The 144,179-nt window shown below is 34.3% G+C and overlaps 3 protein-coding genes across 16 annotated transcripts; 1 reads left to right on the top strand and 2 right to left on the bottom strand.

Moving 5' to 3' along the window:
• Positions 1-30,749: 30,749 nt before the first annotated feature.
• On the bottom strand, positions 30,750-72,447 carry LOC101247853 (uncharacterized). 14 transcript variants are annotated; one of them, XR_011211808.1, is made up of 13 exons: positions 72,287-72,446; positions 71,863-72,183; positions 68,389-70,751; positions 67,350-68,295; positions 64,654-64,930; positions 63,320-63,446; positions 62,047-62,336; positions 61,857-61,958; positions 49,158-49,221; positions 47,711-48,563; positions 47,358-47,564; positions 42,702-42,765; positions 30,750-32,441 (listed from the first exon to the last, which is right to left on the bottom strand). XR_011211808.1 is itself a non-coding variant. In XM_069289291.1 (9 exons), exons 6-9 carry the CDS (start codon positions 64,659-64,661, stop codon positions 61,916-61,918), a joined length of 468 nt encoding a protein of 155 aa, XP_069145392.1. In that variant the 5' UTR covers positions 64,662-64,930; positions 67,350-68,006; positions 68,106-68,295; positions 68,389-70,751; positions 71,863-72,183; positions 72,287-72,446; the 3' UTR covers positions 58,588-61,915. The 14 variants fall into 14 exon arrangements, 1 of the variants encoding a protein (XP_069145392.1); XR_011211807.1 differs by lacking the exons at positions 47,358-47,564; positions 47,711-48,563; XR_002028581.3 differs by lacking the exons at positions 30,750-32,441; positions 42,702-42,765; positions 47,358-47,564; positions 47,711-48,563; positions 49,158-49,221 and adding an exon at positions 58,347-58,990 and having other exon boundaries at positions 68,389-68,629; positions 70,657-70,751.
• Positions 72,448-80,379: 7,932 nt separating this feature from the next.
• On the bottom strand, positions 80,380-81,433 carry LOC138338564 (uncharacterized). Its single transcript, XM_069289538.1, has 2 exons — positions 80,807-81,433; positions 80,380-80,574 (listed from the first exon to the last, which is right to left on the bottom strand). The coding sequence occupies exons 1-2, from the start codon at positions 81,431-81,433 to the stop codon at positions 80,380-80,382; spliced, it is 822 nt and encodes a 273-aa protein (XP_069145639.1).
• A 4,192-nt stretch (positions 81,434-85,625) lies between these two features.
• On the top strand, positions 85,626-86,529 carry LOC104649293 (uncharacterized). The gene is made up of 2 exons (XM_010328181.1): positions 85,626-85,896; positions 86,315-86,529. Exons 1-2 carry the CDS (start codon positions 85,626-85,628, stop codon positions 86,527-86,529), a joined length of 486 nt encoding a protein of 161 aa, XP_010326483.1.
• The last annotated feature ends 57,650 nt before the right edge of the window (positions 86,530-144,179 follow it).

A 144,179-nucleotide genomic window follows, 5' to 3' on the forward strand; every position in this document is an offset into this window, starting at 1 on the left:
CCAAACACATCAACAAAATCCAGCATTTATGATGGTAGATCAAAAATTCTTAAACCACGTATGTGGGGCTTTCTTAAGAATAGACGAGATTTCTAAAGACAACAAACCATATCAAGTTGTGCTTGGTTGTACCATGAGGGAGACTTTATGTATATAGCCTCATGTAGTTAACCATGAAAAGATGAATTTTTCACATTCATTTGATGAATTTTCCATTGTTTGATTGATGCTATAGTGAGCAATACACGAATTGTCGTCATCTTTGCAACAGGAGCAAAAGTCTCCTTATAGTCCAAACCATATTCTTGTTTCTACCCTTGAGCTACTATTCAATCGTTGTACCTCTACAATGTTCCATAAGACTTTATTTTCTCATAATAAATCCATTGTCTCCCACTAACAGAAGCTTCAGCCAATTTAGATATCAGATCCAATGTATGAGATTCTTATAAAGCCAAACGTTCCTCTTTTAATGCCTTTTTCTAGCAGCCATGACTTGATGCCTATCGGTAAGTAGTTTGGAAAAAAATCAAATTTAAAGTAGCAAGAAAGGCATAAGATAATCGACTGTATTTACCTAAAGGTTCTCCAAATAGATCCGGGGAAGATATTTTACGTTCATAGTGACGAAGAGAAGGAATGCAAGAATTTATTTGGTCACTTGGTATAGGTTAACAATAAGAATAATCAATGTTATGTATGAATTAGTGAAAGAGGTATCCAATGAAATATATGTAACAAAGTAATCTTTCCTTAATTATCTCTAAGAAATGCATCTAATTGACCAAAATCATCAGTAATGCCATTAGGGTCTTCATTGGGAGATATAGGATTTTTGTACCTGCTGATTCTCAAACTTGTACAGAAAGGATACAGAGTTTAATTTTGTTGAAGAGGCTAGGTAATAGTGTAAGCAAACAAATGCTCTACGAAAATTACATGTATGGAAACCAATAATTGTCGTCTGGAAGAATCATAACAAAGATAGCCTTTTTTAACATCATTATAACCCTAGAAAACACAACTTACTACTTTATCATATAATTTATGACATTCATGTCTAGGTAAATTGATAACACAGACAACTAAAAACTTTTAGATGAGAATAATCAGGGAGTTTACCAAAATGAATGGAATATGGACTATTATCTTTGTTAATGGTAATGGTGTATTTGTTTATTAAATAGAAAGAAGTTTTGATGGATTCAACCCAAAATATTTACTGAACATTTGATGTAATAATAAGAGCTAATGTGATTTCCAAAACATGCCTATTTTTTCTCTCTACAACCCCATTTTGTTCAGGTGTGTATGGACAAGAGTGTTGTGAAGTAATGCCACTCTTTTCATATGCTGCTCTATTTTATATACTTTCGAACAATAAGAAGTATGCTAACTTTGTAAGCCTATTTACAATACCCATCAAGTATCCGCTCTTATTTATGTCTACAGGTATACAATCATCTAAATATGGGGACCAAATTTCCTAAGGTGGGGAGAATGTAATATCCCATATTTTAAACAAGGACATATTAGTCATTAGCCAAATAAATATACATATAGTAAGAAAGGGGAAATGAGACCAAAGAATTTTATTAAAAGAAAAAGCGAGTGGTCCTTATCCCAACTGCACGTATAGAAAGGGGCTTCAGCTAAAAGCTGAACCTTTTATACTTCTCCTTTATGCAAAGCTAGTGCTTCATCAAATGACGGAGTAAACAAGTAAAATTGGTAAAGTTTAATTTTAATTGATGAGGGAAGCAGAAGCAGAAGGTAAGTTTCTAAACATAGTTTAAAGATTGGATTTGTATTTTTCGTGGCTATGAATTAAAACATTAAGAATTTGAGAAAAGTGTGTTTAGAAGAGATAGATGAACATGTTAAACTCTTATGATTTGAGTGAGTATGTTAAAGATTTGAACTACACTTTTGTAGTTAAACATAAATCTGAATAAGAATCGATGAATCCGATAGATAGAGATAGGTTCGTTAGACTTGGTGCAACTTGTAGTTACTGATTTTTAATAAAGCCCTGGTAAGTGGGAACATAGAACTAGTATATTGTTATTATTATCTCTTGAGTAGGATCTACAGATATGAACATTTTACACCTTTATGAGAAGTTTATTGTTATTGGTTACTTCTTAAAGAGAAGGCCACATTGATTACATGATTCATCCTTGGAAACCTCCCAGCTATAACTATCTGATATGGAAACGTCTTTCTGTGTTTACTATTATTTTTTTATATGAAAGTGTTTATCTAAGTTTACTACCATGATTTGATATGGAAGTCTTTTTCTACGTTTTCAACTAAGATTAATTATGAAAGTGTTTTTTCTGAGTTTACTACTAATTGTTTATATTGATTTTCCTTACATGAGGCAAATAAGATTGAATATTGTTACCATTTCTAAAAAAGGCATTGAATTTAGCAATTTCATTACCATACTAGCATGTTTTTTTGTCTTTTTCCTCATTAAATAGCTGTAGTTAAGTGTTATTACTCACTGATCTAGTGCCTCAGTCCTCGTTTAATTTTATAAAGAATGCAGGTTACACGGGTAATGGTTTCTTTACTACAGCTTACGAGTTGATACTTTCTGGTTAGACCTACACTTGTTCGCGTGGACAATAAGCTCATTAGTTGTTATAAACATTTCTTGGAATTCCTAGAGTCACTATAGTTATTCCGTTTATTAGAAGTTCTTTCGTATTCTTTCAGATTGTAAACATTGTCTAGTACGAGACTTCCGTTTTGGAGTTGGAATTTCTATTTTTACTCTTCAAATGGTCTATTAATTAATAAGGTGGTTAGTGATGAGATTGCATGGCTGCGTTATTGATTTCTGATATAGGTAGTTTGAGGATTGCCCCAAAAATGTCGGGAACTCTTTTCCATTTTGTATACATTTCTTGTTAAGGCTTGCTTTGGGACTCTTCTGGGCAGTGCCAGTCACGCTTCTAAATTTGTTCATGACAACACTCCATGAACAGATGTTTAAGTTTCAAAAACCTTGAAGGTCAAAGCTAGAAAGGCCTTGTTTGGTCTTACTGCAACAATTGAGGATGAGTTCTTACAACAACTTAAGAATTCCAAAAGACACCTAAAGAAGCTTGGGACATCTTAGTAACGATTCCTACAAATAAGAATGATGCGAGATTACAAGGTCCTGAAAATTAGCCTTTTTCGATCTCTAAACAGAATGTTATAAACAGGCAATACATCTCAAAGGTAAAATATTTATCTGATGAAATATAAAAATTAGACCACGAGAATGCTATCACGGAGATAATAATGAGAAGACTAATTTTTCATGGTCGAAGCCGGAGTACAAAGGCATAATTACAGCCTTACGGGGGTGGGCTACAGAACAAATTTATTTGAGTTAGAAAATCTGTTGGCAAATGAAGAAGATTTCGAGAATCCATTATCAAGTCACACTATAAAAGACAAAGATAAGGTGCTTTTCACCAAAATATAAACCTATCAAAAAAGAGATGCGGAGAAAAGCTCATGGAAAAGGGGATACAAAAAGAATCAACATCAAAGAAGTCAACGACAAAATAAGCAGGCAAAAGGATTTAAGAACAGGCAAATGGAGAAGTGCTACAATTTTGCAAATAAAGGACATAACACCTGATAATAAAGCTAAAGTTAATGTAGCTACTTCTACTCAAAACAAGAAATATGAAGAAGAAGTTTGGAATTTCGAGACCTCTTATGTATTTGAAGAAACTAATTAACAAGAGGAGCTTGTCAACGGTCACTCTAACAAAAAAAGGATCTCTTGCAACTGTAAGTGAGAAATTGGTCGATTATGAACATGATTGGATCGTTGATTCAAGATGTTCCAATCATATGACTAGTGATGAGAAAAATCTCATTAATCTGAGTGAACAGGAAGGTGGTCGAGTTTTGGTGACTGCAAATAATTCAAAAATACAAATGACTCATATTGGTGAGACAATTTTTGTGCCTCCTCACACCTAAAGACAAGTGGAACTTCAAAATGTCTACCATAACTTATTATATGTATCACAACTAACAAATTCTGGTAACTATGTCTTTTTTGGGCCAAATGACGTAAAAGTATATCGAAACTTAAAACTTACAATTACACCAATCATGGAAGAGAAAAAATTAGAATCAATCTATGTCATGTCAGCGAAGACAACTTGTGTTTTTAATATGCAAAGTAATGAAACAACTAATCTCTAGCATGCCTGTCTCGGGAACATGAGGTACATAAAACTAAAAATTATCATGCAACAATAAATATTAAAAGGTCTTCCCCAACTTGATATTAGAGGAGACATTATATGTATTGGATGTAAATATGGGAAAGCACACTAACTTCCCTATGGAGAGTCGAAGTATCAAAGAATAGAGCAATTAGAGCTAGTACAGTCAGACATGTTTGGACCAGTAAAAAAGTCCTCCATCATAAGTTGCTTTACATAGTAACATTCATTGATGACTTCTCAAGGTACGTATGGATTTATTTCTTAAAAAAGAAATATGAAGTATTTAAGAAGCTTAAAGAATTACAATATATTGTGGTGAATGATATTGGAAGAAAAATTCAATGTCTCCATATGGACAAAGGGGGAGAATACACGTCACAAGAGCTTAATGACTATCTTCTTAAAATGAAGATGATAAGAAGAAAATTAATTTGCCCACATAAAACACAACAAAATGAAGTGGTTGAATGAAAAAAAGTCATTTGACAGAGATATTCAGAAGTATGTTGAATAGTATTAATGTACAAGAAAAGTTTTGGGCAGAATGCACGAAAACTGTAGTCCACATCACCACAATATATAGATTCCTCTCACCATTTGAGAAACATAAAAATATTATTTGTACCGTATAAGCCACTTTTGTGTTTTTGATTATGTGTGCTATCTGTTCATGCCAATCATCTCTTCAACAAGTTTGATAAGAGAGTTGTTCATTGCATCTCAGTTGGATACGATGAACAAAGAAAAGGAAATTTTTGTTGCTAATTGCTTTATATCTTTTATTAATTTCAGTTTAGTAGTAACCAAAATCTTTAGATTTTTTTATAGAAAATTCAATGGACGAAATATTTGGATGCTGTGAGTTATGGTCATGAGACTAGTGTATGTAGGAAGATCCTTTCTAAGTCCTTTTTTGGGGATACTTGGATGATATTTTGGTACATTTAGTATAACTATGACTAGTCAAACAAATAACTTTTAGTACTTAATAGTACTATCTTTTTTCACACAAATATATTTTATCGTTCTGGGCATTTTAATTGATTTTTTTCTAAAGAACGGACATGAGAAGGCAGTTGTGAAAGGAGAGCGAGCAATAAAAATAGACTTGATTCTTCTTCTTCTTCACCATCGAGAGGGTTAATGGACTGAAGAAAATCACCGATACTATTGCAACATTGATGAGGGAAATTTGTTCTCTAATAGAGCGGATGTTTGCAGAATTAAATGTAGGCTGGACAAATTTGAACATAAATTTTAGAGTGAAATAATCACTTAATCTTGTAGATAAAGGGAAAACATGATCGAATTTGTTATGATTCCTTCATCTGACATCAATGAAAACTCATTGATGCTTTAGGTACAATTGGTTTTACTTCTCTAAAGTGGATTTCCCAAAATAAAATTGTTGTGATAATTTAATTCTTTCTATTATTTCTTATTTATATAAAGAGGACTTTGTGAAACGTCACGGAGAACCAATAACCACTACTAATAGTCGCAAACGCAACAAAAATGAGGGTGATGTTTTACTGATTGAAGATGATGTTGTTGATGTTCTGATTGTAGATCATGTTCCTCCAGAGAAAATAGTGATAGACATGATCGAAGATGGTGATGTTAATGTTCCAATAGTATATCTTGTTCCTATAAATAGGTTTTTACCCCTTTTCGACCTACGTGACACTATTTTCTGGATCAAGGCGTGTTGACAGTTTTTAAGGCTATCTGGTTTATAGTGTCACGTTGTCCGAAAAGGGGTAGAAAATTATTTATAGGAACAAGATCTTAAATCAGAACGTTAACATCACCATCTTCGACCATGTCTACCACTGATTCCTCTGTAGGACCAAGATCTTTAATCGGAACATCAACACCATCATCTTCAATTAGTGAAACATCACCTTTATTTTTGTTGTGTTTGTGACTATATGTAGCAGTTATGGATTCCTTGTGCCATTTCACTTGCTCTTCCTTAAATAAATTTGCAAAAAAAAAACAAAGATTTAAAATCATCACTATAATTTTATTTTGGGAAATAAACTCAAGAGAAGTAAAACCAATTCTACCTGAAGCATCAATGAGTTTTCATGGCCATTAGATGAAGGAATCATGGAAGCTTCGATCATTTTTCATATTTGTCTTGATCCCAAGAAGATTCAATGCTTTATCCACTGTAAAATTGTATGATCAAATTTGTCTAGCCTGGCATTCAATTCTCCAAACATCCTCTTATTAGGTCACACATTTGTCTCATCTCTGTTGCAACAGTATCAGCAATTTGCTTGATTCCATTAACCATCTTGACGGCGAAGATGTTGAAGAAACACAACAGTGAAAGATTTTCCGATCAAGTCTATTTTTAGTAGTCTCTCTCCCATTTCAACTGCCTTCTCATAGCTTTTCTTTAGAAAACATATCAAAGAAAACGCCCCTGCAAAATAAAATACATTTTATTAAAATATGGTAGTACTATTAAGTACTAAAAGTTATAGTTCGACTAGATTACTGGTTTAACAAAAATTAAAAAAGATTTTAAATTTTGTGATCTTCGTCAAAGTTATATTAAATGTACCAAAATATCTTCCAACTTTCCCAAAAAAAAAGACTTAGAAAGGATCTTCCTACAAACACTAGTCTCATGACCATAATCCATAGAATACAAATATTCTCTCAATTGTTTTTTCCATCAAACCAGTTGAAGATTTGACTTACTGCTAAACTGAAAGAACTCTTGGCCTTTGACAGACCAAATAAAGAAAATTAAGAAAACATATAATGCGATTAGCAACAAAGAAAACCACTTAAGTTAGACACTATACTAGACAAAGACTCCTATTCATTTACCATATTAACAATATTTTAAAGAGCACTAGTAATGAAAATCCTACATCAAACAATAATCCCGAAAAGGGATATGTGTAATTACCTTGCATGATTTTCATGTCACTCGCACAAAAGATATGTCTCATTCACTTTAAATGAATCTTCAAAAGAGAATCAATTTCCATATTTATTTAGTTTTTTATTTTTGTTTTTAATGCACCGAATTCTACAACCAAATAATTGTTCTAAGAAAAATTGTTTCGTAGAATATGCAAAAAGAAAAAGGACTAGAGAAGATCTCAAACAGATCATGTGTGACAATTTAACTTGAACATGCAGTGTAGGAACAACAACACCAACAAACACAGTGTATCTCACAAATGGGGTATAGGGAGAGAAGTATGTATGTAGACTTAACCCCAACCTTTGTGAAGGTAGAGGTTGTATCCAAAAGAAACTTAAACATGCAATGTATTTTTCCATATTTGACAATAGAAGAAGAATTGAATTGCACCTGCAAGACATGTATAAAATAGGAACTTACAAACCATTAGTTACACAATTGTATTTTATCTCATCACCTGCAACCTTCATTGTTGCTTAATTTTTGTTGATTTTGTGAAAGTGGACAGACAAGTATTTCAGTGTAGATTTCATTCAACAAATGTGTTGAATATTGTTGTTTGGGATACGATGGGCACAATCGGTTTTTCACAACTTGAATTTTATTATATCAAAGTAAGGACCTGCTTCAGTCTTACAATCTTGATCACACTTGTTTCTTGCTTCAACAACACTCTTTACTTGAGCACGCACTATTTTTGCACTCTTGGTTTCTTGCTTTCTTACATATAAAATGAACCACCTCTATTTATAGTAGGTGATGGAAGATTCTAGAGACATACATACTACTATATTCTAGAATATTCCTAGATCTTTTTGCAGAACTATTCTTTCTAGAACATTTCTACACTTTTCTCTCTAGAATACTCATTCTAGAGATCTTCCTTCAATTTTCTACCACTCCGAAATATTCTAGATTTTTCTTGATTTATCTTGAGAAATCATTAAGTTAGTGATGAATTCTTAACACTCCCACTAAACACCAACTTAATTTTTTCTTTGCACGTCGTGAGCGATTCCTTTTTTTTTTTGCAAGCATCATGACGTCCATACCCTTTGAGGATCTCCACCGTCGTTGAATTATTCCGATCCCTATTCTTTGAAGCTTTTTCAAAGATAGTAGACTCTTTGATGTTAGCAACCTATGTTAATGTTGCATCTATGCACATGATGTTTTGAGGCTTTAGTCCTGTAGACCTACTACGTTGGGATTGTGACTCTTCTTTGACTTGTTCTTGCAACTCATTTAGTGTTTCACAAGCTCCAATTTTCCATATGATTTTATTTTACTTTTGTGGACATACCTCCTGATTATATTTTACATTATTCCCTTGTTATAGTTTGTTGATCTTATCTTACAACTTTTACTCAAGATCTATTGACTCTTGCATGAAGACTTCTTCGAACCACCAAATTTATGATTTGTCAAATACTACATTTCTTGACACATATGTTCGATTTTTGGTAGGGTCACAACACTTCCACCATTCGTTGATCGTCATATCCAATAAATATGCAACAAACAATTCTTTTATCAAACTTTTTGCGGAGATGATCTGACACGATCACATAGCACACGCAACCAAAAAATCTAAAGTATATTATGACAGGATTCATCTTTTTATGTTTCTCAAATGGGGAGATGAGTCTGAATCTTTACTGCAATAACTTGTTGGTGATGTGGATTGTGATGTAGACAACAAGCTTCATGCATTCCGCCCAAAAACTTGTTGGTATATTCATACTATGAAACATACTTCTGCATATCTCTGCCAACTGCCTATTTTTTTCATTCATCCACTTCATTTTCTTTGTTTCGTATTTGGCCAAGTTAACTAACATCTTATCATCCTCTCTTTAAAATAGTTAGTAACTCTCGTGACGTGTACTCTCCCTCGTTGTCCGTACGGAGAAATTTAATTTTTCTTCCTATAACATTCTCCAGAATATATTGGAACTCTATAAACTTCTCAAATACTTCATATTTCTATTTTAAGAAGTAAATCCATACGTTCCTTTAGAAGTCATCGATGAATGTTACCATGAAACGGTAACTGTTGGTGGAATACTTGCTTCACAAGTACACACATGTCTGAGTGTACTATATCTAATGACTTATTCGCTTGATACTTTCATTATCCATAGGGAAGTTGATGTGGTTTCCCATATTTACATCCAACACATATAATGTCTCTTCTAATATCAAGTTGAGGAGAACTTTTAATTTTGATTGTTGCATCATAATGTTTAGTTTGTTGTAGCTCACGTGCCCGACACGTGCATGCCATAGATCAGATGTTTCATTACTCTTCCTTTTCTCAACATAAGTTGTCTCTTCTAATATGACATAGATTGATTCTAATCTTTTACATTCCATTATTGGTGTACTTGTAACTTTAAAGTTTTGATATATTATTACACAATTTGGTTCAAGCAATACATAGTTACCAAAGTTTTTTTAGTTTCGATACAAACAATAAGTAATGCGTCATAACTAGAACATGGTAGACATTTTGAAGTTCCCCTTGTCTGTGATGAAGCGCGAACATCGTCTTCCCAATATGAGTTATTGGGATTTGAATTATTTGTAGTCACCACAACTCGAACTCCTTTATATTATGTCATGCTAATGAACTTTTTCTCATCACCATTCATGTGATTGGAACATCCTAAATCATTAATCCAATCATGTTCATAATCGTCCAATTTCTCATTTACAGTTGCAAGTTGAAGATACTTTTAGAGTGATTGGTGATAAACTCCTCTTGTTGATTAGTTTCTTCAACTTCATAATAGATTTCAAAATCCCAAACTTTTTCTTCATCTTTCTTGTTTTGAGTAGAAGTAGCTACATTACCTTTAACTTTCTTGTACTAGTAGTCTCTAGCATAATGTCCTTTCTTTCAAAAATTGTAGCACTTCTAAATTTGTCGGTTGTTGAAGTTTTTTCTTGCTTGTTTTGTAGTAGAGTTCTTTAATGTTTATTCTTTTAGTATCCCCTTGATCGTGAGCTTTTCTCCAATTTTATTTTTTATAGGCTTTTCTTTTGGTAAAGAGTGCCTTATCTTCGTATTTTATAGTGAGACTTGATAATGGCTTCTCCAAATCTTTTTCATTTGCCAACATATTTTCTTACTCAAATAAATTGATTTTTTTTCCAGCCCCGTGTGGCTGTAATTATGGCTTTGTACTGTGGCCTTAGACAATGAACAATGATTCTTCTCATTCTTATATCCATGATAGCATTCTGAGGATGTAATTTTGATATTTCATCATACAAAGATTTTACCTTTGAGAGGCATATGTTGATTGCCATATTCCGTGACAAAAGCTCATTTTCAAGCCTTTGTAACCTCGCATCATTCTTCTTTGTAATAAATCTTTGCTAAAGTGTCCCAAGCTTCCTCGGGTATCTTAGCATACTTAATTAGTAGCAAGAAATCATCCAAAATCGTTATACTGTAAACGAACATGGTGTTTCCAACTTTGATCTTCCACATTTTTGCTTCTTCAACATATATAGGTGTTGTGGTATCCGATCTACCTATAATATCCTATAATTCTTGACCAAGAAAGTAATATTTCATTCTCGTCCTCCATGATCTCTAGTTGCTTGCATTGAGCTTCTCAACACTATTGAGAGTGCTTCTGAACCTCCATTGATAAGTTCCTCGCAACTTGTAGCCTCCAATAATAGCTTGTAAGATCTGCTTTGAGTTACTACCTCTCTCTTATCCACCAAACTCTGATACCACTTGTTGAATATTGTTGTTTGGATACCAACTTAAATTTCATTTTATCAAAGTACGGACCTGATTCAGTGTTACAATTTTGATCACAGTTGTTGCTTGCTTCAGCAACCAGGGGCGGACCCACATCGTACTTTTCGGGTTTTCAAGCACCCATTAAATTTTTATCAAACTAAACATATTTATATAGAAATTATAAATAGTTATATAAAAGATAAAGGTGGGTAACCATGAAATAAATTGTTTGTTTGTTCTGATGGATATAGGTTGGTGCTCAAGGTTGTTTCTCAGTTGTATTCTACGGATTGATTCCCCCCAGGGACATTATTTTGCTTTAAAAACCAAATCATCTCTTTCTACTTATTTATTTATTTTCCTCCCTACGCAGAGTGTTTGTTTTCCTTTCACAAACTCTCTTTTGCTGAATTTTTCTAAGCAAATATTTTATGGAAAAAAAAATCGTATGACATTTTCCTTTTTTAATACAAAATAGTTTTTGTTGTAGCTTTTTAATTATTTTTTTCGCTATCATATTTAAATATGATTTTATTTTTTTTATGAAAAGTGTTATCTTTGTGAATTTATATTTTGTTATTGATAGCTAAATGAACACCCACAATATTAAAATCCTAGATATGCCACTGTCAGCAACACTCTTTACTTGAGAACACACATTTTTGTTCTCTTTCTTTCTTGCTTACTTGCTTTGTTACTTCATTTGTTTCTTGATTGGTTACATATCAAATGAACTACTTCTATACATATTAGTGTATTCCTAGATATATTTTTTTAGAATTATTTTTTCTAAAACATTTCTAGACTATTCTCTCTAGAATACTCACTCTAGAAATCTTCCTCAACTTTCAACAGCTCTAAAATATTCTATATTTTTATTGATATACATTAAGTAAATAATTAAGTTGGTGATGAATTCTTAATAAAATAGGCACCAAACTTAGGAACTTATGCATATCTAGTCGGATCATCACATATCTTTCTTTTTCTATAATAGATGGTGTATCCTCTTGATTGTGTCTCACTCCAGGTGCTTCATAAAAAAATAAAAGTTTCACCTTAATTTAAAATGTAAAATGCTGGTTAAATAAAATGCCTATCAACATCATCGCAACACTTAATGGAATACATTTTTATCCAATACTCTTTAACCACATACTCCTCCATAACCCATATACTTACCGGAATGAGAAGGACGTTCATACTAAGTACAGCAAGGTTATTTTCCAACACTCAAAGCTTAAAACAAAAATCTTCTTTTCCAAAGCAAAGGGGCTCTGTCTTTCCCCATTTCTCATAATCCATATCCATAGAAAGGATACTCCAGGTCCCTCGACCTCTATGCTCCCCAAGACCACAAGAATTAGTCTAATGAAGCTTCCCAATTAAAATAGTAGCTGGAGTCTTGGAGCGCATCTTATCCCCTACATCATCCACATTTTCTCCAAGTATCACTTTTTAAACTATATATATTGACCTCAACTGTAGAATAACTACCATGTTGGTAATTTACAACAATACATACTTCCTTATAATCCTCACATAACTCATCATATCCAAAACTATATATGAAAGTGGTATTACCCGTCAATCTACGTATAGAATGAGAAAATTTCATATGCTTTTAAATTGTTAGATTTCATAAGAACAAGTTTTTTGTCCGTCGGCAAGACAAATCAATCGATTAATTCAATCCACAATCCAAAAAGATCTCTTACACTTTGAACAGAGTAAGAAACCAGAATGCTCGAGAATAAGATTTTAGAAAGAATGTCAAAATACAGCCAAGTTTTAATGATTGAATCCACCTACATATCCTTAGACCTTAGAAATCAAGTTGCTTATAGTTCCACATGATTAGTTGAAAAGGAATAAATTATGCAAAATAAACCCTTGTTCTGGAGGATTGACGAATGAAACGAGTATGAAAAAGAGGATTGCAACCTCTTAACCATGAATGTGGTGCACTTCACACCTATAATTGAGGACTTCCATAGACATAATTTCCAAAGATCTTGGTAAACTTTCACTTAGATTAAATAGTTTCCTCCGGTGAGAGTATAATTTATTTGTATGCGAAATAGAAACAGATGAACCAAAAGAAAAACCAACTTGCCTTATGACAGGGATGTGGTTCAATTGTGGTGGAAATTTCTCGTAAGCTCGCATCCTAGGAGTTTGATAGTCCTCTTTGGAGTATGTCACAATTTTTTGTTCAGAACAAATTCCACATTGTGCTGCATCAATTTTTGATGTCGTTCGCACCTTCAAACATGTTCGTAGAAACTATAATTTATGTATAGATTTTCTATGTTTTACCATATTCGGCACATTTTTTTTATTTTTTCAATGTTCAAACTTTAGCCTTTACTGGTTTTGGAGCAGTAGATAATGAATTGATATGAAGCAATACAATCACGACTTCCTCGGTAATGTAATATGGTTGATTATGAAAATTCATTGATAAAATGATGATGCTTGATTGTTAAGATGATGTTTCTACATTGATGATCTATTGCCAGGATAATGTTGATCCAATGGTAGGTTGATGTATTTGAAACTTGATTGGTAAGATGGTGTTGCTATATTGATGATCCATTGGAAGGATGATGTTGCTCTAATGGTAGGTTGATATTTTCGAAGCTTGATTTGTTAGATGAAAATGGTGAATCGGCAAGATGATGTTTGTCAATTCAGCAATGATATTATCACCTTTGATAATACAATACGAATGACCCTCTCAATGGTTTGAATTTGTAATGACCTTCTTGGCATTTGAAGATGCAATGTCCATCTTAGAATTTTTAATGCATAATGGTCCTCTTGGCGGTTTGAATATGTAACGACTCTTTTGTCGTTTAATATGTAATGCCTCTTGTCATTTTAAGATGATGACTCTCTTAGAGTTTTTAGATGATGGCCGTCTCGGCATTTGAAGATGCAATGACCTTCTCGACATTTTAAAATGATTGCCCTCTCAGCGTTTGAAGATGCAATGGACCTATTGGCATTTGAAGATGCAATCATGTCCCTCTCAGAGTTTTTGTATATGATGGTCCTCCTGGCATTTAAATATGATGGCTCTCTCAGCGTTCATAGATGATTCCCTTCTCGGTAATTGAATATGTAATGCCCTCTTGGCATTATGAATACATGATATCTATCTTGGAGTTTGTAGATATTGTCCCTCTCAATGTTCGTAGATGATAGTCCTCTCGACATTTTAAGATGCAATGCCCTTCTCAACATTTGAATATACAATGACCCTCTTAGTGGTTGCAAATATGATGGCCTTCTCGGAGTTTGAAGATACAATTCTCTTTTGGGTTTTCCATATATAATGGCCCATGGAATTTGAAGATTTAATGAACTTCTTCGCATTTGCATATAGGATGTCCCTCTCATTGTTTGAAATAATGGTCTTATCGCTGTCTGTAGATGATGGCCCTCTCTGTGTTTTCATATAATATGACCCTCTCGATGTTTTAATATGTAATGGAACTCCCGTTGGTTTGAAGATGTAATAACCCTTTTGACATTTACATATAAAATTACCCTCTCGACGATGAAATATTCAATGCCCTTTTGGAAGTTCCATATGGACTGTCCCTCTTGGCTTTTGAATATGATGACGTTCTTGGATATGTTATTAACTACTTTGATAATGACATGAATTACTCTATGCATGATAAAGACAATGTCGCTCTAGGTGGTTGACCTTACCATGTCTGATATGAACAGGATTTGTAAATATTCTTCATACGTCCGAGATGCTGAAAAATTTAATTTGATATCTTTGAAGATGCTTGTACATGTTGAGGTGATGATTTCACTTGTTCTTATTTTGAACATATTATGTTCAATTCGGCTCTTGGTTTGTTGGATATTTTGAATGAGGTGTTGTTGCTTGTATTCTGAATTGCTTCTTTCTCTTCTGAAGGACTTTAATCACTTTTCTACACCAACAAAAAAGTTTTAAATTTCAGGGCGCTTCTGTCTCTTTGATTTCTCCATATTTATTGAAGGCAAAGATATGATGACCTTGCGAAATTCTTTTAGATACTCAATTATGGTTATGTTGCCGGTCATTTCTATAATCGTGATTCCGCGAAGACATGATAGGATGTGTCTGTCTTTCTTTCTCATTCCTCTTTATGTGTGTGACTAATAGGGTCTACTAGATGAATCTCGCATTGTTTATCTTTCCATCGCATCTATTGAACTTAGTCACCCCATAACAAGAATAGCCCAAAGCTTTCACTATGTAAACATGTATCTTCCAATTAAGGGGAGCTTACTGAAGTAGTTGAAAGGACCAAGAAAGTTGTTATTATTGCCACTAGAGAGATTTGTGTGCACATATGTTGAATGAAAATATATTTCTATTCTGGAAAGAGCAATACTTGGTCACTTCAGTGACATGAGAATTTTCCTGTTAACACACAATGTTCCTGTAATGACTAAAAGATAGTGATGGACATAATGAATGGAGTCAACAAGCGAATAGGTCTCAAGACGTCTTCAAAAAGCTACTAAGATTCAGACTTTCAAAAAAAATTATGCAAAGAAGTTTCTAAAGATTAAACCTCCAAGGTTTGTAGTTTCTAATAACTCAAAGATCCTTAGAGATTTATGGTAAAGATTTTTTGGGTAAAATACTTAAAGATTTATGAGCTCTAGGACATTACAAGAAGAGTACTACAAATTTGACAACATTTAGATGGTGAACATGACAAAATACATGGTATGATATAGTACTGTTTGAAATACCGTATCTTATCGACTTGACACAATTTACTAAGTTATGTGTGGATGATTTCATTCTTGAAATATGAAAGTGTGTAACTTGTTAAGCATTTTAAGAAATTTGTTGCAAGTAATGTATTGAACTGATATGACTCTAGATTTTTCAATTGTTTAGATATAATCTCTACTTATTATGTAATGAAGTATTTATGGTTTAAAGGTTTGCTGGAAGGTTGGTTATTTCATGAACAAGACTACATATGAAGATGTTAACCTATTTTGAGATAATTAACTTTATTAAAAAAGATTTAAAACACATAACGTGACAAGAAGACAATCAAGCACTCATTAAGAAGACCAAAACCAGGAAATCCTTATATGGTAATTGTAGTAAAGAGTTGGAAATTGTGAATTCTCATGACATTAGGAAATACTTTTGTTGGTCTCAACTCCAGTGGGGCATTTTTTCTTTTGTTCGATATGTATACCATGCTGATCAAGATAGAATTCAGAGAAAGGATTATATAGCTAACCAGATCATATTTATATGGTTAAATTGATATCTCATTGTCGGTGAATGAGATAGTTTCCTCTTAGAATACTCTCAAATGTCATGAGAAGATAGTTAATGAATCTATTATTTTCAAAATAAGGAAAGAAATCTTGACTTACTAACGTGTAGTTTTCCATCTTACGAGACAACACATATCTTGTGAATTCGGACTTATTAAACGTGAAGAAATCTATGTGGGAGGAGGGGCATACTAGACCTGAGACCTCCATCTCATTTACATGCCCTTTCGGTGCTAAAAATTTATTCGCTTTAGTAGTCATCATACTATTCATACAAGAAAACATTCGTATATTCTAGACCCTTACGTGAAAAATTCATCATCATAGCTCATAGGTATTCATAAGTGAAAACTACCCCTGTCACTTTAGAAAATCACATACATGTGAGTAAACCTTTACTTAACACTTTATCATAATCATGAGAAGTTACTTTCAATAACACAATGGTCATATATTAACATACATGTATACTTCATATACAATTCAATAGTCTAGGGTTAAGGGTGACAAATAATTACTATCAACCTCACAACAACACATTAGACATAAAAGCATTACAATCTAAATAAATCATACTTCATTATCAAATTTAAGAGGAATCAAAATTCATACCTTATTCCCCTTTCATTGCCTTCATACTTCAATTACAAAGAATTACAAGACAATGCGTAAACAAGGTAAATTCAAGAAGTAATACATAGCAATTACTATTTTACACATTCATATAATCATCATCATTCACAATTACTATATAATTACAAGACATAATGAGTGTAGGGAAGAACAAAGGTTCAAAGGAGAAATATTGATTTATTAACAATAATTGACAATTAATACTTACATAAATAATGGTAAAAAACTATAATCCATCAAAATTTATTAACAGTTTCGTTTTGAAAAGAGAACCCATGTCTAGAATAAAACCCTAGTTTTGGGGAAGTTGAAAATCATCCTTGATAGGGCCTTTTGGGGAAAGGAATCCCAAGAGTTAAAAAAATCATACCTTGATAATGATATTGCTACAAAAATTTTGATTAAACCTTGGTGAATTCTTCCTTGATATGAAGTTTTAGTATTTTTCAATGGAGGATGATGTTTGGGGAAGAGAGAAGCTACAGAGATGTTAGAGAGATGTGGTTTTGGGGAAATAATGAGGTGTTAAGTTGGTTTAATGTGTTATAACCTTTTTATAGTCTTTAAATAACTTAATTAACCACTCCATAAACCCTAATTAACTAAGTAACCAATTTTACTAACCTTGACCAAAACTTGAAAGTAAACGAGGACCTCAATCGACGACTCCCCGTCGACGGGGCGTCCATCAAACAATAGACCGTCCTGGTCATCCGTGGTTTGGATCAGAGACTTTGTTTATGAGGAACTTTTGGAGTATTCTAAGTGTTTTCCAAAAAACACCATCGACAAAGCGTCGATTAATCGACGGATCTAATCAACGGCTCGTCGATTGACTATTGTCAATTTGACTATTTAGGGTCAAGGACCCTTTGGCTGGTCCTTGGGGAGTCGTACCCGGACGTTTCGACCCTAAACACATTTTTCTATATTTTAACACCTTTCCAAAAAATTTCATTAAATTATGACTCCTAAAATCCATTAAAATTTGTCGAGGCACACTAACACACATTTCAAAATTCACCGAACGTTAGGGACGTTCTTTAATGTTTTGACTCTTACACTTCCTAATTAGTTTAAATATATTATTTCAGGCTTATAAAAAGTGTTTTTATTATTATATCATCATGTGAAACTCTAGACCATGTCATCAACTTTGGAAGTGTTACAATAAGTTCAGAATTGGCGGAAATATTTTAAGATAGCTTTCAAAAAACTCGATAGAGGCATTAAAAAGTTTGTGATATTTTTTGGTCTGACAAAGTTTGAAGAAAAAGGAAATAATTCAAAGTTCTTGTGGATAAAATATATTGAGTAGAGCTTACGAAATCTCAAGACTTATAGACAACCATAATATTGTTAGTGCTATTTTAAATTCTGGAGTATTCTTTGTGCTTAGTGATGCTTTTAAGGTGAAATTAAGATATGTTCTCATATAAAATTTTCATCAAATTGCTTTTGTTTTTATTACAATAAATGAGAAAGAGCAAAACAATGACACTCATAAATTGAAGAGAGTCTCACTGATACATGTTGTAGAAATTTTATATGTGATATTTATCCAATAAAACAAACGAGATTCATCCAAACTACATGATCTTGGTATTTATGTTCAGCAAAAATATTTCATTCTTTAACTTACCCACCCAAGAAAACTACAAAATGATTTATAGAAAAATAGTTATTCGGTGTCATCCTGAAAATGACAATGTTAAGACAGATGTTTTGAGAAGCAAATCCATAAGCTAGTTCAAATATAGCACTTGTAAATAGAATTTTTTACCTAAGATGTGTACACACTCGAGGGTATGAATAACAAATTAGTATGAGAAACTTAGTGACATTGTTGTTTATGTCCTGGACAAGTCTTATTGGTAGATCATATCAATACCACCAAATACAATGATAACAATGGTGTGAATTTGGAAATAAGGTTATAGTGAGTAGGGAAATGAATATGAGTATTGGAAGTTACATCACTTTTTGACTAAATGGGTGATTACGATAATGATTATGATAATCAAACATAGATGATGTGAGAGAGGTTATTCTTCAAAAAGTTATAACTCTTCATACAGTTTAGATCCTGCATCTACTAAGACACCCAAAGTATGTGTAGTTGTGGAAACTTATAAAGAATGATATTTCTAACTTCATTTTTAGTGGATGACTTGTGAACAAGTTAAATACAAGTTTAAGCTACTACATGACTACTACTACTACCGTTTAAGATTCCATAATGGACACTGAAAGGAGTTATTATTGATTTTATGACCGTACGACCAAAATCCATAAAGGTTATGACACTGAATAGGTAATGTAAATAGGCTTACAAAGTCAACACACTTTTTGTTGTTCAAAACATGATAGAATAAAGAAGTATCTACGGAAATTTGCATGAAAAAAAATTGTTTAACTCTTTAACACTCAGTGTCAACCATATTTTGTTGTGTACCACTTTTTACTTAACACATTAGATAAGCTTTCTAAGAAACATTGAGTACATGAATAAATTTTAGTAGTACATTTCATCCACAATCAAACAAAAATTTTTAATGTACCATACAAGTCTTGGAGGATGTTGGGCGCTCACCTTCTTGACTTTGGGGATAGTTGAAAATTGGAGAGGCTAATGCTTTGGGACAGACTTGGTACAAGAAACTATGGACAAGGTCTACTTAATCATAAAGAAGTTGCACACAGTTCAAAAAGATTAATGTCTTTTACATATATAAGGAATTGTATTTAGAGTACACAATTGGAGTTCGAACCTTACTAAGAGTCCCTCTATGAAAGGCATGAAGCGATAAAGGTAAATTGAGCTCAAGATATGTATGGTCATATATGATTTCTGGACCAGGTGAGAGTACTTCCTTTGCGATGTATTTTACTCATCCAATATTCTATGTCAGCAAAATAAATGTATCTCAGACTCCTCTCGGTTACTTGAAGCACCAACTACACCAATTGATGAAAACTTAACATAAGAAGAGGAATCTGTGGCTATAGTTGACAAACAAGTAAGAAAGTTAAGGTTAAGAAAAATTATATATGTGATATTCCTATGGATAATTCATACCATTGAAGAAGCTACTTCGGTGTTGGAATTTCATGTGAGTCAAATATCCTCTCTTATTTAAGTCTATAGGTATACAATCACCTAATTTTGGGGACCTAAATTTAGAAGTACCTCCATCATAGGGCCTTTCCCTTTTACCTTTCCTAATCTTTCTCTTAACCCTACTCTCCTCAACTTGTTGAGCATGCACTATAAACGAGACATGTCCATGTTGTCATAAAGTATTACCTCACGATACTCTTCGAAAAGATTATCGAACATACCTATCACAAAATGGTTCATTTCATCTCTAGTATTAGACATCAAATAAGAGACATATTTAGACAACTTAGTAATTTCAGAGAGTATTCTTGGACACTCATTCCTCCTTAATGAAGGTTGACGAACTCTTCCACTCTTGCCTCTCTTTTCTCCATTGGGAAGAACCTATCAAGAAATGCCCTCCTAAATACTTACCAACTAATAGGACCCTCTCTCAAAGCCTTATTGTCCTTCAATTGAGTGTACCAAGATTCAGGCACATCCATGAGTTGATGAGCGGCTAGCTCAGCCTTCTCACTTGAAGTCACCCCCATAGAATATGTAAACCTTATCTAAAATTCTTGTGGATCTTTATTCACCTTAGACTCAAAGAAAATTGAAGGGTTCATCCTAATGAATTCCCTCAAGAGCAGCCATGGTACTAGTATTTTGGTTCATATGGGGTTCAACTTCCCAGTTTTCTTGAGCTGTCATAGATTTAGCTTTAGTAGTTACGAAATCTGCTTGAGTAGTCATGGATTGAGCTAAGCTTAGGAAAGCCGCCCTTATCTGTCCATCTATCAAGGCCAGAGCTTGGTCACCTACAAGAGCTTGTTCTTCAGGACGAGATTGGATATCTTGGGGAGGAATTCCCGCATTAGTAATCTCCTCTTCAGCCCTTCTTGCGGCTTCGATTCTAGTAGACATAGACAATAAACACAAGAAATGATTTGGATAAAAGGACCCATAGAGTTAAGAATATTGACGCACAACTTAAGAATACTAAAGAAGTTACCCTCTCGTTCTTTAGTGTGGCACGATTCACAATTATGAACAAGAATCTACGTAGATGTCGTCTTGTGAGACATCACTCCTATGATTATTAAACCTCATGCTATGATACCAAGTTTGTCACCACCGGAGAGTACACCAAGATGTAACCGGCGTCTTTGTCCTCCATGAGGTCTTAGAAAATCTCATTGCATACATCATTGCATATCATAGGTAAAATAAGAAAATGGAAAATTTTAAAACTTTTCTTTGAAGTTCAACTTTATTCACATATATCAAAATAATGTCTAATATCGTCTCACATAACCATTTAAGCATACGAATACAAGAGTTGGGACTTAGACCTTACATTATTAGAATCTGTCTTACAAGAGAATAGAATGAATTTCAAGAATTAAGAATGATAGAACAATTTCTTTAATAGCAGAGTGAAAAACATAGATTCATAGGTTTCGTCCTAGAATTTGAGGACTCACAAACTTTGGAACACCCAAGATTCATTGAGAATTTCCTTGAAGCACCTCAATGGCTCGAACCTACATATATGTAGAAATAGGAGAGATATGGGTTATTATAAACCACATGTACTAAGTATGGAAACATATGCAAGTAAATCATTTGAAAACGTGCACGAAGGGATATTTTGTTTAAAAGCTTTCATGCACATTCCGAAAACATATAAAAGTCTATTATCACAACATCATTAAGACATATCCATATTCATGTTCAAGAGTAACATTACAAAAAATCCATATCAACATTTCATGTTTAGAGTTCATTTCATCAAACCATACCAACACCCCACACATATTCAAAATCCAAGTTAACTAGTGCAATGTGTATGTGAATCCTTATAACCCTACATAAACCAAGTTAACTAGTAAAGAGACCATAAGCAATGTCTTTACCTGATATTACATCATAACAAGTATAGTCAACATCATACATAATAATTTAGAGAAACATTATGTATATCAAGTGAAACAAAGATCATATAAGATAAACATTATATTTAACCGAAATTATGCATTTCATTCAAAATAAAAGTACATAGAATCCCTCCTAGGACTCCCCTCAAGGCCCACTTGTACAATGTATAGGTGAAGTCCCATACTCTCACCTACACAAAGTTGCACCTCTTACGTAATCATAGGTAGTGTTCTTCTTCTTAATTTTATTCATTCTTTTTACTTTTAGGAACATTTTTCATAATCGACGATAGACCATGTGAGCTAAATATAAAATCCGGTATCATTCCCTCACACCAAAAAGAGGATATCCTACTTGCCAAGGTAGGACATATACTTTCTCATAGCATCTAGCTTGATCCACTAGCTAGGTTTCCTTGGGGCACATAATTAAGGAACTAGAATATTGTCACTAGAAACTCTCTTTATGTTAATTTACATTGAAGTTTCCACCTCATGAGACATTTGGTGAACCTAACTTCCCTTTTGGGAAGGGACACCTCTTATTGGCAAGTTCAATCGGTGCTAAGCTAAATTCCCTTTTTGAATTGTCTTTATGTCTTTCATAGCATTAAGTCATAGTATAGGTCTTAGGACTTTATCCCCTCATATAATCATTTCCGTAGCTGATTGGTTCTAGGATAAGAAAGCCCTTTAATCACCAACCAACTTCATGTGAGAACATTATATCATAACATAGTAATAAGATGCACATGAAAAATCACCTCCTGTCCCTAATAACAATACACATATGATCATGTCATATCCATTATGTTCATAGAATAATCATACCTCCATAACTTCATCATTCATACTTCAATTGAACAACATTATAAAAAATACACCAACATTATGTCTTACCAGTAGCCTCCAAGAAACTCCTTCAAGACTTCACCCCTAATTCCACAATATTTATCAAAAAATTCAATCGTAATAATCATATAATAGTAATTTATACAAGAGCACATTCAACGACATCATCCCTAATCATCAATCAACCTAATTTATATGCTAGGGTTAGGAGAAAGGGGATATTCATGGGTCTTTTAGGGAAATTAGGTCAAATCCTAAGGTAAAACATCAAACCACTCCTAAAATATCGTAATCTGAAACTATTAATCAATTCAATGCAAAATTAATTCCACTTGAAAAAACACCCACGAAATTGAATCAAAAATAGGCTTTTGAAGAACATTGAGATCATGTTTTGAAAAACCTCTTGGGGGAAAAATAGTCCTAAGAGTGAATAGCTTCCATACCTTGTAAATCCTTTGAGATTTGTAAAAGAGAGTCTAGGTATTGAAGCCCTAGAGAAATCATAGTCTTGTTGTTTAATGGGGGTCTTTGGAGTAGTGAGAGAAACTACAGAGAAGTGGGAGCTATTTGGATTTTGGGAAATAACTAATTATAACTGTCCCTAAGCATTAACCAATTAAGCAAGTATTACCCAACCACCACCACTTAATTCGTATAGAGGCAGTGGAGTTGGGGTTAATCGACGACACCTCATCGACTCCTCATCAACCAGACCACGGACCGTCCCTGTCAACGTGGTATGGGAAAGAGGCTCCATTTTTGGTACCAAGGGGGAGGAGTCTAAGTATGGACTCATGACCATCATCGATGGGGCGTGAGTCCATCGATAGTCCTTTGATTCCCCCTGATCAATCACAGCTGTTTCTTGATAGCTTTAAGGGTCAATGGTTGGATCCTCCTCAAGGACCCTTAGGGTGGTCCTTGGGGAGTCATACCCGGATGTTTTGACCCTAAACAAACACTAATGTATACCCTAAGAATTTTCACAAAGTTTGACCACTATACGACTATTCAAACCCTGTATAAAACCTAAAGGCACAGTAGTTCACTTTCACTAGTCTCCGGACGTCGTGGTCGTTTCGTAACGTTAAAGCTTTAATACTTCCTAATCAAGTTAATTACATTAATTTAGGTCTAGAATTTATCAGTTTCACTACATGAGTCTCTACTCTAGGTCATAGAACTTCTGGGGTGTTATACAATTCTCCAAACATCTTCTATGTTCGATAACATATTTCCCTCATCTCTTTTGCAACAGTATTAACAATTTGCTTCATTCCATTAACCATCTTGACGACAAAGAAGAAGAAAAAACACAACGGACAAGGATTTTTGATCAATTCTATTTATAGTAGTCACTCTCACATCTAAACTACCTTCTCATGGCCTTTCGTTAGAAAAAAAATCAAAGAAAACTGCCCTACACAATAAAATAGATTTAAGTGGGGAAAAAATAGTACTATTAAGCACTAAAAGTTAGGGTTTGACTAGATTCCTGGTTTAAGAACAATTTAAAAAGATTTTAATATTTTTTTGTTCCTGGTTAAAGTTATATTTGATGTACAAAATATCTTCCAATTTTCTTGAAAAAAGGACTTACAAAAGATCTTCCTACATACACTAGTATTATGACCATAAATTCATAGAATCAAATGATTCCTCAATTGTTTTTTCCATCAAACTAGTTGCAGATTTGAGCTACTCCTAAACTGAAAGAACTATTGGCCTTTTACATACAAAATAAATAAAATTAAGAAAACATATAATGCTATTTGCAATAAAGAAAACCACTGAAGTTATATACTATACTAGTCAAAGTTGCTTATTCTTTTACCATATAAACGGTATTTTAAAGACCAATAATAATGAAGATCCTATATTAAACAATAATCCCGGCATAGGCATAGTTTTATTGGAGCATTCACTTGGCATGATTTTCATGTCACTCGCACTAAAGATATGTCTCACTCCCTTAAAATGCATCTTGGAAATAGAATAGATTCCCAATTGTATTTAGTTTTTTTTTAATTTTTTGAACGCACCATTTCTACAACCGAATAAATGTTCTAAGAAAAAATGTTTCATAGAATATGTAAAAAGAAAAAGGAGTAGAGAATATATCAAGCAGATCATGTGTCAAAATGTACCTTGAACATGCAATGTAGGAACAACAACACCAACAAATACAGTGTATTCTCCCAAGTGGGGTATAGGGAGAGAAGTATGTTAGACTTTACCCCTACCTTTGTGAAGGTAGAGGCTGTATCCAAAAGAACCTTAAACATGCAATGTATTTTTCTATATTTGACAATAGAAGAATAATTAAATTGCACCTGCAAGATATGTATAAAATTGGAACTTCCAAAGAATTAGTTACACAATTGTAATTTATGTCAGCATCTGCAGCCTTCATTGTTGCTCAATTCTTGTTTATTTTGTGAAAGAGGATGGAAAAGGCTCTCAATGTAGATTTCATTCCAAAAATGTGTTGAATATATTTTTTAGGATAAAATGGGAACAATCGGTTTCTCATAACTTGAATTTTATTATATCAAAGTAAGGACCCGCTTTTATCTTACAATCTTGATCACAGTTTTTGCTTGCTTCAGCAACACTATTTACTTGAGCAATAACTTGTTAGATCTCTTTATTTGTTTCTTGCTAGGTCACATGTCAAATGAACCACCTATATTTATAGGAGGTGATGGAACAATCTAGAGAGATACATACTAGTATATTCTACAATATTCCTAGATATCATTTTCTATAACTATTCTTTCTACAATATATTTCTAGACTTTTCTCTCTAGAATACTCATTGTAGAGATTTTTCTCCAATTCTCTACAACTGTGGAATATTCTAGATTTTTCTTGATTTATCTTTAGAAAATAATTGAGTTGTGATTAATTCTAAAAACTCCCACTCAACACCAACTTAATTTTTTCTTTGCACGTTGTGAGCGATTCCTTAAACTTTATAAGCACCATGACGTCCATACCCTTTGAGGATCTCCACCTTCATCGGATCATTCTTATGCCTACTCTTTGAAGCTTTTTCAAAGATAGTACACTCTTTGATGTTAACAACCTATGTTAATGTTGCGTCTATGTACTTGTTGTTGGGATGCTTCAGTCGTGTATAATTTGTATGTTGGGATTGTAACTCTTCTTCCACTTCTTCTTGCAACTCATTTGGTGTTTCAAAAGCTCTAGTTTGCATAAGATTTTCTTTTCCTTTTGTAGAGATACTTCCTGGTTGGATTCTTCTTGTTCTCTTGTTCTACTTTGTTCAGCTTATCATATAACTTTGACTCAAGATCTATTACGTCTGGCAAGGAGATTTCCTCGGACCACTAAGATGACGCTTCGTCAAATACTACATTTCTTGACACATATCTTCAATTAGTACTAGGATACCAACACTTCCATCATTTTCGTTGTTTGTCCTATCAAACAAAGATGCAGCAAACAACTCTTTTATCAATTTTTTTGTAGAGATGATCTGAAATAAACACATAGCATAGACAAGCAAAAACTCAAAAGTGGATTGCGGTTGGAATCATCTTTTTAAGTTTATCAAATGGTGAGATAAGTCTCAATCTTGCATGTGATAGCCTGTTTGTTATGTGGACAACAACCTTAATGCATTCCGTCCAAAACCTTGCTGGTACATTCATTATATGAGACATACTTTGGCATATCTCTACCAAATGCCTATTTTTTATTTCATCCACTCAATTTTTTTGTGTCATATTTGGCCAAGTTAACTGGCATCTTATCATTTTGTCTTTGTGATTGTTATTGAAGTCTCGTGACGTGTATTCTCCCTCATTGTTTGTATGGAGACATTTGAATTTTATTCAAATATCATTATCCACAATATATTGTAACTCTTTAAACTTCTCAAATACTTCATATTTCTCATTTAAGAAGTAAATCCTTACGTTCCTTGAGAAGTCATCTTTAAATGTTACCATGTAATGGTAACTGCTGATGGATTACTTGCTTCACTAGTCCAAACATGTTTGACTGTCCTAGCGTTAATGGCTCGTTGGATTGATACTTTGATTCTCCTTAGGGAACTTGATATGCTTTCCCATATTGACATCAAACACATATAATGTCTCCTCTAACATCAATTTGGGGAAGACCTTTTATTTTTTATTGTGGAATCATTTAGTTTGTTGTATCTCACGTGCCCGACACGTGCATTCCATATATTAGATGTTTCACTACTCCACGTTTTCTCAACATAAGTTGGCTCTGCTAATATGACATAGATTGATTCTAATCTTCTCCATTCCATGATTGTATACTTGTAACTTTTAAGTTGTGATATATATTTACGTCATTCTTATTTGTCTCAAACAAGACATAGTTACCAAAATTTGTTAGTTGTGTTACAAATAATAAGTTCTGCGTCATACCTGGAACACGATAGACATTTTGGAGTTCCACTTATCTATGATGAGGCACAAACATCGTCTTTCCATTATTAGCTATTGGGATTTTTGCAATATTTTGTAGTCACCACAACTCGACCACCTTTATATTCACTCATGCTATCAGCTTTTTCTCATCACCATTCATGTGATTGTAATATTTTGAATCAACGATTCAATCATGTTCATAATCGACCAATTTCTCACTTACAGTTACAAGTTCAAGATCCTTTTTTTACAGTGACCGGTGACAAGCTCCTCTTGTTGATTAGTTTCATCAACTTCATAAGAGATCTCGAAATCACATACTTATTCTTCATATTTCTTGTTTTGAGTAGAAGTAGCTACATTGCCTTCATATTTCTTATACCAACAATCTCCGGCACACTGTCCTTTTTTTCCATAATGGAAGCACTGCTACATTTTTCGGTTGTTAAGGATCTTGTCTGCTTGTTTTGTCGTTGACTTGTTTGATTTTTATTTTTTTGTCTCCCCCAGGCCATGAGTTTTTGTCTGCTTCTCTTTTTATATAGGCTTTTCTTTTGGTGAAGAGCGACTTATCTTCGTCTTTTATAGTGAGACTTGATAATTGTTTCTCTAAATCTTCTTCATTTGGAAACATATTCTCTAACTCAAATAAATTGGTTTTTTGTCCCACCCCTTGTGGCTGTAATTATGCGTTTGTACTGCGGCCTTAGACCATGAACCATGATTCTTATCATTCTTCTCTCAGTGATAGCTTTTCGGGATCAAGTTTTTATATTTCATCATTCAAAGATTTTACCTTTGAGAGACATTGGTTGATTGTCATATTCCGTGACAAAAGCTCATTTTCAAGTCTTTTTAATCTCGCGTCATTCTTCCTTTTAAAAATCTTTGCAAAGATGTCCCAAGCCTGTTTGGGTGTCTTAGCATTTGTAATTTGTTGCAAGAACTATCCTCAATTGTTATAGTATGAACAAACATGGCCTTTCAAATTTGGAACTTCCACATTTTTGTTGATTCAACATCTATTCGTGGTGTGGTGTTCGATCCACTGATAATATCCCATAATTTTTTGCCAAGACAATAATATCGCATTCTCATGCTCCATGATCCGTAGTTTTTTCCGTTGAGCTCCTCAACGCTATTGAGAGTTCTTGTGAAATCCTCCATTATAAGTGTCTTGCAACTTGTAGCCTCTAACAATAGCTTGTAAGATCTTCTTTGAGTTACTACCTCACAATTCTCCACCAGACTCTGGTACAATTTGTTTAATATTTTTCTTTTGGGAGACGACGGGCACAATCGATTTCTCACAACTTCAATTTTGTTATATCAAAGTAAAGACCCACTTCATTTTTATAATTTTGATCACAGTTGTTGCTTGCTTCAGCAACTAGGAGCGGACCCACATGGTACTTTTCGGGTGCTCAAGCACCCATTAATTTTGTATTGAACTAAATATATTTATCTAGAAATTATGAAGAACTATGTAATATATAAAGGTGAGCACACATTCAAACAAATGGTTTTGTTGCTCTGAGACATTATTTTTTCTTTGAAATCCAAATCTTCTCTTTTAAATTATTTTATTTATTTTCCTCCCTATGTAGAGTGTTTGTTTTCCTTTCACAAACTGTCTTTTTCTCAATTTTCCTATAAACAATTTTTTTTTATAGAGAAGAATATCATCAAACTTTTTCCTTTTTTAATCCAAAGTACTTTTTATTAATTTTTTTCTCTATCATATGTTAACATGATTGTATTTTTTTATGACAAGTGTTAACTTTGTGCACTTATATGTTGTGATTGATAGATAAATTAGCACCCACAATATTAAAATCCTAGATCTTCCACTGTCAGCTACACTATTTACTTGAGCACACACTTGTATGTTCTCTTGCTTTGTTACTTACTTTCTTTGTTACTTGCTTTCTTTATTGCGTGGTTACATATAAAATGAATCACTTCTATACACACTAGTATATTCCAGAATATTCCTAGCTATCTTTTTCTAGAACTTTTCTTTCTCAAACATTTCTAGACAATTCTCTCTAGAATTTTCATTCAAGAGATCTTCCTTCAATTCTCTACAACTCCGAAATATTATAGATTTTTATTGATTTATATTATGTAAATAATTAAGTTGGTGATGATTCTTAACAAAACCGGCACTAAAGTTAGTAACCTATGAACATCTAAACAGATCATCACCTATCTTTTTTATAATAGATAGTGTATCCTAATGATTCTGTCTCACTCCAGGTGCTCCGTAAAAAAGAAAAGTATCACCTTTATATGATATGTAAAATGATGGGTAAAGAAAATTCGTGACAAGATCACTGAGACACTTGATGGTACATATTTTCGTCCAAGACACTTTAACCACATACTCCTCGATAACCCATATATTTACATGAATGGGGAGGACATTCATACTAAGTACAGTAAGGTTATTTTCCAACACTCCAATCTTAAAACAAAAATTTTCTTTTCCAAAGCAAGGGTCTTTATCTTTCCCCATTTCTCATTAATCATATTTATAGAAATGATACTCCAGGTCCCTCGGCCGCTATGCTCCCTAAGAACACAATAAGTAGTCCAATGAAGCTTCCCAATTGGAGCGCATCCGATCCCCTAATCATCCGTAGTTCTCCAAGTATCACGCTTTAAACAATATATTTTGACCTCAACTATAGAATAACTTCCATGTTGGTAAATTGGAAAAATACATACCACCTAATAATGATCACATAACTCATCATATCCAAAACCATATATGAAATTGGTATTACTCGCAATCTCCATATAGAATGAGACTATTTCTCGTGCTTTATAATTTTTGGATTCCATAAGAACAAGGATCTTGTATTGTCGGCAGGACAAATTCATCCATTGATTGAATCCACAATGCAAAAAGATCTCTTACACCTGGAACAGACTAAGAGACCAGAATCTCGAAAATAATATTTGAGAGAGAATGTCAGAATACAACCGAGTATTCAACATTAAGCCCGCCTATATATCCGTTGACCTTAGAAATCAAGTTGTTTGTAGGTAAACTCAATAAGTTGAAAAAAAAATCTAGTATACAAGATAAACCCTTGTTCTGAGGAGTGACAAATAAAGCGACTATGAAAAAAAGAATTGCAACCTCTTAGCCATGAATCGGTGCATTTTATGCTCATAAGTCAGAACTTACATCGATATCATTTCCAATGCTCTTGGTGCACTGTCACTCTGATTAAATATTTTTCTCTGGTGAGAGTCATAAGTTCTCCAAATGCAAAACTGAAACAGGTGATCCTAAACAAAAACCCGAATGCCTTTAGATAGGGTGTGGTTTGATTTTATGGAAGTTTCTCCTCAGCTCATGTCCTAAGAGTTGGATATTCTTCTTTAAACTATGACCTATTTTGCTACTAAGAAAAAATTCCATGTTGTGCTTCATCCTTTTTTATGTCATCTGCACCTGTTATTTGATAGAATTCATCCTCTTGGATGCTCTTGGCAAAGACTAAAACGAACTTGTTAGTAGAAACTATAATTTACGTAGAAAAATTATGTGTTTTACCATATTCAGTACATTATTCAATTTTAATTTTTTAAATGTTTAGACGTCAGCCTCCATCGATTTTGACGCAGTAGATGATGGACAACTCAATGACAACTTTCTTCATAATGTAATATTGTTGATGATGAAAATTCATTGATAGGATGACGATGCTTGATTGTTAAGATAATGTTGATACATTGATGATCCATTGCCATGAAAATGTTGTTCCAATGGTAGGTTGATGTTGTCAAGGCTTGATTTGCCAGATGATGTTGCTACATTGATTATCCATTGGCAGTATGATGCTGCTCCAATTGTAGGTTGATGTTGTCGAAGCTTGATTTGTCAGATGAAAATGGTGTATATACAAAATGATGTTGATCCATTCAACATTGATATTGTCACCTTTTATAATATAAGACGGATGGACCTCTCAATGGTTTGAATATTCAATGGCCCTATTGAAATTGGAAGATGTTATGTTCCTCTTAGTATATTGAATGCATGATGGTCCTCTTGGCTGTTTGAATATGTAATGACCCTTTTGGCGTTTCAATATGTAACGTACTTCTTGTCACATTAAGATGATTCCCCTATAAGAGTTTGTAGATAATGGACCTCTCAGGTGTTTGAAGATTCAATGGCCTTCTCAGTTCAGCAATGATTGCCCTCTCGGTGTTTAAAGATGAAATGACTCTCCAGGCATTTGAAGATGCAATGTGGACCTCTAGGAATTTGTGTATATGATGGCCCTCTTGGCATTTAAAGATGATAGACCTCTTAGCATTTGTAGATGATGGACTTCTCGGTAATGGAATATGTAATTTCCCTCATAGCATATTGAATATATGATGACCCTCTTGGCATTTGAAGATGATGGCCCTCTCAGTGTTTGTAAATGATGGCTCTCGCGACATTTGAAGAAACAATGACCCTCTCACCATTTGAAGATAAAATGCCCCTCTTTGTGGTTGCATATATGATGGACCTATCGGCGTTTGAAGATGCAATGCTCTTTTGACATTTTCATATATGATGGCCCTCTTGGCATTTGAAGATGTAATGGCTTTCATGGCATTTGCGTATAGGATTGTCCTCTCGGTGTTTGAAAATTATAGTCTTCTCAGTGTTTGTACATGATGGACCTCTCGGCGTTTGCATATATGATGGCCCTCTCAACGTTTGAATATGTAATGGCCCTCTCGCCGGTTTAAGGATGCAATAAACCTTTTGGAATTCACAAATAAGATGTCCCTCTCGATGATGAAAGATGCACTAACCCTTTTGGTAGTTTTAATATACAATGTCCCTCTCGACTTTTGAATATGATTACCTTTTTGGAGATGGTATTAATTCCTTTTATAATAATACTACATGAATGACTCTCTGCATGGTAAAGATGATGTCCCTCTAGGTGGTTCACATTCCATGTCTGATATCGACATGATTTGTAAATAGTCTTCAAACTTTCTAGATGCTGAAATTTTTATATCTTTATAGATTCTTGTATATGTTGAGAGTGATGCTTACACTTGTTCCTATTTTGAACATCTTATGTTCAATTCAACTCTTGCTTTGTTGGATATCTGAATGATGTGTCGTTTCTCGTATTCTTAACTGCTTCTTTTTCTTCTGAAAGACTTTAATGACATTTCTGCACGCACAAAAAAGTTGTTAATTTCAGGATGCTTCTCTCCCTTTAATTTCTCCATATTTATTGAAAGGAGAAATATATGATATTGCGACATTATTTTATATAATAAATTATGGCAATGTTGCTGGCTATTTCTCTAATCGTGATTTTGCGAAGACGTGATAGGATGTGCCTGTCTTTCTTTCTCATTCTTCTTTATGTGTGTGACTAATAGAGTATACTAAATGAATCTAGCATTTTTTATCTTTATATAGCATGTATTGAACATAGTCACCCCGTAAAATAGTAGCCTAAAGGTTTCACCGTGTAAACATATGTCTCTTCCATGAAAGGGGAGCTTACTGAAGTAGTTGAAACGTCCAAGAAAGAGGTCGTTTTTGCCACTTGAGAAATTTGTGTGCACAAATGTACAATGTAATATATTTATACTCTGGAAAGAGCACTACTTGGTCACTTTAGTGACATGAGAATGTTCCTGTTAATACACATGTGTTCCTATAATTCCTTAGAGATATTGATGGACATAATGAATTGAGCCAAGCAGCGAATAGGTCGCAAGACATCTTCACGAAGATACAAAATTAAGACTTTCAAAAATAAGAATGCTTAGATGTTTCCAAATTTTAAAGCTACAAGGTTCATAGATTCTAACAACTCAAAGATCTTTAGAGATATTTGATAATGATTCTTGGGTGAACTACTTAAATCTCTATGACGTCTAGCACATTCCAATAGAGTACTGTGGATTAGACAAACTTCACATAGTGAACATGACAAAATACATGGCATAATATGGTACTATTTGAAATTCCCATAGGGGAACATCATCGACTTGACACGATTTTGTAAGTTATTTATGGATGGTTTCTTTCTTGACAAATGAAAATGTGCAACTTTTTAACGATTTTAATAAATTTATTACAAATAAAGCATTCAACTAATATGACTCTACATTTTCAATTTGTCTAGATATAATCCCTACTTATTACCTAACTAAGTATTTCTGTTTTAAAGGTTTGTTGGAAGGTTGGTTAATTCCTAAAACAATAGTACATATGAAGACGTTAACCTACTTTGAGATAATTAACTTTATTAAAAATATTGGAAACATGTAACAGGACGACTGGACCATCAAGCATTCATTTAACAAGACTGAAACCAAGAAAACCTTTTATGGGAATTGTAGTGAAGAGTTTGAAATTGTGAATTCTCATGACATTGGGAAATACATTTATTGGTTTCTTCTCTTGTGGGGAAATTTTTCTTTCGTTCGACATGTATACAATGCTTATCAAGATAGAATTGAGAGAAAGGATTACATATCCAACCAGATCATATTTATATGGTTAAATTGATATCTCATTGTGGTTGAATACGTTATATTCCTCTCAGAACACTCTCAAGTGTCATGAGAAAAAAGTTTAACCGAGAATCAATGAATCTATTTCTTTCAAAAGAAGGAATGAAGAAGAGAATGGGAGTTACAAGAGTTGGAAATGTTTTATCTTTTATTCTTGTGACTTGGTGGCTAGTGAAGAAATATTCATGAGCTTCCCATCTACGGTAAATGAAATGGTATGTGGTAAGACATGGAACAGAACATACACCGAGATGGAAAAGTGTCATTAGTGAGAGAGTTAAACGATGTGTTTTCTATTTGTTTTGATTGCCTCCCATATAAGAAGTAGATCTTTGGTAATGATTTGTCACCATACACCTAGCCCATTTTAATACATCCATATCATATGATACCAATGTAGTAAAGTGAGCTAAGAAATAGTTGGTGGACCTACTCAAAAGTGATTCATAGGACTTAATTGTACACAAATACCTTGTGAGAGAAAAAAAACTAAGGTACTTGGAAATATCATTGATTACTAAAGCACTAAGTAGTGGTTGCCTCATATAAATGACCTATTTGATTTATTTCATGGAGCCATATGATTCTCAAATATTGATCTTTTGATTGGTTCTTATAAGTTCAAAATAGGGGGAAATATTTTAAGATAGCTTTCAAAAAACTCGACTTGGGCATTAAAAAGTTTTATGTGATATATTTTGGACTGACATATGCTCATGTTTCTATAAAGACATTACTTGAAAGATATGTGTCAAGGGTTAATAACCTTACATGGGTGTACGCTCATGGCCAAAATGAACATAAAAATTGTCTCAATAATTTGGTTTAAAATCTACAGTAACTCACCTTAATTGAGCTTGATCGTCTTCAACAAATGTATGTTGGGGAATGTCTTTAAAAGGATAGTACAACTGACAAAGTTCACACAAAAAGAAAATAATTCAAAGTTCTTGTGGATAAAATAATTTGAGTAGATCTTACGGAAGCTCAAGACCTATGGACAGACCACCATACCAGTGTTAGTGCTACTTTAAATTCTGGAGTATTCGTTGTGCTTAGTGATGCTTTGAAGTTGAAATTACGATATGTTCGCATATAAAGTGCTCATCTAATTGCTTATGTTTTTAGTAGAATAAATGAGAAAGTGAAAAACAATGACACTCATAAATTGAAGATAGTCTCCATGATACTTGTTGAAGAGAATTTATACGTGATATTATACAATACATCAAGAAGATTCATCCAAACTACAAGAGCTCGGTATTTATGTTAACAAGAAAGATTAAAGGGATAATGCACAAGTACCCCCTCAACCTATGTCCGAAATCCCAGAGACACACTTATACTATACTAAGGTCATATTACCCACCTGAACTTATTTTATAAGTAATTTTCTACCCCTTTTTAGCCTATGTGGCACTAGTTTTTTAAAAAAAAGTCAACAATCGTTGGGCCCACAAGATAGTGCCACGTAGGTCGAAAAGGGGTAAAAAATTATTAATAAAATAAGTTTGGGGGGGTAATAGAACCTTAGTATAGTATAAGTGTGTCTCTGAGATTTCGGTCATAGGCTGAGGGGGTACTTGGGCATTATCCCAAGATTAAATTCTTCAACTTACCCACCAGAAGAAACTACATGATGATTGAAATTTTTTTTCTATTCCGTGTCATCCCGAAAAGGGCAATGTTAAGACAATGCTTTGAGAAGCAAATCCATGAGCTAGCTGACATATAGCGCTTTGGAATAGAATTTTGACCTAAGATGTGTACACACTCGAGGGTACGGATATCAAATTAGTATAAGAAACTTAGGGACGTTGTTGGTTTATGTCAAGGCCAAGTGTTTATTGGTAGAGCATTTCGAGATCACCAAGTTCAAGGATTAGAATTGTGTGAATATGGAAATAAGGTTAGAGTGAGTGAAGACATGGATATGAGTATTGAAAGTTATGTCACTTTTGGACTAAATGGGTGATTTTGATAATGTTTATGATAACCGAACATAGATGATGTGAGAGTGGTTATTCTTCAAGAAGATACAACTCTTAATACATTGTAGATCCTGGATCTACTAAGACACCTCAAGTGTACTGGTGGGAACTTATAAAGAATGATATTTCTAACTTCATTTCTAGTGGCTGACTTGTGAACATGTTAAAGACGAGTATAAGCAACTAACATGACTTCTACTACCGTTTAAGATTCCAGAATGGGAACTGAAAGGAGTTACTATTATTTTATGACCGCGCTACCCTGAATCCTTATAGGTTATGATCCTTAATTGGTATCGTAAATAGGCTTACAAAATCAGCACACTTCTTATTGTTCAAAGCTTGATAAAATAGACGAGCATCTGCAGAAATTTGCATGAAAAAAATGTTTGACTCCATACGACTCAGTGTCCATCATATTTGGATGTGTAACACTGTTTACTTCACACTTTTGAGAAGCTTTATAAGAAACATTGAGTACATGAATATATCTTAATAGTTCATTTCATCCACAAACGAATAGACATTTTTAATATACTATACAAATCTTGGAGGATGTTGGATGCTCACTTTTTTGATAGTGGGGGTAGTTGTAAATTGGAGAGGCTAATGCGTTGGGACAAACTTTGTACAAGAAACTACGGACAAGGTCTAGTTAATCATACAAAAGTTGCACATAGTTCAAAAAGATTAATGTCTTTTACATATAAAAGGAAAGGCATTTAGAGACCACAGTTGGAGATCAAACCTTCCTAAAGGTCCTTCAATATAAGGCGTGAAGAGAAAAAGGTAAATTAAGCTCGAGATATGTGAGGTCATATATAATTTCTGGACCGAGTGAGATTATTTCCTTGAGATGTATTTTACTCGTCCAATATTCTATGTCAGCAAATTAAATGTATCTTAGACTCCTCTCGTGTACTTGAAGCACCAACTACACAAATTGATGAGAACTTAACATATGAAAAAAAACATGTGGCTATTGCTGACAAACAAAGTAAGAAATTTAAGGTCAAGAAAAATTATCTATGTGATATTCCTATAGAGAATTCATACCATTGAAGAAGCTACTTCGGAGTTGGAAAATTTTATTGGAGTCCAGTATCCTCTCTTATTTATACAATGATCTAATTTGGGGACCAAATTTCTTAATGTGGGGAGAATGTGATATCCCATATCTAAACAAGGACATATTAGTCATTAGCCAAATAAATAAATCAAGATTAAGAAAGGGGAAAGGAGACCAAATAGTTTTTATAAAAGAAAAAGGGAGTGTGCCTTAGCCTAACTGCACATACAGAAAAGGGCTTCAGCTAACATCTGAACCTTTGATACTTCTCCTTTACGCGAAGCTACTGCTTCATTGCAGCGACGGAGCGAAGAAGGAAAATTAGTAAAGCTTGGTTTTAAATTGATGAGGGAAGTGGAAGCAGAAGGTATGTTTCTAAACATTAGTTTAAAGATTGGATTTGCATTTTTTGTTGCTATATATTTAGGGATTGAGAATTTGAGAAACGTGGGTTTAAAAGAAATAGATGAACCTGTTAAAATCTTATGATTTGAGTGAGTGCATTAAATATTTGGACTAAAATTTAGTAGTTCAACATAAACCGAATAAGAATTGCTAGACGACAGTGAAGTTAGATATGGTTATTATAGGGTGAAGTAAGTAATCATTAATGAGACTATTTTGTGGGATTAGAAGCACCAATTTGGTATAAACTGAAAGATTGAGAGTCTAGCATGAAACCGGGAGGATTGGGTGTTCTGAATTTAGTTTCTATTTTCCTAAAGGAAGGAAGTAATATTATATTATTCTGATGTGATTAAAGATTAATTGAGGAAGAGTTACAGATTTCTTGAGGCGGCTAGTTTGGCATCTCAACACGAGTATTGTGAGTAGTAATCTTACCATAAGTTGTGTTTGATAACTTTCATGATATATAGATGGTTTATAAAATGAACGGTTTACTGAAATACTTTGAGCTTGCATATGAGACAAGTTTGTTATCCTATATGACACTAAAAAAGATTATTTGAGATGATATCATTCTTACAAGATATCATTACTGTTATTGAAAAGGTTTTACACTTTGAAAACTAGTATTTTAACATGTGACTGTTAAACTTTTAAATAATATGATTTGAATAAGATTTAAATGGTATGTTTGATCTCTAAATTCTTACATTGATAACAAGAAAAGTATAAATGGGAGTATACATTGATGAGTCCCGTAAATAATGGTGGGTTCGTTAGAGCTGGTGCACCTTGTAGTTACTTATTTGTGATGAGGCCCTTGCTAGTCGGAAGGTAGAATTAGTATATTGTTACTGATATCCCTCGAGCTGGATCTACTGATATGAATATTTTAACTCCTTTATGAAGAGTTTACTATTATTGGTATATGATTCATCCTTGGAAACCTCCCAACAATAACTATTTTATATTGAAACGACTTTCTGAGTTTACTACTACTAAGATTTAATATGAACGTGTTTTTCTAAGTTTACTACTAACATTGGATATGCAAGTGTTTTTTTGAGTTTACAACTAAGTTTTTATATGAAAGTTTTTTCTAAGTTTACTACTAAGTGTTTACATTAATTTGCTTACATGAGGCAAATAAATTGAATATTATTACCGCTCCTGAATAAAAGCATTGATTTTAGAAATTTGACTATCATACTAGCACGTTTTATGACTTGTCCCTCATTAAAACGGTTGTATTTAAGTTTTATTATTCACTGAGCTAATGCCTCACTCCTCGCTTTATTTTTCAATAATGCAAGTGACATGGGTAAGGGTTTCATTAACTAGAACTTACGAGTTGATAATTCTTGGTTAGACCCGCTCTTGTTCACGTGGACAATAAGCTCATTAGTTGTTATAAACATTTTTTGAATTCTTAGAGTTGTTGCATAGTAATCCTTTTATTAGAAGTTATGAGTATTCTTTCGTATTGTAAATTTGTTTCTAGCACGAGACTTATGTTTTGGAGTTAGAATTAGTATTTTTACTCCTGAAAGGCTTTATTGATGAATAAGGTGAATTACGAATGAGATCGGTTGGCTAAGTTATTCATTTTTTATACAGGTAGTTTCAGGATAGGCATAAAAAAGAAGGAACTATTTCCGATTTTCTATAGATTTCATGTTATGGATTGCTTTAGGACTCTTGTCCATACCAACAGTCACAGTTCAAAATTTGGTTTTGAAACCACACCATAAACAAATGTTGAAGTAGCAAAATGTGAAAGGTCAAAGCTCGAAAGGCTATGTTTGTTCTTACTATAAAAATTGAGGATGATTTCTTACAACAACTTAAGCATGCTAAGACACCAAAAAATCTTGGGACACCTTGGCAACGATTCTTACAAGAAGAATGATGTGAGATTACAAAGGCCTGAAAATTAGCTTTTGTCAATCTCTTAACGGAATATGAGAATCAACCAATACCTCTCAAATGTAAAATCTTTATAATAACCAATTTATCTAAGTTGGAAAATTTGTTGGCAAATAAAGAAGAATTGGAAAATCCATTACAAAGTCTTCCTATAAAAGAAGAAGAAGATAAGTTTATTTTCACCAAAAGAAAAGCCTGTCGAAATAGAGAATAGGAGAAAATCTCACAGCAAAGGGGGTACAAGAAGAATCAACACTAATGAATTCAAAGACAAAAATTAGCAGGTAAAAGGCTTTAACAATTGGCAAATGGAGAAGTGATACAATTGTGGAAAGAAAGGACGTTACGCTAGAGACTGCTGGTACAAGAAAGTTGAAGGTAATGTAGCTACTGATACTCAAAAAAAGAAATATGAAGAAGAATTTTGGGATTTTGAGACCTCTGAAGAAACTAATCAACAAGAGGAGTTTGACATTGGTCACTCTAACAAAAAAAGAGGATCTAGCACTTGCAATTCTATGTGTGAAATTGGTCGATAATGAACGTGATTTGATTGTTAATTCGGGATGTTGCAATCACATGATTGGTGATGCGAAATATCGCATTAACATGACTGAACATAAAGGTTGTCGAGTTCTGGTGAATGCAAATAATTTAAAAATACCAATAACTCATATTGGGAGAACAATTTTTGTGCCTTCTCACAGCTCAAGACATGTGGAACTTGAAAATGTCTACCATGTTCCACATATGAAAAAGAACTTATTATATGTATCGTAACTATCAAATTATGGTAACTATGTCTTGTTTGGGGCAAATGACGTAAAAGTATGTTGAAAATTAAAAGTTATAGGTACACCAATCATGGAAGGGATAATATTAGAATCAATCTATGTCATGTTAGCGAAGACAACTTGTTTTGAGAAAACACAAAGCAATGAAACCAGTGATCTCTGGCATGTACGTCTCAGGCACATGAGCAACCAAAAACTAAAATTATTATGCAACAGTCAAAATTAGAAGGTCTTCCCCAGCTTCAGATTAGATGAGACATTATATGTGTTGGTTGTCAATATGGAAAATCACATCAACTTCCCTATGGAGAGTCGAAGTATCAAAAAAAAGGAGATATTCAAGCTAGTACACTCAGACGTGTTTGGACCAGTGAAGCAGTCCTCCATCATCAGTTACGTTACATGGTAACACTCATTTATGACTTCTCAAGGTACGTATGGATTTACTTCTTAAAAGAGATATATTGAAGTATTATTCCAATATATGTGGAGAATGATAATGAAAGAAAAATCAAATGTCTCTGTACGACCAATGGGGGAGAATACACTCCAAGAGAGTTCAATGACTATCTTAAAGACAAGATTATAAGAAGACAGTTAACTTTCCCTAATACGATAAAACAAGATGAAGTCATTGAAAGAAAAAATAGGCATTTGGCAGAGATATGCGGAAGTATGTTGCATAGTATGGATGTCCAGCACAATTTTTGTCAGAATGCACGAAAAGTGTAGTCCACATCACCACAAGATATGGATGAATCTCACCATTTGAGAAACTTAAAAAGATGGTTCCTACCGTAAGCCACTTTTGAGTTTTTGGTTATGTGTGCTATGTGTTCGTATCAGATCACAACCGCAACAAGTTTGATAAGAAAGTTGTCTGTTGCATCTCTGTTGGACACGATGAACAAAGAAAAGGATTTCTTTGTTGCTTATAACTTTATATCTTTTATTAATTTTATTTTTTGGGTCTGTCAAAGGCCAAAAGATCTTTCAGTTTGGAAGTAACTCAAATCTTCAAATTTGGTTTGATGGAAAAAGAAACTGAAGGAAATATTTGGATGCTATGAAGTTTGGTCATGAGACTAGTGTATGTAGGAAGATCCTTTCTAAGTCCTTTTTTGGTACACTTGGAAGATATTTTGGTACAGTTAACATAACTTTAACTAGGATCACGAAATTTATATTTTTTCTTAAACCAAGAATCTAGTAAAACTATTAACTTTTGGCACTTAATTGTACTATATTTTACTCAAGTACATTTTACTGTGTTGGGGCATTTTAATTGATTTTTTTCTAAAAAAAGGCCATGAGAAGGAAGTTGAGACAGGAGAGCGAGTACTATAAATAGACTTGATTGGAATATCCTTCTCCACTGTGTTTCTTCTTCATCTTCACCGTCAAGATGGTTAATAGAATCAAGCAAATCACACTTTTAAAATACTATTTGATGGAATCAACTTTTAAAAAAGTGATTTGCTTGATTCCATTAACCATCTCGATGACGAAGAAGAAGAAGAAGAAGAGACACAGTGGAGAAGGATTTTCAATCAAGTCTATTTATAGTACTCCCTCTCCCGTCTCAACTACCTTCTCATGGCCTTTCTTTAGAAAAAAATCAATGAAAATTCCCCCACACAAAAAAATATATTTGAGTAAACAAGATAGTACAATTAAGTACCAAAAGTTAATAGTTTGATTAGATTTCTGGTTTAAGGAAAATTAAAAGGTCTTTTAAATTTTGTGATTCTAGTCAAAATTATACTAAATGTGCCAAAATTTCTTCCAAGTGTCCCGAAAAAAGGACTAAGAAAGGACTTTCCTACATACACTAGTCTCATGACCATAATTCGTAGCATCCAAATATTTTCTCATTGCTTTTTACATCAAACTAGTTGCATATTTGAGTTGCTGTTAAACTGAATGAACTCTTGGCCTTTGATATACCAAATAAATAAAATTAAAAAACATATAATACTATTAGCAAGAAAGAAAACCATTGAAGTAAGATAATATAATCGATAAAGACTTTTATACTTTTACCATATTAACAGTATTTTTAAGAGCACTAGTAATGAAGATCCCTACATCAAACAATAATGTCACTCGCACTAAAAATATATCTCATTCCCTTTTAAATGTATCTTGAAAGGAGAATTAATTTCCAACTTTATTTAATTTTTTGAGTCTTTATGGCACCAAATTATACAACCAAATAAATATCTAAGAAAATTGTTTCATAGAATATGCAAAAAAAAAAGGACTAGAGAAGATGTCAAACAGATCATGTGAACGTAACAATGTACCTTGAACATGCATTGTAGGAACAACAACTCCAACAAACATAGTGTATGTCACGCCCCGAGACTATACCCTAGACGTGACTGACACCCAATGACCAATGCTAGCCTTGAACGAACCCTTTGCCTGGCTTACATAACTCAACGGAATACTTAACGCAATATTAAGTAAGAATAATTCTTAGAAGATAACAGGGAATAAAAAATGTTTTAGCCAAAATGGCACTTTCGTCTTAAAATAGAACATCTGAAATGAAAAACAAAGGGAGACTTAAAACTAATTATTTGACTGACTATCTATCTATGAAGCCTCGTAATACTAAGATGAAAGTTGGGATAAGCCATGCAATATTCTATTAATGAAAATACTAGAAATCAACAAAAGAGTCATCTAGAATACAAGGAGGCTCACCATTGAATCTTAGTGCTCAAACTGGATGAACGAGGCATTTGATGCTAACCCTAGTTACCTGAGTCTGCATTATAAGACGATGCAGGTCAACTTGTACCAATACATTAAACGTACGAGAATGCGAGTTGGAATACTAAACAACATAGACTAGAAAGAGTCTGAGAAACTAAAGAATTTAAAACAATTTAAGAACAAGTGCAATATAAAGAAAATATGTTTGAAAAATGCTGAAAATTATGAATATATACAAGGATACAAATAACTCTGATGTAAAATACAATTAAAGTTGTGTATATACATAAATACATTTAACTTTTGTTGGATTTTCTCTTTTCGACAATCATCACTTAAGAGCTAGAGTGATGATACATCATTTTGCCTCATACTTCTAGGGTTTTCCTATGCCTTGCCATCAATATATAACCTGAATTTCCTAATGGATCAACTAGTCTATGCTAAAAAGCACTAAAGGAGTCATCTAAAAAGTAAGACCATTTTCTACCCATAGTGGCTATGGTTTATGGGGGGCTGGGAGTTATCTAAACTCTCCCCCATATCGGTTCTAAATACTACTCCCAAAAATATCATTATATTAGCTCTTATCTTTTTTAGAACATACTTATGTCTGTGATTTGAGATTAGTGCTCAAAACTTAGGTCAAAAGGCTATCTTTGAAATCTCAGTTTCCTCTCTTGCTTTATTTAGAAAACGGTTACTCTTTTCTAAAAATGATACCGGAAGCTCTTTGGAAATCTCAATTTCCGTTCTTAACTAAAATGTGAAAAATTTATAAACTTTTAGGAATACGTAGTTCCCTTATAATTTTTGAGAATTGAACTCAACTCTTTACTCTTTTCTTACCTTGAAAACTTAAGTGTTAACTAACTTCTAGGGAATACTTAGTTCCTGTGTATTTTTTTGATGGAAAAGCCTTCAACTTATACTCTTTACTTTCACTTAAAACTTGAGCCTTAGACGAAGTTAAAATGTTGAATAAAGACTCTTGAAAACTTAAAGAAACGTTACTTTGAATTACTTCTTAACTTCTAGCATTAACTCTTTACTCCTTTGACTTTGATCTCAAATTTTCTTGAATTGGATTATCGATTAAAGGTTATGATATCCTTTCTTTAGTGATTTTTAGGTATTCAGAAATCCTTTGAATTAATTAGAATCATCAGAAGGTGTTTATGTACTCTAGAAGGACTTAAAAAGGTTAAACTACAAAAACTTGGAGAAAAACGCCGATTCGGGCACACTGATGGCGCGCAGCGCCAGGCCACAGTTGACTGAGGCCTTCTTTTCGCTCACTGCAGATGTGACGCGCCTAGACTTTAGTAGGTGAATCTGACGAATTTTTCAACTCATTTTCTGGTTCCAATTCGCCGAAACCTCCATAGGTCCATCCCCAAACCCCTATAATCATGAATACCTTCCATACGGATCAGATCTAAAACAAAAACAACATTTTCAGTTGATAAAATCAATGAGGGAGCACCCATACACACTTCAACATGGAGATTTCAAATACAAGATGAATCGCTACTAACGCTTGTGGCAGCTCCAACTCATAAGCTACATTGTGGATTCTCTTGGATATTCTATAACGTCCAATATGTCGCGGACTAAGTTTCCCCTTCTTACCGAACCTCATAACACCCTTCATGGGCTAAACTTTAATGTATATCCAATCATACACTTCAAACTCCAACGACCTCCTCCTAACATTTATTTAGGACTTTTAATGACTCTGTGTCATTTTTAATCTCTATTGAATCACCTTTACCTTCTTCATGGATTGGTGAAATAGGTTTGGTCTTATCAACCCTGCTTGACAAACTTCAAACCACTCAATAAGAGATCTGCATCTTCTCTCATACATAGCTTCATATGGAGTCATTTGGATGCTTGAATGGTACCTAGTGTTGTAAACGAACTCAAATGAGAGGTAGGTGATAATATCAAATTCCCTTAAAATCAATCGCAGAAGCCCTCAACATATCTTCTATGGTCTGTATAGAACGCTCTACTTGCCCATCCGTCTGAGGATGAAAAATAGTGTTTAAGTTTACCTTTGAACCGAAACCTTTCTGGAAAGACTTCAAGAATTACGCAGTAAATTATGCACCTCTATAAGAAATTATTAACACTGTACCCCATGAAGTCTTACCATGTCTTGATGTATTACTTTGCATAATCCTCTATCGAATAAGTGGTCTTTACTGGCAAGAAGTAGGTCATTTTGTCATTCTATCGATAATTACCCAAATCCAATCATGCTGCATGTGAGACCTTGGTAAACTTTTGATAAAGTGCATATTAATCATCTCCCACTTCTATTCTGGAAATTTTATATTCTGATCCAAACCTCTAGGCTTTTGGTGTTCTACTTTCACTTGTTGTCAATTAAGGCAATTGACAACAAACTCAGCAATGTCCTTCCTCATACCTCCCTACCAGTATAACTCTCTCATGTCGCAGTACATCTTAGTCAAATCTGGATGAATGGAATATTTGGAGCGATGATCCTCCTCCATGATCCTCTCTTGGAGCCCATCCACCCTAGGTACATACAATATACCTTGGTACTTTAGTATACCATATCCCCATTGTTAAAAAGCCAACAGTCTTTGCTTATGAACATTTGCCTTCAAATCAAGAAAAAATAGGGTCTTGGTCAGGCTTTTCTTTTACATCTAACATTAGTGATGATTCAGCCCCATTAGTCACCACTATTGCTCCTTCCATAGAATCCATAAGTTTGTCTCCCAAGTGTGCAAGTCTGTGCACATCTTCAGCTAACTCCCTTTTTTCTAATCAACATGCGCGGTACTCCCCATAGATAATATACTTAAAGCATTAGCAACTAAATTAGCCTTACCTGGGTGGTGAAGAATACTCATGTCATAATCCTTGAGCAATTCTAAGAACCTCCTCTGTCTGAGATTTAGCCCTTTTATGGGTAAACAGATACTGTAGGCTCTTGTGATCAGTGAATATATCAACTTGAATTCCATAAAAGTAGTGATGTCATATCATCAAGGAAAATACCACCCCAGCCAACTCCAAGTCGTGGGTTGCATAATTCTTCTCATAAATCTTCAACTGTCTACAGGCATAGGCTATGACCTTGCCATTACGTAGAAACACACAGCCCAAACCAATTCTTGATGCATCACAGTACACCACAAAACCTTGAGTACCCACTAGTAAGGTCGGAAGCAGAAGTCAACCTCTTCTTCAATTCCAAAAATCTTTAATCATAAGCTTCAAACCATTGAAATTTAATTGTCTTCTTAGTCAACTTTGTCAAGGGAGGAGATATAGATGAAAAACCCTCAACAAACCTTCTATAGTAGATAGCCAAACCCCAGAAACTCCTAATATCAGTTGGACACATGGGTCTAGGCAAACTCTTAATTGCTTTTATATTTTGGGTATCAATTCTAATACAATCACCGTGAATTATGTGGCTCAAGAACTCCACAGAATTAAGACAAAACTCACACTTGGAGAAGTAGGCATAGAACTCACTTTCTTTCAAAGTCTTAAGTATTATTCTGAGGTCACTTGCATGGTCTTCTTCATTGCTTGAAAAGACTAGTATATCATCAATGAAGACGATAACAAACACATCTAATTAAAGTTTGAAAATGTATTAAGAAGATCCATAAATGTTGCAAGCACATTGGTCAAACCAAATGACATGACCAAAAACTCATAATTCCCATTTCTGGTTCTAAAAGTTGTGTTCGGCATATCACATTCCCTTACCCTCCTCTGATGGTTGCCTAACGTGAGATCAATTTTTGAGAAAGAGGTGTCACCCTAAAGTTGATAAAAAATATCATTTATCCTTGGGAGAGGACAAATATTATTGATGGTAACCTTATTCAATTGGCGGTAATCTATACACATCCTAAGGGAACCATCCTTCTTTCTCACAAACAAGACCAGAGCACCCCAAGTTGATACACTTGATCAAATAAACCCTTATCTAACAGATCTTTCAATTTTTTTTCAAATTTTTTAACTCCGCTAGCACCATTATATATGATGGAATAAAGATAGAACAAGTATCTGGAATGATGTCGATGTGGAACTCTATTTCTCTTTCTTAAGGGACCCTGGGTAGCCCTTTAAGAAAAACTTCTAGTAACTCTTTTACTATAGAAATTGACTGAACGGAGGTACCTCAAGAATTGAGTCATTAAGTTTGACTAAGTGATAGACACACCCTTTTGAAACTAAATTTCTCTCCTTAAGGTTCGAAATGAAATGACTCTTAGGCACTGCTGAACTACTACACCACTCTATAAATGCTCATTAGGAATCTGAAACTTGACAACTCAAGTTCTACAACCTATTAACGCAAAATTGGCATGAAGCCAGTCCATACCTAGAATGAAAACAAAATCTACCATCTCTAACTCCACTAGGTCAGCCATGATGTTCCTGTGATTGATAGAAATAGGACAATCATGATAGAGTCTTTCCACTAGAATATACTCTCCGACACAGGTTGAAACAGAAAAAGGTTCACAAAGTTTCTCAGGAAGAACCTCAAACTTATTTGCAACATAAAGAGTTACAAAACCTAAACTTGCTCCTGGGTCTAGCAATAATAAATATCAAAAGTAAAGACTTTGATCATACCTGTGACAAAATCTGGATAAATATCTTGCTCTTGGCGTCTAGTGATTGCATAAAGGTAGTGTGTCCCTTTGCCAGTACCAAGAGTGGCTCCTCTATATGCAGCCATGTCTGGTAGAGCAACTGATTAGGATTGTGCTCTGTTGCCCCCATTTCCATTTCCCTGTCTGTTCTTTGGACATTTTCCCATGAAAGCCTATTCTAACAACACTTGAAACAACCATTGGATCCATCACGACAAGTACTTTAATGGTTTCTGCCACACTTGGCACATGCAGGAGGCTTACTACCCCCTTGCGCCACGCTTCCCTAAGAATAAGTAGGTTTAATTATGAAAATCTAATTGTTGTACTCACCCTTGTTTTTACGTGCAGGTGCAATAGCGGATGATGGAGCAGGTCCTTCTGTTTATGCTGGAACGACGACCAGTTGGCATTGCTCTTGTGTTGGTCCTATTCATTCCCAGTCTTATCTTTCTTGATCCTATAATCTTCTTTGTCCCTCATCTTCTCCTCTTCAACATGTTCCACATAGACCATAAACCTTGATATGTCCATATCTCCTATCAGCATTGCAACTCTACTTCTCTTCGCTTGAAGCACGACCTAAGCCAGCAATAAAAAATTTCATTCTACTCCTCATGTCCTTAATCATTTCATGAGCATAGCGGGAAAAGTGGGTGAACTTCAACCCATATTCATGCACACTCAAGGTGTCTTATTTTAGGGTAAGGAACTGTCGTACGTTTGCCTCTTTAAGTTCTCGAGGAAAGAAACGCCCTAGAAGGCTTCTTCAAAGCAAGCCCAACTCGGACATAGTGCATCCTCATCTTTGCCCTCCTTCCACAATTGAACCATGTCGTAGACACATTATTCAGTTGATATGCAGCTAGCTCACCCCTTTCAACATCTATGACATGCATCGCATCAAAAACTTTCTTCAACTCCTCAACAAGATTCTCCGAATCCTTAGTATTTCTCGAACAAGTGAAACTAGGAGGATTCATTACCAGGAATTCATGAATCCTCGAGGTTTCAACCTCTTCTTTTCGATTGCCTCTCTGTTGCCCAACTTGGTTATTCACCGCTTGGCTTAACATCCGGATAGACTTGCGGAACTTAGCATTGGTAACTTCTCCTTGAGGTTGCATGTTCAGTCAATTAGGTACCTCTAGTTCCTCAACATTCCTTTTGACTGGATGATCTCTTGCTGCTCTTCACGTAGTCATGATTATCACAAAAACACGTGTAAGCACGAATTAAAGATAAACTTTTAGAGATAACTCCAACGCACGAAAAAGTAATATGAAAGAATTGAAGGAATTCCTAAATATTTCAGCCTCCTAATCATAGATATGGCGCGCTTCACACTGATAACTTACACTGTACGGACACAAGTTCATATACTCCCTAGGACTCTTAAACTTTGTGCTCAAATACTAAATTTTTCACGCCCGGAGCCTACTCCCTAGACGTTGCTGGCATCCAATGACGATTTCTATCCTTGAGTGAACCCTTGTCTTACTTAGTTAACTCAGCGGCAGACTTAAATCAATAATAAGTAAAAATCATTCTCACAAGATAACTTAAAATAAAATGTCTTGGCAAAAATGGCACTTTCGCCTCAAAATAGAAAATCATAAATGCAAAACAAAGGGAGACTCGAAATTGATTATCTTACTAAATATATGTCTATGAAGCCTCTAAAATAATAAGATGAATGTTGGGTCAAGACCTACGACATTCTATAAATGAAAAGACTAGAGAGCAATAAAAGAGTCCTCCGAAATGCAAGAAGTCTCACCACTGACTATAAGTGCTCAAACTTGATAAATGAAGCACTGGATGCTGATTTTCGTTCCTTGCGTCTGCATCATAAGACAATGCAGACTAACTAGAATTAGTACATTGAATGTACGAGTATGTGAGTTTAAATGCTAAACAATAGAGGCTAGAAAGAGTTTGAAAGAAACTGATTAACTAACATAAACACAAGTGCAATATAAAGAAAGTTGTTAGAAAACATTCTGAAATATGTATACAACCAATAACTTTGAGATTATGTGAAATACAATTTAATTGATGTATATATCTAAATACATTTAACTTCTGTGGGAGTTTCTCTAATCGACAACCATCACTTAAGACCTATAGTAATGACACAACTTTTGCCTTATGCTTCCAGGGTCCTCATACACCTTGCCATCGATTTAGAACCTGAATTGCCTTATCCATCCACTAGTCTATGCTAAAAACCACTACAGGAATCATCTAAAAAGTATGAGCTTTTTCTACCCATTGTGGATACATGGTTTGTGGGGGCTGGGAGTTATGTGATCTATCCCCCATATGGTGCTCAATACTACTCCGGAAAATATCATTATATTATATCTTATGTTTTTATAAAACATACTTGCTTCTATGATTTGAGATTAGTGCTCAAAACTTAGCTCAAAATGCTATCTTGGAAATCTCAGTTTCCTCTCTTGCTTTATTTAGAAAGCGATTACTCTTTTGTGAAAACTAGCCCGAATGTTGTTTTTCAATCTCAATTTATGTTCTTAACTTAAATATTAATACATTTATAAACATTCAGGGAATAATTAGTTCCCTTATAACATTTGAGAATTTAACTTAACTCTTTACTCTTTGCTAAACTTGAAAACATAAGTCATAACCAACTACTAGGGAATACTTAGTTCCTGTATGTTTCTTTAAAGGAAAGGGCTTTAACATTTAATATTTACTCTAACTTGTAACTTGATCCTTACAACAAAGTTAAAATGTTTTATAAAGACTCTTGAAAACTTTAAGAAACATCACTTTGACTTTCTTCTTAACTTCTAGACTTAACTCTTAACTCTTTCGAATTTGATCTTAACTTTCCTTGAATTAGATTATGAACTCAAGGTTATTTACGTTCTTTAGTGATTTCAAGGTGTTTAGAAATCATTTGAAGTAATTAGAACAATCGGAAGGTGTTAATCTATCTTAAAAGGACCTAAAAAGGCTAAACTACGAAAATTGGGCGAAAATGCCGATCCAGGGGCACTGCTAGCACGCCGCACCAATCTAAGTTGACTGAGGCTTTGTTCTAGCGCACAAGTGGTGCGCTGCGCTAGGCCCCAGTTTACAAAGGCCCTCTTTTTGCGGACTGCAGGTATGACGCGGCTAGCCTTGCTTAAGTGCCTCTGAAGAATTTTTCAACACATTTTCTGGTTCCAAATCGCCTAAACCTCCATTGTTCATTCTCAAACCCATAGGATCCTCAATACCTTCCATACCTATCAGATCTAAACCCAAAACAATAGCAAAAACTACTAATCAACATCAACGAGCATGGAATCAACTTAACCAAAAAAAAGGATTCGACGAGATTATCAAGAATTCTTTTCTAATCATCTAATCAATTCTAACACTTCTAAACCGAAACATGAGTGTGCGGATGTATTAAACTAATACAAAAGAGCTCACAGAACCTGAAAGAGATCGCCTCCGACGAATTCCACTAGAAATCCCTTGGCGTTCTTGTCGAAATCTTGATCTTTCTCCCTTCTCCTTCTTCTCTCTCTTTTCTCCCGAACCCTAAGTGTGGAATAACTTTTCTAATCTGAACTAAAACTTTATTTTATACCTATTGAACCCTTAAAACGAATTAGGAAATAAATGGGTAAAAAGACTAGTTTGCCTTTCCTCAAATCTGGATGGGACTCTCCTTGCTTCAACATCCCAACTTCCAAAAGGCTTATCTCCCTCATACGATATCGAAATCGAGCAAACTCAGTGCCGTTGAAAAAATCTTTTCATGGATTTTTCAATATTAATAAAGAATTGACTCTAACTCATCTTGAGCTAGAAGTTATGTTATTTGAAAATGACCAAAAACTCACATTCTTAGCTTTTGGAAATTTTCAAGATTTTCCCTTTTCTTTCCACAAGTGAAAATTTTTAGTTTCTTTTCTTATTTTTGACTATTAAGAGTTAAGATATGTTACAGTGTATTCTCATAAGTGGGGTATATGGAGAGATGTATGAATTTAGACTTTACCCCTACCTTTGTAAAGGTAGAGGTTGTATCCAAAGAATCTTTAACATGCAATGTATTTTTCTATATATATTTCACAATAGAAGAATAATTAAATTGCACCTGCAAGACATGTATAAAGTGGGGACTTAGAAACCATTAGCTACACAATTGTAATTCATATAAGCATCTGCAACCTTCATTGTTGCTTAATTCTTGTTGGTTTTGTAAAAGTGCACAGAGAAGGCTTTCAACAGAGATTTCATTCGACAAATGTGTTGAATATTGCTGTTTGGGATACGATGGGCACAATAGGTTGCTAAGAATTTGAATTTCATTATATCAAAGTAAGGATCCGCTTCGGTCTTACAATCTTGATCACACTTGTTGCTTGCTTCAAAAACACTCTTTACTTGATCACACACTAGTTTGCTCTCTTGGTTTGTTTCTTGCTTGGTTACATATCAAATGAACCACCTCTATATATAGGAGGTGATGGAAGAATATATATAGATACATACTACTATATACTAGAATATTCCTAGCTATATTTTTCTAGAACTATTTTTTCTAGAACATTTGTAGACTTTTCTCACTAGAATACTCATTCTACAGATCTTCCTTCAACTCTCTGCAACTACGGAATATTCTAGATTATTCTTGATTTATATTAAGAAGATAATTAAGTCGGTGATAATTCTTAACACTCCCACTCAATACCAACTTAATTTTTGTTTTCACATTGTGAGCGATTCCTAAAACCTTTCAATCATCATGATGTCCATACCCTTTGAGGATTACCACCTTCGTCAAATTATTCTGTTACCTACTATTTGAAGCTTTTTCAAAGGTAGTATCCTCTTTTATTTTAACCACCTATGTTAATAGTGCATCTATGTACTTTATATTTGGACGCTTCATTCATGTAGACCTCCTACGTTAGGATTCTAACTCTTTTGGTTGGTTCTTATAAGTTCAGAATTGGCGGAAATATTTTAAGATAGCTTTCAAAAAAACTTGACAGAGGCATTAAAAAGTGTTATCTGATATCTTTTAAACTGACATATGCTCTTGTTGCTATAAAGACTTTACTAGAAAGATATGTGCCAATGGTTAGTGACCATACATGAGTGTATGCTAATGGTTATTAATGAACACAAAGATTGTCTTAATACTTTCGTTTAAACTCTGCAAGAACTCAATTTTATTGAGCTTGATGGTCTTCAACAAATGTTTGTTGGAGGATGTCTTTTGAAGGATAGTACAAATTATTAACTTAGCACAAAAATAAAATAATTCAAAGTTCATGTGGATAAAACAATTTGAGTAGAGCATACGGAAGCTCAAGACCTATAAACCACCATACCAGTATAAGTTCTACTTTAAATTTTGGAGTATTTGTTGTTCTTAGTGATGCTTTGAAGGTGAAATTAGGATATGTTCGAATATAAAGTGCTCATCTAATTGCTTATGTTTGAGTACACTAACTGAGGAAGTGCAAAACCATGACACTCATAAATTGAATATAGTCTTGATGATACTTGTTGTAGAGATTTTATATGTGATAGTCATAAAATGAAATCAACGAGATTCATCAAAACTACAAGATCTCGGTATTTATGTTAAGCAGAAAGATTTAATTCTTCAAATACCCACCAGAGGAAACTACACGATGATTAAAAAAATTTTGATTTTCGGTGTCATCCAGAAAATGGTAATGTTAAGAAAGATGCTTTGAGAAGCAAATCCATGAACTTGTTGACATACAACTCTTATGAATAGAATTTTGACCTAAGTTGTATACACACTCGATGGTATGGATGTCAAATTATGTTGAGAAACTTAGGGACATTGTTGGTTTATGCCCAGGCCAAGACTTTATTAGTAGAGCATATCGAGATCACCAAATACAATGATTAGAATTTTGTGAATATGGAAATAAGTTTATACTGAGTAAAAACATTGATATGACTATTGATAGTTATGTCACTTTTGGACTAAATGGGTGATTATGATAATGGTTATGATAATCAAACATAGATGATGTGATAGAGGTTATCCTTTAAGAAGTTATAACTCTTACTATATTGTAGATCCTGGATCCACTAAGACACCTGAAGTAAGTGTACTGGTGGAAACTTATAAAGAATGGAATTTCTAACTTCATTTCTAGTGGCTGACTTGTGAACATGTTAAAGACGACTATAAGCAACTAACATGACTACTACTACCTATTAAGATTCCAGAACGGAAACTGAAAGGAGTTACTATTGATTTTATGACCGAGCTACTATGTATCCTTATAGGTTATGACCCATAATAGGTATTGTAAATAGGTTACAAAGTAAGTACACTTCTTATTGTTCAAAACTTGATAAAATAGAGGAGCATATGAAGAAATTTAAATGAAAAATAAATTGTTTGACTCCATAAGACTAAGTCTCCATCATATTTTGTTGTGTATACTTAACACTTTTGAGAAGCTTACTAAGAAACATTGTGTACATGAATAGATCTTAGTAGTTCCACAAACTAACAGACATTTTGAATGTACTATGCAAATCTTGGAGGATGTTGGGCGTTCACATTCTTGACTTTGGGGGTAGTTGAAAATTGGAGAGGCTAATGTGTTGGGACAGACTTGGTACAAGAAACTATGGACAAGGTCTAGTTAATCATACAGAAGTTGGGCATAGCTCAAAAGGATTAAAGTCTTTTACATATAAAAGAAAAGGTATTTAGAGTACACAGTTGAAGACAAAACGTTCCTAAGAGTCCTTCTATGAAAGGAGTGAAGCAACAAAGGTAAATTGAGCTCCAGATATGTAAGGTCATATAAGATTTCTGGACCGTGTACTTGAAGCACCGACTACACAAATTGATGAGAACATAACATATAAAGAGGAATATGTGGCTATTGTTTACGAACAAGTAAGTATGTTGAGGTCAAGAAAAAAAAGTATGTGATATTCCTATGGAGAATTCATACAATTAAAGAAGCTACTTGGGAGTTGGAAAATTTTATGTGAGTCCAGTATCCTCTCTTATTTCAGCCTACAAGTATACAATCATCTAAATTTGGGGATCGAATTTCTTATGGTGGGGAGAATGTAATATCCCACATTTTAAACAAGGACATATTAATCATTAGCCAAATAAATAAATAAAGAGTAAGAAACGGAAAAGGAGACCAAAGAATTTTTCTTAAAAGAAAAAAGGAGTGGGCCTTAGCCCAACTGCACGTACATAGCTTCAGCTAAGAGCTGAACCTTTTATACTTCTACTTTACACGAAGCTACTTATTCATTCTAGAGACGGAGAGAAGAAGGAAAATTGGTAAATCTTGGATTTTAAATGACGAGGGAAGCGGTATAAGAAGTTAAGTTTCTAAACTTAGTTTAAAGATTGGATTTGCATTTTTTGTGGCTATAAATTTAGGTATTGGGAACTTGAGAAATGTGAGTCTAGAAGAGATTGATGAACCTGTTAAAGTCTTATTATTTGAGTGAGTACGTCAAAGAATTGGACTGAACTTTTGTAGTTTGGCTTAAACCGAATAAGAATTACTGGAGGACAGTGAAGTTAATTCTGTTTATTATAAGGTGAAGTAAATAATCATTAATGAGACTGTTTTGCGGAATTAGAAACACCAATTTGGCATAAATTGACAGATTAAGAGTCTACCATGAAACCTCGAGGATTTGGTATTCTAGATTTAGTTTGAATTATCTTAAACGAAGGAAGTAACATGATATTAGTTTGATGTGATTATAAATAGATTGAGGAAGTCTTATGGATTTCTTGAAGCGGAAAGTTTGGTATCTCAACACGAGTATTGCGAGTAGTAGTGTAACACTCCGAAAGTCCATCACAAAATCTAGAGCATCACATGTTGAAATAGACTTGAATCATTGTTTCTAAGCCTAAACTGATGTATTGAAACTAGGTAGGAAGTGTTAGAGTCAAAATGTTAAGAAACGACCATGACGTCCGGAGATTATGTATTAGATCATGTTTAGGATCGAAACATCCTAGTACGACTCCCCAAGGACCACCCTACGGGTCCTTGGAGAGGACCCTTCCATTTGACCCAAAACTGTCAAATTGGACAGTGTGCATTCACGAGCCAACGACGAGCCGTTGATGGCTTTATTGGTTTACACTTATATATATTTCAAAAATTTCCAAAAACATAGTCTCTGAATCAAAGGATGGTGTGCCGGTACATCACCGTTGTTTGATCGATGCCCCGTCAGCGGGCAACCGTTGTTTGAAGGTCCAAAGTCGACTGCAGAGTTTTAAAGTTGGAGAGTTAGTTAGTGATTAGTTAGGTGATTAATTAGGGGATTAGGGGTGGTTAATTTGATTAGTTAAGGACTATATAAAGGTTTCCAACTCATTAACTAACCTAGAACCCCGTTATTTTCTCAAACCAACTCTCTCTAACTTCTCTGTAGCTTCACTCTTCCCAAACTCAAACCTCCATTGAAGGAACACTAGAGCTCGAAGTCAAGGAAGAAATCACCAAGGTTTTCATTTCAAATTTTTGGCAAGATCATCACTAAGGTATGGTTTGTTTAACACTTGGGATTCCTTTCCCTAAGAGGCCCTTTCAAACGATGATTTTCAACCTCCCCAAACCTAGGGTATCAATCTAGACATGGGTTCTCTTTTAAAAACGAAATTGTTATTCAATTGTGATGAATTATGGTCTTCTATAATTGTTTAACTATGAAATTAGGATTAATTATTGATAATCAACTCACTTTATCTTGGAATTCTATGGTAATTGTGGAAGATTGTGATTTGAACAATGATAATTGTTATGCATTACTTCTTGAATTTACCTTGTTTATGCATTGGTTCTGTACTCTTTGGTAATTAAAGTATGAAGGCAATTAAAGGGCAATAAAGTATGAAGATTGATTCTTCTTGAATTCAATTATGAAGTATGATTTACTTAGATAGTAATGCTTCTATGCCTAATGTGTGGTTGTGATGTGGATAGCAAGTATTCCTCATCCTTAACTCTAGACTATTAAATCAGCTATGAAGTGTGAAAGCATGTTAAGATATGATTATTATATGATTCAAAGTAAATCTCATGATTCTTTTAAAGTGTTGACTGAAAGGTTTACTCACTTGTGAGGTTTTCTAAAATGAAAGGGTAGTTCTTTCTTAAGAATACCTATGAGTTATTATGATGAAATGTTCACATAGGGGTCTAGAAGAGACTAATGTGATCTTGTATAAAGAATGTGATTAGTACTAAAGGGAATAAATTCTTAGCACCGAAAGGGCATGTAAATGAGGTGGAAGTCCTAGATTTAGTAAGCCCGGCCTCCCACATGGGTTTCTTCACGTTTAGTAAGTCTGGATTCTCAAGATATGTGTTGTTTCATGAGATGGAAACCTCCACGTCTAGTTAGTCAAGGTTTCTATTAGAAATCTCCTTGACCTTAACTATGTGCCCACATAGGACTATAGCTTAGTGGATCCACCTAGATAGCTATGTATGAATGGTTACACCTTAGGCAAGTGTTAACCCTATCTTTTCGGTGTGGGAGGAAACACCGGATTTCATGTAGTTTACATGTTCTCATGTTGGATACTGCACTTCTTTCCCTAATGTAATAACGTAAGTGAACAAGTAAAGTATATGAACTATTATTAGGGCTTGTCTTAAAGATTACTACATAGGATGAGGGAGGGTATGTGACTTCTCTTACTCATTGCGCATGTGGGATCCTAAAGGATAGTTATAGTAGGGTGCTTGTATGATTAATTTGGCAACATGTTCTTTATGTAAAGCTTTATATGAGCTTATGAATTAGGCATGTTATGGTAAAGTATGAGATTGTGTTGTATGCATGTAGTAAGTGACTTAATGTGATGCTTAGCGTTGGATAGGTTTATGGAGTCCTATTCTTGGCATTGCACAAATATTGTTTTAGGTTGCTTATGTGTTGGGTTAATATCATGTTGGGTTGACTTATAATGTTCGATATATGTGCATGTTGAGTTATTGAATATAATGCATGGTTTTGACTAATTGTACTTTTTCTCATGCATTGGTGATTTTACTACAAAAAAAACCCTGAATTGCCAACAAAATTATCGGTTGATAAATTGATTATGTCGGTTAGCAAATGAATTTTCCAACTAAATACTAACTCATGTTAATTTGTTGCTAAAAAGATCGTCACTAATTTTTACCAACCCATTTTAGTTAGTTGGTAAAATTACCGACTAAAATTCAGTTAGTAAACACATAAACAACTTGTTGGCAATTATTGAAATGTAGCCTTTGAATTTTCGTTGATAAATTCAACAACCAAGTTTGAGTTTGGAATATTGTTGGTAAGCTTACGAATGAAGAGCAATAGAGTTAGTAAATTTGGTTCTTCATTATTCAATTTTGTTAGTAATAGATTAGCAATTTCAGTTAAGAAAAAAATGTGTTGGTATTTCGTTAGTAAATGACCAACGAATTTTAAATCTATAAGTAAGTATGACTATCTACTTTTGTAACTTACGTTACTAATTGGTTAGTATTTTCGAAACACAAAAAGTTCATTACTAATTTGTTAGGAAGCTTACTAACTGATTTTTAATTTGCTGGTAATGTATATCATTTATGTTCAATATTTGGTCAGTGATTGATTGGTAATGTATATTGTCATATTACTGACTAAATGATAATTCGATTAAGTTTCACTCTATATATTTATATTAGTCAATAACTTTTACGAATCCTAAAAAGTCTTGAAACATACAGTGATTTTTTGATAAATTATTACTTGAATAAACAATGCAAACCAAAGATGAAGAGTTCCAATTAAATATAGAAACATTCAATGCAAAACCTAAGATGAAGAGTTCAAAAAGAATTCAAATAAGGGAAAAAACAATGCAAAATCTAAGATGAAGAGTTCAAAATAAAGCCCAAAGAACAAAATCTACTTGGGATAGTTTGAATAATTTAAATGACTTATATAATTACTGATGATAGGTCACGTCTAAGCTAAGGTGGTGTATCAGTGGGCAGTTTACTGGAGGATGGTTTAGGCAGCCCAGCTCTGACATACTGATGATGGGTCACGTCTAAGCTAAGGTGGTGTATCAACTTGCTCTTGCATTTGTAGATGCATTTCATGTTTCATTTCTTCACTTAATTCATGTCGTATCTCTTCTCTCATCTCATGCTTCATTTCTTGAACGTATTCCTTCACCCGAGCATCAAAACTACAATCTTGAGGTTGAGTAGTTGAAGCAGACGATGAACCAATGTTCTCATAGAATACTGCTTGAGAACCAAAACCACATATACATGCCTTCTTAACCCCACCCACTTCATCCATGTAAATCTTTGAAAAATCTACTGTTGGAAAGTCAACAAGATTCATCTTCAAGTTGAGATGCAAATGTGATCTTACACATTAGAGCATCTTGGAAAAACAAAATACATAATATTATATTAAGAAAAAATGAATAGCGGTTATAAACATACAACACAATTGATATCAGTCGACAATCTTTGTCCCTGACAATACCTTCTCCACCACACTTATCATTTCTACAATTGCAATTAGCCTTTATTTTGACACGCCTTCCTGTAGTTAAGATTCAGTGTACAAAATTAGTCTTCTCGGCACTAATCTGTCTTTCCAAATTACAAGTTATCTCCTCCCAATTGTGTGCCAAGTTGATCTTTTAGAACTTGCATTTTCTACTTCATTTAGAGTAAAAGAAATGTTGCTTAACTTCTCAGTACCATACGTTATCCCACATCTTACTCTCCAAATTTTCCAAGAAGTAATGATAGGAATAATTTAGAGATCAAATTAATCAAAGAATCATGGATCCTAATATTTAATCAGTTAAGTAAATTTGTATATAGGGAAGTTTACCAATGGATAGTAAATACGCTACGTACAATTTTCTATAGTTTCTGGACAAACACACAACTATAGACAAAATGGTCCATTCCATACAAGGTGAGGAGCAACAACAACATCCAGAAGATTTGTTAATCCCCATCTTGATAATCCTATTATTTGTGGGTAATCTGTCCTTGAAAGCTCTACAAACAGTAACATATTTTAAAAGGTACACTTTTTCCAGGTCATGCAATTCAATCCATATTTGATAAAATTCTCTCTTAAGAAGCTACCAAGTTGAGGCTCAAACAACTGATAAAGTACCTTTCACATCAATGAACCAAACAAGAATATCAGGCTTAGTAGAATTCAACGATATTATAATAAATTAAGCGAGTTGGATAAACAAAAAAAGGTGTTTGAGAGGGTAAAGAGTATACACTAAAAGTAATTGAAGATAGAGCTAGTGGCAGCTACATGGGGACCTATTGTTTATAATAAGATAAAGCTTAGGGTTGCGACTTGAAAGGTTAGGAATGTTTAATTTTTAAAAAGAAATTGTAAATACAAAAGGAAATGTGCATTGTATTTGTCTTTCATATACTTTTATGGTTCACAGTAACATACATCTCTGCATTTTTTTGTAATAAGAAAGATCCCCTCTTACTCATAGAGATGCAACATAAGATCAGATGAATCTTCTAAGAAAACGAAGGAGGATAGCAAAGAATATCACATATGAATGGCAATACAACCGACATATACGTGAATTTACTCAACAGGAACAATAAATATTACAGAAGTCACAGGCAACCTTCTCGAGTACACTCCAAGTCCCAGAACGAAGTCCAAGAAAAGAGAAGAGTTCAATGCCTACTAGTAGAATTGGAAGCCCACCCCTGAATTCAGTAAACTTCCCTTTTCTTAGTAAGGCTACACCTACTAAGAATAGCTTTGAAAAGTTGACCAGTGGAATTGAGGAGTCTCATAACATACTCCCTGATAGAGGTGGGTGCCAAAGTGCATCTCTATGAAATGGTTATGTTGGAAAATAAGAGGTGCCAATATAAGGTATAAGCAGAAAGCGTTGAAGCACTATATCTAAAATAATTATATTAACCTAGTAGGCTTAGTATATATTCAAGTGAAAACTCATACAAGTAATAGGATCTTCAATAACTTGACTTCAAATAAGGGTGGCCTGCATAATTATCAGAAGGCAACAAATGAGCGGGTATGCATCTTATGGAACTCCCAATGGTACGACGTTATCTTGATTGAAAAGGAGGCGCAATTAATTCATTGCTTAGTTAAAGGAAGAATTGATGGATCTTATGTCGTGGTAACCATAATCGATGGTTATAATAGCTCGAAACAAAGAAAGTCAATGCGCATGAATCTACAGTAAATTGGCCAATTTATGAATAAACCTTGATTTTGATGGGGTGATTTCAATGTCGTACTCTCACCAAATGACACACTAATGGGGAATCACATGACTCAGGGTGAAACATAAGATTTCTTAGACTGTATACAACAATTATCTCTCAGCGAACTATCATTAGAAGGAGAAATTTTCACATGGAAAACAAACTATCAGAGGCGAATAGAATATAGAGTATGCTGGACAGGACTCTTGGTAATTTTGATTGGATGATTACATGTGTGAATGGATTACGACTTGCCAATAATTTCTGATCACTCTCCCATGATTCTTAAGTTCTATGCAGCACCTCAGATGAAAAAAAATTCCTTTCTGATTTTTCAATTTTCTAGCTGACCATGAAGAATTCTTACCTATGGTTAGTGCAGTACAGAGACAACAATTCACAGGAGGACGAAAAATGTATGGTTTAGGATGAGGGTAAAGCCACAACTCAAAAGGTTGCATACTAGAGAATTCCAGAATATAAACCAATAAACTGATAGTGCTAGGACAGACTTGAAGGTAGTTCAAGAACACTTGAGTATGCTGTGTAGTGATGGGATAATAATTGAAGAAAAGGCACATTGAATTTGGAGAAGTGGTTTTGGAGAGAGGACAGGATCTTGTAGCAAAAGTCTAGTGCGAGGTGGATTAAGCTTGGAGATTCCAACACAGCTTTTCTCTGCAGTAATGAAGCTAAGAGCTCAGAGGAAACAAATATCTGAAATTATGTCTTTATCAGGAACCAAGCATACCACTCTTGAGGATGCACAGACAGAAATTGTTACTGTTACAAGATTCATATGGGTTCTGCAACTCTTAGCTACATGCAGTAGACAAATCGATTATGAGAAGGGGACCTACACTTACTCTAGAAAATTAAACTACTCTATGTACTGAAGTTACCGACCAAGAGATTATAGATAGTCTCGGTTGCATTGATAAAGTAAGGCCAGTAATCCAGAATGATGTTTTGTTAGCTGTTAAAGAGTTCTTTCACGCTGGAAAGTTATACAGAGACATCAACTTCACTACTACGACATTAACTTCCCTCATTGTTAATCTCCAATATTATAACCAAGTGTTCAATGTTTGGGATAAACATGACGGATGAAGATTAAGTGAATCCTCAACAAAAATTAAGAAAGATAAGTAATGTGTGGCATTACTTACGTATGTTCTCTTAGACTTCATATCAACAAACTCATCGTTTCCTTTGGTATGTGTCTTCTTCAAAAGTTCATGAGGATAAGGTGGTCTTCCAAGAACATTCGCCTGAAATTGAAATCACATCTATTTAAGTTATTACATAAGGAATAATTTTAAAATAACTATAATTTGACAAAAATAAAAATAATTGTACCAATTATCTTGCATGCTCTCGGTGAGTTCGGGAGCCTCCAGTATGGCGCGAGGAACCAGATCCTTCACCACATTTCTCACTGAGTCGATTTTTGGAACATTGTGCAGATTTAGCCTTAAAACTCTCAGTATCATAGTGAGGTTTCCAGCTCTCCCAAATAGATTTTGGAATATTATTTTGTTTCTCCTCACAGGATCTTGCTTCACATAACATAGCCTTGTATTATATTGAACATTTTGCATAAAATGATCCTTTATGGAACCTTCAATTGTAATATTATGGAATCGCTTCTATTTAAGAATATACAGAAAAATATCACATAAATTGATATAACAGAAACTCCAAATAAATATAATACATTAATAAAATGATAGCAAAATGGAATTTGGGTATAATGAGTACATGAATATTATATTAGAAGGACACACAATCAGATATAAAATTTGTACCAAAAAAAGTATCACGGGTGTTAAAAAAGCTTGAAAAGGAAGGAAGTATGTTGAAGAAACTCGAATGAACATGGTGAACTAGGAAGTAAGGAAAAGTCTCTGTTAGAAAATTATATATGAAGCTAAGAGGAAATTATAAAAAAGTCACATGCAGGAGGTTAAGTTACAATATCAGTGGTCCACATAAATGGACCTTCATTTTGTACTTGGCTATATTGGGATGATAACACACCATAAATAGATTTCTTGGATAGGGCAATGTTGATCATATGAGTTGGCCAATGTGTGGAGATGCATATGAAACTATAGAGCACTTGTTTTTCCAATATAGTCTTCCCACAACGTATGGACTAAGTTTCTACAGCGGCAGGGAATAACAAGAGCTCCTATGGGAAAGAGGAATGAAGTAGAATGGCTGAGTAATTTAATGAAAGGAGAGATTTCCATTGCAGATATATATAGAACTTTCTTGGGTGGTAGTGTATCCCACATTTGAATGGAAAGGAATAAACGTGTTTTTAATGGCACACAAAGACGATCTGAAGTTTAGTTAGACAAGTTATCCAAGAGGTGTTTCAAAAGAGTAATAACGATAGGAAATGACTCCATTGTTAGAAACTATGATCTTGTATCCCTAAATATTTTTTGTTTACTAGATGTAGCAGATGAAACAACCTAAGTTTATCTTTTTGCTAGTTGTAGTGGTTCTATTTTTTTTTATATTTCATCAACTATGTTTTTATTTTGTTCTTGTTTGAGCTGTATGGTTTACTTTCGTACAAAATCAATAGTTACAAAAAAAAAAAACATATAGTATGGTTTACCTTAAACTCGTCCCAGTAGAAATACTTAATCTTTGCTGCACCTAACTTCCAATCATGTCCTTCAGGATCCAATTTTTCCTTAATGATTTTTGCGATCACTCGAGATACATTGTTACTTGGCTCCAAACTTGTATATAAATAACAAGTAATTATTTGAGTACTCTATTTTATTTATGTACATCAAGCAGTGTCTAGAGTTTATTATCAGTTTCTTTAGCGACAATATAAGATCTTAAAGAGGTCGAGGAGATAAGGAATAAAAATATGACACTTGTGAAAATGTTATCAAAGAGACAAGGATTAGATATAAATTATAAAATCATGTCATTATCATATCTTGAAATGACTAGCTGGGAGGAGCTTATACCGAGCTTGGATTCAATACATAGATTCAGATCTAAGCTTAATCTAGAACAAGTAAAAAAAATTCTAGCATGAAATCTAATGATAAACTACAAAGATAAGAAAAACTTTAGGGAATGAGGACTGTTGATATCAAAGAAATGTCACACCATACACACTAATATTTAATAAGATTCTAAAAATGCACCATGTAGTTTATGTCTACCATGAAAATCTGCTACAGGGTGGGAGTAAAATAAAATATATTTATAGAGGATTTCACAAATTCCTACCAATCTTAGTCGCATAGTAAGATAGGATCTAGTGGAAAAAGAAGAAACATATTAGCTGAAAGAAATCCATGAATTGAAAAATCACAAGTCAACAATATAATGCATGTTAAATGACAGTATTTGCAATCGAACTAGCAAAATAAAGTACTCCCCACTTATCGAAGTTGACAATAATTTGGTTGGACATTTTATCATCTTTATTGAACAAATCATACCAAGTATATAGATATTATATTTTTCTCATCAAAACAACACTACATCTATATAGATTGAGAGGTCCTAAGTCAAGCCAATAGCTTAAAAGTTGATCACCAATAAAAGCAAAGTAAACAATAAATTTGCCCCACAATCTGAATATGTAGGTCACGAGTAAAAATTCTGGGAAACTGGACATGGGGAATTCTGGTGCCCCATTATATTAATATGATTCCTTAACATATGATGTTGCCACATTCAAATATTGATTCTTATATAAGAGAAGTGTAGACATTAGTGAACCAGCAACTTTCATCAAGAATGATTTTTTTTCGTATTGATTTAAAAACACCTCAATTTGTAATTCATTCCCCATTAATACAAATTAAGAAAATCAACAGAACTTCTAACATTTATAAAAAAAAATGTATGGAAGAAAATCAACACATCTTGTTTTCGTGCCTGAAACAAAACAATGTAAGTGAAACAATGTTTTACACTTACCATCCCATGACGATTTCAATGGGGATGCGGGTACCATCAGTTGTATTTGACGAAGTTGTGTATACAATGTCATTCCTTGGTACTTAAATCCCCACAGATGAAGATGGTCCTGATATGTTGACTGTAACTGAATCTGGCGTAACTGGTGTTGGCAGTTCACGCAATGGTGGTGCTTGATCAGGTGCGAAACTCGACATTAGAGGAGATTCCACTGGATCTGTTGTCCTTTTTCCAGAATATCTACTACACCCACCCCCACCCACCCCAGGTTCCATATCTGCAATTTCAAAGTTAAATGTGGATGAAATAATATCATAATGATTTAATCATGATTGGTCTAATTATAACAAGAATAGAAGTTAGTTGATATATCACATCAAGAACAAGATCCCTTTGAACATTCACGAAAAGATGTGTTAATCTAGTTAGTAGATAAATATATAACAATCATTACTTTTCATACCGAATAACCTGTGGTTTTTCATGTCCACACACCTTCCCATATTTGAGACATATCCATCAGGAAATTTTAGATTTTTAACCATTCACACAACAATTTTTTTACTCTTCTTTCAGTGGGTAAATAGCTTTCGGTTACTTTCCATCAACATCATGCAATTCAGGGTGTCGACAAAACTCTTTCAAGTCTTCTCTTGATTTTGGATTAGCATTTGTTTTACCATCTACCTCCAGCAGTGTGTTGAACACATTCTCAAAGAAGTTCTTGTCAATGTGCATTACATCTAGATTATGTCAAAACAAGATTGGTACTCCAATATGGAAAATCCCAAAATATGCTTCTCTTCTTTCAACCAGAAAACTTAGTAATCTGATGATTAATAATAGGCAAAAGTATTCATTACCCCCTGAACTTGAAGTTTTTTATTCAGTGTACACCTAAATTTTATTTCGTTTTAATTAACCTCCTGAACATGCTTAGTCATCCAATACGTACACCTTTTCTGTTCACCTGACATAAAAACTGAAATCAAACTCTGCAAGGCGCGTGAGAGAGCGATTTTTTGCCACATCATAAAGTTACAATGGTAATATACGTAAAAAATCTGTTTTTTCTTTAATATTTTGCTTATTTTAAGGATTTTTCTCACTCTATTCTCTAGCTATTTATTCTTCTTTATCCCTTCTCCCTTTTCAAATTTCAGATTTTTCTCACTTTTTTTGTTTTTATTGTTATTGCTAAATTCATGAACAATAATAGGAGACTTGTTTGTTTATGTGGGGCTCCTCCAATTCTGAAAATTTCATGGAAAAATGACAATCCCGGACATAGATTTCTCGGTTATAGACACTATGGGGTATGCATTGTTACTCCTTTTTGCTTTTTATTTGACAAGTTCGTATTATGAGATTTTCATTTTTTTAACTTTGATTTTATGAAATGCAGTCCTCATGTCGAAATTCTTGTATGTTTTTCGATTGGTATGATCCTGTGTTTTCGACCCAGGCGAATATTGTAATTTTGGGTTTGTTGAAGAAAACCAACAAACAAGAAGAACAACTCTGGTGTAAATGGATATTGAAACTGATTTTGGGTATTAGTTTGATATATAATGTGATATTGTTCTTTTATTTAGTGTGTCGTTGAATTTATTTTTTTAATGCAATTGTTATTAAGGCAAAATCATTTGGTTCTAGGGTACTCATTTTGTGGATTAGTTTGGTTTGGTGTTCTAGTAATGTATGTTTTTGCTGATTAAAGCTATATATATATATATATATATATATATATAGAAGGTAATTGACTTATCCTTTTTCATCAAACTACAATTACATGTAATAGGTAATATGATACCACGAAATAATAACATGAAGGCAACAAACATAACATAACTAGTGCTTTCTTGATCATAAAAAGGAAGCATCATAATGTTTTATTGTTTCAACCAACAACCACAATAACTTAAGTTAACCAGCAAAACATAAAACAATCACTACTTTAAGGTTGGTTGAACAACCACACAAGCACCAAAACACTAAACAGTAACTATTTTAAGTTTGGTTGAACAACCAAAGAAGCATCAAAACGTAAAACACTATTTCAAGTTTGGTTGGACAACCACATAAACACCAATATAAAAATAGTCAGTAACTTAAGTTTGGTTGTTACACCCACACAATCACACAACTAAGAAGTTTTCTTTGAGGGTGATTTTCATTTGGCTTGTGACCTTGTTTGAATGTCATCAACTTTTGATCTGGTTTGAACACGACCCATACTTGAAGTTCTCTTTGAGTCATGGCCATTTTGCCTTTCCACTTTAGTTCCTTGATAGGTTTAAAACTAATACCACCGGTCACATGCGCAGAACTCACCACACTAGTATTAACCCTCCTCCTTATGGACAATCCTTGCTGCAATATCAACTACATAGTTATTTTGGGACTCACATTTAGAAGACATATAATTTTGACAGTTTTATAAGACACTCTCATTAATACACGTATATCCAGTATCAGCAACAAATACACCTTGTCCAACAACTTTAGGCCTCTTCTTGTAGCCACTTTCTACACCTCTTCTTGTACCAATCTTACTAGTGCTTACTCTTTCATAGTGACCCCTACCCCTCTTTTTTCCAATGGTGGACTAATATGAGTGGAAAAAGAATACAACAAGAGATTAAATTAATAAGTAATCTAACATAATTTATAAAAGCAAATCAATATCAATGTACCTCTTGGGTGGGTGTTGGTGTAGACTTAGGTTTAGGATTTTTCGGACAATTTCTCTTGTTATGATTTGGTCCTTTGCAAAATGAACATATCATTATTGTCCCTATTCTTGGCACTCTCTAGCTTTTATCACTTAACCATTTTCTCTTATTCTGTTATTTGGTCGCCTACCAGGCATTTGTCTTGTCTCAGGTGGTTCAACCATTGGGTTTCTGCTTTAAGACACATTTCCATGTTTGGGACTGGTTGAATGAAATGAGAATATGTCTTCATATATGTGTCTTTTCTATACTAGCTAGATATTGCTTGTGATGCATCCATGTTCAAGTGGTTCATTGCTGCTATACCATGTGCACATGGGATACCTTTTAAGTCCCATGATCTGCAACTACATTTTTGTTGACCCAAGTTCACAGCATGCTTATATACCCCTTCTAACACTTCAAACCCAGCATCACCATTCCATTCAATGTTGCACTGCATTGATCTTGTTACATTTGTATTGAAAACCACCATTGCCATTGGAGATATTTCATTTGTCCATGTTTCAGCAAATGCTCTTGACTTACTCACCCTACTCATCACCTTAACTCAAATTTCTTCCAACATAATTACAATGGTCTTGTTCCTAGGTCCCAAGATCCAAGAATTGAAACTTCCTGCCATGTTGTCATCTATATTATCACACTTTGAAAATATTTGGATAAAAGCTTTACACCATGTCTCCTTGTTGTATTTGATAAGGGATTCAACAATACCTATTCCCAGCTTGGATAAGGCATTTATATTGTACTTAAATTGTGCCTCGAATGTTGATCTAGCACAAGCCCAAAATTTCTTCCTTCTCTCTAAGACTCTGAAGTTTTGTGACAAATTTGCTAATATGTGTCTAGCACACATTCTGTACTCACATTCTGGAAATAGTTCATCTACAGCAGCTATTAGTCCCTGTAGTTGCAAAGCAAAACAAGATAGTTAAATTTTGGTCAAATTAAATTGGCAATTAAATTAAACATAAACAAAAGAAAGATATTCAATTACCTTTTGCATATTACTAATGATAGTTAGCTGGGAACCATTTCCTAGATTCAGATCATCTTTCAGAATGGTCATGAACCATTTCCATGTCAACTTGCTTTCAATACCAATTACCGCCCATGCTATTGGATACATTTGGTTGTTTGCATCTTTAGCTGTAGCTACCAAAAGTTGACCACTACAAAATTCCCTTTAGAAAACACCCATCCAGCCCTATACATCTTCTGAATCCTTGTTGGAAACCCTTTTTCATAGCATAAAAAAATATAAAAAGAGTGAAACTGTTTTATCCCATTTCCTGATTCTGAATCTTTAAGGTTCACAACACAAGTGCTACCAGGATTTGTTTGTAGTAACATATCCTTGTAGTCTAGGATTCTTTTAAATTCTGCCACGTGATCCCCCATAATTTCCTCTAAATTATTTTTTTGTTTTTAAACAAAATGTCTTGCCTACATGAACATTCAACTCTTTCCTCACCAATTCTTGTATCTCCCACTCTTTTATACTATGTTGAGAAATAATCCTATCTTTCAGATACTTGCATAAGAACTTTGAATTACACAAAATATTATTGGTAGTCCTGGTACGTTTGTGCCCTGTGTTGTATGTCTTGATAGTAAAGTTCTCACTCCTTCCTTCCTTGCATGCATAGAACAGTCATGGACAACTACTTTAACACACTCTCACTCTAGTACTCTCACTCACATAATTATCTAACTCAACTCCTTTTTTATAGCATATTTTGTAACTGCCTCTCTAAATTGCTTTACACTTTCAAATACCAAACCACACTGCCATATTACAATATCACAAGAAGAATCATATACCACCCTATTACTTCTCTTTCTCCCCCTTAAACTCTCTCCTTCAAGTTCATCATCAGAAACATGTTCTTCTTTATCACTTTGAAAACTATAACAATCAGAACTGTCATATTATGGCTCATCTCTGTTAGCTTACCCTTGAAATTCTTTTTCCTTTTTTCAATATCCTCATACCCTTCATCAAATCCAACTTCACCTAAAAAAATCTTTTGGTTTTTCTTTCTTCTTTCTCCTCCTACTTTCTCTAAGTTTTCTCAAATCTTCCTTAACAATTCTCAACTCCTCATGCACATCACTTCCATAGTTAATAGACTGGTAAGAACAGATAGAATCACTGTCTATGTCTTCCTCTGCATTTTCTTGGGTACTTGACTCAACTTCTTCTTGAATAGAAGGTTCAGTTCCTTGTTGGATAGTTGGTTCAACTTCTTCTTCAGTATCAGTCAAATCTATTGAAGAATAATCATCATCACTTTCTTGTTCGACCCTTGCAACCCCATCATTTTCAAGTCTTTCAGTAGCTGAAAAGGAAGAAGAGGAACCTAACCCTAGATTTGATTTTTTTGGTTGTGCAATTAAAGATTTCCCATGTGCATTAAAAGACTCAACCACTTAACTTAAGATTAACTAATTAGACCTTCACTAGGACCCACATCATCCAGAATAGTGTCATCACACACATAAATATCTATTGTGTCCCCATCATGCATAAATAATGTCATGCTACAAATGTCCATGTCATTTTTCAATTCCACCAAATCACCCCCCTAGAGATGGAGCTGCATATGTTTTTCCTAACTTACTAATCCCAAAAGGCTTAGCATAATCTGCAAGTTCAGGAATTTAATAAATGATCTTCATCCACATTCTCTACATATTCAGTCCTACCCCCAACATATACTGGACCTACCTCACTCACCAAGATACCGCCAAATTTGAACCTTAAATTAAGGTACTTATTAGTCATAGTGTCAACCTATAACCACAATAAAATCAGTATATTGTACAATGCAAGCAACAAAATCGAAGCATAGACAATAACACCAAAACAAAAGCAACAATTGGTACTTAGTATAGTAGACGTATTACTCATCAACATACAATAGGCACCCCACACAATATACTTAAACAAATTATAAAATACCCCACCATATAACAATAATAGAAACCCTAATACTTAGAACCTTAATTTTACTAAAAAGCCTTAATTTTTTAAAATAATTATCAGAAACCTTAATGATCATGCATGAATAAGGTAAAAAACTTCAAAATAATACATTCATTAAGTGAAAATTCTAGTTGAAAACTATTAGACCCCTAATCGGAAACTCAATAGGAAAGTACGGCGAAACCTTAAACGAAAAATAGGGCAAAATATAAAAAACTAAAGTAAAAAGACAACAATACATCAAGCCTTCACGAAATCGAGTGGATAATCACTTACTTGTTAACAATTTCATACAAGATCCAAAGAAAATCGATCAATCGACACCAGTCGACCAAACACTTCATGAAATCTAGCAAGTCTTTACTCTAGAACTGCAACAGGCACAAATCTACTCGTTACTTTGTCGATTACACTTGCCAAATCCACTCGTGAAAGGTTTAGAGAAAAGCAAAGAGGTTTAGAGCAAAAAGAGGAGAAGCTTCTTTGTGAAGTTTTATTCGACGTGAATTGGAGAAGGTTTTAAGTTTTAATTATCTAGGTGACAGAATATTTATCTAGGTGGCAAAATATTTATCTAGGTGTCGTGCGTGTGTAGACACGGTCGTAGTGATCGGTCAGAAAAAGTGTACGTGTTGGAATAATAAGCAAGTTTAGGAGGGTAATTAAAACGAAATAAAGTTTGGGTGTACATTAAATAGAATACTTCAAGTTCAGCGGGGTAATGAATACTTTTGCCTTAATAATATCAACCCCAAGTTCTGTTACCTTTTTAAGTCCTAGTTCTTCTATCTATTTTAAGACATCTTCCCCTGACCGAAATGGGGTAGGCAGCATGGTTACTACCCTGTTCTTTCTAAATAAGTTCTTATCCTTTCTGTATGGATAATTCAGCATCATATATGTATATTCGATCTTATTTATTCCAGCGATAACTAATCAATCACATAGTATATAAACACTATATACTAACCAAGCAAATAAAGCATGTCAGAAGAATTACAATTAATCAAATCATACAAAATAGAATAATAAATGTGATAAAGACTACATATTGTTTAGCTGAAAGGATTGTGGAACTGATAATTCAAGCGTAGTAGATGAATAGCAGGTGACTGTATTTAAATTTTTTTACATGAAGTGTGAACATGGGCAACATTTGGATAAAACAAAAATGGCGCGAGTATAGCTATATATTTTTGGGAGGTGGACTATTTTAGCGGCATATTTTTTATTTGGACTATTTTCACAAAAATAAAAAATTAGATTCTTATATTATTTTATTGAACTATAAAATACAAATTGGGTCAAAAAGAATTTTAACTAATTTTTAATATAGGATATGCCATAAAATCCTTTTATTTAATATGAACCTACAAAATGAAATTTTTTTTTGCAAGAATTAGAACAAGCTTCCTAGTAACAAAACAAGCAACACATGCATTTATTTAGACAAAAAGATGATGAAAGGGTAACAAGACATACCACTCCAATATGGGTCTTTTTACCAGAAATTGATGCATCTGATACAGCTTGAGTTGCAAATTTAGGTGATTTACAGCTTATGTGAATTTTTCCATCATCTGTAACTCTCCAATCTAGGCGATTTGTAGATCTCATCATATGTAGCGATTTGTAGCTCTCCAATTTAGATGTGCCAATGTGTTGAACTATGAAACTGTAGCGATGGGTCGATGGATACATGCAATTTCCAATATAATGCAGCAATTTTACAATTCATCGACTCTCCAAGATTAGGGAGGATAAAGATCCGAGAGATTCTCCATGTTTAGGATGGATAAAGATCTGGGAGATTCAAAAAAGGCAACCCATCAGCTCTCCAAAATTATTTTGAATGTTGATGTTGGAGATTTGCTGGTTCAAAATGAGATTCAAAACTAGTTCTTACCTTAGGAGTGAGATTTGCAGCCATGGATCGCAAAAACCGATCGTCTCTAAATTTCCTCAGCTAAGATGATGAAACTAGAGCTTGGGGTCGTTAAGGTATATTCATAAATTGAGCTAGAAAAGCATCTTATTTATTACTCTTTCGCTTTGCTTTAATTTTCTATATACATTTATTTACTTATTACTTTATTTATATAAGCCTCTAGAAAAGAGCTACATGATGAGTAAACAAATAAATTACAATAATTAACAAATTAATAGATTAAAAGAAAAGATTAAAAGACATACAAATTTTAGTTGACTCTTGAAATTTTATCACACCTTAATTAAGACAAATAAAATAACATATACTATTTAAAAAGTATTATAAAACATTCACACACACAAAATTATTTTTTATATAAACTAATTATATATATATATATGAACAAAAAAAGTTAAAAGTCAAATTACGATTTTACCCCTACTATAAATTAAAATGTTATAAAACCATTTGATTATTTAATTTAAATATCAAATTGTATCATTTTAATAAAAAAATATTAATGACTTTTGCACTTCCGTAGATTAATTCCTAATTAAAAGAACTAATTTAATAATATTTATCATCTATAATCTATATATATATATATATATATATATATATATATATATATATATATATATATATATATTAATTTTAATCATCATATCAAACATCATATATATTATGTCATTATTTATTACTAGTTTCTGGACACGTGCTTTGCACGTATATTCTATATCAATCAATAACATGAATAAGAGTTTAATCTATTTATATTATATAGTCATAGAATGTAGTGATAAGAGGATATGCATTATGAAAAGCCACCAAAAATTATAATACCTTGTAAAAATATGTAATCACTAAAATATAAACTCATGCTCATATCAAGTAAATATAGTGTGAAGCAATAACATTATATTAAAATATAAAAAAAGCTATGAAATACGAAAAAGTCACCGAATGAACTTATATGGTGTCAAAAGAAACAACAAAATTAGTTGTGTACATCATAAATCAATTGAAAAAGAAGAAGAAGAAGAAGCAATAGACATACCAACAAAAGAAAGAATTTTGACAATTTTGTTTCTTTCTTGAATTCCCAAAAATTGTGATACATTCTTTGCAAACACTTTATATGAATTTATATAAACATATCGCTACAATGCAATTAAATTGAAAGAACAAAAGGTAGAACAATTTTTAAGAATATCAAATACATTAAGTAGTATTTTCATAAGAGTAGACAAACATTTAGCTACATTATTATAATGTGTTACTCTATAAAGTACTTATTTATCTTTATTTTGGTAAGTTAATATTCAAGAATTTCAATAAGAGTAGATGAAAAGACTTTTCTACAATATTAATTATTCATTGCATTATAAAGTATCATTTACTTTCTCATAAAAATGCAAATTAAAAAATATATATATTTTCAAATCATAAATTTTTTGCGCCATTAATTCAATAAAATTTTGGTATAACCATATAGATAAAAAATTGATGTACATGTACTCCTAATTCTAACTTTTTAACTTAATGGTTTTTTTTTCTCACCCTTTAATGTAACTTAACTCATATAACAAATTAGATATTTAAAGAAAAATCAGTTGAATGAAGTCAAAAAATCATTACATATTCATGTAATTCGAATGATAGTATTTAATATTTAAATAATTATATGTTTTATAATATTTTAATTTATGATAGATAAAAATCATAATTCAACTTTAAAGTTAAAAGTTTATATATATATCGCTTCATCAGGGGATGGGAATGTGTTCTTAATTCATTGGTTAAGGAAAAAAAAATGTTATGGCCACTTAATGATACTGAGAAAAGGAATACGCATTAATGATCTTCAAATTTATTACCGTAACTTTTTTTGTGGTAAGGGAATATTATTTTGCTAAAACTTTGGACATTTCTATTAATTATTAAATTGATTTAGTTCACAAATGTTATATATTATTTATTTTTGATGATAATTAACTAATTATATATTTAATCACGTACTTTTTATACATATGTCATATTAATTATATTAGTATAAAGACTTAATAGATATAATACGATGAATTGTATAGAATTAAAGTGAAAAAATACAAGCTTATATATTGGTATTAAGAAAATCTCAAAAGCAATATTCGAATGACATCAATTATATAATTATTAAAATATGTTAAGTGTCAACATGAGAAATAATCTTTTTTGTTTAATATGTCATAGCACAAAATTTTAAAAAAGTTCATGGCTACCAATTTTTGCCTTATTTCTATGATTTTGTAGCCTCCACAATTTCACTCATATACATATAAAGAAGCTGTTATTGAATGAGAACGGTATTTTGTAAAAATTGTAAAGAACATTTTTATCAAATGAGAACAGTATTTTGTAAAGTTTTTAAAGAACTTTGATCAACATGTCTTCCTTAGAAGAGCTGGTGAATCATTATGAGCTATGGGTGAACGCCTACACAAAAGTAGCACTTTTTGTAATAGGAGTGTAATAATTGTTGAAATATCTAATTGACAAGTATGATGCATAATTATAAATAGGTGTGCCCTTTATCTCCCTCACCTGATTCGAAGTCAATTAATTTATTCATCTGCAAGTTTGAATCAAAAAAAAATTACATAGGTTGTTTATATATATATCATTGTATTACATATAACATTTACACTTAATTCAACGAAGGCAAAAATTTTAACCATGAATAATAACAGTATAAAGTATTCATATATATATATATGAATATATATATGATTGTATCACATATAATAAGTACACTAAATTAAGCAAAGTTCGAGACATAGATAATAATAATACAAAAGTTTTTCTTGATAACTACATGAAAAAAAAACAAAGAAATGAAAATTCAATTACAAAGCCCTTCGAGGACTTACCTGATAACCACAAAGAATTACAATATATATATATATATGGGATAATGCCCAAGTACCCCCTCAACCTATGCCCGAAATCCCAGAGACACACTTATACTATACTAAGGTCCTATTACCCCCCTGAACTTATTTTATTAATAATTTTTAACACCTTTTCGGCATACGTGGCACTATCTTGTGGGCCCAACGATGGTTGACTTTTTTTTTCAAACTAGTGCCATGTAGGCAAAAAAGGGGTAGAAAATTACTTATAAAATAAGTTCAGGGGGGTAATAGGACATTAGTATAGTATAAGTGTGTCTCTGGGATTTCGGACATAGGTTGAGGGGGTACTTGAGTATTTTCCCCATATATATATATATATATATATGATTGTATCACATATAATAAGTACACTACATTAAGCAAAGTTCGAGCCATAGATAATAATAATACAAAAGTTTTTCTTGATAACTACATGAAAAAAAAATACAAAGAAATGAAAATTCAATTACAAAGCACTTCCAGGACTTACCTGATAACCACAAAGAATACAATGAAAAAATATTAATCTCCTAGGCTCGCATATTCATTTTTTCACACACATAATATATATAGTTTTCAATAAGAATGTTTGTGCCTTTTCAAATGCACATGCATATTGGACAAATTAGTAGAAGTTTAATGAGGTATTATTGAATACATCAATTTAAGTAGAATGACCATTAACATGCCATTAATTGCAATTTAAGTAGAATGACCATTATCATACCCAATAGTATTAAAATTATAGAAATTTTATTATTTATTAAACTATATATTTTATTAATGGTATTATTATAGTAACTCAACTTTATAGTGTTATTTTGATATTCAACTTTTTACTTTTTTTTCCTACTTATAAGAATATATGATATGATGATTCTATTAAAAGTGGAAAGCACCAAAATTCAAAGTTGGAATACCATTTTACCCTACATTAAATTATTTTTTATATAAACTAATTAGTTTAATATTACATATTTCTAAAAAAACATTAATTGTAAAGAAATCTCAGAATATAAGATGAAAAAGACAAGAAGTATAAGATAGAGGAGATAATTTGCTTATTCAAGTACGTCATACAATGGTGAATGATATCTCTATTTATAATGTTGAGATATCATAGTCAAAGATCACCTTGAAATTTTATATAGTAATTATCAAGGTTCATATCACCTTGATATCTTATCACATCGGAAACACTAATACATGAATCCAATTAATTGTTGGATAACTCTAATGGATCATCCACATATACAATGGATTTTCAACACTCCCCCTTGGATATCCATAGATTATGTGCCTCGTTAAAACCTTACTAGAAAAAACTCAGTGGGAAAAAAACCTAGTGAAGGAAAAAGAGTACACATATCTCATAATACGCTTTGAATGTTGCCTCGTTAAAAACCTTACCAGGAAAACCCAACTTGGGACAAAACCATAGTTAAGGAAAAGAGTACAACGCGTATTTCACTCTCCCTGATGAAAACTTTACTTGATATCTCGGAGACGGCGCATTCCAATCTTGTATCTAAACTTCTCAAACGTTGATGTTGGCAATGCCTTAGTGAATAAATCAGCAAGATTATCACTTGAACGAATTTGTTGAACTTCTATCTCACCATTTTGTTGAAGATCATGCGTGAAAAAGAACTTTGGTGAGATATGTTTTGTCCGGTCTCCTTTGATGTATCCTCCTTTCAATTGAGCTATACATGCAGCATTATCTTCGTACATTGTGGTTGGTATATTCTTTTTCAAAGAAAAACCACACATTTCCTGAATATGATGGGTCATTGATCTCAACCAGACGCACTCTCGACTTGCTTCATGGATGGCTATTATTTCTGCATGATTTGATGAAGTGGCTACCAACGTTTGCTTCATTGATCGCCAAGATATTGTCGTGTCTCCCCATGTAAACAAATAGCCTGTTTGTGATCGAGCTTTATGCGGATCTGATAAATACCCTGCATCTGTGTAACCAATCAGTTCTGATTTGGATTCATTGGAATAGAATAAACCCATGTCCATGGTCCCTCGAAGATATCGAAGTATCTGTTTAACACCATTCCAATGTCTTTTTGTTGGGGAGGAACTGAATCTTCCCAGTAGACTTACTGCAAAACAGATATCTGGTCGAGTATTGTTAGCAAGGTACATTAGTGCCCCGATCGCATTAAGATAAGGAGTTTCATCACCAAGAAGCTCTTCATCATTCTCTTGAGGTTGAAATGGATCTGTATTGATGTCAAGCGATCTTACCACCATTGGAGTACTCAATGTATGTGAATTATCCATGTAAAAACGCTTTAGTATCTTTTCTGTGTACGTTGATTGATGAACAGGTATTCCATTTGACAAATTCTCAATCTGTAGGCCAAGACAAAATTTTGTCTTGCCGAGATCTTTCATTTCAAATTCTTTTTTTCAGACACTCAACAGCTTCTAAAAGCTCTTTATGAGTGCCAATGATGTTCAGATCATCAACATACACAACTATTATTACAAATTCAGACCCCGACCGTTTAATGAAAATGTATGGACAAATCGGGTCATTTTTGTACCCTTTCTTTAACAATATTCACTCAGACGATTGTACCACATCCTTCCTGATTGTTTCAATCCATACAGAGATTTCTGAAGTTTTATTGAATAAGTTTCTCTTGAATCTTTGTATGCTTCAGGCACTTTGAATGCTTCAAAAATTTTCATGAAAATATTGTGGTCCAATGAGCCATATAGATAGGCTGTGACAACATCCATTAGACGCATTTCAAGTTTTTCATGAACTGCCAGATTTAGGAGATATCTGAAGGTGATTGCATCTACCACTAGAGAATATGTCTCCATATAATCAATGTCAGGTCTTTGAGAAAAACCTTGAGCAACGAGTCGGCCTTTATATCTCATGACTTCACCTTTCTCATTTCTTTTTCGTACAAAAACCCATTTTTACCCCACTGGCTTGATACCTTCAGGTGTTCGGATTATCGGTCCAAAAACTTCACGTTTTTCTAGTGAAGCCAATTCAGCTTGAATTGCATCCTTCCATTTTGGCCAATCATTTCTCTGTCTACATTCGTGAACAGATTTTTACTCAAAATCTTCATCTTGTTGCATTATTTAAATAGCAACATTATAGGCAAATATGTTGTCAATCACAACATTATTTCGGTTCCACAACTTTCTCGTCGAGAAATAATTCATTGAAATTTCATTATTTTCAGAAGTTCGAACCTCCTCCTCATCATGTGTTATGACTTAGGTCTCATCTTGAGAAATTTCTTTGAACCCATGATCATCTTGATCATTTATTCCTTTTCTCTTTCGAGGATTTTTATCCTTGGAACCAATTGGTCTACCACGCTTCAAATGTGGTCTAGACTCATTTGCCTTAACAATTTGTCCCGTCGGGATATCAACTCGAACTGGAGCATTAACAACTGGAATATGCGATTTTGTAATCCTTGGAAGATTAGTAAATGCATCTAGTAGCTGATTTGCAATGTTCTGCAAATACATTATTCTTTGAACTTCATGCTCACATTGGTTTGTTCGAGGATCCAGATGAGATAGAGATGATGAATTCCAATCTATCTCTTTTCCCAATAACTTATGTTCTCCCCCTAATGTTGGGTATACTTATTAATCAAAATGACAATCAACAAATCTTGCCTTAAATAAATCTCCAGTCATAGGCTCCAAATATTTTATGATTGAAGGAGATTCATACCCAACATATATCCCCAACCTTCTTTGGGGCCCCATCTTTGTGCGTTGTGGTGGAGCAATTGAGACATACACCGCACATCCAAAAACTCTAAGATGGGAAATGTTTGGTTCTTGACCAAAAGTCAATTGTAATGAGGAGAATTCATGATAATTGGTCGGCCTGATGCACACAAGTGCTGCTGCATGCAAAATAGCATGCCCCCACATAGACACAGATAACTTTGTTCTCATTAGTAATGGTCTAGCTATCAATTGCGACGTTTAATCAATGATTCTGCTAGACGGTTTTGAGTGTGAACATGAGCAACTGGATGTTCAACTGTTATACCAGTAGACATACAATAATCATTAAATGCTTGAGATGTGAACTCACCAGCATTATCTAGACGGATTGTCTTTATTGTATAGTCTGGAAATTGTGCTTTCAATCTTATTATTTGAGTCAGCAATCTCGCAAAAGCCATGTTGCGAGTTGATAATAAACACACATGTGACCATCTAGTAGAAGCATCTATCAAGACCATATAATATTTAAAGGGTCCACATGCAGGTTAAATTGGTCCACATATATCACCCTGTATACGTTCCAGAAACGCAGGGGATTCAATTCCAACCTTAACTGTTGATGGTTTAATGATCAACTTTCCTTGTGAACAAGCAGCACAAGAGAATTCCTTTGATTGAAGGATATTTGGGCTCTTTAAGGTGTGCCCATGTGAATTCTCTATGATTTTGCACATCATATTAAATCCGGGATGGCCCAACCGGTCATGCCAAATGATAAAATTATTAAAATTAGTAAACCTTTTGTTTACTACGGTATGTGATTCAACTGTACTTATACTTGTATAGTACAACCCAAAAGAAAATGCAGGTAATTTTTCATGCACAATTTTCTTCTCTACATTAATTGTAGTACTGTAAAGGTATTCAACATTTCCTTCATTAGCCGTCTCAACATGATAGCCATTTTGGCGAATAACTTTAAAACTTAATAAGTTTCTTTGAGACTTACTACAATATAATGCATTATCAATGCTTAATATTGTCCCTCCAGGTAGTAAGTAATAAGGTTGTTCTTTCGGAGCCCTCAATTAATTTTGTACTACCTGATATTGTGTTGACATATGCCATTTTCATAACCAAATTAGAAAAGTAGTTTTTTTCTTTTAATATTGTATGCGTTGTAGCACTATCAAGAAGGCATACATCTCCATTACTCATCTTGAATCCAACTGACAACTGGGGATTTCTATTAATTTTCATTAAAATAAAATACATCAAAAGAAGGAAGAAACAAAATTAACAACGAAAATTTAAATACTTCAACATGAATAACATAATAATTAAAAATACATAAGTAAAATATTAACAAATTTCATTCCCCAGCTAAAATATCAAACATTAGTTTCGATCTCCAAAGAAGTCATCCATATGAGTAATGTCACCAAGGCCATCAAAAACATCATCCTTTAAAGCCAAATTTGCTTCAACATCTTTATCATATTTCTGAGATGTTCCCAGCTTATCACCATCTTCAAGAGTCATATGTGACTCAGCTCGAGCATTGGAAGAGGAAGCACCACTTTTATTTCCTTTCTTTTTAAAGGAATTTTGATAGAGCCTTACAAAATGTTCATGTGTGCGACATTCATTCTTCCAATGGCCTTTCATGCCACAACGACAACAATTACTTTTTGAGGGGTTATTTTGAGAAATCATGTTGTTCTCCCTTTTATTATGACCACCACCTTGATGATTAGTGTATCGTCTTTTATCTTTGCCACGTCCCTGTGCATTATTATATCAAACGATGATCATTTCTTTTTACTTCAGATTGATCACGTGCTTCCACCACATTTGCCTCTGGTAATGGAGCAGCTCCAGTGGGACGAGCTTCATGATTTTTCATTAAAAGAGCATTATGTTGCTCAGCCACCAAAAGACATGAGATTAGTTCAACATATTTCTGAAAACCCTTTTCACGATATTGCTGCTGCAATATCACATTCGAGGCATGAAAAGTAGTAAGTGTCTTTTCCAACATGTCCTCATCTTTTATAGTCTCCCCACATAATTTCAACTGGGAGGTTATCCTGAATACAACAGAGTTGTATTCAATTACGGTCTTAAAATCTTGAAACCGTAAATGCATCCACTCATAACGAGCTCTTGGCAACACTGTTGCCTTTAGGTGGTCATATCTCCCCTTTAAATCAGTCCACAATTCAAGTGGATCTTTCACCGTCAGATATTCAATATTCAGGCCCTCATCGAGATGATAACGAAGGAAAATCATAGCCTTCGCCTTATCTTGACTCGATGCTTCATTTCCCTGAGTAATAGTGGCATCAAGACCTTTAGCAGCCAAGTGAATCTCAGCATCGAGTACCCATGAAAGATAATTCTTTCCAGAAATATCTAATGCCACAAACTCATGTTTGGATAAATTCGACATAATGAAAATTATGAGAGAATATGTGAATTAAATAAAAATATTTATATATTACCTTTGCAAGTAGCAATTTCGTGCTGATAACGTGTTGTAAAGAAAGCTCAGAATATAAGATGAAAAAGACACGAAGTATAAGATAGAGGAGATAATTTTCTTATTCAAGTATGTCATACAATGGTGAATTACATCTCTATTTATAGTGTTGAGATATCATAGTCAAAGGTCACCTTGAAATTTTATATAGTTATCATCAAGTTTCATATCACCTTGATATCTTATCACATTGGAAACACTAATACATGAATCCAATTAATTGTTAGATAGCTCTAATGGATTATCCACATATACAATTGATTTACAACAAAATGGTCATTTTTCATTCACTAAATTAACATTGTTCTTCTAATAACTTATGCTTAGAAACTAAATTATTACGCAATGTTTAGTGTTTCAATCTAAAAAAACATTAACATATCTTTTTAAAGAACTTGAAAGGATATTTCAAAATTTATAAGCAATTTAATATGGTTCATGTATTAGCAAAAAGTCATGTAATTACTGGATGAATACCCATCCTATCTCTTTAGGATGAGTATGAACATGTTGATCACCATATTGAATTTGAGTTATTGCTTGAGTAATCTTCTTTTGCTTGATCAGAAAAAAACCTTCCGAAGCTAACTGTACTAACAGAATTCTCATTTGAACATGTTTCCCAAATATATTTATCTGAAGTTATATTTTGGCTAAAAACATAAGAGTTAGAACGCCTAACGACACAAAGGTAAACAAAATCTTCAAAACCCAAACAAACCATCCTATCCAATGAAAAATGATCTTCAGAGCTAACCGCGTTGACAGAATTCTAATATGAGCGCATTTACCAAAATATTGAAAAAACTCACATTTTGGCCAAGCCTGAAAAGTTACTAACTGCACAAACTGAAAGACAAAAGCCTCAAAACTCGCACCAGCCATCCTAAGCCAAACTTCAGAAGGGAAAACGATTTTCACCCATTTTTTCTTTCAAAAACAATTAAGAAAAAATCATATGGTAAAATTTGGATCGAGACACTAGGTAATATTATTAGCAGTGGCGTACGGAGTATTTTTCATAATTAGTGTCGATATTTTACAAATATATTAATAAAAATGATTGATAAAAACATTAAGTTAATAAAAATTATTTAAAATGTACTACTAAAACATAAATCAAGTAACCTATAAAAAAATAAAAATAAAAATAATGTAAACTACTATAACTCTCCTCGGCGAGTTTTCATATTATTGTATCCAATTCTTATTTGATTAACTAATAAAATTTCTATAGAAGGTTTTAAGTTGTATTCTAGTTCAACTAATTTGTTTCAACCTAATTTAACTAGGAATAAGGATGTTAGAAGGTTCAAATCTTTCTTACAAACTTTTCTCTGAAACCGCTTCAAAAATAAAAGCAAAACACGCTTCTCGTGGGATTCGACCCCAGGTACTTGTGAGGAATAACCCTTCATTCTTGGCGCTGACCAACAATCCAAAACGCTCCGTTATATAAGGAATGTCATTAATATTTGTGTGTGTGTGTGTGTGTGTGTGTGTATATATATATATATATATATATATATATATATATATATATATACTAAAAAATTTCAACGAAGTAGTGTCAGCTGGCCCCCCTTAATATGAGGTTGGGCCGCCCCTGATTATTAGTAAATGTAACATTATAGAAGTAAAAATAAATTTATTATTAAATGCTAGATTTTTTACCAAAAAAATAACTGATATCTATCATTAAATATATCACTAAAGCTTAAAATCGGGGAAAAATATTGATTCAGTGTTATATCATTAGATTTACTTATTATTTCAATACTAGATGCTGATTATCAAAAAATTTAACTTCAACTGGTAAATTTACCAACTATTCAAACATAAGTTAGTAATTAATAATTTACAAATAAATTTTATCACAGTTGATAATAATTACTATCTAACTCAACATTCATCTTTAATTTTACCAACTAATAATTAATATGTTGGTAAATTTTATCACTGGATTAATGATCGGTTGATATATTACCAACTATTTTAATGATGTGAGTAATTTACTAACTACAATGTTTATTCGTTGGTAAATTTTCCAACTGATTGAATATTGGTTGACAAGTTTACCAACAAATTACATTTCGTTACTAACTTACACCCACATTTATATTTGGTTGATAAATTTAGCAACACAATCTTGCCATTGGTAAATGTTTGGTAAGTAATTCATCAATAATATATTAATAAATTAAATAAACAAAATTTTTGTCATCTTTACCAATCAATATATATACTTCGTTTGTAATATTACCTACAAAAAGTGTGTGTTTGTAATATTTAGTTGGTAATCCATTAATAGAAAGTTGCTAAATTTGGTGCCATTTTTTTCCCGCCGTATTTACCAATTAAAATACGTAGTTAGTAATATTTTGGTTTGTAATATGTTAGAATTTCGTTGTTAAGTTTTAAATTATAATTAAGTTTGAAATATATTGGTAATTTTTTGGAAGACTACTAACAAATTTAAGTTGTTAGTAAATCTGTTGGCAATTTGGGTTTTTTTTTGTAGTGGTTTATGCATAGGAACCATACTTAGTAGATGTGTTTTGTACTAACCCATATTTCTTCCCCTTTTTTTCAAATATTGTAGGTTCCGGCCATTGAAGACCTTCTAGGCTACTTTGCAAGAAGACTTGGACTTTTTCTTCAAGTTGTTGGTGTGTCTTCCCATTCGAGGATGATGCCATTTACTCTACCTTAGTAATGTTGCTATTGTCTAAAGACATACATTTCCCCCCTATTCTTGAAGACATTTGTTGTAAGTTCTATGTGGAAAATATGAATTTGTATAAGGGCTATGCCCAAATATTGTACTTCGTTTTAGATAGTTTATGTGAGGCAATGGATTAGACTAATTCGTATGTGTTGAATAAACGAGAAGCGTATGTAAGATTCATATCAGTGGAGTCTAAGTAAACTCCCTATATGATATGTGAGAGGTCTACGTAAACCTCAATAATGTAAAAGTTTTAAAAAAATTTCACATTTTTTACCTATGATATGTTATGACTAATGCTAAGGGCTTGTCCATAATTATGAAGTGTGTCACACTTATTAATGAGAGGCTATATGATGCTTAGGAAAGTATATTTTTGTTGGTATTCTTGAAGCTAGCCTCTAGAGTCTTAACTCTACATATCCTTATCTTCTAATCTCTTTCTTGTGCTTATAGACAATGAATAATAGAAGGAACAATGCTCTAAGGGTCGAAGAGAAGAATGTGAATGAGGTGGTTCCCCCTCCGGCTCCTCAAAACCCTCAAGTTCCTATTGAAGAAGGGGTCATATGTAATGTTGAGATAAGGGCGGTCATTCATAACTTGACTCAAGTGTTGGCTACTCCAGTTAATAGGGATGCTAAGGTCCAAGTGAACCTCAATACTAGCAGTACCACATCAAGAATAAGGGATTTCACAAGGATGAATCCCCTTACTTTCTTTAGCTCCAATGTAAATGAGGACCCGCAAGGGTTCATTGATGAAATGTTCAAAGTACTAGATGTTATGGGGGCGTCTTCTCAAGAAAAGGCAGAACTAGCCACCTACCAACTCAAAGATATGTCTCAATTTTGGTATGAGCAATGGAAGGATGATGGGCGGTTAGAGAAGGCCGGATTACGTAGGGAGCTTTCAAGACGGACTTCATTGATAGGTTTTTCCCCTTGAAACTAAGGGAAAGTAAAATGCAAGAATTCATCAACCTACACCAAGGGGATATGAGTGTGAAGGAGTATAGGCCCAAGTTCACCTAACTATCCAAGTATGCTCCTACTATTATGGCAGATGATAGGGCCAAGATGAACTAATTTGTTATGGGGATATCCTATCTTGTAGTGAATGCATGTAGGTCGGCTATGTTGATTCCTTGCATGGACATCACTCGTCTCATGGTTCATTCCGAACAAATTGAGGAGCAATATCTTAAACAAGTTGGTATAGAATTGAGGACGACAAGGGCTGAAGATGGAAATTTTTCAAAGACTAGATTTGAGGTACAAGATAAGTCATGATTCTAGAAGAGGTTCTTTAATCAAAGACCTTCTACCATTCAAAGAATCAACAAAGGTAAAGGGTTTACACGTTATCCTAAAGATGAAAAAAAGTAGTGGTCCTTATGTTGAGAAGTCTACTTGTGCTAAACGTAGTAGAAAACATGAAGGCAAATGTCCAATTGATATGGGAAATTGTTATGGTTGTGGCAAGAGTGGTCACATGAAGAGAGATTTTCCTATAATGAAGGATCAAGGGAGAGAAATTTATCACGCACAAGCAAGAGATCCAAATCCCGATGCTCCTAAGAAGAATCACTTTTATGCTCTCTTCTCTAGGAGTGATCAAGAAGAGTGTCCCGATGTTGTCACCGGTATGTTACAAGCGTTCTCTATTAATGTCTATGTTTTACTAGATCCGGTGCTACCTTATCATTTGTAACCCCTCTAGTATCTAGAAAGTTAAAAGTATTACCCAATGTTTTAATGGAACCTTTTTTGGTTACAACCCCGGTGGGTCACTGTGTGTTGGCTAGAAGAGTCTTTAATAGTTGTCCAATATCATTGACCAATAGAATTACTTTGGTTGAATTGATTGGACTTGATATGGTTAACTTTGTTGTCATATTGGGGATGGATTGGTTGCATGTTTGTTTTGCTTCTATAGATAGTAGAACAATGCTAGTCAAGTTCCAATTCCTAAATGAACCCGTCTTAGAATGGAAGGGGGGTAACTCAATCCCTAGAGTTGAATTATTTCATGTTTAAAAACTTATAAAATAATCTCTAAAGGGTGTATCTACCATGTTGTGAGGGTTAAGGACCTTGAATCGGAAGTTCCTCCCTTAGAGTCGGTACCCATAGTGAGGGATTTTCCAAAAGTCTTTCCTAATGATTTGCCTGGTGTTCCTCCCGAATGGGAAATAGACTTCGGCATTGACTTGCTTCCGGGTATGAAACCTATTTTAGTCCCTCCTTCGTGTATGGCTCTTGCCGAGTTGCAATAAATTATTCTTCAACGCAAGGTTTTACTTGACAAGGGTATCATAAGACCTAGTATTTCTTCTTGGCGTGCGTAGGTGTTGTTTCTAAATAAGAAGGATGGGTCCCTTAGGATGTGCATGGACTACCGTCAACTAAATAAGCTGACCATGAAGAACAAGTATCCTCTCCTTTGGATTAACAATTTGTTTGATCAATTACAAAGGGAATGCTACTTTTCCAACATGGACATGAGATGGGGTTACCAACTTAGTGTGAGAGGAAAGGACATACCTAAAATGGCTTGGCGAACTAGGTATGGTCATTATGAGTTCCTAGTTATGTCTTTTGGTCTTAACCAATGCTCCGACAAATTTCATGGACCTAATAAATAGGTTATTCCGAGATTACCTTGACTCATTTGTGATTATCTTTATTGATGATATTTTGGTGTACTCCAAGAGTGAAGATGAACATATGAATCATTTAGGGGTAGTATTGCAAGTCCTAAGGAGCACCAACTATTTTCCAAGTATAGTAAAGGTGAGTTTTTGTTAAGATCGGTTGCGTTCCTTGGTCATATTATCTCAAGTGAAGGTATAGAGGTTGATCCAAGAAAGACGGAGGTGGTTAAGAATTGGCCTAGACCTTTGGCTCCAACTAACATTAGATGTTTCTTGGGTTAGCCAGGTATTATAGGAGGTTTGTGGATGGATTTACTTCTATTGCTTCTCCTTTGACTACCTTGACCCAAAAGAGTGTTAAATTTGAGTGGTCGGAGGCATGTTAAAAAAGCTTCCAACTATTAATAGATAGGCTTACTTTCGCTCCAGTTTTGACTTTACCGGAGGGTACCAAGGTTTTTGTGGTATATTATGATGCTTCCCGAGTGGGTTTGGGCTGTTTCATTATGCAACATGGGAAAGTAGTAGCCTATGACTCTAGACAACTCAAGGTGCATGAGAAGAGTTATCCAACTCATTATCTTGAATTAGCGGTCGTAGTGTTTGCTTTGAAAATATGGAGGCATTACATGTATGATGTTCATGTGGATGTATTAACCGACTACAAAAATCTTCAATACGTGTTCACTCAAAGGGAGTTGAATCTCTGATAAAGAAGATGGTTGGAATTGTTGAAGGATTATGACATGAGTATTCTCTACCACCCTGACAAGGCCAATGTGGTTGCGGATGATCTAATACGTATGACCATGGGTAGTGTGTCTCATTTAGAAGAAGGTAAGAAAGACATAGTGAAAGATGATCATAGGTTGATCGGTTGGGTGTTCGGTTGGAAGATTCTCCAAATGGTGGGTTTATGATACACCATAACTCCGAATCGTCCTTAGTAGTTGAGGTGAATTATAAAAAACACCTTGACCCTCTATTGATGGAGTTGAATGAGTTGTTCCTTGGAAAGTTTAATGAGTCCTTCTTCCACGGGGGGAATGGTTTTAGGTACCAAGGTAGATTGTGTGTATCGGATGTTGATAACTTGAGGGGCAACATTTTAGAAGAAGCTCACGGGTCTTGATATTCTATTCATCCGAGTGCCACAAATATGTACCGTGATCTTCAAGAAGTCTATTGGTGGGAAGGTTTGAAGAGGGACATAGCGGAATTTGTGGCTAGGTTCCCAAACTATCAACAAGTAAAGGCAGAGAACCAAAAGTCGAGTGGTTTGACTTAAATAATGAATGTTCCTACTTAAAAGTGGGAAGACATTCATATGGAATTCGTAATGGGTTCGCCTGTGACACGTAGCCAAAATGACTCAATATGGGTTATTGTGGATATGTTGATGAAATTTGCTCACTTTATTCCTATTAACTCTACTTATTCGGCGGAAGAGTATGCAAGGATGTACCTTGATGATATTGTGAGTTTGCATGGTATCCCTTTTCCATCATTTCGAATAGAGGTTCCCAATTCACATCTCATTTTTGGACGTCTTTTTAAAAGGGGTTAGGTACTCAAGTGAAGCTTAGCACCGCTTTTTATCCTCAAATGGATGGTCAATCGGAGCGTACCATTCAAACCTTAGAAGATATGGTAAGATTTTGTGTTATTGATTTCAAAGGAAGTTGAGACGATCACCAACAATTGATTGAGTTATCCTATAATAATAGCAACCACTCGAGTATTTCTATGGCCCTTTTTGAAGGACTTTATAGGAGGAGGTGTCAGTCTCCTATTGGGTTGTTTGAGGTAGATAATCTTCACTCATTGGTCCTGATATGATCTATGATGCTTTAGAGAAGATTCAGGTGATAAGAGATAAGCTGAAAACATCCTATAGTCGGTAAAAGTCCTATGCCGACAATAGAAGAAGAGACTTAGAATTTGAAGAAGGGGATAAGGTGTACTTAAAAATTTCACCCCCATGAAAGGGGTGATGGTATTTGGAAAGAAGGGGAAGTTAAGTCCCCGGAATGTGGGTCCCTAAGAAATATTGCAATGGGTCAGAAAGATTGCATATGAGTTGAGACTACCTAGTGAACTAGCTTCAGTTCATACTTTCATGTCTCCATGCTAAAGAAGTGTATTAGTGACCCCGTATTTATTCTCCCTATTGAAGGTCTAGGTGTTGATGAGAACCTTTCCTATGAAGAGGTTCCGGTGGAAATTCTAGATCGCCAAGTCAAGAAGTTGAGGAACAATGAGGTGATCTCCATAAAAGTCCAATAAAGGAATCACCTAGTTTAGGGAGAAACATGGGAGGCTGAGGCCGACATGAAGTCCCGTTATCCTCGTCTCTTTTCCCAAAATTCTATCCAAAGTTGGGGTTAGTAATCCTCTTAAAATGAACTAATTAATAATGTTAATTTTGGCTTGATTTACTAAAATGTGCATAGTTATGATAAAGGTTCATGCTCTAATGGGTTTTCATGTAAATATGCTCTTTTGCTTGACTTGCACTTATTTATGACCTTGTGAATAGTTGTTTTCATGAAATGGTATTGACCATGTTTAATGTTCCTTAAAAGGAAGTTTTATATAGGTGATTCTTGATGTTATATTGAGTTTATGTTGATAGTGAGAAGATAGTTCCTCATGTTGTGAAGTTGAGCTCTTACATGTTGTAAATTGAGCTTTGAGTTTTTATGTGTAATGACATGGCTATGTGTTTATTTGAGTTGTGAATTACTCATATGGGGTGTAACTCATAATGGTTTTATCTTGTTTATTTTTTTGTTGGTTGGGCTGCTAGTCTTGAGTCATCGTCTTCCTACAAAAATTTTTCTAGCGTTATTCGGGGACGAATGTTCCCAATGAGGGGATAACGTAACACTCTGATAGTCCATTACCTAATATAGATCCTCACATGATGAACAAAGACTTGAAACGTTGTTCTAAGCCTAAACTAATGTATTGAAACTAGGTAGGAAGTGTTAGAGTCAAAACGTTAAGAAACGACCATGACGTCCGGAGAATTGTCAAGTATGTGTTAGTGTGCCTTGGAATGTTTCAATGGGTTTAAGAGTAAGAATTTAGTGAAATTTGGTAAAAATGTACTAAATATGTATTAAATCATGTTTAGGGTCAAACGTTCGGGTACGACTCCCCACGGAGCACCCTAAGGGTCCTTGGAGAGGACTCTTCCATTTGATCCAAAGACATCAAATTGGATAATGTGCATCCACGAGCCAAACAATGAGTCGTCGATGGCTTCGTTGGTTGAAACTTAGCTATTTTTCCAAAATTTCCAAAAAACATAGTCTCTGAATCAAATGACGGCGTGTCAGTACGGCACCGCCGTTTAATCGATTCCCCGTCAACGGACAACCGTCGTTTGAAGGTCTAATGTCGACTGCGAAGTGTTAACCTTAGAGAGTTACTTAGTTAATTAGTTATTTGATAAATTAGGAGATTAGGGGTGATTAATTAAGTTAGTTAAGGACAATATAAAGGGTTCCAACTCATAACTAACATAACACCCCATTATTTTCCCAAACCCATATCTATCTAACTTCTCTCTAGCTTCTCTCTTCCCAAACTCAAACTCATTGAACAAACACCAGAGCTCTAAGTCAAGGAACAATTCACCAAGATTTTCATCTCAAGTTCGTGGCAAGATCATCACTAAGGTATGCCTTATTTAACTCTTGGGATTCCTTTCCCCAAGAGGCCCTTTCAAAAAGATGATTTTCAACCTCCCCAAAACTAGGGTTTCAATCTAGGTAGGGTTCTCTTTTCAAAATGAAGTTGTTATTCAATTGTGATGAATTATGGTCTACTATCATTGTATAACTACGAAATTATGATTAATTATTGATAATCACTCAAGATTTCCCCTTGAACCCTTGTCCTTCCCTCAACTCACTTTTCTTGGAATTATTTAGTAATTGTGGAAGATGATGATTATATAACAATGAAAAACGATAATTGCGATGAATTACTTTTTGAAGTTACCTTGTTTGTGCATTGTTTATGTATTCTTTTGTAATTAAAGTATGAAGGCAATGAAAGAGCAATAAGGTGTGAAGATTGATTCTTCTTGAATTCAATTATGAAGTATGATTTACTTAGATATTAATGCTTCTATGTCTAATTTGTGGTTGGGATGTTGATAACAAGTATTTTTCATCCTTAACCCTAGACTATGGGATTGGCTATGAAGTGTGAAAGCATTTTAAGATGTGATGATTATATAATTGAAAGTAACTTCTTATGATTATGGTAAAGTGTTGAGTGAAAGGTTTACTCACCTGTATGTGATTTTCTAAAGTGAAAGGGTAGTCTCGCTTAAGAGTACCTATGAGTTATTATGATGAAATGTTCACATAGGGGTCCAGAAGATACTAACGTAATCTTATGTGAAGAGTGTGATGAGTACTAGCACCGAAAGGACATGTAAATGAGATGGAATGTCTCGCGTTTATCATGTCTGGCCTCCCATGGGTTTCTTCATATTTAGTAAGTCCGGATTCCCAAGATATATGTTGTCTCATTAGATGGAAACCTCCACGTCTAGAAAGCCAAGGTTCTAGTAGCAATCTTCTTGACCCTTAACTATGTGCCCACATAGGATTACAGATTAATGGATCCACCTAAATAGCTATGTACAAATGGTTACACCTTAGGCAAGTGTTAACCCTCTCTTTTCGGTGTGGGATGAGAATACCGGATTCAATGTAGCTCACATGGTCTCATGTCGGTTATTTCACTTCTTTCCCTAATGTAATATGGTAAGTGAACAAGTAAAGTATATGAATTATTATTAGGGCTTGACTTAAATATTACTACATAGAGTGAGGAAGGGTATATACTTCTCTTACTCATTGCACATGCGGGATTCTAAAAGATTGTTCTAGTAGGGTGCTTGTATGATTAAATTGGCCACATGTTCTTTATGTAAAGTTTAATATGACTTATGAATAAAGGCTTGTTATGGTAAAGTATGAGATTGTGTTTTATGCATGTAGTAAGTGACATAATGTGATGCTTAGCGTTGGATAGGTTTATGGAGTTCTATTATTGGCATTGCACAAGTATTATTTTAGGTTGATTCTGTGTTGGGTTGACTTATAATGTTCGATATATGTGCATGCTGAGCTATTGAATATAATGCATGGTTTTGACTCAATTGTGTTTTTTCTCCTGCATTGGTGATTTCATACATAGGAACCATACTTAGTACATATTTTTGTACTAACCATATTTCTTCCCTTTTTGTAGGTTCCGACCTTTGAAGAGCTTCTAGGCCACTTTGCAAGAAGACCTTGACTTTTCCTGTAAGTTGTTGGAGAGTCCTCTTGTTCGAGGATGATGGAATTTACTCTATTTTAGTAGTGTCACTATTGTCTAAATGCATTCATTTCCTCCATATTCTTGAAGACATTTGTTGTAAGCCCTATGTGGAAAATGTGAATTTGTATAATATATATGTCCGAATATTGTACTTCGTTATGGTTTAATGTAAGGCAAAAAATTAGACTAATCCGTTTGTGTTGAATAAACAAGAAGCCGATGTGAGATTCATATGCGAGGAACCTAAGTAAACTCCTTATATGGTATGTGTGAGGTCAATGCATACCTTAATAATATAAACATTTTAAATTTTTTCGCATTTTTGACTATGATATGTTATGTCAAATTATAAGGGCTTGTCTAAGTCCTCTCTAAGGACAAAAACTCCAGTTATGTCTAGGGGGTGCTTCGCGGTCGTGACAAGTAGTCTTACCATAAGTTGTGTTTTATAACATTCATTATTTATACATGGTTTATAAAGTGAACGATTTAATGAAATACTTTGAGCTTGCATATGGGACAAGTCATTTACTTGATATGACACTAAAAGATTATTTGAGATTATATCATTCTTACAAGATATGAATACTATTATTTAAAAGGTCTCAAACTTATTTAAGAAATAGTATTTTGACAAGTGATTGTTAAACTTTGAAATAATATGATTTGATAAGATTTAAAGGGTCTGTCGGATGAAATGTTTCTACCGATAACAAGAAAAGTATAAATGGGAGTAGAACTTGATAAATCTAGTAGATAACGACGAGTTCGTTAGACTTGATGCACCTTGTAGTTACTGATTACTTATAAATCCCTTACTTGTAGAAAGGTAGAAATAATATACGGTTACTGATATCCCTCGAGTAGGATCTACTGTTATGAATATTTAACTCCTTTATAAGGAGTTCACTATTATTGGTTACTTCTTAAAGAGAAGGCTGCACTAACTACATGTCCTTGGAAACCTCCCAACTATAACTATTTGGTATAGAAATGTCTTTCTTAGTTTATTACTAAGATTTGATATGAAATTATTTTTCCAGAGTTTACAACTAAGATTTGATATGAAAGTGTTTTTCCAAAGTTTACAACTAAGATTTGATATGAAAGTGTTTTTCTGAGTTTACTACTAAGTGTTTACTATTATTTTGCTTACATGAGGAAAATAATATTGAATTTTGTTACCGTTTCTAAAAAAGGCATTGATTTAAGAAATTTGACTATCATACTAGCATGTTTTCTGATGTGTCCATCATTAAAAAAGTTGTAGATAAATGTTATTACTCACTAAGTTACTTCGTCACTCCTTGCTTTATTTTATAGAGAATGCAGGTGACATGGGTAATGGTTTCTTTAACTAGAGATTACGAGTTGATAATTCCTTGTTAGACACGTACTTGTTCGTGTAGACAATAAGCTTAGTAGTTGTTATAAACATTTCTTGGAATTTTTAGAGTCGCTCCATAGTCATTCCTTTTATTAGAATTTATGAGTATTCTTTCGTATTGTAAACTTGTGTCTAGTACGAGACTTATGTTTTGGAGTTGGAATTGGTATTTTTACTCTTCAAATGGTCTATTCATGAATGACGTGGATTAGTGATGAGATCAGTTGGCTGCGTTATTAATTTCTAATATAGATTTTAGGATAGGACCAACAACAGAAGAAACTCTTTCCGATTTTCTGTAGATTTTTGGTTAAGGCTTCTTTTGGGACTCTTCTCCATAGTGCCGATCATGGTTCTAAATTTGGTCGTGACACCACACCACAAACAGATATTGAAGTAGCAAAAATGTTGAGGGTCAAAGCTAGAAATGCAAGTTTGTACTTACTATAACAATTGACGATGAGTTCTTACAACAACTTAAGAATGACAAGACACCCAAAGAAGCTTGAGACACCTATGCAATAATTCTTACAAATAAGAGTAATGAGGCCTGAAAATTAGCTCTATCGATCTCTCAACAGAATATGTGAATCAGCCAATACCTCTCAAAGTTAAAATCTTTATATGATGAAATATACAAATTAGAGCATGAGAATTCTACCACGGAGTAAAGAATGCGAAAAATCAGTGTTCATGGTCTAACGCTGGAGTACAAAGGCATAATTACAGCCACACGGGAGTGGGCCGCATAACCAATTTATCTGATTTGGAAAATCTATTAGCATATGAAGAAGATTTGGAGAATGCATTATCAAGTCTGACTATAAAAGACGAATATAAGGTAATTTTCACCAAAAGAAAATCCTATAAAAAAAATAGAACCACAGAAAAGCTCACGGACAAGGGGATACCAAAAGAATCAACATCAAAGAAGTCAACAACAAATTTATAAGGCAAAAGGCTTTATCAACCAGCAAATGGAGAAGTGCTACAATTGTGGAAAGAAAGGACATTACGCCAGAGACTGCTGTTACAAGAAAGTTGAAGGTAATGTCGCTACTTCTACTCAAAATAATAAATATGAAGAATAAGTTTGGGATTTCGAGACCTCTTATGCAGTTGAAGAAACTAGTGAACAAGAGGAGCTTGGCACTGCTCACTCTAACAAAAAAGAGGATCTTGCACTTACAATTGTAAGTGAGAAATTGGTCGATTATGAACATCATTTGATCGTTAATTCAGGATGTTCCAATCACATGACTGGTCATGAGAAAAAGATCATTAACATTAGTGAACATAAAGGTGGTCGAGTTCTGGTGACTGCAAATAATTAAAAAGTACCAATCACTCATATTGGCAAGACGATTTTTGTGTCTCCTCACAGCTCAAGGCAAGTGGAACTTCAAAATGTCTAACATGTTCCACGTATGACGATGAACTTATTATATGTATCACAACTAAAAAATTCTGGTAATTATATCTTGTTTGGGGCAATGAAAGAAAAGTATATAGAAACTTAAAAGTTACAAGTACACCAACCATAGAAAGGAGAAGATTAAATCAATCTACGTCATGTCAACGAAGACAACTTGTTTTGAGAAAATGCAAAGTAATGAAATTGTTGATCTCTCGCATGCACGTTTCGGGCACATGAGCAACAACAAACTAAAAATTATTATGCAGCAGTCAAAATTAAAAGGTATTCCCTAGCTTGAGATTAGAGGAGACATTAATTGTGTTGGGTGTCAATATGGGAAAGGACATCAACCTCCCTATGAAGAAACAAAGTATCAAAGGAAGAAGTCATTAGAACTAGTACACTCACACGAGTTTGGACCAGTGAAGCAGTCCTCCATCATTGGTTACTTTACATGGAACTATTTATTAATGAATTCTCATGGTACGTATGGATTTACTTCTTAAAAGAGAAATCTTAAGTATTTGAGAAGCTTAAAGAGTTCCAATATAGTGTGGAGATTGATATTGCAGGAAAAATCAATTGTCTACTTACAGATAATGGGGGAGAATACATGTCACGAGAGTTCAATGACTATCTTAAAGAGAAGATGATAAGTACACAATTAACTTTCCCAAATACGACACAACAAAATGAAGTGGTTGAAAGAAAAAATAGGCATTTTGAAGAGATATGCAGAAATATGTTGTATAGCATGAGCGTGCCAGCAAGGTTTTGGGCAGAATGCACGAAAATTGTAGTCCACATAACCACAACATAGAGACTCATCTCACCATTTGAGAAAATTAAGAAGATGATTCCTACCATAAGATACTTTTGAGTTTTTTGTTATGTGTGCTATATGTTCGTGTCTAATCATCTCCACAACAAGTTTGATAAGAAAGTTGTCCGTTGCCTCTCTGTTTGACACGACGAACAAATAAAATGATTTCTTTGTTGCTTATAGATTTATATGTTTTATGAATTTTATTTATTGTGTCTCTCAACGGCCAAGAGTTATTTAAATTTATCAGTAACTCAAATCTGGAAACTTGGTTTGATGGAAAAAGCAATTTAGGAAATATTTTGATGCTATGATGTATTGTCATGAGACTAGTGCATGTAGGAAAATCCGTTCTAAGTATTTTTTTTGGGACACTTGGAAGATATTGTGGTACATTTAATATAACTTTGAGTAGGATCACAAAATTTACAAATCTCTTAATTTTCCTTAAACCAGGCACCTAGTCAAACTATTAATTTTTAATACTTAATTGTACTATCAATTTTACTTCAAATATATTTTATTGTGCCAGGGCATTTTCATTGATTTTTTTAATGAAAGGCCATGAGAAGGAACTTGAAATGGGAGAGTGAGTACTAAAAATAGACTTGACCATAAAATCCTTCTCCTATGTGTTTCTTCTTCTTCTTCACCGTCTAGAAGGTTAATAGAATAAAGAAAATAAGTGATACTATTGCAACAGAGATGAGGTAAATGTGTGCTTTAATGGAGAAGATATTTGGAGAATTGAATGTCAGGCAGGAAAAATTTGATCATACAATTTTAGAGTTGAAAAAATTCATTGAATCTTCTAGCGATCAAGACAAAGGCAAAAAAATGATCGAAGTCGTCATGATTCCTTTATCTGATGGCCATGAAAACTCATCGATGCTTCAGGCACAATTTTTTTTACTTCTCTAGAGTAGATTTACCAAAATAAAATTGTTCTGATGATTTTAAATCTTTATTCTATTGTTGTTGATTTATTTGAGGAGGAGCATTTGAAACAACACATGGAACCCATAACCGCTACTAATAGTCGCAAACGTAACAAAAAGAACGGTGATTTTTATTGATTGAAGATGATGGTTTGATGTTCCAATTGTAGATCCTGTTCCTACAGAGGAAACAATGATAGTCATTATTGAAGATGGCGATTAAATGTTCCTATTGTAGATCTTGTTTCTATAAATAGTTTTCTACCCCTTTTTGACCTACGTGACACTATCTTCTAGGCCGGCTCGTCTTGACAATTTTTCAAGCTATCTGATTGATAGTGTCACGTAGGACAAAAAAGGGTAGAAAATTATTTATTGGAAGAAGATCTACAATTGGAACGTTAACATCACAATCTTTGATCATGTCTATCACTGATTCCTCTGTACGAACAGGATCTACAATCAGAACATCAACACCGTCATCTTCAATTAGTGAAACACCACCCTTCTTTTTGTTGTGTTAGCGCTTATAAGTAACAGTTATGGGTTCTCTGTGCCTTTTCACTTGCTCCTCCTTAAATAAATCAGAAACAATAGAACAAAGATTTAAATCATCATAACAATATTATTTTTGGAAATTAACTCTAGAGAAGTAAAACCAATTGTATCTGAAGCATCGATGAGTTTTGATGGTGGTCCGATGAAAGAATCATGCCAACTTTGATCATTTTTGTCTTTCTCTTGATCCCTAGAAAATTCAATGCATTTTTTCCACTCTAATATTGTATTATCAAAATTTTCAATCCTGACATTCAATCCTCCAAATTCTTGTCGATTAGAGCACACATTTCCCTCATCTCTGTTGCAAAAGTATCAGTGATTCGCTTGATTCCATTAACCATATCGACGGCCAAGAACAAGAAGAAACATAGCAGAGAAGGATTTTCCGATCAAGTCTATTTATAGTAATCGCTATCCCGTCTTAACTGCCTTCTCATGACTATTCTTAAAAAAAATCAATGAAAATGCCGCTGCACCAGAAAATACAATTTAGTAAATAAAGATAAGTACTATTAAGTAATAAAAGTTATAGTTTGACTAGATTCCTGTTTGAAGGAGAATTAAAAAAAATTGTTATCCTAGTCAAATTTATATGAAATGTACGAAAGTATCTTCCAACTGTCCCAAAAAAGGACTTAGAAAGGATCTTCCTTCATACAATAGTCTAATGACCATAATTCATAGCATCAAAATATTTCCTCAATTGCTTTTTCCATTAAACCGGTTGTAGATTTGAGTTACCCCTACCTTTGTGAAAGTAGAGGTTGTATAAAAAAGAACCTTAAACATGCAATGTATTTTTCAATATTTGACAATAAAAGAAGAATTAGATTGCACCTGCAAGACATGTATAAAGTGGGAACTTACAAACCATTTGTTACACAACTGTAATTCATCTGAGCATCTGCAGCCTTAATTGTTGCATAATTCTTGTTGGTTTTGTGGAAGTGGATAGAAAGGCTTTCAATTTAGATTTTATTGGATAAATGTGTCAATACTGTTGTTTAGGATATGATGGGAACAATTGGTTTCTCAGAATTTAAATTTTATTATATCAAAGTAAGGACCCACTTCGGTCTTACAATCTTGATCACACTTGTCGCTTGCTTCATCAACACTTTTACTTTAGCACACACTAGTTTGATCTGTAAGTTTGTTTCTTCCTTCAATTCTCTTTAACATCGAAATATTCTAGATTTTTCTTGATTTACTTAAGAAATTAATTAAGGTGGTGATGAATCCTTAACAAAATTATTGCATATCTTTTTGATAATAGATGGTGTATCCTCCTGATTCTATCTCACTCCAAGTGCTCCATAAAAAATAAATGTCTCACCTTTATTTGATACTAGTCATGTACACGTGTGTTGCACGTGAGTCCCATGAAAATATCATATGTGGTAGGAGTTATATTAAAATCACATTAATCAAAAAAAAAATTAACAAAAAATATTAAAATCACATTTTGAAGAATTTCAAAAATAATTTAACGAAAAATATAAATGAATTAAATGAACAATCAACCTAGATAAATGACTTCTTTATTATAAAATGTAAATGTCAAATAATTAATGTGATCTATAATTTACCTTTTTATGTTATTTGGTCGAAACCTTGCAATATATTAGTTTGTTACTATCTAAGAAAGGGAAAATACACACATAACACACCTTCTCAATTAATACTGAAGTTTGAATTATCATATGAACTCGTAACAAGTATATATGGTGTCTTCATAAAACATTCAAGTGGCATAATGTTTTTATTCTCCTTTGTAGAATAAACAAAAAATTCCAATAGTTTGATCATGGTTATCTTTCAATTTCTTATCATACTTTAATTTTTTTAGCCTTTTCCCCCTCTTACTTTATTATTGTTTTCTCCAGCATTACTATTCCATATCCTTAGCCTTCATTCTTGTCTTCCCATTTCGTTTATGTTCCCTCCATTATATTTTTATTGTTTTCTTTCTTACTTACATATTTTCAGTCATAAAAATAAAATAAATAAAAGGATTATCTACAAACACAGAATATTTAAAAGTGAACTTCCTTTCCCTTTTGATTGTAATTTATAAATATGTAAAATTTATTTTAAAGAATTTTAAAATATCCTATTTGAATTCATGAAATGATATAAAATAATTAGATAATTTAACCTTCATTATAAGTAATTTTCTACCCCTTTTTTGCCTACGTGTCACTAGTTTGAAAAAAAAAGTCAACCATCGTTGGGCCCACAAGATAGTGCCACGTAGGCCGAAAAGGTGTTAAAAATTATTAATAAAATAAGTTCAGAGGGGTAATAGGACCTTAGTATAGTATAAGTGTGTCTCTGGGATTTCGGGCATAGTTTGAGGGGGTACTTGGGCATTATCCCTATTTTAAATCATGATTCATAAGAAACAGGCATACACATTTCAAGATGATGAATACATGTGAAAAATGCTTTCTTGTCAAAAATTCAAAAATATAAATATAAAATACTTATTTAAGGAAATATAAGCAACATATTTATTTTATTGTTAAACTTACTGATTGAAGAGAGCATGGAAAAATACTTCTTGTGTGGCTTGACTCCCTCTTTGCTTATCAAATAATTAATGAACTTCTTCATATATCATTTTTAACAATTACATTTGAAATTGGAAATAATAATGTGAAATAAGTATCAAGATATCTCTTCAGTTTTGAAATGCTTGGACTTCCGCTAAATGACTTTTTATCTTTCAACATATTTATTACATAATAAATTGCACATTGAATACCTTAGAATTGTTTCCATTTATATCTAGTTTTGTATTTAGTTATTAATTTTTTTATTATTACTATTTTGTAGTAAAAAAATGATGTTTAAATGTAGGAAAAAAATACTAATCCAACTTTGAGGTTAAAAGTTTGCCACTTATACTAATATATGATGTAAAATAATGGGTAAAGAAAACTATTGTAAAGAACATTGAGACAGTTGATGGTATACATTTTCGTCCAAGACTCTTTAACCACATACTCCTCCGTAACCCATATATTTACGCGAGTGAGGAGGAAGTTCATACTATGTATAGTAAGGTTAGTTTCCAACACTGCAAGCTTAAAACCAAAATCTTATTTTCCAAATCAAGGGGGCTCTATCTTTTCCCATTTCTCATCAGCCATATCCATAGTAACGATGCTCCAGGTCTATTGACCTCTATGATCCCCAAGACCTTATGTCACGATCGGGGAGCAACCCCTAGAAGTAACATGGTTTACTTGACCTCTCAGAGGTCTTTTACAAGCTCATAGACATCATTCATCGCATAGACAGAAAGTTAGCGAATAATTAAAACTTTTCATAGCACATTGATACGCTCAAACTTACTTCTCAAATAATAAGTAAAGCGGTCGTGTCAAGTAAATAACCCAACTAGTGAGGTTGAGATCGTTCCCACGAGGAAAATAGTTTAGACTTAACTTCAATCTATTATTACTATTTTTCGGTCAATTACTTCCTTGGAAAGCAAAAACAATAAGGGGTTTCTATTTCTAAATAAATGAAAATAACTAGCGAAATTGAAAGAGACACTTAACAGCTTGGAATGTTGGAGTTTAATCAATTAATCAAAGTAACTAGGGTTTACGTGTTCCCCACAGGTTCATAACTTGATATTCTAACTATAACAATTCTTTCCTAGTATCTTGCATGCAAAGTGATAAGTTATGTATTTCTAAATCCTTGGTCCGGCATCTAGAAAATTTCACTCCGCACCTTGGTCCGGATACGTGTGTTGCTATCCTAACCCTTATCTTTACCTCATATTAAGCATCGTATTCGATATTTGACTAAGTTATTACCTCGTACTAATCAATACTAGCCAATTAGATATTGTACACTAAATCTATGTTGATAACTATTTTTCTCTTATCTACCTCCTTGGTCCGGCAAGTAGCATTAAGGCGAGTTCTAACGTTGGCCATCCATTAAAAATACTTCTAACCAAAAGAATTATTAATACATGCAAAACACTATTTTAGAATTGTTATTTTAGTTAGGTTTTACCTCATTATTAGCCTATGGTTTCCACAACCCTAGTTATGGAGTTTAGTTACCCATAGTCATATTTACAATATTCAAATATGTGATATAAGAATTCATGGACTTACTTCAATGAGAAAGAGTAAAATCCGAAAGTTCGCTTGATTAATCAACAAAAATCATCAACTATCACTTACAAGAATCTAAAAGTAATCAAGAATCTCACAAAAAGTCAAATGATAATTAAAGGCCTAACAAAATAATCCAGAGTCTCACCTAATTATACAGAGTCTAACCTCAAAAACGAGGTTTTATTTAAAGAAAATAAAAACCTAAGTAAACAAGGATTCTATTTGCTGGAAATCTATAAAAACGCGGCTGGGTTGGCGGACCTCGCGACGGATCATCGTGGTCACGACGGACCATCATGGACTCCGTCGTCCCATATTTGTGCAATTTCTTCTGCTGCTCTCTTCATTACCCTCGACGGCAAGTATGACGGATCGTCACAGACACGACGGTCCTTCGAGGGTCTTTGTTCCAAAACACTTTAACTCTTGGAATCTGGGTACTAGGACTACTTCTCTGAACTTCATGACGAACCTGCAGGACGGACCGTCATAGACACGACGGACCGTCATGGACTCCATAACCCCACACTTGGTCAGAACTCCCCATCTTCCTTCAGCAGCTGCACTACGCTGCCACCTACGGACCGTCACAAGTATGACGGACCGTCACAAGCTCCGTTGGTGGTCTCTTCTGCATTTCTTCGCTCAAAAACCTCCGCATTCAACTTTGGACAGATTTCCTGCAAATAAGGAGAAACTTATATAAAAATTAGCACAAAAAAGCTTTTGTACACACTAAACTTAAGGAAAAAGTATTAATAATACCGTGAAACCACGGTATATCAACACCCTCAACTTAAATTCGTTGTTTGTCCTCAAGCGATGCACTATGACTCAATACAAAATCTTTGTACAATAGTATCCATGTTTTATCCTTTGCAATCATTTGGCTATCAATCCCGATTAATCTCATCATATTTATGCATGCTATCACTATTAGTCTTGAATTATGTGGGATCAGAGCATGACACAGACTCACCATGAACTAACACCTATCCTCTTCAGTATCTCACTGAGGTGCTAATGTTTCCGGTAATGCAACTAGTGTCCTCACTTCAAAAAAAATTCTCATTTTTCACACAATGATTTCAGTTTGAGTATAAGGATTACTTTGCAACACTCACTCTCAGAACAAATTCACACTTATTCATACCTATTTCCATAAGCTTGCCCTTATTTTCACTGCTTTAAGTTCGCTATACAACCCTTAGGATCACGATAGGACTTTCTTAGCTTGTAACATAGGCTCAGGGTCATGTAGGGTATATTTAGGTATACTTTAGTGACTTTTTTCCCATTTTCTATCATTTTATCTCGCCCAGTTTCTTATATTCTGTCACCTTGCTATTTTCTCTTCTTTCTTCATTTGTGTAAGTTACTCTCTTCCTTTCTTGCTTGTATTTCTTGTATATTTTTATTTTTCTTTAATTTTGTTCCAACTAATTCTTGAGTCACTTTACTTTTGTTCCTTCTTTCTCTTAGTTCTTTCAACCCCATTTTCTAGAGCATTCCTCATAATAGCCACCCTCAACTCATGGCTTTGCCATGAGTCAAAGTACACAGTACCCAAAGTTCGGTCAGGGCCATAACGAAGGTTGTTTACTGCATTAGCCACCCTTAACTTATGCTTTTGGCATAAGCTAAGGTGCACATGTCCAAGGAGGGACCAGGGCCAACACATTATTCCCAGAAAAGATCAGTTGGGGTGAAAAAGAAAGGTCTAATTTAAGCTCAGATTATTTGGATTAAAGAATGATAAATTTCATTTGGTTTTCTTTTATTTAGGCTAAAATGTGCTATATTGCCTATGATCCTTTCCTAATTGTCTATTACAACCTACTTTTAGCAGAATTAACCAGACAAGTTCTAGCTTAGTACAAATAGTGGACTATTCAAATCTTCCTCACACTCTCTTGAAATGTCATCACTCTACCAGGTTATCAGACACCTAGTTCGAATTTTGGACTTAGGGTAATGTATTGGTGTACCTCTATGTCATGCTTAGAGCCACACATTTATCAATTACTATGCCTAGTCATGCATCATTTTCCAATTTATCAGGACATCATTTTAGCCATCATGCTCCAGAATTAAACTATGTACACAAGATATAGACGTGTTGATTCAACAGAAAAGGTAATCAGTCTATTGAGGAAAAAGAAAACAGGCAAGAAAACCCCAAAAGAGGATAGTGAATTGGGCTAATTAGACTTCACCCTAGCACTCACTTTCCATTTACCCCACCCCTAACAAAAAGACATGAAATTGTCCCCAATAAATAAAACATTGAAATACTAGAGTGGTAGGTGAAGCAAACCTGGGGTGCAAAGCGCCGACGATCAGCAAGTTGGTGGGTCCGGTTCCCCGGAACCCACTTCCTCTTTAATCTAGACACCCTCATTGGTGTCCTCAGAAACAACCGCACTATTAGCAGTGCCTCTCGCTATCTCCACAGTTCGGGAGCTAGACGCCCCAGCCGCTAACTCTCCTGCTCTCATCTGGTGCGCCTCCTCCTCAACAAGCGAGGCTCTCCTTGCAGCCTCAATCTCACGACGCTCCTTTTTCCGTGCTCGCGCCTCATCCTCTACTCGATCCCTACGCCTCTTGTCATGCTCTCGAGGGAGAGGTGGTGGAATCTGTGAGGTGGCGAATAGGGCCGCCAACACTGTGTCTTCAGCAGGCTCGACAGAAGGGTTCTCATATTCAGGCACCCTAGCCTCTAAGATCATGTCAATATCTGCACGAAGACTGTTGATCGCAGCCTGAAGGGTTGACACATCCACCGGAGGAGCTGGCTGGGCTAGCACCCGCAACTCAAAAATGTCCAAGCGCTGGTGAACCTCAGCGATCTTCCGCTCTATGTGCTGGACCATTTTCTGCTCCAAGCGCTCTTCTGCCTCGGTAATAGACCTCTGCATCCACGGCTGGATATGATGCAGAAGTGTAGCCATTTGCGCCTCTAATTTTTGGACCCTAGCAAGCGAGACAAGGGGTTGTGCGAGAGGAGCTCGGGGCAGTGCTACTACCCCGGATAGACTCGACCAGGGTAGTGTCAGTGGAAGCCGCATGCGTAGACGTGCAGTCCTGGGCTACCATATCAGCCAGATCGTCAGCAAGTGGGGGCAGCTCTAGACGGAGCCCTCTGCGTGGAGCCAACTCATTGGCCTCATCTCTGATGAGGCCGACATCAACAGTGCCTAGAGGGGTCTTGAGATGATTAACGTGCCATATAGGCACACCTGCGGGCGTGCAGAGAGAAAAGATCATGCACGGGAAAGGGTAAGTAGTTGTGAGTCTCGTGCATGACTTCCTGTAGAAGCCACACAAAATCCACCTCGAACCCGGCTATCATCGCTGCCATCAGTACTGCTAGATCCCATGTGACGATATTATCGACGGCTGTGGGGGAAAGAAAGTTCCGGACAATCAACCACAAAAACTTTGTCGTGAAAGTCAGGTTGGCCTTCTTGATGTCCCCTTTTGGCTCGGTCACCCAGTTGGCACCCTCTCCATCAACGGACAAGTGTAGGGCCATCCGCCTCTTGGTGGTCTCTCTCAGTGATGGCTCACACAGGAATTGTCCATCTTTAACAATCTGCCCTCGGTAGTCAAACTCGGCCGTAAGAGGGGTCCGATTAGTATCAACATCCTTGCCGTATAGAAACCGGCGGATGGCAGACAGGGAAATATCGACCTTAATGCCCCGTACTAGGACCTGCTCCAGTGGGGCCTATTTGGCAGGAGCAGCCTGTCTATCAATCTGTGATTGGAGAGTCGTTACGTAGGATGCATAGAACTCTCGGACCAGCTCTTCACTATAACGTCCCAACGGATGTGCTGTCCACTCCAGTCGATGTCTTGTGAAGAGATTGTGGATCTCAGGCATCGTTGGGAGACTCCCTGTAAGGACCCGCCGCTCCAACGTGAGTGTTTGAGTCATAACTCTTTTGTCATTCAGGAACTTTGTGTCGGAGTAGACTTGAAATTGTCCGTCGACACACCATCGGTTGGGCTGGTCAGTAGCCGAGGTAAGGGCATAAGCTGGTGAACCGGGTGTGGATTCCGAAGTGTTAGCATCATCAGTCGAGGCCGACGCTGCAGCGGTGGAGGGTGCGGGAACCTCAGTAGAGCCAGAGGCTTCCTCCGACCACGAAACTCCTAAGGAGCCAGACGCTCCTTCTTCATTAGTGGCTGACTCAGAAGGTGTGCCGGTCAGTGTGCGCTCCTCATCAGACTGGGAGGAAGTGACTATGCCGAACGCCACCTTTTTGGGTGTGGCTCTGGACGCATGTGCAGCACGGGAAGGGGTGGAAGTGCCTGGGGGCACGTACTCGGGGTCACGCTCATCATCAGAGCCAATGACCAGGCGGGCAGACGGGGCGACACACTTCGATCGCCCGCGTGCATAGACTCAATCTTGTTTTGGTGCCATAGTAGATAGTACCTCTAAAGGATCAATATTAGTACTAGAAGTAGCAAACAAGACAAGCAAAACCATACAAAAAAAATTAAACTAAAATGACATTTATATGGTAACAGTGAAACACGACGGGCCAGGTGACGGCTCGTTGTGACTATGACGGACTGTCATGGGGTTCGTCGTATCTTACTTAGACTTTGTTTATATGGAGAACCCTGAAGCAGTGTCTCTGACAAATATGACGGTTTGTGCAGGACGGACCGTCACAGGTAGGACGGTCCGTCGTATGTGTCCGTCAGAGGACAGTTACAAAAAATATGGAGACCTTTAGGAGAGGAGTCTCTGACCATCAGAACAGTCATGCATGACGGACCGTCTTGGGTATGACGGTCCGTCGTACTTGTCCGTTTGAGGACACTTAAGAAAATGGAGAGAGACCCTTAGGAACAAGGTCTCTGACAACCAAAACAGTTGTGTAGGAAGGGCCATCGTAGGTATGACGGGCCGTCACATGTGTCCGTTGGAGGACACTTAGAAAAAGGGACAGACCCTCAGGGATAGGGTCTCTGGCAAGAAGAGCGATTGTGTAGGATGGAACATCGTGGGGATGACAGTCCGTCACATGTGTCCGTTGGAGGACACTTACATAAAATTGGACAGTGGGGTGTTAGGGCTTTGGAATGGACCCAACGACGGTCCATCGTGGGTACGACGTTCCGTCATCAGGGTCTCGTTCTGTAAATCAGTGACAGAAATTGGGGTGCCCCGTTCATCCCTATGACCCTAATTGAATTGATAGTGTTTAAACCTACATTTTTCTAACCCAAATACCTAGCAATGCCAAAGCACCTATTTCTAGGGTTTTAAACACGGCTATTTCTAAGATTTTAACCTAGGATAGACAGAATTTTATATAAAAGAAATGAACATCTCAAGAAGAACTAGGCTAATACTAATTGATAAACAAAAAGGCAATATAAATGAGTAGAAATTTTAGACAAATACCTGAGAATTTGAGAAAAACAAGATGGAAAGGTACTTCATGATCAAGTAGACACCCACAGCAGCAACTCTCCGACTAGTAGATGATGGCTTTTAGGACTTTGGGAAATATGGGGGAAATGATCGGTTGAACAGAGAGATGGTTTTGGAAGTTGAAAAGGGAGGGAAATAGGAGGAAGAGTGAAGGAATTGGGTGAAATGAAGGGATGGGGGTTTTAAATGTTGAATTTTTTTAAAACCCCCAGCCGGGTTGGGTTGGGTATGCCTTAATAAAGACGTTACGATTCCACGACGATGGTCCATCTCATATGTGACGGTCCATCGTTGGTTCCGTCGTGTGTGCCCTAGTTTTAAAGTAACAGAAAGACATACCTGGCACGATGGATTCATGCGATGGTCCATCACAGTTGAAACGGTCCGTCGCTGAATCCGTCACTGATTGCTGCAGAGTAATCTTTACAGAATTTCCTGATGATATGCCTGCAAATTAAAAACCCATTAGTAGAAAATGCAACCATTACTAGAAAGAAAAACTATAATTATTTGGTTGCCTCCCAACAAGTGCCTGATTTAACGTTGCGGCACGACTGAGGACACTTGATTACTCAGCCTTCATCAAGATGGTATGCCTCTGTCACTTCATTCACTGATGCAGTATGCCCAAAATAGAGTTTTATTCGTTTTGTATTCACCTTAAACCGCACTCCCTCCTTGGTTTTTAACTCAATTGCTTCATGATGGAATACTTGGGTGATCAAGTAAGGGCCAGTCCGTTTGGACTTGAGGTTGCCCGAAAGACAAGGTAACCCAGATCTATCTAAAAGTACTAAATCCCCAGCCATAAACTCTTGTTTTGCACTTTTTTCTTCATTCTCCTTCTTAATCTTTTCTTAGTGGGATATGGCGGATACCGATTGGAGCTCACCATTCTGCCTCATGGTCCTACAAACGTTGAAGGTCGCTTCTTCATTGTTCAACTGAAATTTTATCTGCCCCTTTTCCGTATCAACTACGGCTCTACCTGTAGCAAGGAATGGCCTCCCAAGAATAATAGGCACTTCAAAATCGACTTCACAATCAAGAATAACAAAATCTGTCGAAAATATGAATGACTCCACTTTTACTAGCACATCATGGAGTATCCTTATAGGCCTTTTCACTGTTCGATCAGCCATCAGTAGCCGCATCACAGTGGGTTTTGGGTCACCTAAACCCAACTTCTTGTAAATCGAGAGGGACATGAGATTTATGCTTGCCCCAGATCCCATAATGCTTTCGCAAAACGTAATGACCCCACTGTACAAGGAATAGTGATCGCACCCGAATCTTTTTTCTTTTGTACGAGAGATCTTGTAGCAACAGCACTACAATGCTGCAGTGTATCATCATTCTCGAAAGTGACCAATATTTTCTTTGTAACCAGATCTTTCATAAAATTCCCATAACCGGGCATTTGTTCAAGAGCTTCTACCAAAGGGACATTGATAGAAAGCTGCTTCAGCATTGTTATAAAACGCCGATATTTACCATCCTCGGTCTTTTTCACTAATCTTTGAGAAAAGGGTGGTGGTGGTCTAGGTAGGGACTTCTGCATCTTTTCCAGTGCTCTCTTCTGCTTTACTACTGCCCTTTACCATCTTATCATCATCCTTTCTCTGTTTTTCCTCATTAGACGTCATTGGTGGGTCAATGGTTTGCTTGCCACCACGAGTGGTGATTGCCATACAGTGTGCGTCATTTTTCAAATTTTGGACAGTGTTGCTAGGAAGAGTGCTCGGTTGCCGTGTGTTCACAGTCGCAGATAATTGGGCCATTTGCAACTCGATTTGCTTAATCAATATTGCATGTGTATCGACTTTTTGCCCAATACCTTCTAAATCACACCTTAACTCTTTAATGTGCTCATCACTAGAATCGAACCTTCTCATCATTTTGTGCAACATATCCTCAACTAGCGCCATATTATCTCCACAATCCCTAGGATTAACTTCACGATTTTGAGGAGGGACATAGGGCCCATTCCAATCATTTCTGTTACCTTAACTACCCCTGTTGAAGTTGTTGTCATGGTTGTAGTTTCCATCTCGGAAATAATGACCCTCACGGTTGTAGTTACCATAGATCCTACCTTGGTTCCCTTGACCTGGGCGCCAATTATCCTGATTTGAGCCTTGGGCGCTCGGTCAGAAACCCCCTGTGTGCTCATTTACTGCATAGGTGTCCTCCGCATAATAGAATTAATCATTAGGTGGCGGTGGTTTCGATAAGTAGTTGATTGCATTTATCTTTTCTGCACCCCAGTGACATGTTTTAGTAACAACCCAAGCTCAGTTCTCATCTGAGACATTTCTTCACGAATCTCATATGTGGCTGGGTTGTGAGTGGACTGTACTGTGAAGGTATTTCACCCAGTATCTGACTTCCTAGTACTCCAAGCTTTATTGTTCCGTGAGATTTTCTCTAATTTTTTCAGCAATCTCAGCATAAGGGCACTCCCCATAAGATCCACCTGCTATAGTGTCCAACACCTCTTTATTATTATCATCCTGTCCTCGATAGAAGTATTCCTTCAGTGACTCATCATCTATACTGTGATTTGGGACACTTCTCAAGAACGAGATGAATCTATCCCAAGAACTACTAACTGACTCTCCTGGTAGTGCCACAAAGTTGTTCACTCTGTCTTTGTGGTTTAGTTTCTTGGAGACCGGATAGTAGCGTGCTAAGAAGACATCCCTTAGTTGGTTCCAAGTGAAAATTGAGTTATAAGGGAGCTCATTGAACCGTATAGCAGCCTCTCCCGTCAGTGAGAGAGGAAACACTCTAAGCCCTATTACATCCAAGTCCAAGTCAGGCCTCCCTACACAGCTTTTAAACACTTCCCTTACCTTAGATATATGGGCATGTGGATCCTCAGAAGGTAGCCCTGAAAACAAACCTCTGGCAGTGAGCATTTGCATCGGGCTACTAGTTACCACAAAAGTATGGCCTGGTGGTAAAGAAGGCAAGACAAGTGTCCCATCAAAGTCTGCTATGTTGTCATAGCCTCTGTAGTATGCTTGGGGTCGTGGAGCGGGATTTTGTCTTCTCTGTTGGTGTTCACCCAGAGCATTGGGTAACAACTGACCATGAACATCAACCGGAGCTAGGATGTTCTGGTTTGGATCATCATCATTAATTCCCAAGTTTCTATTCATGTTGCATAGTGTACGCTCTAATTTGTGATCGTAGGGAAACAAGGGCTCGCTTCCTCTTCGTGTAGTTGGCATACAAGGAGGATGGTTCTGCAAGAATCAAAAACAATAAAACAAAGTAAAATCAAAAAATTATCAACTAAATTATAGTAATAAGTTTAAGTTAATCTAAAAGCTACTTTCCCAGGCAATGGTGCCAAAATTTGACACGCTCAAACTTACTTCTCAAATAAGAAGTAAAGCGCTCGTGACAAGTAAATAACCCAACTAGTGAGGTTGGGATCGTTCCCACGAGGAAAATAATTTAGACTTAACTTCAATCTACTATTACTATTGTTCGGTCAATTACTTCCTTGGAGAGCAAAAATAATAAAAGGGGGGTTTCTATTTCTAAATAAATGAAAACAACTAGCGAAATTGAAAGAGACACTTAACATCTTCGAATGTTGGAGTTTAATCAATTAATCAAAGTAACTAGGGTTTACGTGTTCCCCACAGGTTCATAACTTGATAATTCTAACTATAACAATTATTTCCTAGTATCTTGCATGCAAAGTGATAAGTTATGTATTTCTAAATCCTTGGTCCGGCATCTAGAAAATTTCACTCCGCACCTTGGTTCGGCTACGTGTGTTGCTATCCTGACCGTTATCTTTACCTCATATTAAGCATCGTATTCGATATTTGACTAAGTTATTACCTAGTACCAATTTATACTAGCCTATTAGATATTGTACACTAAATCTATGTTGATAATTCTTTTCCTATTATCTACCTCCTTGGTCCGGCAAGTAGCATTAAGGTGAGTTCTAACGTTGGCCATCCGTTAAAAAGACTTCTAACCAAAAGAATTATTAATACATTCAAGACACTATTCTAGAATTGTTATTTTAGTTAGGTTTTACCTTATTATTAGCCTATGGTTCCCACAACCCTAGTTAGGGAGTTTAGTTACCCATAGTCATAATTACAATATTCAAATATGTGATGTAAGAATTCATGCACTTACTTTAATGAGAAAGAGTAAAATACGAAAGGTCGCTTGATTTATCAACAAAAATCACCAACAATCACTTACAAGAATCTAAAAGTAATCAAGAATCTCACAAAAAGTCTAATGATAATCAAAGGCCTAACCAAATAATCCAGAGTCTCACCTAATAATACAGATTCTAACCTCAAAAATGAGGTTTTTCGAAATATTTATAGAAAATAAAAACCTAAGTAAACAAGGATCTATTTGCTGGAAATCTGTCAAAACGCGGCTGCGTCGACGGACCTCGCGACGGATCATCGTGGTCACGACAGACAATCATGGACTCCGTCATCCCATGCTTGTGCAATCTCTTCTGCTGCTCTCATCATTACCCTCGATGGCAAGTATGACGGATCGGCACAGACACGACGGTCTGTCGAGGGTCTTCATTCCAAAATACTTAATCTCTCTGAACTTTATGACGAACCTGCAGGACGGACCCTCAAAGACACGATGGACCGTCATGGACTCCGTAACCCCATACTTGGTCAAACTTCCCCATCTTCCTTCAGCAGCTGCACTACGCTGCCACCTACGGACCGTCACAAGCATGACGGACCATCACAAGCTCCGTAGGTGGTCTCTTCTGCATTTCTTTGCTCAAAAACCTCTGCAATCATCTTTGGAAATATTTCCTACAAATAAGGAGAAACTTATATAAAAATTAGGATAAAAAGGCTTTTGGACACACTAAACTTAAGGAAAAACTATTAATAATACCGTGAAACCACGGTATATCACACATCAAATGTTAGAACTTCACTTCATATATATAAAATATCATATTTACATAATTAGTTTCTAAGTATCCTTTTGCCATCTTAGACCCAACATCAATAGAATAGTATAGGGACACGTCCCTTAAAAACATAAAATAATAATCTAAACTATTACACAAACTTTGAATAACATCTTGACGTAGAAATCCTTGAATCTTAAGGATCCCCTTTTGAGTTTCAAAAACATCTATCAAGCTCTTCACCTTAAGGAACATTTTCTAGCCATCACCACCTACACTTTGTGTAAAACGATCAAGAAGAATGATATTAGTACAAGAATGCACTAAGTATGGCAATCATGCAAAACATGCATTTAAATAGGACATTCATTAGAAATCATGCAACATGCCTTTTTGAAGAAACTTCATACACATTGGCACAATAACTCAATATAGTTCACATACTTCATATAGACATGTACAATAGTCATAGCATCACATAAAAGCAACATATCAAATTTAAGGCACATTAATCATTTCCATAACATTATCTTTCTTTTTACCTTAACTCCTTACCCCAAAATAACCCTTTAGTAATACTTGGTGCAATGCATGAATAGTGTCCCATTCCGCCATCCACACTCAAGCATCACCTTAAGATCACCAAGGTGAATATTCAAATAACCTTCATTGACTCAAACATATACGTTCATAGAGGCACATCATATAATACAATACATACTTCACATAAGAAACATCATACTTCATAAACCTCATGTAAAACTCATCACTTCATAATCTTGCCCTGTTTAGTCCTTATACTCATTTAAAGACAACATGCAAATCAATACTACCAATATCATCATAATAAGAAAATGGTCAACAATTGCATAATTGAACTTCATTTCATTAATACATCATAAGACCTTACTAATAATCTCAATCTAGGCCTTATAGTCCAATGCACATGTGAAGATCCATAACCTCAAACATACTAAGTAAACACACAAAGAGAGTACAAGTCTTACAATTTACGTCATACCTCAACAAGAGAAGTATAGCAAACTACTTGCATATTAGGTATGACCTTCACCATATAGACACAATTGGATCAATATTATGCATATTATAATAACAAGTAGGCTAAAACCATAATGTCACACATGAGACACACACACACACACACATATATATATATTAGAGAGAGAGAGAGAGAGAGAGAGAACTCCTTCCTAAGATTCCCTTGATGCTACTTGTGCAATGCATAGGTACAGTTACATAACCTCACCTACACTAAGTAACTTCCCTTAGTTAGTCCTAGTTTGGCTTGATCATTTCACTTCCATTGTTCATTTTACTTTTGGCAAAAATTTTCCTTAACCGACAAAAAGTCCACGTAAGCTAAACATAGAATCTGGTGTCATGGAACTCTATACTGAAAAGAGGTTCTCTACTTGCCAAGGTAGAACATGAACATCATGCTAGCATATATGTGGATCCACTTACTAGGTCCTATTGGGGAAACATATTTAAAGATATAGGAGGTTACTACTAAAACCATTTTCAAGCTAAATAGCATTGTAGTTCCTACCTCATGAGAAACCATAAGGTGAACCTCCCTTCCTTTGGGGAGTCAACATCTCTCATTGTCAAGGTCACTCGGTGCTAAGCTAACTTTCCTTTTTAAAAAGCCTTTTAAGTCTTTTATTAGTATTACTTAATAAGATAGTCTTTAAGACATTAACCTGTCAAATACATATCTATAGCTCATAGGGTAATGATGAGAATGTCCTTTCATCAAAACCTAAGTCATGTGAGAATATACTTTCACATGGTCATATCATATTCATAGTATAGTCTAGTTTAGAGTACAATTGAGTAACACCTTCGAAAAACCCTACTTTACTAGATTCTCATAATATGCTTCATTTATACATTCATGTGTGTGTATGTGTACATATATAAGAAAACCTTTCATATAAACACATTTAGACACCACATATTCATACTTCATCTTTCATATACTTTATATTCATAATTATATCTTAAATCATACTTTCATAACAGAAGTGCATAAAGAAATCACCCTAGGAATCCCTTAAGGTTAACATGTTCAATGTATAGGTAATGTCTCATACCCTTACCTACACTAACACACCGATAAATTCATCCTAGTTAAGATACTTGTTTCATACTTTCATGAACATATTACACTTGTATTCGTGCATGAGGTGTGTATGTACATATTTGTCATCATGATCACACAATAGCAACAACATGGTTTTAGGAAGACACCCTCTAAAGACCAAAACACATGCATAACATCCCTCATGTTTTAAGTCACACACATATAGTATTAAGGACTATATACTACACATACACATTACATCATATGAGACAAGAACATATCCAACATTTGAATAGAAGACTTCCAATTATGCATATAAGACAACACAATCATATAAGGGTACATAGGTAGGGGGTCACCCTAGAATGGCATTCATCACAACCAAACATGTAGACCATACCTAACCCTAACATAATAATTCACATGTTGATAACATTATCAATACACCCTAGATAATAAACTAGAATAAAAGTCTAGGCAATTAACTTCATGTGTGTGATCATCATTACCATGCTTCACAAAACATAAATGGACTTCAAGGCCATGATCACAACATATAGAGAATGGAAAGAATGTAAACACCGCCACCATAATTGGACCATACCACACAATGTCAACTCCAAGACTACCATCAGGAATTATGTTAAATCACCAATTCTCTAAGCTTTGATCATGATTGATCTATTTCCAATAATTCATAACCAATTTATGTAGATAACAATAGCAATATGAAATACAACATAATCGAATCATAGTCTCATCAACATCTAAACAAGATCACAAGACTCACATTATAGGCTAAATTGAGAAATTATAAAGATCATGGGTTCTTTATAAAATTGGATTGAAAATCATCATAGAATCAGTGATTAATCATGACTCCATTATTAAAATGCTTTTGAAATAAATTTGACAATGAACTTATGGCTAGACTGAAAGATAGGCAATGTAATTATAGAATCACTTTGAAAAAACTTTGAAAAAATTCCTTAGATGAAAGGTAAACTAAGGATAAATGATTATCATACCTTAACACAAGACAAACCACAAAAACTTCAAAAGAAAACACTTTGAAATCCATCTTCGTAGCTTGTTCTTGAGCTTAGTCTTCAATGGAGGTTTTTGGGAGTTCTTATTTGGGAGGGAAGGTTTAGATTTTAAGAATCAATTGTGAATGGCGTTTTCATGTTATTAACCAACTTAAAATGCCTAAAATGGAAAAAAAAACCGCCCATACCTTATTTGGAACCTGAGATGAATTTCCCAATTCACCCTTCACTTGGCAGCATTTAAGAGACAGAATTACAGGTTCATTCGACGTGCACGGTGACATACCGTCGATGGAACGACAGGGACGTCTTTCACTCTGTCGTTTTTGACTGATACCTTATTTTTGGGGTCTGATATCACACGCCTAAGTGAGGAGCGACTCCCACAATCGACCGGGCGTACTACAATTTATGGGGCATCATTTGCATGGCCGTTGATTGAGATTGCCAAGACAATGTCTTTGTCAGCTTTTTGGTCCTCCTCAAGGACCCTTTGGGTGGTACTTGGAGAGTCGTGCTCGAAAGTTTTGACCTTTAATACGACCATATAAATTTTAGGATCCTATCCTATCATTTTAGGCACCAAAAAACATGTAAAACATGCAAAGTCACACTAGCACATAACATGACTAGTTTCAAAAAGTCTTGGTCGTTCTTGGACGTTTGACCTCCAACCCTCTTCAAATAAACTATACAAGTTGTGAAACACTTCATTAACATGTTATTAAATATTTAAGGAACATGTGAGGCTCTAGACACCTCAGTTAGTGCACCAAAATTTCAAGGAACACCAACTTCATGCTATTATGCACTCAATGCAACCCAAGCATGTAAAAACCTTATTCACTCACTCCTAATGCATAAAAACATAGGTCTTTCTCATGTTCATAGGAGGAACGTCCTTCTCATAATCATTACATGGTACTTACTTTTCATTTCATTAAAATCTCAACATGCAATATTATTTAATTCACATGTAGGCATGTTCAACATTATCACTCAAGAGGCCAAATAAGTAACTCATACTAAATGCACGTAGATTTTGAGTAATATAGATCAACAAAGATCCTTATCACTTAGACATAATACCATCAAAGACATATATAACATAACCATGTTTAGTTGTGTTTAAGGAGGAATAACCTTCTCCGTAAGATACTAACATGTCATCTTAGAGTTCATATAATAGCAATGCACAAAGGTCAATTCATTTTAAAGAGAACTTCTCCACTTTTAACCAAAGCATGCTCATACGCCCTTTCCTTGTGAAGTCAAAATGGTAGGTCACACCAAGTACATCATAACATTAGGGAGTAAATACACTATTTCCTATTTCTAAAATAGCACTGTCTTTCATAAATATGCATCATTTAGGAAAATCGTTACAATTCATAAGCAGACATAAATAGTATTGGGTATACTCAGTTTGCAAGAGTGAGCCTACATTCATACTTCACAAACCACAAAAATCACATATTTCAAAGGTACTCATCTTTTCTCATTTAAAGAAAACTCAACACCTCATTATGAAGCAAAAACACCCTCACATCAAAAGGATTATCAAACCATCTCATGAAGAAAATGCACATTTATCATATCAAGATGCATAACTACATGAGCAACATGCAATTTATCAAAATCCCTTTTCATGCAATATGAATTCATGCATAACATAGTGTCATTTACGACGTGCATAACATATGGAGAACATGCAACTTATACTCATATGCAAGACTCTCATCATAAACAAGCTACTTAGGAACATTTGGTTTCAAGCAGGAATATGAATAGAAGGAAAAGATAGGGATATCTACGACCTTACTACTCACATTACCATCCACTACTTAGGGTAAACTCACTTTAGAGGAACTTATTTCATTCAAGAGAACTTAGATTTACCAACCTTAAAAACTAAGAACATCATCACCCTCTCTTAGGATCTAAGCTTATACGCACTCTTCTTAACATCACCTCAAAGTGACTCTCAACATAGAGAAGTTAAAGGGAACTCAATATTGGACCATTTAGGACATTTAAGGACTTACCATCTAGGCACATTATCCCCACTTGGAGTAAGACAATTCATTTTTTTATCACTTCATGCCCTTAAACACCAAGTTCAAAGCAACTCAAGACCAAACCTATATATAGGAGGTTTGAAATTATTGAGGGTTCCCACTCCTAATCTCATGTAAAGAAGCCTACTAACTCACTCATCAAAAGGTACTACTCAAGCATCATCATTCCTCTAAGTCTAACACCTAAAGAAAACTCATAAAAATCAAGTTAGGTCATACTATCCAACCACATAAGGCCTTAACTACACCATGAATACCAAGGGTAATTCCATATCTTATCACATTCTACCACCAAGTCTTAACTAGGTAACTAGTTTCAGATTCAAGCCTACTAGAATCATCACCTTTGGTGGAACCTTACAACCAACCATGCGTAGGTACAATCTAAGAACTTCCTCAAATGGAAATACTTAAGATCAATCCTAAAAAACAACTAACCACTTCAAAAGTAGGTCAACATAAATTTTCTCCTTCTCCTTAAGAGTTAAGGGGTATATACATTCCTTTAGGTCAACTTTAGAGTAAAATAATTACCACTTATGGAATAAAACCCTTTATTAGTTTTCCCTACTCTTAGAATAGGTTCATATAGGGACTCATCAACTAGTCATAAGGGTTCTCCAATTAACTAGCATACTTCACAATCACCTTACAAGGTAACCACACTACCTTCTCTCCTTAGAATCACGCCTATTCAAAAGACTCCACTCCACACTAGGGCAATTATGGAGTATTACCCGTATATAAAGGGCAATATTCATCTTTCACTATTTATCACATTTTCTCCAAAGTATTTCAAGCCTATACCAATGCATTATACCACCTCATTGCACACAACCATAAAGCAACCTATTATTCCACAAGAGGACTTTATTCAACTATAACAATTCCTAACAAGCTATAACTATATCATAACATAACTTCTCAACATAATACCTTATTTCTCATAGATCACATATGGCCATAAATGTCTTCATATCACCCATCAAGTCATAATAACCATAATAAGCATCAAAACTCACCTTTCCTCCCTTAAGCCTAAAGACATCATTTCCTCCAAACAATCACATCTAAAAGACCACCGGACAAGGAAACATAAGCGAGAGAGATCATATAGATTTAACTTCTATGGAACGACACAAGAGTAGTGAAGAAAGTGAAACTCTATCCTCCTATTGCCTCTCGCTCATAGATGTGTCGCGACTCACACCGATGAACAACACTCTACTAGACGTGGCAATATGAGACTTTGGATCCTAAACCACTTTCTATAACCTAATGCTCTGATACCACGTTTGTCGCGATCGGAGAGCACTCCTAGTAGTAATATGGCATACTTGACCTTGCGGAGGTCTCGTACAAATCCATAACATCATTCATTGCATAGACATAGAAATTTAGAGAAAAATTAAAACTTTTTATAGCACATCAAATGCTATAAATCACTTTTTATATATAAAATATCATAAGTACATAATTAGACACTAAGTCTCCTTTTGCCATATTACACTCAAAATCAATAGAATTGTATAGCAACACGACCCTTAACAACATAAAATAGTAATCTAAACTATTACATAAAATTTGAATAACATCTTGACATGGAAATCCTTGAATCTTAAGGATCCCTTTTTGAGCTTGGGAAACATCTATCAAGCTCTTGACCTCAAGGAACATCCTCTGGCCATCACCACCTACACTGTGGAAAAAGATGAAGAAGAATGGTATTAGAAGAATAATGCATTGAGTATGACAACCATGCAAGAACATGCATTTAAAGGGGACATTTCATTAGAAATCATGCAACATGCCTTTGTAAAGAAACATCATAAACATTGACACAATAACACAATATAGTTCACACACTTTATATAGACATGTTCAACAGTCATATCATCACATAAAGAAACATATCACATTTAAGGCACATTAATCATTTCCATAACATTATCTTTCTATTTTCCTTAACTTATTTACCCTAAAGTAACCCTTTAGTAATAATTGGTGCAATGCATGGATATTGTCTCATTCCACTATCCAAACTAAAGCATCACCTTAAGGTCACCAAGGTGAACATTCATAGTCTCTTGATTAACTAAAACATATACATTCATAGAGGCACATCATATAATACAATACATACTTCACATAAGAACCATCATACTTCATAAACCTCGTGTAAAACTCATCACATCATTATCTTTGCCCCTTTATTCCTTCTACTCATTTCAAGAAAACATGCAAGGAATACTACCAATATCATCATAATAAGACAATAGTCAACAATTGCATAATTGAACTTCATTTCATTAATACATCGTAAGACCTTAATCATTATCTCAATCTAAGCCTACCAATGCAATGTACATGGAAGCCCCATAACCTCAAACATACTAAGTAAACCCACAAAGAGACCACATGCCTTACCATTTACTTCATACCTAAGCAAGACAAGTATAACCAACTACATGCATATCAAATAAGAACTTCATCATATAGACACAATAGGATCAATACTATGCGTATTATCATAACAAGGAGGCCAATACCATAATTTCATACATGAGAGACATATACATATGCATATACATATACATATACATATAGAACTCCTTCATAGGATTCCCTTGAAGATCTACTTGTACAATTCATAGGTAAAGTACCATACCCTCACTTATACTAAGCAACTTCCCTTACTTAGTCCTAGTTAGGGTTCGTGATTTTACTTCCATTAATCATTTTACTTTCGGTAAAACGTTGCCTTAATTGACATTAAGACCATGTGAGCAAAACATAAAATCCAATGTCATGGAACCTCATACTGAAAAGAGGTGCTCTACTTGCCAAGGTAGAACATGAACATCATGCTAGCATATATGTTGATCCACTTGCTAGGTCTTACAGGGGCAACATAGTTAAGGAATTAGGAAGTTCTTACTAGAACCATATTTATGCTAAAAAGCATTGTAGTTCCCACATCATGAGAAACAATAGGGTGAACCTCCCATCCTTTGGGGAGTCACGCCTCTCATTTTCAAGTTCACTCGGTGCTAAGGTAATTTTCCCTTTTAAAAAGCCTTTAAGTCTTTTATTAGCAATACTTAATAAGATTGGCTTTAGGATATTAACCCCTCATATACATATACATAGCTCATAGGTTAATGATGAGAATTTCCATTCATCAAAACCTAACTAATGTGAGAATATCCTTTCACATGGTCATAGTATATTCATAACACAGTCTAGTTTCGAGTACAATTGAGTAATACCGTTCAAAGGACCCTAGTATACTAGATTATCATAACATGCTTCATTAATACATTCATGTGTGTTTATATGTACATATATGAGAAAACCTTTCATATAAACACATTAATACACCACATATTCATACTTCATCATTCATATATTTTACATGCATATTCATAGCGAAATTATAAATTCATAACTAAAGTGCCCTAGGAATCCCCTCAAGGTCCACATGTGCAATGTATAGGAAAATTCACATACCCTTACCTGCACTAGTACACATATCAACTCATCCTGGTTAAGATACTTTTTTCATACTTTCATGAACATATTACACTTATAGTCGTGCATGAGGTGTGTGTATATATTGGTCATCATGATCACAGAATGGCAACAACATGGTATTGAGGAAGCAACCTCTAAAGACCACAACACATGTACAACATCGCTCAAGTCTTAAGTCACACATATATAGAGTATTATGGACTATAGATTACACACACATTATATCATAGGATACAAGAACATATCCAATATTTGAATAGAAAACTCCTAATCATGCATATAAGAACATACAGTTATATAAGAATACAGAGGTAGGGGATCACCTTAAATGACATTCATCAACCAAACATATAGACCATACCTAACCCTAAAATAATAATTCACATGTTCATAACATTATCAATACACCCTAGATCATAAACTAGGATGGGAAACTAAGTAATTAACTTCATGTGTATAATCATCATAACCACACTTCACAAACATCAACTGATTTCAAGGATATGATCACAACATATAGAGAATGAAAATAATGGAAATAACGCTACCATAAGTGGACCATACCACTCAATGTCAACTCCAAAACTACCATAAGGAATTTAGGTAAAATTACCAATTCTCCAAACTTTGTTTATGATTAATCAATTCCAAACAACTCATAAGCAATTTGCACAGATTGAAATAGCAATAGGCAATACAACATAATCGAATCATAATATCATCAACATCTAAACAAGATCACAAGACCCACATTATAGGATAAATTGAGAAATCGACGTGAACATGGGTTCTTCATAAAATTGGATTGAAAATCATCATAAAACCAGTGATAATCATAAATCCATTATTAGAATGCTTAGAAATCAATTTGAAAATGAACCCATGGCTAGATTGAAAGATAATCAATTAGATCATAGAGTCTCTTTAAAAAACTTAAAAAGAACTCCTTAGATGAAAGGTTAACTAAGGATGAAGGATTACCGTACCTTAACACAAGAGAAGCCACAAAATTTTGAGACTTGAAATCCATCTCCATAGCTTTTTGTTGGTCTTAGTCTTCAATGGAGGTTTTCAGGAGTTCTTATTTGAGAGGGAAGGTTTAGATTTTGAAGAATAAATTGTTAATGAGGTTTCATGTTATTAACGAACTGAAAATACCTGAAAATGGATAAAATAACCACCCATACCATATCTGGAACGCGGGGTGAATTTTCTCTATTATCCCCTCAGTTGGCAAGGTTTAAGAAATAGAATTGTAGGTTCATTTGAGGTGTAGGGTAATAGACCGTCGATTAAATAACGGGTCCATCCTACACTCCGTCATTTTTTAATAAGACCTTATTTTTAGGGGGCTAAGCTCAAATGCCTAATTGTGGAGCTATGCCCCGAATCGACGAGGCGTAGACCAGTATATGGGGCGTCGTTTTCCTGTGCATCGATTAACATTACTAAGGCAGTGTCTTGCCAGCTTTTGGGTCCTCCTCAAAGACCCTTATGGGGGGTCCTTGGGAAGTCGTGCCCAAAGGTTTTGATCCTTAATACGACCATATAAATGTTAGGGTACTATCCTATTATTTTAGGAACCAAACAACACGTAAAACATTCAAAGTCACACTAGTACAAACACGACTAGTTTCCAAACGTCTTGGTCGTTCTTGGACGTTTGACCTCCAACCCTCTTCAAATAAGCTATACTAGTTGTGTTACACTTAATTAACATGTTATTAACTATTTAAGGCACATGTCAGTCTTTGGAAACCTTAGTTCATTTTTGAGTGTCTTACACCACAAAAAGTAGTCCACTGAATCTTTCAAATTAAAAACATAGTCGGAGTCTTCGAGCATAAGCTATCTCCTAAATTATACATATTTCTCCATGTATCACTCTTTTAACTATATATTTTGACCTCAACTGTAGAATAACTTCCATGTTGGTGAATTGAAACAATTCATACTACCTTATTATCATCAAATAACTCATCATATCCAAAACCATATGAGAAATTGGTATTGCTCGTCAATCTACGTATAGAATGAGACAATTTTTTATACTTTTTAATTGTTGGATTCCATAAGAAGAAGTATCTTCTTCCGTCGGAATGACAAATACATTCATTGATTTAACCCACAATGTAGAAAGAAGTATCACACCTTAAATAGACTAATAGACCACAATGCTTGAGAGTAAGATTTGAGAGATAATGTAGGAATAAAACCGAGTTTTCAATATTGATCTCGCCTATATATCCTTAGACCTTAGAAATTAGGTTGTTTATAGTTTAAGTCCATCAGTTGAAAAGGAAATATATTATGCAAGATAAACCTTGGTTTTGAAGGAGTGACAAATATAGCGAGTATGAAAAAGAGTATTACAACCTCTTAGCCATGAATATTCTGCACTTCACACCCATAATTAAGTTACTGTCACTCAGATTAAATAGTTTCCTATGCTGAGAGATAAATGTTTTTTGGATGCGAAATTGAAAGAGATAAACCCAAAGAAAAACCCACATGTCTTCTTACAGGGGTGTGGTTTGATTATGGTGGATGTTTATACTCAACTCATGTCCTAATAGTTTTATATTCCTCATTGGACTAAATCCTTGTTTGCTGCTAAGAAAAAATTTCACGTTGTGTTGCATCCTTTTTTATGTCATTTGCACCTGTTGTTTGATAGAATTCATCTTCTTGGATGCTCTCGGCAAAGACAGTAATAAACTTGTTAGTAGAAACGATAATTTATATAGAGAAGTGCTATGTTTAACCATATTCAACATATTTTTTAATTTCTATTTTTCACTTCTGACGTCAGACTCCATCAGTTTTGACGCGGTAGATGATTAATTGACATAAAGCGACATAATGACGCTTTCTCGATAATGTAATATTGTTGATAATGAATATTCATTTATAGGATAATGTTCTTGATTGATAAGATGACGTTGCTACATTTATGATCCATTGCCAGGATAATATTGATCCAATTGTAGGTTGATGTTGCTACATCGACGATCCATTGACAGGATGATGGTACTCCAATGGTAGGTTAATGTTGTCGAAACTTGAATGGTAAAATTATATTGCTATATTGATGATCCATTGGCAGGATTATGTTGCTCCAATGATAGGTTGATGTTGTCAAAGCTTGATTGGTAAGATGAAAATTGTGTATCGGCAATATTATGTTGATTGATTCAGCAATGATATTATTACTGTTTATAATATAATACAGATGACCATCTTAGTGGTTTGATTATGTAATGACTTTCTTTGCATTGGAAGATGCAATGTTCCTCTTAGAATTTTGAATGTATAATGGTCCTCTTAACAGTTTGAATAATGGGCTTTCGGTATTTTATGTAATGGCTTCGTCTTGTCATTAGAAGATGATGAACCTCTCGTAGTTTATAGATGATGGACCTCTTGTCCTTTGAAGATGCAATGACCCTCTTGGCATTTGAAGATGCATTGGTGACCCTCTAAGAATTTTCACATATGATGGCTCTTTTGGCATTTAAAGATGACGACCCTCTTAGCATTCGTAGATGATGTCCTTCTTGGTAATGGAATATGTAATGGCCCTCTTGGCATTTGATTATGATGGCCCTCTCGGTGTTCGTAGATGATGACGCTCTCGGAGTTTGAAGATGAAATAGCCCTCTTGACATTCGAAGATACAATATCCCTCTTAGTGGTTGCATATGTGATGGCCCTCTCGGCATTTGAAGATGCAATTCTCTCTTGGCATTTCCATATATGATGGCAATCTTTGCATTTGAAGATGTAATGGCCTTCTTGGCATTTGCATATAGGATGGTCTTCTTGGCATTCTAAAATGATTGTCTTCTTGGTGTTTGTAGATGAAGGCCCATTCAACGTTTGAATATGTAATGTCCATCTCGATGGTTTGAAGATGCAAGAACCCTTTGGCATTTACATATAAAATGGACCTCTCAATGATGAAAAATGCAATGTCCCTTTTGGAGGTTTGAATATGCAATACCCTCTCGTCTTTTGAATATTATGAACTTCTTAGAGATGGTATTAAATCATTTGATAATATGTCATGATTTACTCTTTGCGTCATACAAATGGTGTCCCGCTAAGTGGTTCACATTACCGTGCCTAATATCGATGGGATTTGTGAACATTTTTCAAACCCTCTAGATGCTAAAAAAATGTAATTTGATATCTTTATAGATGTTTGTACATGTTGAGAGTGATTTTTTCATTTGTATTTTGACCATCTTATGTTCAACTCGACTTTTGATCTGTTGGAGATTTGAATGAGGTGTTGTTGTCGTGTTGTTGTCGTATTCTTAAATGCTTCTTTTTCTTCTTAAGGACTTTAATAATTTTTCTGCACCGACAAAGAAGTTGTTAATTTCAAGGTGTTTCTCTCCCTTTGATTTCTCCGTATTTATTGAACAGAGAAATATGATGACCTTGCAACATTCTTGTAGAATCTCAATTATGGTTATGTTGTCGGCAATTTCTATAATCGTGATTCTATGAAGATGTGATGAGATGTGTCTGTCTTTATTTCTCATTCCTCTTTATGTATGAGACTAATAGGGTCTACTAGATGAATCTAACATTGTTTTTATTTCCATCGCGTGTATTGAACTTAGTCACCCCATAATAAGAATAGCCCAAAGGTTTCGCCGTGTAAACATATGTCTCTTCAAATTAAAGCGAGCTTACTGAAGTAGCTGAAAGGTATAAGAAAGAGGTCGTTACTGACACATATGTGAAATGTAATATATTTCTATTCTGTGTGAGACTAACAGGGTCTACTAGATGAATCTAACATTTGTTTTTCTTTCCATCGCATGTATTGAACTTAGTCACCCCCTAATAAAAATAGCCCAAAGGTTTCACTTTGTAACCATATGTATGTTCAAATTAAAGCGAGCTTACTGAAGTAGCTGAAAAGTATAAGAAAGAGGTCGTTACTGCCACATGAGAGATTTGTGTGCACATATGTGAAATGTAATATATTTCTGTTATTTATGTTCCGGAAAGGACACTACTTAGTCACTCTAGTGGCATGAGAATGTTCATTTAACACACATGTGTTCCTGTCATGACTTAGACATATTAATGGACATAATGAATGGAGTCAAGCAGCGAATAGGTCCCAAGACATCTTCAAGAAGCTAGTTAAATTAAGACTTTCAAAAAAATTATGCTTAGATGTTTCTAAAGATGAAACTTCCAAGGTTCGTAGGTTGTAAAAACTCAAAGATCCTTAGAGATTATTGGTGAAGATTATTGGGTGAAATACTTAAATCTTTATGAGATCTAGCACATCCTAATAAAAGTACTGTGGATTTGACAAAGTTCAGATGGTGAACAGGACAAAATACATGGCATAATCTGGTTTTGATTGAAATACTCATACGAAAACACCATCGACTTGAGGCGATTTACTAAGTTATTTATGGATGGTTTCTTTCTTGACAGTTGAAAAAGTGTAACTTTTAAGTATTTGAGGAATTTGTTACAAATAGTGTATTTAATTGATATGACTTTAGAATTTTCAATTGTCTAGATATAATCCCTACTTATTACCTAACGAAGTATTTATGGTTTAAAGGTTTGTTGGAAGATTGGTTAATTCCTTGAAGAAGCCTACATATGAAGATGTTAACCTATTTTGAGATAATTAACGTTATTAAAAAGATTGCAAACATGTAATGTCAAGCATTCATTTGAGAAGACCAAAACCAAAAAATCCTATTATGGGAAATGTAGTAAAGATTTGGAAATTGTGAATGCTCATGATATTGGGAAATACTTTTATCGGTTTCTACTCCTGTGGGGCATTTTTTTCTTTTGTTCGACATGTATAGAATGCTGATCAAGATAGAATTGAGAGAAAGGATTACATAGCTAACCAGATCATATTTATATGGTTAAATTGATATCTCATTGTTGGTGAATGAGTTATTTTCCTCTTATAATACTCTCAAATGTCATGAGAAGATAGTTTAATCGAGAATCAATGAATCTATTGTTTTCAAAAGAAGAAAAGAAGAAGAGAATAGGAGTTACAAGACTAGGAAATGTTTTATATTTTATGGTTGTGACTTGGTGGCCAGTCATGAAATATTCATGTTCTTCCTATCGATGGTAAAAAAAATGGTATGTGGTAATACATGGAATAGACCAGACACCGAGATGGAAAAGTCTTATTAGTGAGAGAATTAAATGATGCATTTTCTATCTATTTTTTCCGATTACCTCCCATCCAAGAAGTAGATTTTTGATAATGATTTGGCAGCGGACACCAAGCCGATTTTGATACCTTCATATCATATGATACCAATGCAGTAAAGTGAGCTAAGAAATAGTTGGAGGACCTACTGAAAAGTGTTTTATAGGACTTAATTATACACAAATACCTTGTGAGAGAAAAAAAACTCAGGTACTTGGAAATATCATTGACTACTAATAGTTGAATTATATAAGGATATGCAATAAGTAGTGATTGTATCATATAAATGACCTATTTGATTTGTTTCATGGATACATATAATTTTCAAATATTGATCTTTTGGTTGGTTCTTATAAGTTCAGAATTGCGAAAATATTTTAAGATAGTTTTCAAAAAAATTGACAGAGGCAATAAAATTTTTTATGTGATATCTTTTGGACTGACATATGCTCCTGTTGCTATAAAGACATTACTTTAAAGATATGTGTCAATGGCTAGTGAACGTACATGAGTGTATGCTCATGGCTAGAATGAACACAAAAATTGTCTCAATTATTTGGTTTAGACTGTAAAAGAACTCACCTTTTTGAGCTTGACGGTCTTCAACATATGTTTGTCGGGGGATGTCTTTGGAAAGATAGTACAACTGACCAAGTTAGCACAAAAAGAAAATAATTTCAAGTTCTTGTGGATGAAATAATTTGAGTAGACCTTACGGAAGCTCAAAATCTATGGACCACCATACCAGTGTTAGTGCTACTATAAATTCTGGAGTATTCATTGTGCTTAGTGATGCTTTGAAGGTGAAATTAGGATATGTTCGCATATAAAGAGCTCATCTAATTCATTATGTTTTGAATACACTAAATGAGAAAGTGAAAAACAATGACACTCATAAATTGAAGATATTCTCGATGATACTTGTTGATATTTAGACAATGAAACCGACGAGATTCATCCATACTACAAGAGTTTGGTGTGTATGTTCAGCAAATAGATTTAATTCTTCAACTTACCCACCAAACGAAACTACACGATGATTGGAAAAAAATTGCTATTCGGTGTCATCTAGAAAATGGAAATGTTAAGGCAGATGCTTTGAGAAGCAAATCCATGAGCTAATTGACATATAGCTCTTGTGAATAGAATTTTGACCTAAAATGTAACACACTCGAGGGTATGGATATCAAATTAGTATGAGAAATTTGGGGACGTTGTTGGTTTATGTACGGACCAAGTCTTTATTGGTAGAGCATATTGATATCACCAAATACACGATTAGAATTGTGTGAATATGGAAATAAGGTTATAGTGAGTAAAGACATGGATATGAGTATTGCCAGTTATGTCAGTGTTGGACTAAATGGGTGATTACGATAATGGTTATGATAATCCAACATAGATGATATGAGAGAGGTTATTCTTCAAGAAGCTATAACTCCTAATACATTGTAGATCTTGGATCTACTAAGACACCTGAAGTAAGTGTACTGGTGGAAACTCATAAAGAATAATATTTCTAACTTCATTTCTAGTGGCTGACTTGTTAACATGTTAAAGATGACTATAAGCAACTAACATGTCTACGACTATTGTTTAAGATTCCAGAATGAAAACTAAAAGGAGTTAGTATTGATTTTATGACCACGCTACCATGAATCCTTATAGGTTATGATGCTGAATGGATATTGTAAATAGCTTACAAAGTCAGCACACTTCTTATTGTTCAAAACTAGATAAAATAGAGGAGCATCTGCAGAAATTTTCATGAAAAAAAATTGTATGACTCCATGAGACTCAGTGTCCATCATAATTGTCTGTGTACCACTGTTCACTTCACACTTTTGAGAATCTTTCTAAAAAACTTTAATTACATGAATAGATTTTAGTATTGCATTTCATACACAAATGAACAACCATTTTAAATGTACTATGCAAATCTTGGAGATATTGGGCGCTCACATTCTTGACTTTGGGGGTCATTGAAAATTGGAGAGGCTAATGCGTTGGGACAGACATGGTACAAGAAATTGTGGACAAGTTCGAGTTAATCATACAGAAGTTGCACATAGTTCAAAACGATTAAAGTCTTTTACATGTAAAAGGAAAGGTATTTAGAGTACACAGTTGGAGATCAAACCTTCCTAAGAGTCCCTCTACGTTAGGTGTGAAGCGACAAAGGTAAATTGAGCTCAAGATATGTAAGGTCATATAAGATTTGTGGACTGGGTGAGAGTGCTTCCCTTGAGATGTATTTTACTCGTCCAAATTCTATGTCTGCGAAGAAAATGTATCTCAAACTCCTCGGGTGTACTTGAAGGACCGAGTACACGAATTGATGAGAACCTAACATATGAAGAGGAATCTGTGCCTATTGTTGACAAACAAGAAAGAAAGTTAAGGTCAAGAAAAATTATGTATGTGATATCCCTATGGAGAATTCATACCATTGAAGCAGCTACTTGGGAGTTGGAAAATTTTATGCGAGTCCAGTATCCTCTCTTATTTCAGTCTACAGGTATACAATCATCTAAATTTTGGGTCCAAATTTCATAAGGTGGGGAGAATGTATTATTCCATATTTTAAACAAGGACATATTAGTCATTATCCAAATAAATAAATAAAGAGTAAGAAAGGGGAAAAGAGACCAGAGAATTCTTCTAAAAGAAAAATGGAGTGGGCCTTACCTAACTGCATGTATAGAAAAAGGCTTCAGCAAACAGCTGAACCTTTTATACTTCCTCTTTACGCAAAGGTGCTGCTTCATTCCAGCGACACAACGAAGAAGTAAAACTGGTAAAGCCTTGATTTTGATTGATGAGGGAAGCGGAAGTAGAAAGTAAATTTCAAAACTTTTAAAGATTGGATTTGCATTTTTCATGGCTACAAATTTAGGGATTGAGAATTTGAGAAACATGAGTTTAGAAGAGATAGATGAACCTGTTAAACTCTTATGATTTGAGTGAGTACGTTAAAGATTTGGACTAAACTGTTGTAGTTTGGCATAAACCGAATAATAATTGTAGGATGGCAGTGAAGTTAGTTTTGTTTATTATAGGGTGATGTAAGTAATAATTGATTCTAAATTTAGTTTGAATTATCTGAAATAAAGGAAGTAATATGATATTGTTTTGATCTTATTATAAATTCATTGATTTGTTGAGGCGACAAGTTTTGTATCTCAAAACGAGTATTGTGAGTAGTAATCTTACCATAAGTTATGTTTTATAAGTTTCATGATTTATATATGGTTATAAAGTGAACGATTTACCGTAATACTTTAAGGTTGCATATGGGACAAATCTTTTACTTGATATGACACAAAAAACATTATTTGAGATGATATCATTCTTACAAGATATGATTACTTTTATTAAAAAGATTTTACACTTATTTGTGAAATAGTATTTTGACAGATGACTGTTAAACTTTGAAATAATATGATTTGATAAGATTTAAATGTTCTATTTGATTTTGAAATGCTTCTACTGATAACAAGGAAAGTATAAGTGGTAGTAGAACTTGATGAATCCCGTAGATAAGGGCGGGTTCGATAGACCTGGTGCACCTTGTAGTTACTGATTTCTTATAAAGCCCTTGCTAGTAGGGAGGTAGAACTAGTATATTGTTATTGATACCCCTCGAGTAGGATCTACTGATATGAACATTTAACTCCTTTATTAAGATTTCAGTGTAATTCATTACTTCTAAAGAAAAGTCCACACTGATTACATGATTCATCCTTGGAAACCTCCAATCTATAAATATTTGATATGGAAATGTCTTTCTATGTTTACTACTAAGATTTGACATGAAAGTGTTTTTTCTAATTTTACTACCAAGATTTAATATGAAAGTGTTTTTCTAAGTTTACAACTAAGATTTGATATGAAAGTGTTTTTACGACTTTACTACTAAGTGATTACATTTATTTTGCTTACATGAGGCAAATAAATTGAATATTGTTGTCGTTTCGTAAAAAGACATTGATTTTAGAAATTTAACTATTATACTAGCATGTTTTCTGAGTTGTCCCTCATTAAAACGGTTGTAGTTGAGTGTTATTATTCATTCATCTAGTGCCTTACTCCTAGCTTTATTTTACAGAGAATGCAGGTGACATGGGTAATGATTTCTTTAACTAGAGCTTACGAGTTGATAATTCCTAGTTAGACTTGCACTTGTTCGTGTGGAAAATAAGCTCATTGGTTATTATAAACATTTCTTGGAATTCTTAGAGTTGCTCCATAGTCATTCCTTTTCTTAGAAGTTATGAGTATTCTTTCATATTGTAAACTTGTGTCTTGTACGAGACTTATGTTTTGGAGTTGGAATTAGTATATTTAGCCTTCAAAGGTCTATTGATGAAGATAGTGGATTAGTGATGAGATCGTTTGGCTGCGTTATTGATTTCTAATACACGTAGTTTCAAGATAGGCCCAAAAACAGAGGAAACTCTTTCCGATTTTATGTATATTTATGGTTAAGGCTTGCTTTGGGACTCTTCTCTGTAGCGCCAGTTACAATTTTAAATTTGGTCATGACACCAGACCAGAAACAAATATTGAAGTAGAGAATATGTGGAAGGTCAAAGCTGAAAAGGCCATGTTTGTTCTTACTGTAACAATTGAGGATGAGTTCTTACAACAACTTAAGAATGCCTAGACACCTAGAGAATCTTAAGAAACCTTTTCAACGACTCTTACAAAGAATAATTATGTGAGATTACAAAGGTCTGAAAATTAGCTTTTGTCGATCTCTCAACGGAATATGAGAATCAGCCAATGCCTCTCAGCGGTAAAATATTTATCTTATGAAATATCAAAATTAGATCCTGAGAATGCTATTATGGAGATAAGAATGAGAATATATGCCGGACTACAAAGGCATAACTACAGCCACACGGGGGTGTGCCACAGAACCAACGTATCTGAGCTGGAAAATATGTTGGCAAATGAAGAAAATATGGAGAATCCATTATCAAGTCTCACTGTAAAAGACGAAGATAAGGTGTTTTTCACCAAAAGAAAAGCCTATCAAAAACAAAATTGGAGAAAATCTCAAGGACAAGGGGATACCAAAAGAATCAACAACAAAGAAGTCAACAACAAAATAAGAAGGCAAAAGGCTTTACCAACCGGCATATGGAGAAGTGCTACAATTGTTGAAACAAAGGACATTACGCTAGAGACTGCTGGTACAAGAAAGCAGAAGGTAATGTAGCTACTTCTACTAAAACCAAAAAATATGGAGACGGAGTTTGGGATTTCGAGACTTCTTATGTAGTTGAAAAAAATAATCAACAAGAGGAGTTCTTCACCGACCACTCTAACAAAAAAAAGGATCTCGCACTTGCAGCTGTAAGTGAGAAATTGGTCTATTATGAACATTATTGAATTGTTGATTCAGGAAGTTCCAATCATATGACTGGTGATGAGAAAAAACTCATTAACGTGAGTGAACATAAAGGCGGTCGAGTTTTGGTGACTACAAATAATTCAAAAATACCAATCACTCATATTGGCAAGATGGTTTTTGTGCCTCCTCACAACTATATACAAGTGGAACTTTAAAATGCCTATCATGTTCCACGTATGATGAAGAAATTTTTATCTGTATCACAACTAAAAAATTCTGGTAACTATGTCTTATTTGGGCCAAATGAAGTAAAAGTATATCAAAACTCAAAAGTTACAAGTACACCGATCATGGAAGAGAGATTATAATGAATCTACGTCATGTCAACAAAGACAACTTGTGTTGAGAAAATGTGAAGTAATGAAACACCTGATCTTTCGCATGCACATCTCAGGCACATGAGCTACATCAAACTAAAAATTATTATGGAATAGTCAAAATTAAAAGCTCTTTCCCAGCTTGGGAATGGAGGAGACATTATATATGTTGGATTTCAATATGGAAAATCACATCAACTTCTCTATGGATAATCGAAGTATCAAAGAAAGGAGCCATTAGAGTTAGTACACTCAGACACATTTGGACCAATGAAGAAGTACTCTATCGTTGGTTACATTACATGGTAACATTCATTGATGAATTCTCAAGGTACGTATCATTAACTTCTCAAAAGAGAAATTTGAAGTATTTGAGAAGCTTAAAGATTTCCAGTTGTGGAGAATGATATTGGAAGAAAAATGAAATGTCTCCGTATGGACAATGGGGGAAACAACATGTCACGAGAGTTGAATGACTATATTAAAGAGAAGATGATAAGAAGACAATTAACTTGCCCAAATACGACACAACAAAATTAAGTGGTTGAAAGAAAAAATAGGCATTTTGCGGAGATATGCAAAAGTATGTTGCATAGTATGAATGTACTGGCAAGGTTTTGGGAAAAATGCACAAGGATTGTAGTCCACATCACCACAATATACAAACATCTCACCATTTGAGAAACTTAAAAATATGATTCCTACCGTAAGCCACTTTTGAGTTTTTGATTATGTGTGCTATGTGATCGTGTTAGATCATCTCCACAACAAGTTTGATAAGAAATTAGCTCATTGCTCTTTGTTGGATACGATGAACAAAGAAAAGTATTTCTTTGTTTCTAATAGCTGTATATCTTTTATTAATTTTATTTATTAGGTCTGTAAAAGGAAAAACTTGGTTTGATGGGAAAAGCAATAGGAAATATTTGGATGCTATGAATCATGGTCAAGAAACTAGTGTACGTAGGAAGATCATTTCAAAGTCCTTTTTCCAGGACACTTGGAAGATATTTTGGTATATTTAATATAACTTTGACTAGGATCACAAAATTTAAAAATCTTCTTAATTTTCCTTAAACTAGGAATCTGGCCATACTATTAACTTTTAGTACCTACTAGTACTATTTTTTAATGTGATACTTGCTATTTAGGCTACTTTTTGAAAAATTCTTTCTTGTGAATGCTTGATCGATAAGAAATTTGCAAATTCCTTGACACCTAAGCTCGTGGTTGTGACTTTGTATATAACTTATTGATTTTTGTAGTTTGTTATGATCTTGTCACTCTTAGTAGTGGAAATTATCTATATTGCTTGATACTTGTGTCATGTGTTGTTAGAATATGTTTATTCCATATTTTGCATATTAGTCTAGAACTTGCCTATCATGTTACTGAAGTGAAATAAAGTGTTGCTTTGTTTAGGAGATGTCAATAGGATTTCTTTGATATATATTGTAAATTTTAGTCTTTTCATTATATTAATAGTTATCCCTTTTGAGCCTGTTGCCTTTTGTTGGTATCCATATTTTGCCCTTTACTATTTTATTAAATCCCTACGTTTTGTACCTTTCTTCCTTGAGAATTATAGCATAGCAATATTCTAATTGTTAATTCGAAATAAAAAGGAATGGTCGAGTAAAATGTAATCAATGATAGATATAAAGTAATTTAAAATCCCTCTTTGAAAAAATGTGATGTAAAAAATGAAAACTGAAAGAAGAAGAAGAAGAAGAAGAAGAATAGAAAAAAAGAATTTGAAAAAACTCTTTTGAAAAACAAATGATTAAAACATTCTTGACATGATGATAATAACTTGTGAAATAATTGTTGAAGAGGGGGCTGAAATCAAAGAGAAGAAAAAAATTGGTGATGAAGTCTAGAATTATAAAGTGACTAAGGAAGTGTAGGTCACTATTATATAGTTTTCTACCTATCCACTAACAACCATTACAACCCCGAATTCAAATATATTTTATTGTGTGGGGGCATTTGAATTGTTTTTTCCTAAAGAAAGGCCATGAGAAGGCAGGTGATTCTTCTCCTCTATGTTTGTTCTTCTTCAACGTTGAGATGGTTAAGGGAATCAAGCAAATCACTGATACTATTGCAACAGATATGAGGAAAATGTTTGGTCTAATGGAGAGGATGTTTTAAAAATTGAATACTAGGAAGGAAAAATTTGATCACAAAATTTTAGAGTAGAAAAAAAGCAATGAATCTTCTACGAATCAAGATAAAGGCAAAAAAATGATCGAAGTTGTCATGATTCCTTCATCTGACGGCCATGAAAACTCATCGATGCTTCAGGTAAAATTGGTTTTACTTCTCTAGAATTGATTTCCATAAATAAAATTGTTCTGATGATTTTAAATCTTTGTTCTATTGTTTCTGATTTATTTAAGGAGGAGCAAGTGAAACGGCACAGAGAACCCATAACCGCTACTAATAGTCGCAAATGCAACATAAAGAAGTGTGATGTTTTACAGATTGAAGATGATGGTAATGATGTTCTTATTGTAGATCATGTTCCTACAAAGGAAACAGTGATAGAAATTATCGAAGATGGGGATGTTAACGTTCCTATTGTAGATGCTATTCCTATAAATAGTTTTCTACCCCTTTTCCTCCTACGTGGAAATATCTTCAAGGCCAGCACGTCTTGATAATTTTTCAAGCTATCTAGTTGATAGTGCAACATAGGCCAAAAATGGTCGAAAATCATTTATAGGAATAAGATCTACAATTGGAACGTTAACAACGCCATCTTCGATCATGTCGATCACTGATTCCTATGAAGAAACGGGATCTACAATCAGAACTTCAACACCCTCATCTTCACTCCGTGAAACATCCCCTTCTTTTTGTTGTGTTTGCGACTATAAGTATAGCTTATGGGTTCTCTGTGTCGTTTCACTTGCTCCTCCTTAAATAAATCAGCAACGATAGAACAAAGATTTAAAATCATCATAACAAGTTTATTTTGGGAAATTAACTCTTGAGAAGTAAATCCAATTGTACCTGAAGCATCGATGAGTTTTTATAGGCGTCGGTGGAGGAATCATGGCAGCTTCAATCATTTTTTAGCCTTTCTCTTGATCCCTAGAAGATCCAATGCTTTTTTTCCACTCTAAAATTTAATGATCAATTTTTTCCAGCCTAGCACTCAATTCTGCAAAAATCCTATCCATCAGAGCACACATTTCCCTCATCTATGTTGCAACAGTATCAGCAATTTTCCTAATTCCATTAACCATCTCGTTGGCGAAGAAAAAGAATAAACACAACAGAGAAGGATTTTTCGATCAAGTCAATTAATAGTACTGACTCTCCCGTCTCAACTGCGTTCTCGTGGCCTTTCTTTAGAAAAAAATCAATGAAAATGCCCCTGCACAATAAAATACATTTTAGTAAAAAAAGGATAGTACTACTAAGTTGTAAAAGTTATAGTTTGACTAGATTCATGGTTAAAGGAAAAAAAATTTTTAAAAAATGTGATCCTAGTCAAAGTTATATTAAATGAACTAAAATATATTCCAAGTTTCCCGAAAAAAGGACTTAGAAAGGATCTTCCTACATACACTAGTGTCATGAACATTATTCATAGCATCAAAATATTTCCTTAACTGCTTTTTCCATCAAACCAGTTGCAGATTTGAGTTACTGCTAAACAGAAAGAACTCTTGGCCTTCGACAGACAAAATAAATAAAATTAAGAAAACATATAATGCTATTAGCAACTAAGAAAACCAATGAAGTTAGATACTATACTAGACAAAGACTCTTATTCTTTTATCATATTAACGGTATTTTAAAGGGTACTAGTAATGAAGATGTTACATCAAAAAATAATCCCGACAAGGGCTATGCGTAGTCTTATTGGAGCATTCACCTTGCATGATTTTCATATCACTTGCACTAAAGATATGTCTCATTCCCTTAAAATGTAGCTTGAAAAGAAAATCAACTTCCAACTTAATTTAGTTTTTTTGAGTTTTGTAGACGCCAAATTCTACAACCAAATAAATGTTCTAAGAAAATTGTTTCATAGAAAATGCAAAAAGAAAAAAGGACTAGAGAAGATCTCAAGCAGATCATGTGTGACAATGTACCTTGAACATGCAATGTAGGAACAACAATACCAACAAACACATTGTATTCTCACAAGCGGGGTATAGGGAGAGAAGTATGTATTTAGACTTTACCCCTATCTTTATGATGGTAGAGGCTGTATCAAAAAGAACCTTAAACATGCAATGTATTTTTCTATATTCGACAATGGAAGAAGAATTAAATTGCACCTCCAAGACATGTATAAAGTGGGTATTTACAAACCATTAGTTACGAATTGTAAGTCAGTTGAGCATTTGCGGCCTTCATTGTTGCTTAATTCTTGTTGGTTTTGTGAAAGTGGACAAAAGACTTTCAATATATATATCATTCGAAAAATGTTTTGAATATTTTGGGATACGATGGGCACAATCGGTTTCTATGAACATTATTTTTATTATTTCAAAATAAGGACCCGCGTTGGTCTTACAATCTTGATCACATATTGCTTGCTTCAGCAACACTCTTTACTTGAGCACACACTAGTTTGCTCTCTTCGTTTGTTTCTTGCTTGGTTATATATAAAATAAACCACCTCTATTTATATGAGGTGGCGGAATAATCTAGAGAGATACATACTACTGTATTCTAGAATATTCCTAGCTATATTTTTTGTAGAACTATTCTTTTTGAACATTTCTAGACTTTTCTCTCTAGCATACTCATTCTAGAGATCATCCAACAATTCTCTACAACTCCGAAATATTCTAGATTTTCTTGATTTATCTTAAGAAAATAATTAAGTTGGATGAATTCTTAACACTCCCACTCAACACCAACTTAATTATTTCTTTGCACGTTGTGAGCGATTCCTGAAACTTTGCAAGCATCATGACGTCCATACCCTTTAAGGATCTCCACCTTCGTTGAATTATTCCGATCCCTTATCTTTGAAACTTTTCCAAAGGTAGTAGCCTCTTTGATTTTAACCACCTATGTTAATGATGCATCTATGTGCTTTGTCTTTGGACGCTACAGTCATGTGGACCTCTTACGTTGGGATTATGACTCTTCTTCGACTTCTTCTTGCAACTCATTTGGTGTTTCACAAGCTCCATTTTCCATAAGATTTTCTTTTGCTTTTGTGGAAATACCTCCTGGTTAGATTCTATCTTGTTCCCTTGTTCTACTTTGTTGAGCTTATCTTACAACTTTTACTAAAGAGCTATTTAGTCTGGCAAGGAGACTTTTTGGGACCACTAAGATGACGCTTCATCAAATACTACATTTCTTGACACATATGTTCGATTTTTGGTAGGGTCACAACCCTTCCAACAATTTTTTGTTCGTCATATCCAGCTAAGATGCAACGAACACCTCTCTTATCTAACTTGTTGTAAAAACAATTTAACACAAACACATAGCACACACAACAAAAAACTCTAAAGTTGATTACAGTAAGAATTATCTTTTTAAGTTTCTCAACTTGTGAGATGAATCTCAATATTGCCTACGACACTTGTTGGTGCTGTGGAAAACAGTCTTCATGCATTCCGCCCATTCTGTCAAAGATCTTGTTGGTACATTTATACTAAGAGACATACTTTTGCAAATCTCTGCCAAATGCCTATTTTTTCTTTCATACACATTTTATTGTGTCGTATTTGTCCAAGTTAAATGGTGTCTTATTATCTTCTCTTTAAGATAGTTATTGAACTCTCTTGATGTGTATTCTCCCTCATTGTCCGTAGAGACATTTGATTTTTCTTCCAATATACTTCTCGGCAATATATTGGAACTCTTTAAACTTCTCAAATACTTCATATTTCTCTTTAAAGAAGTAAATCCATATGTTCCTTGAGAATTCATCGATTAATGTTACCATGTTACGGTAACTGCTGATGGATTACTCGCTTCATTAGTCCAAACATGTCTAAATGTACTAGCTCTAATGGATCCTTCGCTTGATACTTTGATTCTCTATTGGGAAGTTGATGTGCTTTCCCAAATTGACATCCAACACATATCATGTCTCCTTTAATATCAAGTTGGGGAAGACCTTTTAGTTTTGATTATTGCATCATCATTTTTAGTTTTTTGTAGAAAATGTGACTGATTCGTGCATGTAATAAATCAGATATTTCATTACTCCACATTTTCTCAAAATAAGTTGTCTCCGTTGATAAGACATAAATGTATTCTAATCATCTCCATTCCATGATTGATGTACTTGTAACTTTTAAGTTTTGATATATTTTTACATGTTTTGGCTTAGATAAGACATAGTTACCAGAATTTGTTAGTTGTGATAAAAATAATAAGTTTTGCTTCATACCTTGAACATGGTAGACATTTTGAAGTTCCACTTGCCTGTGATAAGGCGCAAACATCATCTTTCCTATATGATTTATTGAGATTTTTTGAATTATTTGAAGTCCCCACATATCAACCTCCTCTATATTCACTCATGCTAATGAGCTTTTCCTCATCATCAGCCATGTGATTGGAACATCCTGAATCAATGATCAAGTCATGTTCATAATCGACCAATTTCTCGCTTATAGTTTCAAGTTCAAGATCCTTTTTTAGAGATACAAGTGACAATCTCCTCTTGTTAATTAGTTCTACGACTTTATAAGAGATCTCGAAATCCCAAACTTCTTCTTCAGCTTTCTTGTTTTGACTAGAAGTAGCTACATTACATTCAACTTTCTTGTATTAGCAGTGTCTAGCGTAGTGTCCTTTCTTTCCACATTTGTAGCACTTCTACATTTGTCAATTGTTAAAGCTTTTGGCTGCTTGATTTGTCGTTGACGACTTTGATGTTGATTCTTTTTGTCTCACCCTGGCCGTGAGATTTTATCAGCTTCTCTTTTCTTATAGGCATTTCTTTTGGTAAAGGACGTCTTATCTTTGTATTTTATAATGAGTCTTGATAAAGGCTTCTCCAAATCTTCTACATTTTCCAACATATTTTCTAACTCAAATATACTAGTTTTTTGTCCCACCCCCGTGTGGCTGTAATTATGCCTTTGTATTGCGGCCTTATACCATAAACAATGATTCTTCTCATTCTTGTCTTCGTGATAGCATTCTCAGGATCTAATTTTGATTTTCATCACACAATGATTTTGCCTTTGAAAGGTATTGGTTGATTGTCATATTCCGTGACAAAATCTCCTTTTCAAGCCTTTGTAATATAGCATCATTCTTCTTTGTAAAAATCGTTACCAAGGTGTCCCAAGCTTTTTGGGTGACTTAGCATTCTTAATTCATTGCACAAACTCATCCTAAATTATTATAACATGAACAAACATGGTATTTCCAACTTTGACCTTTCACATTTTTGCTGCTTCAACATCTATTGGTGTGTGGTATCTGATCCACTGATTATGTCCCACAATTCTTGGCCAAGAAAGTAATAATGCATTCTCGTGCTCCATGATTCGTAGTTTCTTGCGTGGATCTTTTCAACGCTATTAAGATTTCTTGCGAAATCTTCCATTAATAATTAATTTGTGACTTGTAGCCTCCAACAATAGTTTGTAAGATCTTCTTTGAGTTACTACCTCGCTCTTATCCACCTGGCTCTAATACCACTTGTTGAATATTGTTGTTTGTGAAATAATGGGCACAATTGATTTCTCAAAACTTGAATTTTATTATATCAAAGTAAGAACCCCCTTCGGTCTTCTAATTTTGATCCCACTTGTTTCTTGCTTCAGCAACCAGGGGCGGACCCACATGGTACTTTTCGGGTGAACCGAGCATTTATTAGTTTTGTATCGAACTAATATATTTATATAAAAATTATGAAGAATTATATGCAATATAAAGGTGAGCACCCATGTAACAAATGGTTTGGTTGATCTGATGGTTATAGGTGGGTGATCTAGGTTGTTTCTTGGTTGTATGCTACTGATCAATTCCACCTAGGGACACTATTTTTGCTTTAAAATACAAATCTTCTCTTTCTACTTATTTTATTTATTTTCCTCCCTATGTAGAGTGTTTGTCTTCCTTTTACAAGCTGTCTTTTGCTGAATTTTCCTAAGCAATTTTTTTATAGAAAAAACTATCATTATACTTTTTCCTTTTTTAATCCAAAATAATTTTTATTGTAGTTTTTATTGATTGTTTCAGCTATCATGTTTGAATATGATTGTATTTTTTAATGACAAATGTTAACTTTATACACTTGTATTTTGTGATTGATAGCTAAATAAGTAACAACAACATTAAAATCCACTGTCTACAACACTCTTTACTTGAGCACACACTTCTTTGTTCTCTTGCCTTCTTTCTTACTTGCTTTGTTAATTGCTTTGTTTCTTGCTTGGTTACATATCAAATGAACCACTTCTATACACACTAGTGTATTTTAAGAATATTCCTAGCTATATTTTTCTAAAACTATTCTTTCAAGAACATTTCTAGACTATTCTCTCTAGAATACTCATTCTAGAGATCTTCCTTCAATTCTCTACAACTCCGAAATATTTTAGATTTTTTGATTTATATTAAGTAAATAACTAAGTTTGTGATGAATTCGTACCAAAACGGGAACAAAAGTTAGTAACCACTACATATCTAATCGGATCATTGCATATCTTTTTGATAATAAATTGTGTATCCTTTTGATTTTGTCTCACTCCAGTTGCTCCATGATAAAAGAAAAGTCTCACCTTTATTTGATATGTAAAACGATGGGTAAAGAAAACATATGTCAAGATCATTGAGAAAGTTGATGGTATACATTTTTTGTCCAAGACTCTTTAACTACATACTACTCCATAACCCATATATTTACGCGAGTAAGGAGGATGTTCTTACTAACTACATGAAGGTTATTTTCCAACACTCCAGGATTAAAACCAAAATCTTCCTTTCCAAAGAAAGGGGGATCTATATTTCCCCATTTCTCATCAGCCATATCCATAGAAATGATGCTCCAAGTCCCTCAACCTCGATGCTCCCTAAGACTACAAGAAGTATTCCAATGAAGCCTACCAATTAAAAATGTACCGGAGTCTTGGAGCGCATCCTATCCCCTAAATCATTCATATTTCTCCAAGTATCACTCTTTAAACTATATTTTGACTTCAATTGTAGAATAACTTCCATATTGGCATATTGCAACAATACATACTACCTTATAATCATCACATAACTCATCATATACAAAACCATATATGAAATTGGTATCACTCATTAATGTACGTATAGAAGAGATATTTTTTTGTTCTTTTTAATTATTGGATTCAATAAGAACAAGTCTCTTGTTCCGTCGGCACGAAAAATCAATCCATTGATTGAACCCACAATGCAGAAATATCTCTCACACCTGGAACAGACTAAGAGACCAGAATGCTCGAGAATAAGATTTGAGAGAGAATATCGGAATACAACTTAGTTTTCAATATTGATTCTGCATACATATCCGTATACCTTAGTAATTAGGTTATTTGTAGTTTGACTCGATCAGTTTAAAGGAAATCTATTATGCAAGATAAACATTGGTTTTGGAAGAGTAAAAAATAAAAAAGTATGAAAAAAAGGACCACTACCTCTTATCCATTAATGTGGTGCACTTTACACCCATAATTAAGAATTTACATAGACAAAATTTCGAAAGCTCTTAGTGCACTGTCACTCATACTAAATAAGTGCTCCTTATCTCAAGTCCCATGAGTTTTGTCATGCCCCGAGCCTAAACTCTAGATGTAGCTTGTACTCGAGAACCAATGTTGGCCTCGAGCGAAACCTTGTCCTGTCTTACTTTACTCAGTGGAAGACTTAAGTCAAATAAACATTCTCATTCCATAACTTAAAAGAAAACAAGTTGGCTAAAATGGCAGTGAAGTCACATAATAAATATCTACAATGCAAATAATGAGAGACTCTATACTAATCGTTTGACTATCAATGAAGCCTTTATGATACTAAGATGGATGTTGAGACATACCTCTTAACATCCTTTAAAAAAAAGACTGAAAAGGGAATAAATGTGTCCTTCAAAATGCAAAGAGGCTCACAATTGAGTCCAAGTGCTTAGTTGGATCAATAAGCGCTAGATGATGATGATCCTGGTTACATGTGTTTACATCACTACGATTCAAGCCAAATCGCATCAGTACATTGAATGTACGAGTATGCAAGTTGGAATGCTAACAACAACTTAAGCTTGAAAAGGAGTAAGAAGGAACACTTACCTTGGCTTTGCTCAACTCATGAATAACTTGACATAATATAAAGCAACAAAACACATGCAATGTATAAAGCTTGTAAAACAATAACAAACACTTAGTTCGTTAATGAAAATGCAATAACGAACTCACATTTACTTATACATATAAGTAATATAGTTTTCTATGGGAGATTCTCTAACCGACAACCACCATTGTGAGCCTAAGCGGTGATACATCTTCTTGCCCATACTTTCAGAACTGTCTGATACTTTGCAGTCGCATAGAACTACTTTACATAGTGGATACACTAGCTTAAATTATGTGATCATCTAAAACTTATGACCCATTAAAACCCATGATGGCTACATGGTTTATGAAAACTTGAGTTATTATAAACTCGCATCCCCATATCGGTGCTCAATACTACTCCTAAAAATATACTTAGCTCATTTGTTTTTGAAAACAACTTTGTTCTTTGGGTTGAGATAATTACTCAACACTTAACTTTATAAAGATCTCTTAGAATCAATGTTCACTTTTCTTGCTCAAAACATTATGGAAATCTTAGTTTCCTCCTTTCTTAGATGTAAAAACATTTATAGACTCTTAGGGAATACATAGTTCGCTTACTAGTTTTGAGAAATGAACTCAAATCTTTACTCTTTACTTAACGTGAAACTTGAGTCTTCAATCAAACTCTTAGGGAATGCTTAGTTCCCTTATACTTCTTGAGAAATTAACACAACTATTTACTCGTTACTTAACTTGAAACTCAGTCTTAAAAATAAACATTGCTATAGACTATTTAGAACCTTTAAGAACTTTTCTTTGGACTTGTTTCTTAACTTTAGACTTGACACTTAACTTCTTTGACTTTGTTCTTAGGTATCCTGGAATGAAATTATGAATTCAAGGTTATGATTTGTGTTTTTGGTGATTCCTAGTTGTCTAGAAATCATTAAAAGTAATTATAATCACTGGAGAGTGTTACACCTTAGAAGGACTTCAATAGGATAAAGTACAAAAATTTGGCAAAAAATGTTAATTCGAGCGCATCCGCAGTGTGCTAAGCCACGCCTCGAGTTCAGAGGCATTATCTAGATGCACTGCAAGTGTGCTGCCCCTGGCCCTCTTGCGCAGATGGGGCGCGGCGCACCTTGTGCTGTCCAGGTGTGTCTACCGACTTTCTCCTCTCGATTTTCAATGTTAAACTCTCTAAACCTCCATAGTTATTTTCTCAAATCCTTAGTATCATTAGTACCTTCAATACCCAATACATTTAACTCAAAAAAATCCGGAATT

Source organism: Solanum lycopersicum, chromosome 9 (assembly GCF_036512215.1).
Source record: "Solanum lycopersicum chromosome 9, SLM_r2.1".
In the NCBI taxonomy this organism is placed as follows: Eukaryota; Viridiplantae; Streptophyta; class Magnoliopsida; order Solanales; family Solanaceae; genus Solanum; species Solanum lycopersicum.

Coding starts and splice junctions, on each gene's coding strand:
- LOC101247853 (XM_069289291.1), bottom strand. Junction 62,337..63,319: donor TCTACTGGGACGAGTTTAAG/GTAAACCATACT, acceptor ATTCTTAAATAG/AAGCGATTCCATAATATTAC. Junction 61,959..62,046: donor GAGAGCATGCAAGATAATTG/GTACAATTATTT, acceptor TTTCAATTTCAG/GCGAATGTTCTTGGAAGACC.
- LOC138338564 (XM_069289538.1), bottom strand. CDS start 81,433: ATGTCGAATTTATCCAAACATGAGTTTGTGGCATTAGATATTTCTGGA. Junction 80,575..80,806: donor AAGCACGTGATCAATCTGAA/GTAAAAAGAAAT, acceptor TCCTTTAAAAAG/AAAGGAAATAAAAGTGGTGC.
- LOC104649293 (XM_010328181.1), top strand. CDS start 85,626: ATGAAAAAAAGTAGTGGTCCTTATGTTGAGAAGTCTACTTGTGCTAAA. Junction 85,897..86,314: donor GTGTCCCGATGTTGTCACCG/GTATGTTACAAG, acceptor TAATCTCTAAAG/GGTGTATCTACCATGTTGTG.